This window comes from Mercenaria mercenaria, chromosome 17 (assembly GCF_021730395.1).
Source record: "Mercenaria mercenaria strain notata chromosome 17, MADL_Memer_1, whole genome shotgun sequence".
NCBI lineage: Eukaryota > Metazoa > Mollusca > Bivalvia > Venerida > Veneridae > Mercenaria > Mercenaria mercenaria.
The window spans coordinates 8,385,131-8,529,309 of record NC_069377.1 but is presented as its reverse complement, the minus strand read 5'-3'; the positions used below and the strand labels follow the sequence as shown (position 1 = coordinate 8,529,309).

The following is a 144,179-nucleotide window of genomic DNA, read 5'->3' as shown; positions in this document are numbered from 1 at the left end:
TTCATGCTGGTTGCGGGTAGGTAGAAAGTACAGCCTTTAGATTGTTCAATTTTTATGGCTGTGACCTAGAGCCTTTTCTCTGCGCAAAAAAACAACAACAACTTATTTAAACACAGAAACAAAAGCTCATGTTCTTATGTTCATAAATCATGTTCTATGTTCATAATATGACGAAACTTCAATTCCGAAGAAAGATTATTTTAGGCTATATACCAGTAAAAGAAATTGTCCTTTGTTTCATATAAAATCAGCTACTTCAGAACAATTTTGATACAGTCTTTAGATTTTCACTCCGTCATCCACAAGATATCCATACATTTGCTTCAAGAAAACGAAAAGAAAAAGGACTGTTGAATAGTATGCAGTGAACTGAAAGTCAACTGAGGTCAGGTATCCTCATGTTGCTGCATTTCAGAAAGCTGTCCGCAGAATAAAACACCCTACTTTCGGACTTGAAAACATGCAAATATAAGCATGAAAAGTGTCTTATTTTATGTAAAATTCATTCCACGAGTCAAATAATACCCATTTGGCCACCAGTTTACGTGCAAATGCGCGTAAAATGAAAAAATAGGATCTATTTACTAGGGACTTCTTTCCCCTACACCGCAGAAGCACATTTTTAACCGAATTACTGCTATATAACCTTTAGCCAAAATCTGGAATTTAGTCCCTTTCAGCTTGTCGAAACAAGTTGTTCGATTGGTTCAAATAACAAAGAGGACCATGTTGGTCCTGAATCGCTCACCTGTCCACACGCAACCCAGTTCATTGTGGCTAAGTTTCATTGAAAACCACCAAGTAGTTGATCTACTGACTAGTTTTTGACCGCACGTGACCCAGTTTCGAACTTCACCTAGACATCATCAAGGTGAACATTATGACCAATTTTCATGAAGATCTATTGAAAGATATGGCCTCTTGGGAGGTCACAAGGATTTTCTATTTTTAGACCTACTGACCTAGTTTTGGACCGCAGTTGACCCAGTTTCGAACTTGACCTAGATATCAAGATGAAAATTCTGACCAATTTTTATGAAGATCCATTGAAAAATATGTCCTCTAGGGACACATAAGGTTTTTCTATTTTTAGACCTATTGACCTAATTTTGAACCGCACATGTCGCAGTTTTGAATTTGACCTAGATATCATCAAGATGAATATTCAGACCAACTTTCATACAGATCCCATGAAAAATATCGCCTCTAGAAAGGTCACAAGGTTTTTCTATTATTTGACCTACTGACCTAGTTTTTGATGGCACATGATCCAGTTTAGAACTTGAACTAGATATAATGAAGGTGAACATTCTGACCAATTTTCATGAAGATCCATTGAAAAGTATAGCCTCTAGAGAGGTCACAAGGTTTTTCTATTATTTGACCTAATGACCTAGATTTTAAAGGCACGTGACCCAGTTTTAAACTTGACCTAGATATCATCAAGGTGAACATTCTCACCAATTTTCATGAAAATCTCTGAAAAATATGGCCTCTAGAGAGGTCACAAGTTTTTTTATTTTTAGACCTACTGACCTAGTTTTTGACCGCACGTGACCAAGTTTCGAACTTGACCTGGATATCATCAAGGTGAACATTCTGACCAATTTTCATGAAGAACCATTGAAAAATATGGCCTCTAGAGAGGCCAAAAGATTTCTCTAGTTTTTGACTGCAGTTGATCCAGTTTCGAACTTGACCTAGATATCATCAAGATGAACGTTCAGACCAACTTTCATACAGATCCCATGAAAAATATGGCCTCTAGAGAGGTCACAATGTTTTTCTATTGTTAGACCTACTGACCTAGTTTTTAATCACATGTGACTCAGTTTCAAACCTGACATAGATATCATCAAGTTGAACATTCTGACCAATTTTCATGAAGATCCATTGAAAAATATGGCCTCTAGAGAGGTCACAAGGTTTTTCTACTTTTAGATCTACTAACCTAGTTTTGGACCGCACATGACCCATTTTCGAACTTGACCTAGATATCATCAAGATGAACATTCTGACCAATTTTCATAAAGATCCCATGAAAAGTGTGACCTCTAGAGTGGTCACAAGCAAAAGTTTACGGACGGACGGATGACGGACGCCGCGCGATCACAAAAGCTCACCTTTTCACTTTGTGACAGGTGAGCTAAAAATAGCAATATTGGAAATCCGATTATAGAGACAGATGAATTTGAATGGGTCGCCATCAGATCTAACATTTAAGGTCAAGTACTTAGTCAGATTGACAGGATACTAAAGGGCCAGAAACAAAATTAACTAGGGGACAAGAGCGAAAGTCAAAGAGTCACTGATGGTTGACTGCAATAGGGATCACCTACTTGGCATGTCCAATCATTCCACTAAGTTTCAACATTCTGGGCCTAGTGGTTCTCAAGTTATGAACTGGATACGGTTTTCCATGTTCGGGCCCCTGTAACCTTGACCTCTGATCAAGTGACCCCAAAATCATTAGGGGTCATCTACTCTGCATGTCCAATCATTCTGTTAATTGATTGGAAAGAGTTTTCTATGTTCAGCTTCCTGTGATCTTGACCTTTGATGGAGTGACCCCAAAAAACAATAGGGGTCTCCTATCTCCCTATGAAGTTTCTAGGTCAAATGGTTCTCAAGTTATAAACCAGAAATGGATTTCCATTTTCTATCCTCTGCGACCTTGACTTTTAATAGAGTTACCCCAAAATCTTTAATCATCTACTCTGCATGTCCAATCATCCTATGAAGTTTCAACATTCTGGGTCACGTGGTTCTCAAATTATTGACCGGAAATGGTTTTCCATGTTCAGGCCCCTGTGACCTTGACCTTTAACAGAGTGACCACAAACTTGATAAGGGCCATCTCCTCTGCATGACAAACCAACTTATGAAGTTTCAACATTCTTGATCAAGTGGTTCTTAAGTTACTGACCGGAAATTGTTTTCCATGTTCAGGCCCCTGTAACATTGACCTTTAATAGAGTGACCCTAAAATCGATAGGGGTCATCTCCTCTGCATGACAAACCATCCTATGAAGTTTTAACATTCTAGGTCAGGTGGTTCTCAAGTTACTGACTGGAAACGGTTTTCCATGTTCAGGCCCCTGTGACCTTGACCTTTAACGGAGTGACCCAAAAATCAAAAGGGTCATCTTCTCTGCATGTCCAATCTTCCTATGAAGTTTCAACATTCTGGGTCAGGTGGTTCTCAAGTTACTGACCGGAAAACGGTTGTCCATGTTCAGGCCCCTGTGACCTTGACCTTTAACAGAGTGACCCCGAAATCAATAGGGGTCATCTACCCTGCATGTCCAATCATCCTATGAAGTTTCAACATTCTGGGTCAAATGATTCTCAAGTTATTGATCAGAAATTGTGTATTATGTTCAGGCCCTTGACCTTGAACAAAGTGACCCTAAAATCAATAGGGTACATCTACTCTACATGACCAATCATCCTATGAAGTTTCAACATTCTGCGTCATGTGGTTCTCAAGTTACTGATCAGAAATGGTTTTCCATGTTCAGGTCCCCGTGACCTTGACCTTTCACAGTGACCCCAAAATCGATAGGGGTCATCTCCTCTGCATGACCGATCATCCTATGAAGTTTTAACATTCTGGGTCACGTGGTTCTCAAGTTACTGACCGAAAATGGTTTTCCTTGTTTAGGCCCCTATGACATTGACCTACGCAGTGACCCCAAAATCAATAGGGGTCATCTAGTCTGCATGACCAATCAACCTATGAAGTTTCAACATTCTAGGTCAAGTGGTTCTCAAGTTATCGATCGGAAATGGTTTACCATGTTCAGGCCCGTGACCTTGACCTTTGATGGAGTGACCCTAAAAGCAATAGGGGTCGTCTACTCCACAAGCCCTGCCACCCTATGAAGTTTGAAGATTCTAGGTCAAATGGTTCTCCAGTTACTGATCTGAAATGAAGTGTGACGTACGGACGGACAGGGCAAAAACAATACGAGTTGGGGGAGACACAATTCTTTTTCCTCGAGTGGGGTTAGGGGTGTGCATGTCATGTAGATTGTTGCAATCTGTATATCGTCTCATAACCACCTGCCTATAATCCAAGTTTCAAGTAAATACCTATGCTCTGGACACAAAGCATGATGGACAGATTTGACCTCATCTTTGACCTCATGCACATCATCTCATCACCTCCAGAGTTTGAAGTCAATACCTTGAATGGCCTACCTACACCCAAAGTTTGAAGTCAATACCTTGAATAGTTATTAAGTTATGCTCTAGACACATTTGACTATTGAGCTCAATATTGACCTTGACCTATAGACCTGGTTCATGTGCTCTGCACATCACCACTACATGCCAAGTTTGAAGTCAAGACTTTACAAATAAGAGCTCATAGAACACAAAATACCCCCCTTGATGCATTCAGTAACTGCACAATAGAAATTTTCAGGTCATTATAACCTTGACCTACTGACCTCAAGATCAATATGTGTCATCTGCTGTTAATGTTCAACCTCCCTATTAAATTTCGTGATCCTAGGTCAAAACATTCTCAAGTTACCATCCGGAAACGGTGTAACTGGGTCCTTGACCTTGGACCTCAAAATCAATAGGGTCATCTGCTGGACATGATCAACCTCCCTATTAAGTCTCATGATCCTAGGCCCAAGCATTCTCAAATTATTGTACAGAAACGGTTTAAGTGTTCTTGGTCACTGTGACCTTGGCCTACTGACATCAAAATCAATTTGGGTCATCTGCTGGTCATGTTCAACTTCCCTATTAAGTTTCTTAATCCTAGGCCCAAGCGTTCTCAAGTTATCCTATGGAACCCATTAAACTGTTTCAAGTAATTGTGACCTTAACCTTTGACCTCAAAGTCAATAGGGTTCATCTGCTGGTCATGACCAACCGCCCTATTAATTTTCATGATCCTTGGCAACCAATTGGTCTACATACCGACAGACATCTGCAAAACAATATACCCCTCCTTTTAAGGGGTACATAAATATGATGGGACAGTTGACTTTCAGCTCAATTTGTGATCTTGACCTCTGACCCGTTTAAAGCGCTCTGCACATCGTCTCAGCACCATCTACCTATATGCCAAGTTTAAAATCATACACAGCTGCTTTTGAGAAAAGCACTGAGAAAAGCACACGTCTCCCACAACTGCCTAATCGTTTGAATAGTAAGTATGTTCTTATATACTGTTTTTCTTTGATAGTTTTGGACTAAACGGCCTTTCATTGTGTCAGGGTCAACCATGCACCATTTATTTGGGTTTTAAGGCGCACCAACACATGTATCACTGGCATCAGTAACTCAAGGGCCATAATCCTCAAGTGCCTGGGCTAGTTATCGAACTTGGCCCAGGACTTATTGTCAAACATATTTTGTTCAAGTTTGTTGAAGATCGGATGAGAACTGTTTGATTAAAGAGCACGGACAAGATTTGAGACACAGCCTGCCCGCTTAGCTTAGTAGGGAGAGCGTTGGTCTACGGATTGCGGGGTCGCAAGTTTGACCTCCCGGCGCCCCTTATGTTCCCCCTGACGATTTGATAAGACATTGTGTCTGGAATCATTCGTCCTCCACCTCTGATTCATGTGAGAAGTGGGCAGTTACTTGCGGAGAACAGGTTTGTACTGGTACAGATCTCAGGAACACTGGTTCAAGGTTAACTGCTCGCCAATACGACTGTAATCTGTTGAAAAACGGCGTTAAACCCAAAACAAACCAAACCGAACAAGATTTTGGACAGACGGACACACAGGAGTAAATCAAAATGTCACCCACACCACTGTGTGGTGGGAGAAGTATGACAGAGGACATGCCATCACATGTCCAGTTTTTCCAAAAAGGGCGTCTAGAAAGTGTACGACAAGTTGAACACACCAAATTTCTCTACTATGGCCTATTTTGTGAAAATAAGGGCCATAATAGTAGAAACAAGAGCTGTCGGAGGACAGCAACGCTAGACTATTCAACAGCCTTGTCAATTGAATGAATACAAAAGTTGAAAAAGGGTCATAATTTAGTAAAATGCTTAGTAGAGTTATTGAACCTCTGCACTGCATGTCATATGACTGAACAAGTGTGACGTTTCAATCCTTTCCCATTAATGGATACTGAGATACCAGCTTACATACAAAAACTTAACCAAAGACTGCTAAGTCGAAAAAGGGGCATAATTAAAACAAGAGGGCCATGAAGGCCTGTATCGCTCACCTGACCTATTGACCTAAAGATCATCATGATTAACATTCTGACCAAGTTTCATTAAGATATGGTCATACATGTTGTCTCTAAAGTGTCTCCGATTTGACCCGGTGACCTTGTTTTTGACCCCACATGACCCAGATTCGAATTTGACCTAAAGATCATCAAGATAAACATTTTAAGTTTCATGAAGATAAAGTTATAAATGTGGCCTCTAGAGTGTTAACAAGCTTTTCCTTTGATTTGACCTAGTAACCTAGTTTTTGACCTCACCTGACCCAGATTCAAACTTGACCTATAGATCATCAAGGTTAATATTCTGACCCAGTTTCATTAAGATATGGTCATAAATGTGGCCTCTACAGTGGTAACTAGCTTTTCCTTTGATTTGACCTGGTGACCTAGTTTTGATCCTCATGACCCAGATTCAAATTGGACCTTGAGACCATCTAGATAAACATTCTGACCAAGATACAGTCATAAATGTGGCCTCTACAGTGTTAAGAAGCTTTTCCTTTGATTTGGCCTGGTTTTTGACCCCAGATTACCCAATATCAAACTCGTCCAAGATTTTATTGCGGGAAACATTCTGATCAAGTTTCAATAAGATTGTGTTAAAATTGTGACCTCTAGAGTGTTAACAAGCATTTCCTTTGATTTGACCTGGTGACCCAGTTTTTGATCCCAGATGACCCAAAATCGACCTCGTGTAAGATTTAATTGTGTGTAACATTCTGACCAAGTTTCATCAAGATTGGGCCAAAATTGTGACCTGAGTGTTAACAAGCTTTTCCTTTTATTTGACCTGGTGACCTAGTTTTTGGCCCCAGATGGCCGAATATTGAACTCAACAAAGATTGAGAGTAATTTTCTGACCAAGTTTCAATACGATTGGGTCAAAATTGTGACCTCTAGAGTGTTAACAAGCTTTTCCTTTGATTTGACTTGGTGACCTAGTTTTTGACCCAGATGACCTAATATTGAACTTGTCCAAGATGTAATTGAGAGTAACATTCTGATGAAGTCTCATTAAGATTGGACCAAAATTGTGACCTCTAGAGTGTTAACAAGCTTTTCCTTTGATTTGACCTGGTGACCTAGTCTTTGATCCCAGATGACCCAATATCGAACTCGTCCTAGATTTTATTGAGGGGTAACATTCTGACCAAGTTTCATTAAGATTGGGCCAAAATTATGATCTCTAGCGTGTTAACAAATTGTTGACGTCGGACACAGGGCAATCACAAAAGCCGACCTTGGAGCACTTTGAGCTCAGGTGAGCTAAAAACAAACAAAGTAGAGTTATGGGACTTGCTTAGTGCATGTCAGATCATGACAGTGAACGAAGTATGTGAAGTTTCAATCCATTCCCATTAGTAAGTACTAAGATACCAGCTTACATACAAAACCTTAACCAAACATTTCTGGCATAATTTTGTAACAAGAGGGCCATGGAGGCCCTGTATCGCTCACCTGACCTATTGACCTAAAGATCATTCTGACCAAGTTTCATTAAGATATGGTCATAAATGTGGCCTCTAAAAGTGTTAAATAACTATTCCATTGATTTGACCCTGTGACCTAGTTTTTGACCCCACATGACCAAGATTCGAACATGACCTAAAGATCACCAAGATTAACAATCTGACTAAGTTTTATGAAGATAAAGTCATAAATGTGGCATTTAGTCTGGTAACAAGCTTTCCCTTTGAATGACCTAGTGATCTAGTTTTTGACCCCACCTGACCCAAATTTGAACTTGACCTATAGATAATCAAGCTTAACGTTCTGACAAAGTTTCATTAAGATACTGTCATAAATGTGGCCTCTACAGTGTAAACTAGCTTTTCCTTTGATCTGACCCTGTGACCTAGTTTTTGAATCCACATGACCAAGATTCGAACTTGACCTAAAGATCATCAAGATTAACATTATGACTAAGTTTCATGAAGACACAGTCATAAATGTGGCCTCTAGAGTGTTAACAAGCTCTTCCTTTGAAATGATCTAGTGACCTAGTTTTTGACCCAGATTTGAACTTGACCTATAGATCATCAAGATTAACATTCTGACCAAGTTTCATGAAAACAGTCATAAATGTGGCCTCTACAGTGTTAAGAAGCTTTTCCTTTGATTTGACCTGGTGACCTAGTTTTTGACCCAGGATGACCCAATATCAAACTCGTCCAAGCCTTTACTGACGGTAACATTCTGACCAAGTTTTTTATTAAGATTGGGCCCAAATTGTGACCTCTAGAGTGTTAACAAGCCTTTCCTTTGATTTGACCTGGTGACCTAGTTTTTTACCCCAGATGACCCAATATCGAACTCATCCAATATTTTGTTGAGGGTAATATTCTGACAAAGTTTCATTAAGACTGGGCCAAACATGTGACCTCTAGAGTGTTAACAAGCTTTTCCTTTGATTTGACCTGGTGACCTAGTTTTTGACCCCAGATGACCCAATATGGAACTTGTCCAAGATTTTATTGAGGGTAACATTCTGACCAAGTTTCATTAAGTTTGGGCCAAAATTGTGACCTCTAGTGTGTTAACAGTCAAACTGTTGACGCCGCCACCGCCGACGACAGACACAGGGCGATCACAAAAGCTCACCTTGAGCACAGGTGAGCTAAAAAGCAAAATAAATTTATGGAACCTGTGAAATGTATGCCAGTTTATCACAGTGAATAAGTGTGTGTGAAGTTTCAATCCATTCCCACAAGTGGTTACTGAGGTACCAGCTTACATACAAAACCTTAACAAAATCGGGACGCTGACGCATGGGCGAGTCCAATAGCTCTACTATTCTATGAATAGTCGAGCTAAAAACTGCCACAGAAAGAAGTCCATTATTTATGGTCATCTTCACATCAAGATCTTTCATCTGTTAAAGTTTCAAACATATCCTTTAAATAATGTCCGAGCCGAGGAGCTGAACACACAAGGTTTTCCTCTATATTCTATACAGCAAAACTATCAAAGGGCCATAACTGTGGTACAAATAAGTCGCAGCAAAAGTTCCTTCATTTATGGTCAACTGCACATCAACATTTTTGAAAGTTTGAAGCAAATCAGGATTTCAGGAAGTACGTACGAACAGTAGCCACATTATTTGCCCCCTCCCAACGTAAATGTGGGGCCATAATGGGCAACTCAAAATTCAATTGAATGGAACATGAAAACAATATGCTATTATGTTGCTTGGTTGCGTTCTATGCTTCCATTTTATGATCTTTTTACAGACTATTAACCATCAGAACAGCAGTCTTTAAGTACCCTGTAGCAGCTGTTCAGTGTCTCCCCGTACTTAAGACTACATGTTTTACATTTTCTGATCCTTTGCCATCATTGGAGTACATTCAATTTAGTGTATGCCGGGATGTTGCACATTTAATGTTTACAAAATACAAACTAAATACCTTTCTGCAACACAAGGAGTCATTAGCATTCACTGTCAATCAATATTATGACTAAGATCGACGATCATTCATTCATTCAAATAATTTACAGACAGTCCGTTGTTTACATTTTTAATCGTAACCGGTGCTCTTGTAAAAACCATTTTTGAAAAATCGAAGAATGCGAAGAGCTATGGTACAGTCTCTACAAAATGGCCCCTGCTTTGTATATTCTGAAAGGTAACCATGTTTTAGACCATTTTGCAATTTTTAAACAACTTTTAACATGCCGTTTTTGTATAAATTATGGTATCTCCTCAAGCTCAAGTAGAGACAAATTTCTCTTCAAAAAGGAGGTTCTCTATTAGTGATCTAATACCTTAATTACTAGGGGTGCGTATCGGTCAAAATGATCGATACGATATTTGTATCGATACAAAATGATCAATATTCGATATATCATATGATATTTTCAAACAGAATAATAACAGAGTACAAGACCATTATAGTAATGCAATATGAACTTTACTACTCACTTCTAAGGTCGGTCTATTCTGAGTCAAAATCACTGGACTTGGATACATTTTTCTTTAGGAAACAGAGGCAAGCATATTAGAATTGTTGTTTTACCTTTTTTTAATGAACTATTTTGAAGAAATAACTAACAGCTGATTCAATATTTCAGAATGGTATCTTTCAAAATGACATGAGCTTCTCAATTCAAATGATAACAAAAGGTGTGATAGTCTTTTTGTTATGATCAAATAGCCAGCAATTAGCTGTCACCTCTGTCAATTTTGTTGTTCGCAGTTTGATCTCCGTTAAAAAGAATACTCAATCTTTAATTAGTATTATAAATTTTGTGATTTATCAATATTTCTTTAATCAAAATTCAAATTTGTATGAAAGTAATTTTGTTAGAAAGAAAATTAAACCATTCGATCTTTTACGGAACGTAACGGCAATCTTATATTTTAGCGGTGACAGTTAGCGCGGAGAGTAGTTTCCCTTTACCAAAAATGGCGACCATCGGAAACAAACTTGTTTCGAAGTTGGAAAATCATCTATACCTGTGTATAATCTGCGCGCCCACGATTCGAGGTGGTCCCGGGGGTCAAAAAACTGCGCATTATACATAGGCATCTGCGGTAATGAGGCCATTTACCATGTAGTTAGCTTTTGATCGATACAGGAACGTTCGATCCGATGTATCGATCGAACCCTGAATACCGGTATTTGATACATATCGAGAACCGGTACGCACCCCTATTAATTACCTCTCATGAGCAGAACCCAGTCTGCTATTATGTTGTTTTGTTGCATTCGTTGCTTCCATGCATCTTTTTTATTTCTTTTAAAGCAAGGTACATGGACACCAAAACTGACGCCTGGGTTGAAATTAAGCTCCAACTCTTTAGAATTATAGCCTTCTCTCTTCATTAAAAAACATAGGGCAGAAGTAAAACCTACCTACATTTCTTTCAAACTTTGTAAACTAAAGAATAAATGCAAAATCAAGAACTTTTACAAAATGTAACAAAGTATTTTCAAAGATGTCTAAACATTCACCCTTCAGGTTAAATTCATTTTAAACAGCAAGAAATGGCTAATCAAATGAAAAAATTCCTCTTTTGTACGGCAAATCAATGATAATAAGTATTGAAAAAAAAACAGTTTATCTTACTTGAAAAAAGGAATATAATGAACAAAGTTTGGTCCAAGTGGGGCTTGAACTTACGCCTTCCTGAAAAATTGGTTAAAGTAGACTTATGGTAGGAATGGAATACCCTTCAAAAAAGGAGGTACATTATCAAGGGTCCGTCAATTTTCCTAATCATTGTATTAGGGAAGGAACAGGACTAGACCATAATCATTAACAGTCCGGTTTGTAGCGGGTTTCCCTCATACCGACAAGAAAATCACCCCATCTGATCAGTGTTCATTCGGCTGTGCATATCGAAGTATAGATGTTGTGTTTGTTACCTTTATACTTTATCTGATATTATGTCCCTCAATGTTTATTATTGCTACACTGAAAACATATATAAACCGTTATGGCACGCCAGTTGCTCAATAAAAATGTGAACTCAAGTTCATGATCGAAAAACTATTAATTACCTCTCATGAGCAGAACCGAGTCTGCTATTATGTTGTTTTGTTGCATTCGTTGCTTCCATGCATCTTTTTTATACAGGTTTTATTTCTTTTAAAGCAAGGTACATGGACACCAAAACTGACGCCTGGGTTGTGTAGGATAATTCTCCATATACTTCATATAGGGAAGCTAAAAATGACAAAACCATTTCCGAATCTTTTTTTTTATTGCATGATACTGTACAGAGATTAACGGTATGACTTCTGGTATCTGGCTCTTGGACCGGGTCCTCCAAATTTCTTGGGCTCGCACCGTCTGGGATCGGCAACCAGCAGACTCTTGTCATAAGCAATCAACAGGTCCTTGATTTCTTTCTTTGAGGCCTCGTCAACATCTGAAATATATCGAAATGTACTTCTTTCAACACCTTTATTATGATCTACTGCCTACTTTTAATGGAGCCCAAGATTTCTCTAAAATACTGTACAAATCACAAATTTACCTACCCGTTATGGACACATACAAGTCTATGTCAATGTACATCTAGCTGGGACATAAGCTCATACACCTAACCACTTGACCATGAGCTATTATTTACAAATGTAGATAACTAGTGGTAGTTAGAGGAAGATGACAAAATTTGTACTTTCATACCTGTTGCATTCATTTTTAAAATAGCACAAAACCGAATTACTGCTCCAAATCCCCATCCCCTAGTCTATAAGACTTAAGTAACACTTCAGAGCGATTCTGACAAAAGTTATTCTGCAACTTCTTATAAATAGCATCATCATTGTGTTACAATATACAAACACCTACAAAACTCTATATCCTATATTTACATAAAATTTACCCAAGGTTCTTACCATAGACCTCTAACTTTCAAAAGCTGCTATACTTATACTGATTTTAGCAGATCGTATCTGTAATAATGACCCGGAACACCAGAAACCAAACATATGCCTTTCCATCACAGGTATTTTCCCAAATGTTATCAGAATGTAACAAAATCTTTTTACAGATTTACCTAAGAATTCCTTTTCATAGTACGCAGCCATTTTACTGATCAACAGATTATAATTTAAAAAGAAGACAAATTTTACACATTGTAACTACTTGAAAAATTAAAGTGCTTCACTTCTTAAGAATAAACATTGTTTACTGCCTTAAAATCTGACCATTCACTGCAAACTAGTTTGGATACAAGTAACACATCAGTGCGATTCTGACAGAAAGTTATTGTGCAACTTTTTTTAAATCAGTATCATCATTTGTGTTTATCTTAAATATAATGTGCATCTTATCCTTTCTACAGATTTGGACAAACTATCAAAACCAATGCTTTGCACACAGACTGAATTCCAGACTCGTACACTAAACCACCTCTATCAGAAATTACGACAAGAATGGAGATGCACACAGCAGGTCAATGAAACAAGTTATCACCAGTTTATCATGATGTTTCAAGCACCCTCTTGATACAAACAACTTTTTCCTCTGAATGTATGTATGTAGTGTGTGTTAAAAGTAAGCTTATATTAATTCACAGTGATCACTCAGCAGTAAAATTTGAAAAAGATGGTTTAAAACCAGCCAGCTAGTAGTTTTCAATTTTACTTAAAAAAATTTCGGCAGTATCTTTATGATATACAAGCTATGGGAATCACCCAGCATCTGGCTTATAATAAACCACTCTGATCTGTAAGCTTCAATCATGATTAAATTTACTTACATTTCTGGTAGTAGGCAACCAAAGACTTGGAGATGGCCTGTCTGATAGCTGTAATTAGAAGTAGAAGTTAATTAATATTTAAATCTTTCCAATATTTTTCACATTTTATTTTAACATGTATAACCCATGCATTAAGATTTCAAAACTACAGTGTAACAAAGTTATGCACACATCAGAGTAAATGTATCAGCATCATAAACTATGACGGCAGTTCCTATCAAGACACAATGGTTCATCATGTGTGTGCATGTTACTTGCATACATGTTACTAACATTTTAAGCAAAAGACTGCAATTTGTCACCATTAATATTTTTGCCAGATTAACACTTCCAAAACAAACCTGGGAAATTATTAACCCTTACCAAGCTGGACACAATTGATTCTGCCTTTGCGACCAGTGTAGATCATGATCAGTCTGCACTTCTGTGCAGTCTGATCAAGATCTGCACTTTTCACCATTCAGTCAGTATCTTTTTGGTAAGCATCCCTTTCAACATTTAATGGTACTGTCCAAACTGAAATAAGGACAAGTTCATTACAGAAATTTAGCAGGGTAATTAACATTATTACAGACACTCTGATTTCACTTGTAGAAAAATCACACCTCTACAACCATAATGAAAGAGGACAAGCTTTACAATATCATACAGTATAATTAATCAGATGCCACAGTCACCAGATCATTATGATTTTGACTTTTTAAATATTAACATCCAAACAATTTGAGTCATCTGCTGACCACATGAAGTTGGGAGGGGCCTTGGTGGCTGAGTGGTTAAATTTGTAATCTTCAAATCATTTGTCGTCAGTGCGCTGGGATCAAAACCCTGCTTGGGTTCACAATTTGGTTCATGCAAAGAATCCATCCTTATGGAAGGTCAATTGTTCTACACGAGTGCTTGCCCGTGATGAAATCACAGCTTAAGGAGCATTTGGTGTCTTCCTCCACCATCAAAAGGTGTAAAGTGCAATATGACCTACAACTGTGTCTGTGTGACGTTAAGCCAAACAATACTATACAATAAGTATGACAACAGTAAGCCAAAAAGAAGTTTGAACATTGTAGTCCTAAGCAATCTCCATTTACTGTCAGATACCAGATGGTCTTTCAACCAACAATGAATAAACTTTTTCAATAAAAAAGTTTAACATCCAGATAGTGACACAGCACAAATTTTTGTACAAACTGTTAACATAAAGACTTCCACACATCAGAGTAATTGTATCAGCATCATAAACTATGACGGCAGTTCCTATCAAGACACAATGGTTCATCATGTGTGTGCATGTTGCAGCTTGAACAAATAGCACTGCTGGGCAGAGCTGACCTCAAAATCTAGGGTCATTCGCTAACGAAGAGCAATGTGCCTGCCAAATTTAAGGGTCGTAGGTCAAGTAATTCTCATTGATAGAAATAGTTTGTGTAGTCACCATGACCTTCACCTTGGACCCTCTGTCCTCAAAATTACACGAGCATTGTGCCAGGAAAATTAGTGGATTGTACGTGAATGCATTTCTAAAACTGTTTGTACAGTCAGTGTAACCTAGACATACCGGTACTTAGAAAAGGAACCAAAACTGAAACTGGCAGTAATATCTACCTGTATTTATGTTATACAACACAAAAATTCTTCAAAACGTATCAACTTACCATAGATTTGCGCAACATGACCACCACCCCTGACTCGTACACGTATATCAACTCCAGCAAACTTCTCTTTTCCCAGCAAAAGGAATGGTTCTTGAAGCTGAAAATATACAGTACATAGTTTTAATTAAAATTTCAAATTTACTTACAAGCTAATTGGCCCTGTAAAAGATAAACAGTATAAGCTTGCATTCTTTACACCAGTGTTCAAGAAACAGAATAGAACAGTCATTGGTTTTGTCTGAAATACTGAAAAACATTTTGTATTAAAGGTACAACTATGAAGTAAGGGAGCCTATACCGACTCTTCATTCACGAGGAAAATGTTAGGTCACTTCAGCGAGTGTGTAATCATAATCATTGTTAAATCATTGCCATAGAAGTCGGTTAGCATTCACTATCATCACTAGTGACCAATTTAATGTTTTATGTTTTTTTATCCTCAGCACATGATATCATCAAAGAAATCATTTCTTTCATCTGAAAATTCTTGCCTACCTAGCAGGAAAAGACATTATCTGGGCAGGAGATTGCCTTACCTTTTTCCTAGCAAAAATATAACCTACATGTGCATATATATAATATCATAGTAAACAGGCAATTTTTAATTTACAATAACTTTGTTTTTGTTGCAATAATAATATTAACTGTAGGTAGGAAAAATGATCTAACTTATCTGCTTGTGTAAAGCAAGTGTTTCTCCAACCCTTTGGACAGCATTGATAAAAACCTTGCTAGCCCTCGATTTTCCATTCCAAGCTGTCCCTCGGGTATGGGAAAACCCTGTCTTACACAGACAGGCATGTAAGATACTTATAATACTCATCTATATTGTTTGACCCTTGCAAATTAGTATTTTAAGTTCAACCTATTGTAATACCTGATTACGATTTACTACAAACAACCCATTACACCGTAAGTATTTAAACAATTCATCACAAGAAGTCAAAATTCACACTCAGAGCGCTGTGGAAGTTTTAATCAGCAACTTCTCATAAGCAGAACTGGATAAAACAGTTTCATCATCATGTGATGTATTCAAAGGTAAACAATAATTTGCAAGTAACCATACCATTCATGACCCATCATACCTATTTAATTCTATTCAATGCTACAATAAATAAATAGGATTTAATTCAGAAGTTCTTTAAAGTCAACACATCAGAGCGCTGTGGAAGTTTTAATCAGCACTTCTCATAAGCAGAACTGGATAAAACAGTTTCATCATTATGTGATGTATTTCAAAGGTAAATAAGAATTTGCAAGTAACCATACCATTCATGACCTACCATACCTATTCAATGCTGCAATAAATGAATAAATAGGATTTAATTTAGGAATTTTTTAAAGTCAACACATCAGAGCGCTGTGGAAGTTCTAATCAGCAACTTCTCATAAGCAGAACTGGTTAAAACAGTTTCATCATCATGTGACTATATATCCTGTAATAAAACCAGCCATGTTTCAAAAAGGCAAATATTTTCACGAGCCTTGACAAAAGTTTCGGAGAAAAAAAAAATACTGTTAATATTATATTTTATTATCATGGTCATTCATTGTACTTTTATAGCGTAATTTTTTTTATTACATTTCCACAGCTTCATCAACACAATCAAAAAGTCATGACCTGTCACCCTAAATATTTACACATCTGGACCAAGCAACATAAGCCATCCACTACTTAAATTGGATGATTTTGTTTTACAAAACCTAAAGGCTATGTTGTTGAGTCAGGTAAAAATTGCACTCTGCCACTAGATAATACCAGTCTGTGCTTTTATTGAAAAGTTAGAATATTTTCAATTTGTGACCCAGTTGAGAGCTAATCCCCTGGATTTCTTTAGCAACTTGGTCCAGTGTGCCGAGAAAGATTTTATTTGCAAATACTGAATGACAAAATTTTATAATTTAACAATATTAATCCTTCAGTAAACCAAGCAGCTGATGTCAAAGTAAGATGGAACTGTACTGAGAAAATCTTCAAAGAGAGATCAATTCAGATAGTGTAAAATAATCACTGAAAGTCATTGCCATAGAACTTATTTAATATTGCATTTTCATCATCAGTGATCATGAAATCTATGTATGCACAACTGTAGAACGGACCAACAAACCAGAGAGGACAGAATATGTCCGTCATTTAGAATGATCTGAGGCTGGAAGAGAAGTATTGAGAAATCTCCTGACTTAACTGGAAAAGAAATACCTGCCATTGTTCAACGGCGAATAATTTATTCTTCATTGCTGTACTTAATAACAAGATATTTCCAGTACACTGCATCAGAAATATGTCAAAACATCAGAGCGCTGTGGAAGTTTTAATCAGCAACTTCTCATAAGCAGAACTGGATAAAACAGTTTCATCATTATTTGACAAATGTCAAGGTTTCATTTTACCCATAACTAGTAATGTTAAATCATGATCAAATAATGTATTAATAAAACATGCATTTTCTATTCAAACACATCAGAGCGCTGTGGAAGTTTTAATCAGCAACTTCTCATAAGCAGAACTGGTTAAAACAGTTTCATCATCATGTGACTATATATTCTGTAATAAAACCAGCCATGTTTCAAAAAGGCAAATATTTTCACGAGCCTTGACAAAAGTTTCGGAGAAAAAAAAAATACTGTTAATATTATATTTTATTATCATGGCCATTCATTGTACTTTTATAGCGTAATTTTTTTATTATTTCCACAGCTTCATCAACACAATCAAAAAGTCATGACCTGTCACCCTAAATATTTACACATCTGGACCAAGCAACATAAGCCATCCACTACTTAAATTGGATGATTTTGTTTTACAAAACCTAAAGGCTATGTTGTTGAGTCAGGTAAAAATTGCACTCTGCCACTAGATAATACCAGTCTGTGCTTTTATTGAAAAGTTAGAATATTTTCAATTTGTGACCCAGTTGAGAGCTAATCCCCTGGATTTCTTTAGCAACTTGGTCCAGTGTGCCGAGAAAGATTTTATTTGCAAATACTGAATGACAAAATTTTATAATTTAACAATATTAATTCTTCAGTAAACCAAGCAGCTGATGTCAAAGTAGGATGGAACTGTACTGAGAAAATCTTCAAAGAGAGATCATTTCAGATTGTGTAAAATAATCACTGAAACTCATTGCCATAGAAGTCGGTTAATATTGCATTTTCATCATCAGTGATCATGAAATCTATGTATGCACAACTGTAGAACGGACCAACAAACCAGGGAGAACAGAATATGCCGTCATTTAGAATGATCTGAGGCTGGAAGAGAAGTATTGAGAAATCTCCTGACTTAAATGGAAAAGAAATACCTGCCATTGTTCAACGCGAATAATTTATTCTTCATTGCTGTACTTAATAACAAGATATTTCCAGTACACTGCATCAGAAATATGTCAAACACATCAGAGCGCTGTGGAAGTTTTAATCAGCAACTTCTCATAAGCAGAACTGGATAAAACAGTTTTATCATTATTTGACAAATGTCAAAGTTTCATTTTACCCATAACTAGTAATGTTAAATCATGATCAAATAATATATTAATCAAACATGCATTTTCTATTCAAACACATCAGAGCGCTGTGGAAGTTTTAATCAGCAACTTCTCATAAGCAGAACTGGATAAAACAGTTTCATCATCATGTTCCTAAGACAAACCTCATAGGGCATCTTGTCTTTACAGCTGGTTTAAAGTTAAACAACTTAAACCTTGAAAAGATCAACTGTATAATTTTTGTGCTTTAGATACACTGAAATTTTCTGGCACTGACTGTCACTTCATGTCTTGTGTATTTTAATCTGAAGATCACCTCAGTGTGTGTAACAAAGACAATCACCATGTATCATTGATATTCAGGAGAATTTTCATCATTGGTGATCAGGAAATTGCACTTGATGCTCTGATCTGTAGATTGTGCCAACAAATCAGGGAAGACTTATTATACAGTCATGTACAAATATTTGTTCTTCAGTGCATTACTCAACAAGATGCGTGATTGTTTTTTTTAATTTTCAAAACAACCTGTGGCTTTCTGAAGGGAAAAATCCAAATCATTTGATTTTCATGATAACAGGCAAAGTACATATTTGCAAGAACTGATGCCACTGTCCTTATGAATTCGGCACCTCATTAAAAGTAAACGTAATTAATGCAACATAATTATCAGTCCATAACAGCTGTGAGAGTTGTGAATTTGAAGCAACATGGGGGTAACTGGGGTTGAAAAATCGTTAAAATTATTCACTATGCATATTATGGAACATTTTCTTCCGACAGGAAAATAGAACCTTCTTCAAGGGATAATGTAACAATTTCAGGGGGAAAATATAGCTGTTTTTGGCATGGGGAATGGCCTGTATTCCGCTGTAACCCCCGCCCCCAACACAAAAGGTCACTGAAGATATTACAGAAATATGTCAACACATCAGAGCGCTGTGGAAGTTTTAATCAGCAACTTCTCATAAGCAGAACTGGATAAAACAGTTTCATCATTGTTTGACCCTTAGAAAGTACTGTGTGCCATAAAAGTCAGTGTCACTTTCACCATAATAAATAATGTAAAATCAAGTTCATCTGTTATGCCAATAAAACATACATTTCCTAGTCAAACCCATCAGAGCGCTGTGGAAGTTTTAATCAGCAACTTCTCATAAGCAGAACTGGATAAAACAGTTTCATCATCTTTTGACATGTCAAAATTTCATTTTAACCATAATTAGTAATGTTAAATCATGACCAACTGACATCCATTTCCTAGTCAAACACATCAGAGCGCTGTGGAAGTTTTAATCAGCAACTTCTCATAAGCAGAACTGGATAAAACAGTTTCATCATCGTGTTCCCTGGGGGCGCGCTGTCGGACCCCAATGATGCCAAATGCGCAGTTTTACATAATCTGGCGCTAATTTGGATCAACTGGCAGAAGTTTCTGGCGACAACAAAGCAAAGATCGGGCCGAGACTTGTTTTTCAATGACATCAAGATCATCGCTGTAAAGTTGGCCACTTCGCCTAATTATCGCCTTCGGGCAAAATCCGAATCGCTGAGTTTTTCAGACTGTTGTAATCTGTTTACTTGAAGTTGTAAACTTGATGCACACACAGCATAATACAACAGATGTAAATTTTCGATAAATCCATGATTAACTCCGCCTACTTGCCTGTCAAATTTCAACCAATCGTAGCGTTAATATCCCATTGTACTTTATCAATATTGTAAGCCGCAGCAATTTTGAAAATTTCCAATCGGTATTATCAATCGGCATGTAAAAAGCCGATAATTAATTAATTTTATCAAGTGACTTAAACCAACCTCCTTCAACATGATCTTATGCATCAATCGTATGTTATTTCTTGATTTTATTATAAATTACATCAAAATTTATTTCAAATACGGCCAATTTCTATAAATGAAACCGATTCCGCGGACTTCTGATATTGTAAAACGATCACCAAGTTTGGTATTGTTTTCGAAAATATTAATAAATAAATCAATTAAATGTATTTATTTAGAAACTGTATATTAATTTGAAGATCACCTCAGTGTGTGTAACAAAGACAATCACTTTGTATCATTGATATTCAGGAGAATTTTCATCATTGGTGATCAGCATTTTTCACTTGATGCTCTAAACTGTGAAATGTTCAGGATACAATTTTATAGCATAATCACAGACCAAAGTTTGCTCTAGATGGCCATCTTTATTTATTTGGGTTTTACGGCGCACCAACACAGTATAGGTTAAATGGGGCCAATCAGGACTACAAATTTTGGTTCCACATCTCATTTACATCCAAATAAAAACATGAGGTATGGAATCAAAATTTGCATACCTGCTGGAATCACAGAGTTACAGCAAAACCAAGTGTTATGACCCTATTAGTCGCCTCTTACGATCATGCAAGGGTAAGGCAGTGGTTCCAATTCTTTTCTTACATAGATCGTCCCAGACCCACATGGTGCAGATGGCCATCATGTGTGTCCATAGGACACTGGTACATCCACATCCTGTCACTGTTTGGTCATACGTTATTTGTGGACAATGCAAAACTAAGTTAACTTTCATATTACCTTGGGTTTGAGGTGTGACTTGTTGGGGTAGGGGGGTATAGATGCTACAAATTAAGAAACACCAGATGGAACTGAACAATTTGTGACAGTGGGAGAGGGGTGGGTGATAAATCTCAAATAAACTCAGTGCTCAACTTCACATGCCGAACTACATTCCTATGAGTTGTATGACTCCAGGTCAAACACTTTTGTAGATGTGTGACACAAATTTTTGGACCCTTTATGCATAGTTTTTGACTAACACAAGGGCCATAACTCAGGTCTGGCCAACTGAAATCCCAAACAAAACCAGATGTGCACAACTTCACATGCTGAATGACAATCCTAAGTTTAATTACTCTAATCCAAATACTTCTAGAGATACAGGTGACACAAACTTTAGGCCCTTAATGCATACAACATGTATTTTGATTGCCAAGGGCTGTAACTCAAATCTTACTGAACAAAATCCCAAACAAATCCAAGGTGCACAACTTCACATGCTGAAAAACAATTCTGTTTCATGACTCTAAGGTAATATACTTCTTGAGGTATGCACCACACAAATTCAGACTGACCTCTGGATGGATAGACAAGGGTAAATCCAAGTGCCCCCACCCCCTAATTTTGAGGGGCACAAAATTGTTTGCTGTCATGTATCAGAAAATAACCTTTAATTTTCTGTTACAAGAAGTTGGTAACAGTTTACAACAGGCCTTACAATCGGAGATGCTTTCTAGCATTTACTAATTTCCACCAAATAAATGATCACTTCAGAGAGTGTGTAAAGTAATCACTGACATTCATTGCCATAGAAGTCGGTTAATTTTACATTTTCATCACAAGTGATCATGTTTAGTTACTAATTCTTCCAATCAGCAGTTTTGACTAGAAAGAATTATCAACATTGTCATCAGAAATATATATCAACACATCAGAGCGCTGTGGAAGTTTTAATCAGCAACTTCTCATAAGCAGAACTGGATAAAACAGTTTCATCATTGTGTGACATTTTAAGCCATGATACTGACATATTCATACATTGCATTTGACTTGATTCATCATTCTGTCACACCGACCCCACTGCGTTTTATGTAAGCAACCTAAATATTCTCTAAAAAGAATACCTTGAGAAAATATCTACAGGATTATATTTATACGAAAACATTTGTGATGTCCACATCAGAGCGCTGTGGAAGTTTTAATCAGCAACTTCTCATAAGCAGAACTGGATAAAACAGTTTCATCATTGTATGACAATTTCTTAAAACATGTTATCAAAACAGTACAAATATCACTACTGAATACAAAATATTCTTCAAAGTTTTACTGAGAATACCATCACCAGTTTTGAATCCCATCATTGGATGGTTAAATACTGTTAAGGTTTTCACTAGTCGACGGTAAAACGACTGGTTCATACTCGTCTACAACTGTTTTCTCTTTCTTTGAAAGCACTGTACATAACATATACCTTAAGTGTCAACACATCAGAGCGCTGTGGAAGTTTTAATCAGCAACTTCTCATAAGCAGAACTGGATAAAACAGTTTCATCATTGTGTAACTCTAGAGTTCTAAGCTAATTTCTGCTAAAATTAAAAGTATGTCTCGAAAAGGACAAGTTTGCAAATTAACCGTCACATTACATTCAAAAAGTTATGCAACTACCTGGTAAAGCTCAAATTTGTGGGGAATGCTCTAGTTATAGCCTACAAATTGTATAATGATCACCTCAGTGTGTGTAACAAAGACAATCACATTGAATCATTGATATCTTGGAAAAGTTTCATCACTGGTGATCACAAAACTTTAAACCATATATATTTTGTTCTGAAAAACAAATTTCTGGCATATATATCAAATGAATACTGTGAGATCATTTAAATTCGCTGGCATGAAATTTCGCGCAAGCGTGAAGGACTGTTTCGCGCAGGCTTAAATTCGCGCATTTTCAATTTTAGAAAGGGAAAATATAATAAAAAAATAATAATAGCGCGGTCTTAAATTCGCGCATCGGTCCTAGTGCGAAATACGTGAAAATTCGTCCTACGCGAATAAAAATGATTTCACAGTATAAGGATATTTGATGGGTATCTATATACATTGACAAGACTTTAATAATGATTACTACCGACGTTAATCTTGTGTGGAACAAACAACCGTATGTCCAAAATCACCTTTTTGTATAAAATTTAATCATGTAAAAACTTTCATTTATTTTCTATTACTTCAATACTAAGAAAGATCACTTCAGAGAGTGTGTAAAGTAATCACTAACATTCATTGCCATAGAAGTCGGTTAATTTTACATTTTCATCACAAGTGATCATTGATTAACAATTATTTCTCCCCACTTTTCTACATCGTTACTTCTAAATTAGTATTTCTTTCTGTTTTGGATGAATGGTGGCAGGGCCTATTAGGAGGGGAGAATAGAGCAAAAATGACTAAATAAAGGGAAAATCACATCGTACTTAAAAATATTTTCATAAATATGTTACACTTGAAAAGAAAATGACTTTAGGCATACTATTTTATGTTTTATAATAGGTATGGTTTACATTATTATGTAGATGTACTAAGAGTTCTATTCGGATTATGAAAAAAAAAATTGGAGGATTTTTTATCAAACATACATTCTGTATTGGAGAATTGGGTAAAAACAACTTTAACTGAATAAGGTTTCACATTAGTACATAATTATGGTTTATATCAAAACTGTGTCAACACATCAGAGCGCTGTGGAAGTTTTAATCAGCAACTTCTCATAAGCAGAACTGGTTAAAACAGTATCATCATTGTGTGACTCTTCTTGTACCTTTTGAAATGATGTAAAATATCAAGAGAGTAATTAGAAGAAAGTACATGTAATATTGTGAAAACTGATCATGCTATTTCTTCAGTCACATAGTTCTCCGATATCAGTCCAATGTTGTTTTATTTAGACAGAAATATCGAAATCATGTCAAGTGACTTTCAAGAAGCAGAATCGCAATTTTGTCTCCATCAAAACAAAGATCACCTCAGTGTGTGTAACAAAGACAATCACTGTTCATCAATGTTTTAGGAATAATTTCATCAATGGTGATCAGGAAAACATCAGTCAACATTAATGCCATTTATGTTCAAGCAGAAAATTAAAACTTGTCTTCTTACCCAACGGGGACTACATGCCAGATTACCTAAAAACACTGTATTTTAAGCCTAAATAACTGTTATCAAAACTGATGCTGAGAAATGATATTGCCACATCGATCAATAGAATGTAGAACATTCTGAACCCCCACAAGAAGAAACTACAGCACACATCAGAGCGCTGTGGAAGTTTTAATCAGCAACTTCTCATAAGCAGAACTGGATAAAACAGTTTCATCATTGTGTGATGTTTAAAAGCACAATACTGGCATATTTATATATCTATCACACGACCACCACTGTGTTTGATGTAAAAGGAACAATACCTTGAGAAAAGATCTACAGACGTAAGACATATTATATCTATATATGAAAACAAAGTGATGCACACATCAGAGCGCTGTGGAAGTTTTAATCAGCATCTTCATAAGCAGAACTGGTTAAAACAGTTTCATCATTGTGTACTGTGCATAAAGTTATCCAAGTGTGATCACTTTTGACTAGACAGATAATGCATATTTTAATATTTTTTTTAGTCTGAGCAGTTTCAAGTGACTGATGGCTGAATATAGTGAGTCAGTCTATGTAACGTGATGGCAGTATGTTTTGTCTTTATTGTTCCACTGTACCTTGTATCGGAGGATCTCTGGCTCCATCTGTTCTATTGGCCTTCCATTTATCTTCACCAGTCCACTACCTCTCTTACAGTGAGCAACTGCTGTTGCTGTTTTCTGCAAAAATTTAAAAAAAGATCAAATTACTTCCTGTTATATTTCCTTTGTGGAAATTGTAGCAGGGAGATGCCATGGGTATCAACAAATAATGTATATGGTTACCTATTCTCCAAATCTAGAATGTAAAAGCCTACCAAACATTTATGTAATAATTACACTTGTAATTTCAGGAATATTTCTCGCCCCTGGGAAAAACAAGCCAACCCCGATGTAACTGGTAGTTCATATAAATTATGCTGTAAAGTAACATAAAAGCAGACTTGATGCAAAATGTATGATTAAAACAATTTATTCTTACTTTAATATGTATCATCACTATGTTAACTATTTTTGATGTTTTTATGGTGTACCAACACAGTACAGGTTATATTTTGCCAAACAGGACTGAAGATTTGGTTTCATTTCTCATAACACCAAAGTACGAGAATGAATTAAAACTTATATACCTGCTGAAATTCCAGTGTGCGACATTAACGGTAGCCCGATCGCCAATGGCTACGAAAATTCGGCTCGGGCGACAGAAAATCGGCAGACCGTAGCCCGTTGGGCTATGAAAAATTCTGAGGAATAAATTTACCAAAAAGATCAATGCAAACGTGGGAGCAAAATAGTTGCTTTGAAGCTTCAAACTTCGCTCAAATCCAATCTCAAAGCGAATTCAAGTCGCCCGAATTTTCTTTTGGATGCGCACCTGCTAATCTTTTAACAATTTTACCATGTCATAATGTGCGTTGAATACACATACACACTCGCCGATAGCATAATTTAAGCTCCGCCTACTTCAGGTACTTGTGAGATTTTCGCGAGAAGTGTGAAAGCAAATCAAATTATCGGTTTCACCAGAGGCAATTGTAATAGGCCAATCAGCGCCGCGGTTACGTCTTTGATACTTAGCATTTAATTGTCAACACGTGCGAGTCGTTTTCTAAAGAATTGTCAATTACATATGCGATTAATTGGAATTATAGACACAATTATTTGGTATCCATGGTAAAAGAACGACATGTGAAGTATTAACTTCGTAAAACTAACTTTGATGGATGAATTGATTTGAATACCAGTATGTATTTCTAGGTTTGACACAGTTTACTTTGTTTTATTCGAATGAGAAACTGTTCACACAAGTGTTGACTCGGTATAAATCAGCATGCCCACTCATTTTTAAAGTTGAGGGTACATGTACCCCCTGCTTTTGCAAAATAGGGGTACACTTCAAAATTTGGGGGTACACTACATGGCAGATCTGAAAATTTTCTATTTAACTACTGAAATTTGTATATTACATGTTTTTTTGTTTGTTTTTTGTTGTTGTTTTCTTCATACAGAACTCTCGTGGGTGGGGTATAACAGATGAGATAATTTTAGAAAATGTAAAATGTTTTTCCAAAGTTAAGATAGGAAATTCTGAATCAAAACACCCCTCCCTATATTATACTAAATATAAATAATTTTTCAGCAAGGTTCATGTATTCCCAATTTCGTGAACGGAACACGATTCGTCCGAAATAACATACAGTCAACTGAAGACTGGTAAAATTCGTCCATCAATAATAAATGGCCAAACTATTACAGATATGCAATGTGTATCAAAATTGCAGTTAAATATCGAAAAATAAAATACTGTTAACCTTTTGCTGGGTTTATTAAAGCTAAAATGCCTTTTTGCGTTTCGTATCCATTCTTTTTTTGCACACGACCCGTATGACGTCCGACTAAAACATTTACCAAACCCCTCTATACAGCTGACAATTACGCCGAGAATTCGGTGATGGAAAAGAAATTATAACGTTCGTGGACCGGATCTGCGTTTTAGACCATACCAAACAATTGGCAAGTGCGCGATGAAATAAACAGCGATATTGCAGCTGAACTAGAGTTCCGAATCTCTGCGTGCATGTACCCCCAACAAGTGATTTTTATGCGTGCATTTGATATTTTGTACGTGATTCACGTACTGCAGTGCGTGAATGGGCATGCTGTAAATGTGTATGGTAAAATGATGTAACTAAGAAAATGAGTGGTCATTGAATCAATTCACAGCGTCGAGGTAGAAATATAAAAATTAATGGAGTCTTCCAACTTCTCCCTAAAGTCTCCCCACTTCTCCTTAAATCAGTTTGAGGGATAATTGACTTCTCCCAAAAAAATAATGGGCATAGCGAGACCCCTGGTCAGTCTACTGCCAAGCTATTTCTTGTCTACCATGTCTACAAAGCTGTTTAGATCTCTTTTCATGACTGTGTCTTTGACTTTCTGCACAATTTTGTGAACACTGTTTTAGATTTTGAAATCAATTCTGAAAAACCCATATAAATTTCTGAAATATATCAATATTCACCAACCTACAGCAGTATATTGAAAGAAATTAAATATTACTAGAATGAAAGTCTTGTTCATTCTTGAGCGAAAAATTAGTGGGGCTACGAAAAATTCTGTCGGGCTACAAAAAATTGGAAGTCCGTAGCCCCATTGGCTTACGGTGTTAAAAAGTTAATGTCGCACACTGAAATTCTATTTCTTTAAAAACACAATTTGTAGACTTTTCTTGTTGCAGTATTTTCTAATATGTAAGTGTTTGCAGGGCCCTCGTTTGCCGATTTTTGGGGCCGAAATTCGGCCCCCTTCCTCCCTTGAAATAGTATGTTTTTTTCCTCCCAAGTGTAGAAAAATTCCCCCTCGAAAGAAAAAAAAAATCAAGAAAAAAATCGATACCCGATAGTCTTAGGATCGTCTCGTAACTTAATGGGCCTGATAAAGTTCAGGGGTTCCATTTGACCCGGGAACCCGGGTCCGGGAGATTTTCAAAAGACGCTCAAAGGACCCGGCATGATAATTGCCTGTGCGTCACTTGGGACCCGGAGACATTTTCCTTTGATAATCCTTCCTCTTATCAGTCATTTCCTACAGTAAAACTATGTCCACGATAAACACGTGTATTCAAAATAAACACTCGCGGTCATGCCCTCCTGCCTTTGATCTTCTGCTTAATTCCCGCCCTTTATCCTGTGGACATGCCACGCTGATTTTTCTTTATCAGCAAGTTACGTCACAGCGAGTGAACATAGGTAATGAGAATCAATGAAGTGTTAACATTAATTGATAAAGCGTTACCCGTATTGAGCCTGCATACTGTCAAAAAAGGCGCCAATTATTATCGTAATTAAGTGACCAGCTGATTACCGAGCATGTGAAAAGTGTCCTGCATGATTTCTTCATGCAAACTTTAAATTAGATCATTGTTTAATGATTGTACCTTAATATCAACGAGAAAATCCACAAATTTAAATGAATTTGGAAAGTAAAAAAAAGTTTAGAATGTCCGTTCACGATTCTAATTACACCCGATGACATATGCAATTTTTCCAAAATTCACTACAAAAACTTGACTTTCAATGCAATTTTTAATGAAAAGTAGCATCATTATTTGAGGAACTATCTCTGGTTTACCTTAGTGGACCAAGTTAACTGGCAAAAACAACATTTCAGACGACATTCCAAAAGTGTACCAGTATCCGGATAGTATGTTTTTGGATACATTTTTACAGTGTTTTAGCACTTTTCTGCTAACAAACAAAAATATTGAAGAAAAACCTCATCAAATTAAAATGAATTTTGATAAAAATTCATTTACAATATGAGATTATATGACCTGAAACAGAAATTGTTATTATGCTGTAACATGTTCTTGGTTGTAGTAGCTATTAATTACCTAGTATTACTTTATAAGAAAATATAGTCAATTGTAGATGTGTTGGGGCAGGACTCTTGTATTTTGAAAAAGGACCCTTCAAAATTTGGACCCAAGGGTCCCGGGACTCTTGGGTTTTCAGGTTTAGTGGAACCCCTGGTTTTACTGATCCGTATAATACGCGCGTTTTTCAGTTCCCTGGATGCGTGTATGCAAAGTTACTTCCCTTTGAAAAAAATGTCCCATAATGCACATCATACTGTAAAAAGACCACGGATGCAACAGGGGCGAAATGCGCAAAAATAGATTTGCTTTTTAAGCAGCATGCTCTCAAAAAAACAAAAAAAAACTACTGTCACGGATACCGCTGTTTCATCAGGGCCAGACATGCAGTCAGGTAGATACGATGAAGGGAAGCCCTGCTCCGGCTGCTGCTGAGACAATGTCCCTGGATACTGCTAGTGCTACCGATAATGACGACATGTGAACCTCGATTGGATGTCACATAACTGATTTAATAAAAGAAAATAAAAGTTGCCTGTTTTCAATAGTTTATGTTCTGTACAATACTTCAGATATATTCACATTAGTTTGATATCTGTAATACTCAACTGACCTTAATTTAAGGGGTTATGATCAGATGTCATATCTCCAGAATGAATTCCCCCCTCCCTTGAAAACGACGCGAAATTCCCCCCTCCAAGGGCCCCGGCCCCAATCCCCCAAAATGTAGAGAGGGCCCTGGTTTGTGTATATATATATATCAGTGATGTTTTAAGGCCGTTTTTTGGGCCGAAATTCTGCTCCATTCCCTGTCTAAAAAGTATGATATTTTCCCCTATTTCTGAAAAAAATTCCCCTCAATTTTTTTTACATATCCCAACAGAGCTCCAGATAAGCTGCGTATTTACGCAATTAAAATTGCAGAAAACCCAATAGAATTCATAGTGTGCGTAATGAAACGGAAGTAAAATTCCTAATACCCAATTTATAAACAATAGCTTGCCTATCGCATTTTCCTTATTACTAGAACGGGTACGAGACTTTAACGCTAGATTTGACTGACTGGTTATACGTTACCGCAGAACAGGTTGCAATTTATCAGAAAAATCACAGGACCATGCATTCAGTCTGCTGTTCGGTGTTATTTGGATACTTTGTAAACAATTTTACGCCGATAAAATGTAAAAGAGTTGAAGAATAAACGTTGTTGCAGCACAAACTAATTAGTGGGATATTTTGCTATTCAACAATGAGAGTTATCTGTTTGTGACGATGTAGTGTCACCAATACTGGATGATATCTTTTGGGAGAATGCACATTGTGGTGACCATATCGTTCGGGATATTGTGGATGAACTGATCTCTGACTTCATTAAAAGTGAAAAAGAAAACAACAGTATGGAACAATTACATTCATTACAATTTTAAATACATTTTTGTATTAAACATTGAAGGGCGCCATTAAAGTACTTAGCTACTTAGTCAATCCTGTTCAATGATATATACCATGTATACTGTAAGCAAAAAATACTCTATTGTTAGTGCGAGATTGGTAAAATACCCAATTGGTTTTAGCAAATACCCAATTACTTCTGAAAAGGCTTGGTAATGATATTATTTTTACCCAATTCAAATTTCGAATACCCAATTCAGACAAAAAGTGATGGGTAAATACCCATTTGCACCAAAAGCTTATCTGGAGCTCTGTACATATCCTAACCAACAAAACTCCTTTCTAGATGTACATTTTAATGTAAACTGCTATTTAAAACATGTGACAACGTGTTTTAAATCATTTTCTTTCTTAGTGTAACATATTTATAAAAAATATTGCTTTTAACACAATGCAATTTTTCCGCTTTTTTTTAAAAGTGGTTACAGCGCAATTTTTCCCTCCTAGTCTACTTCACCACTATGATTGAACTTTTAACAGAAAAATTTAAATATAAATTGACACTTACTTTACGTCCAAAAACTTGGACTGCCTGCGAAGCTCCCTTCTGAGGCATCCTGAAATTTATTACAGTTTCTTTAAATAAAATTCAACGATTATCAGGTCAAAGATTAAAGAAAGTGTAATATTTACAGATGGTCTGCAAATTTACATATAATATATAAGTTTACAGAGTGTATCTAAACTGCTGAAATTACATTTTGTCTTCAAAATCGCAGCTTTATATTAACTGGTTTATAATTATAGAGTATGCATAAATAGGTCGTGTGTTTTAGCCATTTTTGTTGACCTTTGATTGTTTTAGCTTTTAAAGATATAAAAGAATGTTCATTTCAAAGACTGCTTATAGCTTAATTAACTGCTTAATGTGTGATGTCAGTGGAGTACAGCTTCGCACTGTGTACAGTTCAATACGATGCAAGACTGCTGAAAAACAGATTAATACATGAAAATGTGTTGATGCAATTTAAAAAGTTGATTGATTTCGTTATGAAATGTCGTATTTGAATGGGAAAACGGTTAATGGTATTTTCTCCCTTGTCTAGGGAGTAGTCATAGTTAAGTAGTATGGATTAATTGATTATTTTGACACCAGTACTGGCAGTAGTATTTTTATTTTAATTTGTATCATATGAAATGCTTAATAAATGGACCAAGTTAGAAAGAAATATGTTCATTTATTTTAAAAAAATATTAGGTTTTATGTCAAAAGCCTGATCTTACCAGCCTGTTTAGAATACCTTATATGCAACACAATAAGCTAGGTTTAAAAAATGTTTTCAAAAGTTAAAAAAATTTGGGGTAACATTTTCTGGAAATTGTGAATCAGGTGTTTGCAAGAGTTATCTTTCCTGTGGTTGTTGCTAGTTTATGGTTCAGAGGTTAAACTAAAATGTTTCAATTATCGTTATTTCATGCTAGATGAAAGGCAGTGGCTAGAGTAAGACAACCCGTACATGCCTAATGAATTAGTATAAACATCTAAATATTAACTACAGAGGCAAAGAACAAATATGAACCTAATTCCTCTTAATAAAATTATTCCCCCAAGTTTTGTACTTCGCGAAATTATGTGACAAATATGATTTAACCTCTTAAAATTCGTTCAAAAGAAAATTTACTCATTATCATAATTAAAACTTTCAATAAAAGAATAAAGTAATTAACATAACTAAGATTAAATCATATTATGTTTAATTTTTTCAAGCAATTTTAAGCAGGTTTAAAAATTCAGACCTGTGTTCAGCGGAAATGAAAACAAAAAGGAAGTGCAATGGGTCGCACACGTGCTTCGTGAAAGCGTTAAGTAAAACTTTTACCAAGTCTCTAGCGATGACTTCATCCAACGAGATCCCTTATGTCCAACTATGTTATTCTCATGAATCGAGATTATAAAACAGTAATAATGCAAAAAATATTGAAAAGGAATGGTATTATGTTCAAATGATGTATTATTTAAAAGCGGGGCAGATTCTTTCATAGATAAAATAGTGAGTAAAATAATAATGTTGCAGGCTCGGATTGACTGACACGTATTTTCACGGACGGTATATATATATAGTGCATGGAAATGCTTGCTACCGCCACGCACTCTAGCCTGGGGCTAAGCAGAACCCGTCATTAACCTAATATAAGTAAAACTTATTTCAGTATAAAACTGAGTTTTTATCATACACCCAGTGCAAACTAATGCTGGATATCTCAAATTACCTATCATGGGACAATCACATAAATAGGTCAACCAAAAAAGCTAACCAAACCCAAGGGTTCTTAAGAAGAAATATTAAGGTCAAATCCCAACCCATTAAGACCATTGCTTACCAGACTCTAGTCCGACCCCAGCTTGAATATGCCTCCGAGGTATGGTCGCCCCGCACCCAAACCCAGATAGACCAAATTGAAAGCGTCCAAAGGAGAGCCGCCCGTTGGATCAAGACTGACTACGGCCGTACTTCCAGTGTAACAGATATGCTACACTGCCTAAACCTTCGTCGACTGGATTTAAGGCGTATAGATTCTAGGTTATCACTCTTCTACAAGATTTATCATGATCTGGTTGCTATCCATATCGTAGATTACCTTACCCCAATGACCCGATGTGTCCGCTATGGCCATTCCCTAAGTTATAGGTTAATTACTGCAACCACTGACTCTTACAAGTTCTCTTATTTTCCGAGAACTGTGTACCATTGGAACCAACTACCCCCCAGTGTCGCCCACTTCCCTACCCTAGAGCAGTTCAGTGCCGCAGTTTGCAGCCTTGAACATGTCTCGCCCTAGTTATCCTGCTAACTCAAGTTTTAACCTTTTTATTTCACCAAAGTTATTTTTTAGTTTCTTCCACTCTAAATTTTTATCACTATATTCTTTCTCTTATGATTTTGACGCGCAAAACGTCTACGTCCCCGCAAGGGGTTCGACGGTTACGGAAGATAGATAGATAGATTTGTACTTGGTAAAGTAGATAAATTATATCAAATGATAGAAATTACACAAATATTTTCTTGTATCGCCCACGAGAAGAGTTGGAAGGTAATGTACGTAGGTAGATGAATGGGTTCTTTTGTATGTAGGTATATATATGTAGGTAGTTGGGTAGGAAGGAAGGTAGGTCAATCAAGCTATAGCAAAGTACTTCTATAGACTCTATTGATATATAGTTGGTTGGTTGGTAGGTAGGTAGGCAGGTGCATAGGCGGGCGGGCAGCCAGGTTGGTGGGCAGGCATACGGACAAACAGGCAGGCAGGTACCTAAATAGTTAACTAGCCAGATAGCTACTAAAGAGATAGGTAGATAATCTTAGGTAGTTAAGGTAGGTTGCAAAGTGTATGTAGGCTACATAGGTAGCCATGTCAAACAATAATGTTTAATTAGCTTGTTTCACAATAAAAGGGAATAAATCTGATATTACTTCACCGAATTCCCTTAGTCAATGTACTCCCAAACCCTAGGATTTAACATATCGCCATGTATTACTAAATTAAATCAACAGCTGAAGAAGAAATGCCGTTTTCAAGGGACTCTTTTTCAATACTGGTGACCTATGACTTTTATTGCATATCTTTGTTTCTTAGATGATTCTCCTTTAATATCCAAAGTTTGAAGAAATTCTATTATTGGGAAAAATTCCCTCATCTCATATACAGAGACTCTAGCGTATGCCTTTAAAATGACGGGAAGTGACAACATCAGTTAACATTAAAAGTTAAAATCATCTCTCTTGTCATAAAATACCAGTTTAGCCCCACTGGGGACTATAGGATAGCCCTTTTCCGTCTGTCTGTCCGTCTGTCTGTCCGTCATTCCAACCATTCGTCTGTCCGCAATTTCTTGTCCGGTCCATTACTCTGTCATTCATCAAGGGATTTTAATATTACTTGGCAAAATGTTTTCAATAATGCGACGACGTTTCGTTGGCAGGATCCGGACCCCTAGCTCAAGGGTTAATGTCACACTTGGAGGTCAGAGGTCAACAGGACTTTTTGCTTTTAGGTCTGTAACTCAATACTCCAGCAAAGGATTTTAATATTACTTGGCAAAAATAATTTCCATAATAAGGTAATAGGTCAGGCACAATTTTCAGACTCCTAGGTTTAAGGTCAAAGTCACACTTGGAGGTCAAATGTTAGTACAGCATTAACAGGGTCTGTTTCGTGTCCAGTCGAGAACTCTGATATCCACTGAAGAATTACACTATTACTTTGAAAAAAATCCCCATAAACAGACGTCGTGTCATGCGCAACACACTGACAACCAACTCGAAGATCAAGGTCACACTCTGATGTCAAAGATCACTAGGTCTTTTTTTTCAGGTTGAGATGACTTGTTGTGAGCAACACCAGGCCCTAGCTCAAAGGTCATGACCACAGTTATAGATCAAGTGGCAATAGAATTCTATTCCTGTTCGGTCCAAAACTCCATCCATCAAGGGATTTTAGTATTAATTTACTCGTCGCGATTGTATCCAATAATGAGACGACTTTTCATGCACAATATCCAGAACCCTAAAACAAAGGTCAAGGTCACACTTTGAGGTGAAATATCAATAGTTTTCTTATCTCCGGGCCATCTCTATCATCCATTAGGGGATTCTAGTATTACTTGGCACAAATATTTCCCATAATGTGACGATATGACGAGTGCAAGTCCCAGACCCCTAGCTCAACGGTCATGGTAACACTTAAGAGGTTGAAGTTAAGTACATTTTTTCCTGCCTGGTCCGTTATTCTGTCATCCATCAATAGGATATTACTGTCACTTGGCACAAATCTAGCTCACAGGTCAAGGTTGTACTTGGAGGTCAAGAGTCAACATTTATCTGTTCCTGTACTTTTATGTAAATTATTTCAGGTCTTTTCTTTTTCTTCTTGTCCTCTCAACAGATTTTTCTTCCATGCATGAATATTTAACTAATTTTAAACAAATATTCAACACAACAAGCTCATGTGTCAGACCTGATTAAAATAATGTTGGTGTGATTTCTCCAGGATTACTTCCCTTTAATATGATAAGTATATCATTGCACTTTTTTCTCTTATCTTCCCGCCAATTCAAAAATGACATGTTATCAAAATAACTCTTACATTTATAGGTGTAATAAGCGATTATCAACTATAGATTTTTATGTATGCTTAGCCCAAACATTGGGCCTTATAACATATTGTACATATAGTAAAATGTTGTATGTACATCATTGGCAGATATCAGAATAATACGTTATTCTGCAGTTGAGATAGTTATAATCATTTTGCAGTAGGGGACTTTATATTGCAAGCAATACTTATTTACTTGTTAATAGAGATATGTATATCTGAAAAAGCAATAGTATCAATATAGTAAGTCTTAAAGTTTACTAACTCTGTCATGCACAATTTCAGATATCCGCGGCATTTACATAAAATCAGTCATTTACACTTGATGACGTCATTGTTATACTACATCATTGGTATTGCTCTAATTTGTCATTATAATAATAATTAGTTAAATGAATAAAACTGTGGAAATGGCCAAATAGTAAATCTAACACGCCAGTAAAATTGTAGTATTAAGGAAACCCCATCATCGAGTTGAGATATATCCAAAGACTCGGTAGAAACGCTTTTTTGGATAACATCTCAATCTCGGGGTGAGATTTCTTTATCGGCAACTATAGGGCGTAGTAGATTCACTTCATTTTCTCTATCAATCAGATCTCCAAAAATGTTCTTATTAGTACTCATAAATTATTTCCTATATTCAAAATGAATTTGAAATGGTTCAAAATGGTTCCAAAATAATTACAATTAAATTAATTAATAATGCAAAGTTCAATATTAAAACTATGGACGAAACAATGTAAGTTTGTTCAGCAACATGAAAAGAATCAGCTAGGAAAGGAAAGTGATCCCTTTCCTTTTCATTCAGTGACTACTCTTCTTTTTAGATTGTTGACACCGTATAAAATTAAAGCAGCGCAAAACCACAGGCTACCTACCAGTACATAAATGAAAATGCTGCAGGTTCGGTTTGACTCAGTCTGTTCATAGACAAAAGTGGAAATATAAGCTACCTCCGCGCCATCTAGCCCCGAGTTGAGCAGACCTCAACATCTATGTTCATTGGGCGGTTTATATGAAACCTTCAAAGATACATAGAGTGCAATTCCATGAAAAGCGGCGCAAGTCATGGATAAATTTTCAGTCTGACAGCAACATGGACATATGTTATATACATGTAGTTCATGTACAAACTGTAATTGCCGAGACCAGACACGGACAGAATATCCATATAAACATTCTTAGTTTCTGAGGCCATGTTTAGACCGCACTTGCGCCTACTTGAAGTAAGGACGATGCCTTTCCTACGTCGACAGGTAGGGAGTTCTATGTACAGACTACCATGTGGCTAGAGACGAATTATTTCAGGTCAGTCCTTGGACTTTTTTTGTAACTTTAGAATGTATTGCCTCGAAAGACCCCTTAGAAGTGACGCGCCGTGAAAAAACGATTATGTTTCTGAAAATCTTATTAACCTGCATCAGCTCGGCTCTGGTTTGAATTGCACTCTGTGTATCATTGGAGGATCAATGTGCACCGCCGTATGAATACATAAGCGGGTTTCTCTAAATTGTATTCTGGTACTTTAAACATGTGTCTGCTCAACCAGGGACTAGAGGGTTTGGACGGTCGCTTGCATTTCCACTACTGTCCATGAACAGGCTCCGTTAAACCGAGCCAGCAACATTTTTGGTATGTCGTGTTGGTCGATCTGTAGTTTTTCACCTTTTCTGTTTTGGTAATACCAAGAAATATTAATTTTCTTCTGTTATTTAGACCATTGGCCTTCATTATTCTTATGGTAGCGCTATATGTTGCACATTATCTATTAAAATCTCATATTTCTTAACCTTTGAATTCTGGTTGGAGTTGCATATTCTATGTGTCCTGACTAAATTTTTTTATATCCTGTGACGTGAATGTAATAATTTAAAATCATTAAAAAGATCCCCTGAAAGCATAGAATGCAACCAAGCAAAATAATACTGAACTCGGTTCAACTGAGTGTATGTTCATGAGAGGTAATGTAACTTGTAACAACCCTCATGCCCACAAACCCCGGCTTAACCGGAATTTTGTTATAATGAAATTGAATGCACTCCAAAGGACGAGAAAATATAACAACACTGAGCCCATTATTAGTCCCCTACTGGTTGAAAACCAGTTTCGGGGACTATAGGAATGCACTTTTCCGTCATTCCGTCCGTCCGCAGTTTCGTGTCCGCTCCATAATTCTGTCATCCATGAAGTTACTTAGCATAAATATTCCCCATAGACGACGTGTCATGCGCAAGACCCGGACCCCTAGGTCAAAGGTCAAGGTCACAGTTGGAGGTCAAAGGTCAACAGGGCTTTTTTCCTTTCCGGTCCATAACCATCCCATCAATGAAGGGATTTTAATATTATTTGGCCCAAATGTACCCCATAATAAGACGATATGTCGTGCACACTTTCAGACCCCTATAATTTTGTCATGCAAGACAGGATTTGAATATCAGTTGGCAAAAATATTCCCCTATGTGAGACAACATGTCATGCACAAAACCCGGGCCCTAGGTCTAAGGTCAAGATCACACTTAGAGGCCAAAATTTAGATACAAAAATGATTTTGTCTGGAGCATTTCTTCTTCATGCATGGAGGGACTTTGATGAAACTTGGCACAAATATTTACCACCATGAGACGGATTGTCCTGCGCAAGAACCAGGTCCCTAGATCTAAGGTCATGGTCATACTTAGAAGTCAAAGGTTAAATTTAAGAATGACTTTGTCCAGAGCATTTCTTCTTAATGCATAGACGGATTTTTGGTGTAACTTGGCACAAATGTTCATCGCCATAGGCACCCTTGTTTTAAGAATTACCTCCGTTCTTTTTTATTATAAATAAATTATATTGTTATTTTTTTATTACTGGCCGTAGGGAAAAATCGAGACCACTTTTCTGTGGTACAACATTCATGCAACATTGAATTTTTAGATATATTCTGACCTATCTCTATCTGGTAAAGAGTTTTGTGTGGACTTATAATAGATTTTTTTTTGTTATTAATTTCCCTTTGTTGTTACTATAGATAACTTATATGATAACTTTTTTATAAGTGGTCAAAAATCAATATGAAAACAACTGTAGGTTTTTATCTACTTAAATTTTAATCCAAGTGTTTTGTTATAACATATTGTATATATAGTACAATATTGTTTATACATCATTGACATATATCAGTTCATTATGTTATACTGCAGTAGAAACAATTAGGTGGCTTCCAGTAGGGGACTTTGTATTGCATGGCAATATTTACTTCATTCACTTGTTAAACCTAGATTTCTTTATCACTTATGTGGTAATTTAACTTAAATTTGTCAAAAAAAGTGTTTATCTTTTGACTCGACTGACTTCTGTAAATAACGATGTTATTATATAGGATCTTTTTGAAAACATTTTGTCTTTTGTTATGACGCGGTCGGGAATTCCTCCTCTCGAAGTGGGCGCTGTACCACTAAGTTATTTAATGCAAATTTAATATGCAGGTTTAACTTACAATAATCTAACAATTATACTTGACTTTAATGTAATTTTACTCCATTTGACACCATAAGAGACAGTTCTGTCAAGTGTGAAACAACCACTTGCCGTAATGACCTGACAGCAGGTCGTAAATTGGTAAGTAGTCAAAGACCACCATTTGAAAAAAGTACACAGGTAAGTGTATACGCTGGAGTAAGGTGTGATTGGTCAGACATGTAACAAAACAAAGAAGTGGTTTTTTGTTGTTGTTGTTTTTTTTTTCAGAAGATTATGTGCAGATAAAGTATCACTATTCATATGTTTTTCGTCCGATATTTTGGTGGAACTAAGATATTTCTTGAAAAATAAATGCGATAAAATGTACACGAAGGCCGTACACGCCATACATTACGATGTTATAATTGTTCCTTATAAATTTGTTAACATATAGTCGGTTCAAGAGCACCTATGTTAGTTGTCTTGTCGGCTCAAAATAAAATTTATCTTATCTTAGGTCTGGTGTTCTCTAATCAAGTAAGTTTAGATAGAAGATTAGACTTTGCCTACTTGGCGGGAAAGATAAACAAAACAAACGGAAAAGGCTTGCTACATTTATATATTGCAGAGGTGAATGTCGTTGAAAATGATAAAATAAAGCTTAGATATAAATATCAATCAGAATTACAGCCTTTTTGTAACTTGACAGTTGATGAGTACTTTACCGCTATCTTGATTAAAGAGACCTTTTATTATTTTCGGATTATTACATTTCGGATATGTGGGGCCAAGTAGTGTAGTTTTCCCGTCCGAAAAGGTGGAGTGGTTTAAGTAGTCGAGAGCACTATTATAAGCAATATGTATCCCCATTTTCAGCTCTCTTTGTCATGATGTGATTGCCCTTCGTCCCTCTTCGTTGTCTGTTCAACAATTTCTTCTTGTGTAGCAACAACAACAGGAAAGATAACTCTTGCAAACACCCGATACAATTTCAAAACAATATGACCCCCAAAAAAATTAAACTTCTAAAAACGCTTTTTAAACCTAGCGTATTGTGTTGCATAGAAGGTATTCTAAATACTGTATGATTTTTAAGATGGGAAAGTATAGAGTGTGGAAATTATACACTGTTTTCCAAAGTGAAAGTACCATGTTTTTGAATAGGGCTAAAATTTCATTTTCATTTTTTTTTTACTGAATGGCTGCATAAACTAAAGAAATTAGAGAAATCTTCCTTTGTAACAAATAAATAAGTTGTTAAAATAAATCAATTACATATACATGTGGGACAAAGATACGCAATTAGTTGCGGTCACTTTTGCTGAAAAATTTGTGTCAAAATCTTGGACATTACTTCTAACACCCAATAAAACTTTATCAGTAAATTTTATGTTCAAAAAGCACAATTGATTTGTCTTTCATACACATATAAGAGTTGTAATCAAACACCACCACCCCCGCTCCCCTCAAAAAAAATAAAAATAAAGTGGTTGTTGTTGCTATCTTGACTACATTTTGCTATCAGTTTTAATCAGACTTGCACACATCTTGTATTGGCATAATATCTGAGTCCCTTTCGAAAATTGCATGGCCAGATCCCATCATGGGTTCCAGAGTTACGGCCCCTTAAACTTAAAGGGCCAAAATCTGCTATTTTGTCGTTTGCAATTGTATAGAGACTTCATTTATGGTTTGATTTGAGAAAGACTTGTAAATGTCATTAATTAACGACCATAGATCTTCGATTCCATGATGAATCTGTCAGATCCAATCAGAGGTTCTGGAGCTAAGGCCCCTGATTGACCCCTTAAAGAGCCAAATTTGTTAACTTTTACATAGTGAACATGATAGAAATGACATTTTACATTTGAATTTTACCACACTTCCACACAACTTCAGTCACAACAAGATCTTGGTTCCTTTCGAAAACCTGCTAGATTCCATCATGGGTTTTAGAGTTACTGCTCCTAAAAGGGGCTAATTTATTTTGGCCCTTTCAGCCATATAGAGGTTTCTTAATTTTATTCTTTGATTCGATACAAATTTGCACAGATTGGTCATCTTGATAATCACTAAGCCAAAAACTATGGTGGTATTGGTCAGTGAAAAATGAAAAGTACGGTTTAGTCAGGGAATTTCATTTTCTCAACAGTGGCAACCCTGGTAAAATATTTATCCTGTTCGACGGGAGATCCCGTTCAGTAAATCTGCTTGTTTTACGCCATTTCCCTAGGCTATATATGTAAAGGTAGCTATATTTTCACTTAATAGAACAGAAATTCATTAGAAATTTGAGTAACTAACTTCCACATGTATTCAGGTGAGTGATACAGGTTCATCGTTGTCCACATGTAACTATTCAGTTTGCCTTTGAAAATTTACATCCAGTTAAAGCTTTTATCTGTTTACAGGTTTAATCTCTGATAGAAAGATGTCTGTAGATACTAATGGAAGAATGGGTGATGCTGCATCTCAGATTATACAAAATGGAACTTCAGAGATGAATGGGAAACCTTCAAGATGTAAAAGGTAAGTTAATGTTACTATGAAATAATATTTGTGGAGAACTAAATTTTTGTGGATTTCATGGTTTTGTCATTCCACGAAATTAAATCTTGACAAATTGGCAAGTTTTCTGTTTGTTGTACAATTTGAAACCTGCAAATTTTTGTCCCCACAAAATAGTCAAAACAACGAAATCTTATGCTTGTGAAGTTAGAAGATTTTACAGCAGTTAAGTTTGTTTAACTGTTGCATATCAGTGTTTTTTTTCAGTTTTGGGGGAAGGGGGTCGGTGCCCTTTGGAGGGGGAAAAATATGACGTAAAACTAAGAAAAGGGGAATTTTCATTTGTGTTAAAATAAACTTATAGTTTCAAATTTATTGATAAAATTCAGGGCCCATAAGAGCATGTGACATGACATATAACAGTGTTCGAAATTCACGGTAGTCCGACAGCCCGTGGCTACCAAATTTCAGCTCGGGCTACCGATTTTCCACAGGTACAAGCCCGACTGGGCTACCGAATTTTCCTCATTTGTTTAAAAAAAAACATGCTAATTAAACGAGTACTGCATCGTGATTTTCCAGACTGAGAAACGCTTTTGGAATTATTGGTTTTTGCACTCTTACTTGTTGACAATCAAACACAGTGCCAAAGACGTAACCGCAGCTCTAATTGGCTGAATACAATCACCTCTAGCGTAACGGATAATTTGATTAGCTTTCACACTTCTCGCGAAAATCTCACAAGTACCTGCAGTAGGAGGAGCTTAAATTATGCTATCAGCGTGTGTGTAATGTGTATTCAGCACTCGGTATTACATCTTACAAATTGTCAACAGTCCGAGTTGCAGTAATTGGCGAGTGCTGATCCTAAAAAATCGGGCATAACAGTTTAGATTTCGATTTGGCAAGGAGTGTCATGTCCGATGCTTTTGGACTCTGACGATGATGATCTGGACTGGAGTATTTCGAGTTAAAAGTTTTCAAAAACATGGCAAACATGTACTGTATGTCTTTTTTATTACTTCAAACATGCATAGAGATGTCTGTAAAACAAAATGTTATATGGTGCAAAAATTATGTATTTTAAGGTGTTAAAGTTCGGGCTAGTGAAATTGATGTCGGGCTTGGAAAATTTTTAATCTGGTAGCCCGAACGGGCTATTGGATTCAAATCTGAATTTCGTACACTGATATAACACAATGTAGCATATCAATACCAGATAACCAAATAAATTTTTCAAATGTGGAGGATAAGACATCCATAAGACTATCAAAATTTACAACAGACATTAGGTCCCTTCCTAAACAAGTCGTCGAGTGGCTGTTTTTTTATTACTGTCAAAATCTGACATTTGCAGTCACTGTTATATTTGACATGTTACAATAAAAAACAAACTGTAAAAAAAATGTATGCATTGGACTAGTCCCTTCCCAAAGCATAAAATCAAACCTTGACTGACTAGAGGATGGAAAACTCAACACTACCTGGCCAAACAAATAGAATGCAAATCATTTACAGACTAACATTCAACAGCGTTGTTGTGCAGAATAATAAAGCGCTTCGATGATTCTGATTTATCAAGGGAAGTTACTCCAACCAGTGTCGATGTAAACAAAACGCGAGAAACCCTGGTGAACTGTTTTCTATATGAAAATAAATAAGATAAACTAGATCTAGTGAATTATGATTTAATTGATTGGCAAATTATTTTTATTTTCAGAGGGGAATTTTAGCCATCGGAAAGGGGAAAAAAAACATACTATTTTGAGGGGGAAATGGGGCCGAATTTCGCCGAATATTTTGGTGAAAAAAAACGCTGCATATTGAACATTGTTAAAACAAAAAAACATAGAAAGTAACATAGTAACCTAAACAGTAATTACTGAAATAGTTTATTATAAGTTTCACAGTGTATAGACTCTCTGTAAGCCCAAACGGAAGCCTCCAAAAACTAGGCGTTCACTTTTGTTTTTCAAATTTTTGGAAGCTGTCAGGAGTAAGTATTTTTTTATGTTTTTCTCTGTCTATTTGAAATAAATATTCTTGTATATATTTTTCAGTGTATGATAAATGTCTCTGCCACACAGCCGTTAAATAGACATTAACGCTTGAAATTAAAACGCATTTTCACCAAAAACACAGATGGTCAAAGCAAAAGACAAAACATTCAAGCTAAAAATGCCCATTATTTTGGAATTGTGAAGGAAGTTCGTGTCAGGACCGCTTCTGAATGTTTCATTATCAGTCCATGCACACGATATACCTACAAATATGCATTACAATCCTGAATAGTTCAAATATTGTTTAATCCAACATGCATCTGAATTATGCACTGGCCGCCTAGTCCCAAAACTTGATATAAAACTGTTCCACTATTCGCCAAAACACTGTACGCCTATTCAATAAAGAAATGCTAAAGTGTTTGAGATAAGCGCCATACACTGTACTCACTGAATTAATAAATATAAGTTTTGCATTGTATTTTACTGCGACAGTCAGACAGTATTTATTGGTCTATTTCACCAACGATATCCTTGTTTTGGACAAGAAATAGAATCTGTATGCATACAAGAAAAATATATATTTAATCTGCTCAGTTTGACAGGCCACTTTGTTTTTCTTAAAGACTTTTTCTTTTGTATTTTTAGCTCCACTATTTGGAGAATAGGGGTGCTATTCTACTCGCCTCGGCTTCAGCGTTGGCTTTCTTGGTTCAAGTTTTTCGGCAACCTTTGTTTTTTCTATCACATCTTTTTTACTTTTTCTTATATCTTACTAAATGACTTCACATAAACATTGTGCAGCATACAAACAAAGCCTTTTTTATGCAGAGGCTGTGTCCATTATACCCAAGGTGTTATACTTAGTGTTTAAAATTATTTTTTGTTTAAAAATTTAAGCTCCACCTACAGACACACGCACTGTCTATCTGATTACATGGTAGAGTCAGTGTCCAATTAAAATAAGTCCCGCCTATCTTCCAAGGCGATGGTAGCTTTATTCAAATTAGTAATGTAGAACAGCTGATGTAATTACTAGGAGCCTTGTTCTGTAGCGAATACTGCAATAATTATGAATGAAAACGAGAAAAACTTGGATGCTAGCTTTGATCTGCTTGATTTTGAATGATATCAGCGGTGCTTTGGAGCCGAATATTAAAATAAACTGAAATTACCAGTTACCACGCCGACTGTTTCTTCTGTGAATAATGATAAAGTCCCCATCGTTAAGTCCGAACAAATCTCTGAGATGCCTGAAAAGGATCAAACACAGAGTTGTGTCACGTAATGATTACATGAATGATGCGTTAGTGACTCATGTTCCTAACAGTGTAAAAGAATCTAGTCATTATTACTAAAAATATTTTCAAACAGTTTATTAGTACGCATGTATCAAATTAAATTGGTCGCGCGGCTCAATTCAATTTGATAAATGTTTACTAATAAACACTAACATATTTGACAAGTGGAATCGAAACTGCAGTAATAACATCTAAACTTGTCCATGACTGTTCTGAATATTATTTTAACTGTTGGTTATCATAAAGCAAAGTCAAAACATTGAAATATAAGAATGAAAACTAGTTTTGAATAGGTATACAGTTTTTCGACTAAGCGTACAGTCTCGATTTTAAAAACTGCGATTAGTGGGCCAGTAATGTATCGAATAGTGGGACAGTGTAATCGGCATACATGTCTCAGAAAAACACATTTTCCTGAAAATGTATTCGTTACCATAGAGCCATGCTAGTATTTATCGATGCGTAAGATAATTATCTACGAAGTAGCAAAGGTTTTAATTCTTTGCAATAGCTCAAGATACGTATATTTCAAAGAATTGATAGTTTTGTTATTACAAAATCGAACAAATATCAACACTGATTTGACTTGAAATTAAGTATATAATGAGTTTTATCAGGCGTGTTTGGTATCTACGTAAACAGTAGCTCTTAGACAATACATACAGGGTTCGATCTTAACGCAGTCCCGCGATCCCGAGGACACCTATTTTAGCGGAGGGCCTCCTGAACTTGGAAGCTGGCTGTCCCGTTGGGACAGTAAGTTTTCAGTTCAATATCTATAGCTAACAAAACTTATCAAAAATACCAAAATGACAGAAAAACCTTGCTTTGAAACGATTTTCGAAGTCGACATCTGTCACAGGGGTGTAAAATTCCACTCGCCCGCTCGCATTGACGAGTCTGAGTAGGACGAGTGGACCTCGCTGTATACTCGACCGATCGGGCGGGTGGTTTTTTTACGTCCTTACTTTACCAAAATTCAGAAATTACAACTCCAAAACGTCAACAAACTTTGAGATGGTTCAGTCGCTACCTGGATTGACTGGAATTTACCCGCGAATCATAAAGATATCAAAACGTCATGCCGGTAATTTTCCATTCCACAAGCACTTGCGACCTATCGTATTAAATATCTAATTTACATCGACACGTACACAAAAACCGTGCGTAGTGCATTCATTTTTTAACATTTTCACTTCAAGTTTTCAACACCTCTTGAGAAATAATACTATTTGAATTCTATAATGATTTTAATAAGATATCGACAGAAATGTAGGCAAAATTCTATAAAAACGGTCGAATTTTCATATAATCATTTGTAAAAATTCAAACAGCGCGATCTTAGTTACTTATTTCTTTCTAAAAGTAAATAAATGATGAATACTCTGGGCATAAAATTCAGACTTTTGACCAGAAGGAACAAAAAACAGAATAAAAAAATCTTAAATAATGAAAAAGCGGCAGCAATTACAATACATGGAGTAAAACGATTTTTGGCAAACGGATGAGATTTCTGTTAGTGCGGCAGAATAGGTTACGTGACCTCGTGAACGTAAATAAAAATGCGATTTTAAAATAAAGCAATGTGATGTCATTGCTGTTTTTAATAAGTTTTAAATGAATCTTTGTACATGTATTTTTTGACCAACAATTTAAGTTTTTTTTGTCAAACAGTAATGTAAATTCCTTGAGGGCAAATAGGTCACAGAGGTAGAATATCCACTATAGTAACTATCGTTTGAGACATTTACCTTTTATACGGGATATAGCACATTCGCTTTTGATAACAAATTAAAGAAGAAACTTTTTATTGATTTCTATTTCTCAGCAATTTTAAGAACCAATGCGGTACGATCAGACAGTGATGTGTCACATGGTGCGAAAACATGACGTAATGCCATGACAATCTCGAGCAAAAATACCGCTTTGATCTCCACTTCAGATGTCAAGATACTGACACACTTCTTTTAGCTCTACTTTGAGGGGGTGTAAATTGATCATGAAAACAAGGTCAATTACTTAGTTTATCAACTGAATAATTACCGATAATCTTTAACGTTTTTTCCCATCTCTTTCAACACGGGTGGATGGACGATGATTACTGTGTCCAAATTTTTTAGACACTTTTCAAAATAAATATTTTTCGGGAAATAATACTATTGTACATAATACTCCTTTCATAAAAGTGACAGTATTAAAAGTGTCAGTTATTAGGGCGAGTGGCTGTTCACTAAGGGCGAGTAGATATTACTGGCTACTAGTCCTGCACGGCGAGTGAAGTGAAATTTTTTTTTACACCCCTGGTCATCTGTTCTAACCACAGTCCGGATGTTTACTCTCGAATACATACATGTACGTAGACTGGTTCCACGTTATTTTCAAAGTTCATGGCTGAAGGACTACAAATGTTAATGTATCGATTCTTTATGTTCAATAAATATAAATAAAAGAAAGATGTATTTGCTTTGGTTATATATGTTTATTGAATCTTTTTAAATAGTGTTAACAATCGAAAAAAATTACTGAAAATGGGAGGGATTCCTGAAATCAGGGAGGGACAGCTGAATTTGTAAGGAGGAATCCCGCCAGGATTGTTAGAAAAAAGTAAGCATCTAACCCTGACATAAATAAAAAAAATACACTTACTTTGTGCAATATTAACGAAATAAACAAAGAAAATCCAAGCCATTAGCGACAGCAAAAATTTGTGTTTTGATTTTTGAACGCCTAGTTTTTGGCGACTTCTGTTTGGGCGTACAGAGAGTCTATACACTATGAGTTTCTCCAACAAATATTTTGTTTGGCATATTGAGGAAAAGTAATTGATTTTGAAAAGTACTTTTCCTACAGTTTTAATATGTGAGACATATTGTTTTTGCCCTGTCCTTGCGTCTGTTCATCACACTTCATTTCTGTTCAAAAACTGGAGAACCATTTGACCTAGAACCTTAAGACTTCATAGGGTGGCAGGGCTTATGGAGTAGACGAACCCTATTGTTTTTGGGGTCGCTCCATCAAAGGTCAAGGTCACAGGGGCCTGAACATGGAAAACCATTTCCAGTCAATAACTTGAGAATCACTTGACCTAGAATGTTGAAACTTCATAGGATAATTGGTCATGCACAGTAGATAACCCCTAATGATTTTTGGGTCACTGTTCAAGATCAAGGTCACAGGGGCCTGAACATGGAAAACCATTTCTGATCAATTACCTCAGAACCACTTGACCCAGAATGTTGAAACTTCACAGTAGACAGAACATGGAAATTCATTTCCAGGCAATAACTCGAGAACCATTTGACCTAGAACCTTCAGACTTCAAAGCGACTTTGAAGTGGCAGGGCTTATGGAGTAGATGACCCCTATTGTTTAGGGGTCACTCCATCAAAGGTCAAGGTCACAGGGGCTGAACATAGAAAAGTCTTTCCAATCAATAACTTGAGAACCACTTTACCCAGAATGTTGAAACTTAATAGGATAATTGGCCATGCAGAGTAGATGACCCCTATTGATTTTGGGGTCCCTCTAAAAGGTCAAGGTCACCAAGGACAGAACATTTAAATCCATTTCTGGTCAATAACTTGAGAACCATTTGACCTAGAACGTTCAAACTTCATAGGATGAAAGGACTTACAGAGTAGATGACCCCTATTGGTTTTGGGGTCACTCTTACAGGTCAAGGTCAAAGGGGCCTGAACATGGAAAACCATTATCAATCAGTAATTTGAGAATCACTTGACTCAGAATGTTGAAACTTATTAGGATGATTGGGCATGCAGAGTAGATGACCCCTACTGATTTTGGGGTCACTTGATCTAAGGTCAAAGCCATAGGGGCCAGAACATGGAAAGCCGTTTCCAATTCATAACTTTAGAACCGCCAGGCCCCAAATGTTGAAACTTAGTGGGATGATTGGATATGCCAAGTAGATGATCCCTATTGCAGCCAACCATCACTGTCTCTTTGACTTTCACTCTTGTCCCCTATTGACTTCTTGCCTGTATGACTATATAGTGGGGGAGACATGCACTTTTCTACAAAAGCATCTTCTAGTTCTTACTTGAGTCAGATGGTTTTCCTTTATCTCAAGATGTCTGAAGAAATGAGCTTTTCATTTTTCCAAATGACTGATCTTTGGAGTGAAAGCATAATTATGGACTAAATAAAAGAGTGTCAAGAAGGCTATTAGTATTGTAGATGGATCAGACTTTAAGCTTCACAGAAAAAACTATGTCTGAACAAAATTTGGAAATTGGTGAAAAAATAGTTAAAACTGACAACCGCTTGACCTAATTTTCGAGTATGTCTCATAAAGTTTATTATTCAAAAGTACCTCCGGTTAGAAATTACTGAAGTAATCTGTAATATTAATTGTTGAAGCAACACCCCAGACTGTGAAATATTTACAACGTAACAATATGATGTTGTTACAGGCATTCAGAATACAACTACCTAGATGCAATACAGGAGATAATTGACTGCGGAGTGAGAAAAAATAATAGGACAGGCACAGATACTCTGTCTATATTTGGTATGCAGATGAAATACAATCTCCGGGATGGTAAGTAAAAGTTTTGGTTGCAGTTAATAGCTTAGTAAAGTGACAGCGTAGAAAACTAAGAAATTTGAAAGTGCTTGATCAAGTGTCGAACAGAGGCATTTGCCTTTCCAACTGGGATCAGACATTTAAAGTCATATTTCAAATTTATTAATCTGTCTGGATAATTTTGGAAATTATTCCCTTTGTGAAAGTTGTAGTCTATGCAGGTATGTAAAAAATAAAGCAACAAAATATAATAGCAAACTCTTTTTTTTTCAGAATTTCCACTGTTGACTACAAAACGTGTTTTCTGGCGAGGTGTAGCTGAGGAGTTGCTGTGGTTTGTTCAGGGGTGCACAAATGCCAATGTTCTAAAAGAGAAAAATGTTCACATCTGGGATGCTAATGGCTCAAAAGAATTTCTCTCAGGGATAGGACTTGGTCACAGAGAAGAAGGTAAAAATTTAATATGTTTTGTAACCGCATCTTATCGTTAATTAGTCCTACAGCAAAAAAAAAAAAATCTTTGCTGAAATATCTGCACACCAGTATGAGAAAAATTACATTTAAGTGTTTGTTTATTTTGTGGAAAATATGGTTGCACATTATTTGTGATGTCATTGATTTGGGTTCCAATGTTCCGTTTTCAGTGTTTTAGTTAAATCGTGAAAGAAACTGGTGCAGTGCAGTTTTAAAATTTACTATTTCAACACTACTTTTTTCTTCACAGGCGACCTTGGTCCAGTGTATGGATTCCAGTGGAGACATTTTGGTGCGGAATATAAAGACATGCATACTGACTACAAGGGTCAGGGTGTTGATCAACTAAAGGATGTGATACATAAAATAAAGACCAATCCAGATGACCGTAGAATTATCATGTCTGCATGGAATCCTCTTGGTACTGTAAAATCATTTAATTTGGTGGCCACAAATTTTCGTGAATTTATCCTAAAAAGAAGTTTTATGGGGCTTTGAATTCATGGATTTTAAATTGTAAAGATATAAAATAAAAGGAATTTTATGTGTTCATTGGTATTTAATTTTGTGGATTGACCCAAGCTCGAAATCCACAAAAATTAGTCCCCAATGAATATTAATGATTTCAAAGTATTTCAAACTTAGCTGGAGACTTTTACCAAGATTGTTGGCATTTGATTTGATATAAATATGGCATCTAGTAGTGGCAATAACTTACATCTTTTGAGATAAGTACTTTAAAGTTGAGTCTTTGATTGTAGTCCTTTCTCTTCTGTCTTTTTTTTTATTTGTTAAATATGTTTGAATGTGAAATATGTTAAAAAATGTTCAAAAATAAAGTGTGTTTAACAATGAAATATATTTTTTTTTTGACATTGGTTCTTACACAGGACAGAAATTCATTTTCAGATTTAGACAAGATGGCTCTACCACCATGTCATTCATTTGTACAGTTTTATGTTTGTAATGGTGAACTGTCTTGTCAGCTGTATCAAAGATCTGCAGATATGGTATTTCTTCTTTCTTCATTTTGAGACAAACATCTGTTAAATGGTATGTTTAAAGTGCTTTAACCCCGCTTGGTTAGAAGTAGCGCAACAGGTAGAGTTTAAGACTTTCAGCTGGGAGGTTAAGTAATAGAAAGAGCATTGAAACTCGAGGGTAAACGATTTGTACGAGGGGGCATACAGCGTTCGACACTAACTTTTTTGCCAGGTATCCCGAAGGAATACCTGCTGGGAAATTTAGGAATCCCTGCTGAAAATTAGGAGTCCCTGATAACAAAATGTGGTAAGAACATGAAAAAACTAAAATCTAACAAACACAACTGTTTACAGTACTACATGTATTTTATTTCCACTTTATTTCCATTTTACATCAATGACAACAATAGCTTAGTTTTTGGCTTTTTAGCGATTGGTTCGCTCACACCATCCAAAAACCTCCACATAATTAGTTTGAAATGAATTAACCTCGGAATAACGATAGACAAGGCAAAAAACAGTGTTCCTATACAAATCGCGAAATTTATGGTGAAAAACTTACCTTAACACCGTCCAGATTTTTCATTTGGATACATCGGCTTTATTCGCTTTGGTATTGGCCAAGATATTGCGTTTAACGGTTTACTTTGAACACTCGATACACCTCGGTATTTACGCTTATATAGCATATAATAAACAACGTAAAATTGCGGTCTCTGTTTACGCTTAGCAAAAGACCGATGTTTGAGCGAACAAGACTGGGGAATTTAATTTTTTTAGAATCATATTTTATCTGAAAATCAAGAGTCCCGACGGAACACCGAAATTGTGAACTTTAGGATCCCTTGTGGATTTTTGGTGTCCTCGGGATCCCGGGACACCGTTAGTGTCGAACGCTGGGCATAGCCCCCGAGTATAAATCGTTTACCCGAGAGTTTTAATGTTCTTTCTGTTTTGTATCATAGCCATCCATATATGGTAGTTCAGTAGGCGTTCCACATTGCCATATACAGCAGTTCAGTGAGTACTTAAAATCCTTGCTTTACAAATGTGTAAAGCTCAGCTAAAATAAACCAATGCGAGCGCAGAAAATCAATAAAATGCACTTCGCTGTCTGCTGTTAGAGACACGCCCATACATGCTGGCATACTTTCCTATCTAACAGAGCGGTAACTAGCATGCGGGTATTTAATACCTGCACACTTTTAGTTACCGCACCCTGCGCTCAGTGTATACGATTTACCTACACCAAATTTGTTAAGAAAAACACCGAGCTATGATACAAAAGGTTAAAATCCCATGGTAATTCTGTAGGTTTGATTATTGGGAAGTGACGGCTTAACATCATTTATCTGGAAAACCTAGAATATTGCCTGGTAGCCATTATTAGGATACAGGGTTTTTTAACCCGGAGGGTAAGGGGCCCAGGCCTGTGATTTTGGAAAAAAATAGCTTGGTATTTGGGCAAAGGGGAATAAAAAAAACCTGATGTAAAGTCAAGTTTTGGGGAAAACTGCATGATTTAAAAGAAGTTTTCTGGGGGGAAGGGGCCTATTAACGGCCCCTTTTATAGAAGGAAAAAGAAAAACACCTGGGGTAGCATAAACGTTGCCAAGAATGTATCACATTCTTAAATAAGTTTAACAGTTCGTAGATCTTGATGTTAATACTTTAAAATTATAAAATAAAAAAGCAGCAATGTAAGGACTGCAATTGATGAATTTGGTGAATTACGAAAAATTAAGCACATTGACCTGTATATTTTATTGGGCCATATAATTGAAAAAAAAGAAAATCTAAATCTGAAAAGTTTCATTATTAAAATCTATATTATGGAACTTTTCCATAGCAAAAATGTCATAAAGTGTGAAATTCTCATAAAGCCCATTGAGAAAATTGACCACAGAACCAGTATTTTCAAATGTCTAACCGAAAAATCAAGCACAAAGCCATCTCTGTTTTTATCAGCTGAATTTCATATGGATAGGTTGATTCTTAAAAAAATATTGTTTAAAAAAGTTCTGCATTGTAGAACAATATTTGATTCAAATGTGCAGAACTACATTATGGGGCATTATATGCTTGATGATTGTCTGCGGACAGTTTAGCTATTAAAGGTTATTTGTCCTCTACCTCAGATCCATGTGAGAGGGCTTAGTTACTTGAACTAAATAGGTGAATACTGGTAAGGACTAAGGAGTCTAGGCATGATGATTTGGTTAGCTTACCACTGCATAAAATTGAAACCTTGAAAAACGGTCTTTCACCATTTATTTACAAGAAATATAAGGTGCACGTAGATGTCGCATAAAACATTGAACTCTTTAAAATTCTTCAAAATTAGTTTAAAATATGAATATTCTGTGTGACTCATTATTGCTTTTAACACCTTGACTATTTATTTCAGGGACTTGGTGTTCCATTCAACATAGCAAGTTATTCTCTTCTCACATATATGATAGCGAAAGTCACTGGTCTCAAGGTTGGTATTTCAGTACTGCAGTCATGATATTTTAATAACAAAATTTCTTTTGATTATTGCCAACTTTTAACAATAAAAATATTGCAACAGATTTTTTTTTTGAAATCTGTTAAGGTCTATCCGAGCTGGTTTTGCAAGTATGGAATAGCTATAAATGATACCTGCAGCAGGCTGTCTAGCGTCCCTAAAATTCCTACTTTTTCCTATTTTTTTTCAATTCGGCTAAAATTCCTATTTTTTTTTAAAAATCAAAGGAAATTCCTAAAAAAGCCCTATTTTTTCACAAAAATTCCTAATTTTTTAACTTTTTTGCAATGATCAAAAAGAGAAAATGTTTTAAATGTTGTTTAAAAATTCTTCTAATTAAAAAAAAACAACAGTTTTGCACAGTTCAGAGCAGTTTACCAGTGGTAGACATCTTTTCTGTAAATAAAGCACTATTTGTGAGTTACTTTTATGCCAATCACATAACGGTAAGCACATTACATGGTCTTTAAAGTCCATATTTTAATTTGAAAATTCCTAAATTTAGCCCTAAAATTTCCTTAAAATTGTACCAAATTTCTAATTTTAGCCCTATTTTTTTGTACAAATTGCCCTAAAATTAGCCCTAATTTTTTGTCAGGGTATGCTAGACAGCCTGCTGCAGAGATCTAAAAATAATTAGTAAATGTGGAAACATAACTGAAATATTTATCTAATTACTGTTTAAACTAAAACTGAATTTTATATATTTTAATAGGATTATAAATGAATATCATTTCCTTGATGTAAATAAAAGCATCATATATATGAGTAGCATATTTGTGTAAATATACAATTGTTTTAGAATACTTAGTCAGTTTAGTCAGTACCCAAACCAGAAATAATGGGGGAATATACCCAGTAGACACTGAAAGCTTGTCTGTCGCTCTTTTAATGACAGAAACTGTAATTGGTGACCTTCTTGTAAATATTTGTAATATCTCTTCAAACATTGTTTATTCTAGCCTGGAGATTTTGTCCACACACTGGGTGATGCACATGTATATGTGAACCATATAGATGCCTTAAAAGAACAGGTATAGTATTTACATAAAATCAGTAAGCATGATTCACTGGGCTTCTTGGAGGGGAAAAGAGAAGTTGAAAGTGGCCTCTCTCGAGTATGTACTCCCTATAAGTGACTGCTGGCTTAAACTACTACCCTGCAGGACACAGAAACCACTACTTCTTCCAGCTATTTGTCTTGGTGCAAACCCAATTGTCATTGGATTGATGGATTTTCAGACAATTAATCATTCAGCCTTTCAAGTAAACCAACCTGCAGAAGCCACAGGGACGGCAAAATCTGATTTTGACTTACTTGTTCATTGTTTGCCAAGAGCCATTTTCTAGTTAATCCCCCACCACTGTTCTTCCGTCCTTCCGAGCTCACATTTGCATACGTAGGTGGCTATAGGAACAATAGGTAACTGTACTTTTTAGCTCGCCTATTCGAAGAGTAGGGGAGCTATCCTACTCGCCCCTGCGTCGGCGTGAGCGTGAGCGCCACACAAATGTTAAAGTTTGCGTACCACCCCAAAGATTTTCAAAGTCCATTGAGATATTGCTTTCATATTTTGCATACTTGTTTACCATCATGACCCCCGTCTATAAAAAGGAGGGGGCAACTCTATCAAGCATTTTGACTGAATTATGGCCCCTTTTCGACTTAGAAGAAATCTTAAAGTTTGCGTACCACCCCAAATATTTTCAAAGTCCATTGAGATATTGCTTTCATATTTTGCGTACTTGTTTACCATCATGACCACTGTCTGTAAAAAGGAGGAGGCAACTCTATAAAGCATTTTGACTGAATTATGGCCCTTTTCGACTTAGAATAAATGTTAAAGTTTGCATACCACCCCAAATATTTTCAAAGTCCATTGAGATATTGCTTTCATATTTTGCATACTTGTTTACCATCATGACCCCAGTCTGTAAAAAGGAGGAGGCAACTCTATCAAGCATTTTGACTGAATTATGGCCCCTTTTCGACTTAGAATAAATGTTAAAGTTTGCGTACCACCCCAAATATTTTCAAAGTCCATTGAGATATTGCTTTCATATTTTGCATACTTGTTTACCATCATGACCCCAGTCTGTAAAAAGGAGGAGGCAACTCTATAAAGCATTTTGACTGAATTATGGCCCCTTTTCGACTTAGAATATGCTTATTGTAATGTTAAAGTTTTACTCATTGCTTATATTATACTATCAAGCACTGAGAATAGTCGAGCGCGCTGTCCACTGACAGCTCTTGTTCTTTGATGTCATTCATTCCTTAAGGCTTTTATGTGGCTATTTTTCTCTTACGTGGCTAAAAGAACAATAGAGAGAACAAAAGAGTAGCCACATAAGTATCCATATGTAGGAACGTTTGTCATTCCGTCCGTCTGTCATTCCGTCCTTCCGAGCTCACATTTGCATACTTAGGTGGCTATAGGAACAATAGGTAACTGTACTTTTTATACGCCCGTTTGAAAAACGGGACGTATTATGGGAACGCCCCTGGCGGGCGTGCGGGCGGGATGGCGGGTGGGTGGGTGGGCGGGCGGCGTCCACAGACTTTGTCCGGAGCATATCTTCTACATGCATGGAGGGATTTTGATGAAACTTGGCACAGTTGTTCACCATCATGAGACGGAGTGTCATGCGCAAGAACCAGGTTCCTAGGTCTAAGGTCAAGGTCACACTTAGAGGTCAAAGGTCAAATTCAAGAATGACTTTGTGCGGAGCATATCTTCTTCATGCATGGAGGGATTTTGATGAAAGTTGGCACAGTTGTTCATCATCATGAGACGGAGTGTCTTGCGCAAGAACCAGGTCCCTAGGTCTAAGGTCAAGGTCACACTTAGAGGTCAAAGGATACAAGAATGAAAACCTTGTCCGGAGCATTTCTTCTTCATGCATAGAGGGATTTTGATATAACTTGGCACAAATGTTCACCACCACGAGACGGAGTGTCATGCGCAAGAACCAGGTCCCTAGGTCTAAGGTCAAGGTCACACTTAGAGGCCAAAGGTCAGATACAAGAACTTAGAGGTCAAAAGATACAAGAATGAAAACCTTGTCCGGAGCATTTCTTCTTCATACATAGAGGGATTTTGATATAACTTGGCACAATTATACACCATCATGAGACGAAGTGTCATGCGCAGTTCCCTTGTTAGAATTACTTCCCTTTGTTGTTACTATAAATAGCTTATATTGTAACTTTTTCATTACTAGTCGTAGGGAAAAATCGAGACCACTTTTCTGTAGTACAACATGCATGCTACATCCAATTATGAGGTGTATTTTGACCAATCTCTACCTGGTAAAGATTTTTGTGTGGACTTACAATTTTATTTTGGATTTTTTTTTTTTCTTTTTTTTTAAGATTACCTTGCCTTAGTTGTTACTATAAATAACTTATATTGTAACTTTTTTATAATTGACCGTAGGGAAAAAACAAGACCACTTTTCTGTGGTACAACATAGATGTTACTTTCAAATTTTAGGTGTATTTTAAGGTATCTCTACCTGGTAAGGAGTTTTTTTGTGGACTTAGAAAAACAAAAGACTTACAATGATTACTAAACAACCACAAAATTAAAATTCCATTTGCAAATACAGGTGCCAGAGTAAAGAAATTTGCTGTGACATGCGTATATTGTGACATTCTGGCACTCTTGTTCTTTGATGTCATTCATTCCGTAAGACTTTTATGTGGCTATTTTTCTCTTACATGGCTAAAAGAACAATAGAGAGAACAAAAGAGTAGCCACATAAGTATCTATATGTAGGAACGTCCGTCCGTCTGTCCGTAACACTCGTGTCCGCTCCATATCTCCTAAACCTCTTGAAGGATTTTTATGAAACTTGGCTCAAATGATCACCTCATCAAGACGATGTGCAGAACCCATGAGTCAGCCTTGTCAGCTCAAGGTCAGGGTCACAACTCAATGTCAAAGGTTTGAGCCTTCCATTTTGTGTCCGCTCTATATCTCCTAAACCCATTGAAGGAATTTTATAAAACTTGGGTCAAATGATTACCTCATCAAGACGATGTGCAGAATCCATGAGTCAGCCATGTCAGCTCAAGGTCAAGGTCATGACTTAGAGTGAAAGGTTTGAGCCTTCCATTTAGTGTCCGCTCTATATCTCCTAAACCCTTGAAGGAATTTTATAAAACTTGGGTCAAATGATCACCTCATCAAGACGATGTGCAGAACCCATGAGTCAGCCATGCCAGCTCAAGGTCAAGGCCACAACTTAGGGTGAAAGGTTTGAGCCTTCCATTTAGTGTCCGCTCTATATCTCCTAAACCCCTTGAAGGATTTTCATCAAACTTGGGTCAAATGATCACCTCATCAAAACGATATGCAGAACTTATGAGTCAGCCATGCCGGCTCAAGGTCAAGGTCACAATTTAGGGTGAAAGGTTTGAGCTTTCCATTTTGTGTCCACTCTGTATCTTCTAAACCCCTTGAAGGATTTTCATCAAACTTGGGTCAAATGATCACCGCATCAAGAACTCATGAGTCAGCCATGTCAACTCAAGGTCAAGGTCACAACTCAAGGTCAAAGGTTTGAGCTCTGTATCTCCTAAACCCCTTGAAGGATTTTCATGAAACTTGGGTCAAATGATCACCTCATCAAGAAGTTGTGCAGAATTCATGAGTCAGTCATGTCAGTTCAAGGTCAAAGGTCACAGCTAAAGGTCAAAGGTTTACCCTTTCAATTTCCATAGCATTGGCGGGGGATTTAGCTGTTTTTCAGACTGCCTTGTTGTCTGTGTAATGGTTATGCAGAATTATGGTGAAATTTTACCTGCTTGTATGAGCCCCGAGACAAACTGGGTAAGTTGGACAACTGATTTTACTGCTCCTGAAAGGTAGACACTGCTTATATATTGTACATCTCTTGAAATCTTGTTTGGAAGTCAGTTACAATTTTTCAAGGCTAAGAATTTCTTTGTCATCTAACCTGAATTTCAGTTGTGTATGCATCTTTGCAGAAAATGAAAATTACAACATGAAAATTAGATGATCAGTGTTTCAGGCTTGCAAGTTTGATTTTTACAATACTTTTATTTCAGTTGAAAAGAGAGCCAAGACCATACCCTAAACTTTTGATAAAGAGAGAAGTTACAGACATTGATGACTTTAAAATGGAAGATTTTGAAATTGATGGATACAAACCTTACCCAAAAATACAGATGGACATGGCTGTATAAAATATTCATTGTATGTCATAATGTGCAATTTTTTGTTAAAGAAAGTGGTAAAATGTGAAAATGTTTTAGAAATTTACAACAACTCCACATATTATAAACAGTTTTCTCTCGCAAACGTAACTGTTGAATTTAGTTTGCATTTCTAGACCAGTTTACACAAGGATGAATGATGGTTGATAGCTAGCTGAGCTATGATTAGAACCAGTTTGTTAATAAAAGTTTATCATAAATTTATGTAACATTTCACATCAGGCTGTGTTTTGTGACTGTGATAAGACTTTGGATCAAAGTTGTTGCAAGTTAATTAGAGCAAAAAAGTTAGGGGAAAGAAGGTAAAAATATGTGTAAAGTGGTATACTAAATGTGTACGAGTTTCGTAGCTGTCTCTTACCTGTTTCTGTCACGCATGATTAAAAGAGATGAGGGGGGATTTATAATGTGTTTGTACTGTTTATGATATTTTTATGAACTTTATTATAAGAGCAGTTAAGTGCTAGCAAAATGGAGGATTAAATCTGTCAAACTTGTGCTTTCCTATTTTCTTTTAAAAATATAATTTTTGAGGAAGCTGGAAATTTTTAAATCATTCTTCTGCATTTGTGAAGAAGCAAGGTTTGAACTGGAGACCAGCTTGTGCAATTATATACACTGCACCACTTGCAGAAGACTGTAAAAACAATTTGGTATACAAGAAGCATGCAACATAATGTCCCTTACAGGGGCTGCATTGTAATCCTTGTAATGTTCATGATTTCACAAGAAATACAGTTGCTTAAAACTGCCAGGAAGGTCTTTAGGTTTACTTTGAGGTTATACATCAGAAAGACTTCATTGAGTTGGTAGATTTGTTGTTGAATATGTGTACAAGCATGTACTACTATGCACTTTTCAGTAATTGGTCTTGGGGGGAAAAATGATGGTGGTTTCTCTATCTGTAATAATTTATATTGCAAAGTTAAATTAATCCTCACGCATCCCACATATATGGGAAAGCAACCTTACGAAATAGATAACTCTTTCCTTACTGTAAATATAGTAGTGGGTGTGTCCCTCAGTTTCTGATGGATAACTGAAGAATCTATGGCACAATAACTAACTATTTGGCAGGTTGTTCATTACCAGCAGATGACCCCTATCAGTTTTGAGGTTAGTTGCCCAAAGGTCAAGGTTGTGGTGACCTTGAGCTGAAAATTGGTTTCTGATCTCTAACTAGTGTTTTACACAGAACCTCAAACTTCCTAGGCAGATTGGTCATGTCCTACAAATTACCCCAGTTGATGTCGAAAGGTCAAGGTTGTGGTGATCCAGCTGCAAGTCTGTTTCTGGTTGGTAACTGAAGAACGCTTCGGAACCTCTAAATTGGTAGGCAGGTTGTACCAGGTCCCACTTTCACAAAACTTTTCATGGTCTTAGTGGAGTTTTAGAGATTGAAATTTTGATAGGAAATTTTAATAGAACTTCAAGATTAATTCTAATCAAAACCGACTACCAGTAGTCACTTGAAAATACCAGTAGTCAGCCTGACATTTAATTTTAGTTTCATTATAAAACTCTGCCGAGACGAATGTTTATGAACATGGAGCTGGAACAGATTCTACTGTCAATTTCTAGGTCTATAGGTTAGAGGTTTGTCCACTAAGCTGAAAACCTGTTCATGCAATTTGGAATATATCAATCCACTTTTTCATTCATATAGCACTGTTTAAACACTGCCAGTTTGGGTAATTCAAAACAAATCGAATTGTTTTCGTTGGTCTTACTAATGTCAGATTTCATGCGATGATTGCCTGTGTTCAGATGACACCAATTTTGTTTCGGTTAATAAGCCAAAGGTAAAGGTCACAGTGACCTCTAGACTGAAAATACTAAGTTTCTGCTGGTAACTGAAGGATGGTTTGGCCTACAGTCTTCATTTGAGGATTGCCAGCATTCAATAGATGACCCAAATTTTAGTTAGTGGATTAGTAGGTCAAAGACAATGATCTTAAGACTAATGGTTTTCTCAATATCTAAAGAATGCATTGGCTTACAGTCTTCAAATTTTGTAGATTATCCTAATTGTTTTTAAGATCTGTAGGCCAAAAGTCAAGGTCACAGTGATCTCAATACTGAAATAGCTTCCAAACACTTTGGCTTACAGTCCTCAAACTTTAAGGATGATTGACTGTGGTCAGTAAATGACACCTGTTGTTTTGGGAGTTCATAGGTCAATGGTCAAAATTACAATGATACAGAGACTGAAAATGGTTTCCTCTAAATAACTATGTATGCTTTGGCTTTCAGCCCTCAAAACTTCATAGAATGATTGCCTGTGGTCAGTAGATGATCCCAATTGTTTTGGGTTCAGTAGTCCTGTTCAAACTGACCAGGAAAATGATTTATGCTCTAACTTAACGGCCATTGGCTTACTATCTTCAAACTTCATAGGATGTTTGTCTGTGGTCTGTAGATGACCTCTGTTGTTTTAGGGGTTAGGAGGTCAAGGTCACAGTAAAGGTTTCTGCTCAGTAACTATAACCCTTTATTGCTTACTGCCTTCAAACTTCATAGGGTGATTGCCTTTTGACAGTAAATGACCTGTTATTTTGGGGGTTAGAGGTCAAGGTCACAATGATTTTGATACTGAAAACCGTTGCAGTTCGGTAACTAGAACTTGATTTCGCCTACAACCAAACTATCCAAGTTATTCTGGCACTGTTATCTGTATATAATAATCGAGCCGCACCACAAAATAACAACATAGTGCATTTGCAACCAGCATGGATCCAGACCAGCCCACGCATCCATGCAGTCTGGTCAGGATCCATGCTGTTCGCCAACAGTTTCTCTAATTGCAATAGTTTAGAAAGCGAACAGCATGGATCCTGACCAGACTGCGCGGATGCTTGTCGCAAACGCAGTATGTTGGTTTTCTCGTGGCACGGCTCGTATATAAACGTAACTGGACCAATTTTGACTGCGCACCTTGGATGGTCTAACATTTATTTCCAACAATCATAAAAGCTCGCCATTTGCACTTTAGGTGCAGGTGACCGCAACATTTTATTTTAAAAAGAACACAAAATGTATGACCAGTTTATTGTTAACATAGTACAATTTTCTATTAATTATCAATAAAAGACAAGCAAGCAGTAAGAAAATTCTTAATAAAACAATGTTTATTCATGTAATACACAGTAACTGTCTAAGTTAACCCTTATCATGCTACATTTCTATAATGGACTGGTCAATCTTTCAATTTGGACAGTACCATTAGTGCTTATACCTAAAAGATTTTGAAGCGCAGATCATGATCAAACCGCATGGATGTGCAGGCTGATCATGATCTACACTGGTCGCAAAGGCAGAATCAACTGTCTCCAGCATGATAAGTGTTAAAAACTCCCATAATTGAAAAGACATTTTCTTCTAACAAAACAATTTTTTTTAGTAAATCGCTAGAGTAATTAACAACCTCTACAACAAAACAAATTTGGGTTTTCCTGTTTCTCTACAGAGGCTGAATTGTCAGATAACTAAATAAATGTACTTTCAATACCTCAACACATTGAACATCGGACATTTCATATATGATATACATGTCTTCTCTGGTTTTATTTCAAGCTCCCTTGCAAGAGGTATTTAACCTAAATATCTAAAATGGACTGGTCCATCATTCAAATTTAATTTGGGCAGTACCATTTACTATTTGAAGGGATGTTCAATGAAAATTTACTGACTGAATAGCGAACAGTGCAGACCATGATCAGGTGTTCGTTGCATTATAATTACATAAAACTTTACAGAATTAAAAGCCTAAAGAACTTCAAAGAGCTGCAGTATTTGAAACAAATGTCTCCTACAATCCAGCTTTTTTTACGACCAAAAACAACTGATAAGCCTATCACCCTATGCATGATTATAGACTGATTTACTCGATTAGGTTATGGCACTATTACTGTAAAAGCCGTTTCTTGGCAAAATCTATCCTAAATAACTTGCAAAAGCAGAAATATATTCATTTTTTCCCCACAAATTACACTCACTTCCAATCAATACAGTTCAATAATGAAAACTTTTAAAACTTACAACTACAACTACAGTTGTCTGCACATGATAAATTAACTCATTATAGGAAACATTTATGCCAAGTAATTTCAAAATCCCTTGATGAATGGCAAAGTTATGGACCAGACAAGAAGCAGACCATGTTAACCTTTAACCTCTAAGTGTGACCTTGGCCTTAGAACTAGGGGTCTGGATCTTGCACATGACATGTCATCTCATTATAGAGAACATTTATGCTAAGAAATTTCAAAATCTCTTAATAAATGGCAGAGTTATGGACCAGACATGAAACAGACCCTGTTAACCATTGACCTGGTAAATGTGACCTTGACCTTAGAGCTAGGGGTCTGGGTTTTGCGTTTGACACATCGTCTCATTATGGGGAACATTTATGCCAAAATGTTTCAAAATCCCTTAATGGATGGCGGAGTTACAGCCCGGACAAGAATATTTGGACGGACACACGGACGGAGTGTGATTATAATATGCCCACCTTTGGGGGCATAAAAATTTTAGTTTAGTGATAGCTAAGGAATATTTCTGTGAAATTCTTTCCAAACCCTATCAGTGGTTTAAGAAAAGATGGTGCTTAATTTCAATTATCATTCTATTTTTCGCTTCTATGTTTTTTGACAAAATAATCAGAAAACACTACTGATAGATGGTAAACTATGAAACATTTTTAAAACTAAGCTAGCGGATTGGGAGATTTTCCTATTTTTTGCGCTGGCATTCATGTTATTTTTTTTTTGATGATGAATCAAAATCTGAACAATCTTTGTAAAGAGAAGTCTATGAAATATTTGTGTGCTGTGCAAGCAGTTTCTGACGTAAGATTTTTAAAGTTTCTGCTATATACATACTGGGAAAAGTTAGATTAATTCTAACTAGATCTATCATTAAAGGTGATTAACAGCCCCAGACGCTGCTGTGAAAGTAAAATGTGATCATGACTTTTGACCTTCAAGTGTGACCTTTAACCTAAAGATATGAGCTGTGCACTCTGCCTGTTGTTTTGATGAGGCTACAATTGGTGCAAGTTTTACAAAAATCCTTCAGTGGTTAAAAAGATATGGAGCAGACACCAATTTGATCTTTGACCTTGTGTGTGACCTTGACCTTGACCCTAGAGATCAGGGTTGTGCTTTCCGTCAGGATGAGGTTAACAATTAATGCTAGTTTTATGAATTTAATTTTAGTGGTTTAGAAGAGATGCTTTAAGCTCTTTGACCTCAAGTGTTACACCTTTGCCACGGATCAAGTGACTTTGGTTGCATTGCACTGCAAGTCCGATTGATGAGTTTAGTGTCTGGTACTAATTTTATGAAAATCTGGTTTGGAAGATATGGAGCAGATACAAAGGTAAGCTATTTGACCTTTGCTCTCCTGGTATGCCACCTTGACCTTTAACCAAGTGACCTTAGTTAGCATGCCATCTTGATGAGGTTAATAAATGATGCAAGTTTTATTAAAATCTTCCAAGCAGGTAAGAAGATGAGTGGATACAATATGGACTGACCAATGGATGGACATGCTTGACTACAAGAGCCCCATTATACTTTGTATCTTGGGGTAAAAGAATCTTGGTATAAAAATGTCGCCCAAGAATTTGTGTGAAATTATTTTAAAATCAGGCCAATGTTTTCTTTTGAAGTTCCCTGTAACTGTACGTATTGGAAAGTGACCATACCCTCGGGCACCCATGTTTTTAATGTTTCAAAAACAATTTGAACCTAATTGGTGGAAGTTCACCCATGGAACATTTGGGTCATATTATTCAAATGTTTAGCCTGTATTCTGACAAGATTTTTTAAAGTTCCCAATATCTGATTAGAGAAAAGTGTCAATGTCTCCTAGCGGCCATGTTTTCGGCCAATTGGATAATCTGAACAATTTTGGTAGAGGGTCACCCAATGAACATTTCTTTGTAATTATTTTGAAATCCAGCCAATGACAAGAGACCTATTACAGTTCTAAATGAAGTTGATTTCTTTAAACAACTTTGGAGAGAGCTACCAAAGGAACATCCACCCTCAGTTTCATTAACTTCCACCATACCGTTTCAAAAATGTTGCTTGAAAATGTTGATGCTGACAGACGGATGGTTGAGTGATCACAACAGCTAGCCTTGAGAACACTTTGCTCTAGTGAGAAAAGAAGTAAGTACATGTACTTGCTTTTCTTTTTCATGGGAGATCTGATTAAATATGGCTATATAATGTGTATCTTTCTTTATGCTACAACTTCAATAACAGCTTTGCAAAAAAAAGAAAATTATATGCAAATAAATATTTAGAATCAAAGGCATGGTAACAATCTGGAAGACAAAGTAGAAAAAAACAATGTAAACAGCTGAGTAAACAAAAACATGTCTGTCCCAAAACCTGTGATGTAACTCAGACTAATAAACACAAAGACGTACCTATAAAACTCACAGATACTTTGGGTTTGGACCAGCTACGACCCTGCATTGGTCCAGATTTCGGTCAAATGCAACAAAAACCATTGAACAACATCGTAACAGTTCCAAAAATAACAATTTGATCAAAATCAATCCACTTTTTTAACTGTCAATTTGATCTTTGACCTTCAAGTATGATCTTGATCCTACATTGCTGAAAGTTGCACTTGGTACACTGACCAAATTAATGTATAAAATATCATGTAACATTTACTTAAAGTCGTCCAAATGTCCTTCAAGGGAGTTAAGATATTAAGTGGGCACCAAATACATAGTTGTGCCTGCATGACCTTAAATTACCATATCTGGAAGTTCTGTTCTGCACACCATACCATATCGATAATCCCGTCCTTAAAGCAACATGCTCATAGTTTTTAGGTGAATTTTTTTTTTGCTAAAAAGTCAATAAAATGTGGGTGCTATGAATGTGGACAGTGGCACAAACTAACTGACATTTGAATTTGGGATGATATACTAACAAGAGCTCGTTGAACACGAAATGCCCCACTTGATGCATTCAGTAATTGCACAAGGAACAGAAATTATTTGCTCACTGAAAACAAAAGTTCTACCGTTCTGGTTCAATGTGACACTGATCTATTGACCTCAAAACCAACAGGGGTCATCTGCTGGTCATGATCAACCTCCCTATTAAGTTTAGTGATCCAAGGCCCAAGCGTTCTCAAGGTATCGTCCGGAAAGGGTTTAACTGTTCCGGGTCAATGTGACCTTTTCATAGTCTTAAAAGGGCCATAACTACACTTGATTCAAGAAAGTTATCTAACTTGGTCTGGTTATGTAAGTATATCTGACCACTGGTAATCAGTGTGTGAGTTTTAATCTGATACATACAACTGTTACCGAGATACCGCTTGATAGTTACAAGCAAAACTTGAACAGAATTTTTCAAGTTGAAAAAGGGCCACAATTTATAATACATTCAACTAAGAGTTACCTAACTTTAAATGGAAAGAATTTTATAAATTTTCAATCCAATACATATTAGTTGTTACAGAGTACAGTTTGACAGTTGTGTGCAAAACGAAACCAAATTTTCTAAGTAAAAAAAGGATCATAGTTTACAACAAGTTCAACCAAGAGCTATCTAACTTAGTTATTTCAGTAAATTTGATGATAAGAAAGCATTATTTGAAGATTTATATGCAGTACATGCAATAGTCACGTGGCTATGAACTTGCACACTAACTTTTGGCCAAGGTGTGACGCTGACACCCAAGTAAGTAGAACAGCTCTCACTACTCTCTGAATAGTGAAGCTAACAATAAATAAGCATCTTTTTTTTTTTTTTGGTACTTGTATAGGACTCGTAAGAACATCCTTCCTTCCGAAGGTCATTCACTTGTAAGGGAATGGCAGCGCACACTTTTGTGTCTGTTTATAACAACAACAAATTGTGTCTCAAGTTCTTTGGAATGTGGCACATTATGCTAGGACATTTCCTCTTGCGAATGTGAGGTATCACAGTTGGTGTTGTCCTCCATACCCCCACTTGCCTGAAATGGTAAGATTAATAATGTTAGACAAACGATCCTCTTAACTACTGTTAAATCATTCAATTTCATGAGCATCAAACTGTGTGGCTTTGGTAAAAACAGTTTGTTACAGGTATTGAGTCATCAAGGTTTACAGGTAATTAGAGGTGTTAAAATATCCATACAATTAATAGCTCCTGATCTTTTCGGTAAACACTTTATGATGTGTAACTTTTATGTACCCCTGACTTAAAAAGCCAGAACAAGCAGACTATTTTCTTTTTTACAATTTCACAAATATAGAACCATGCAAACATACTCGACATTTCAAATTCACAAAATTTTGACCCAGCAAAAATATGTGCATTTACAGTACCTAATGCATCAATAAAATACAAGAACATACTAGTACCTGGAAAAGAGATCTGGCAGGATCCCCTGGTCCTACGGGATGTGGGGTTCGTACTGGACTAGGACTGAGTTGGTTGGTGTAAGGACTACCTTGTTGAGCAACCATGGAATTGTTCGGTGACATAAATGCAGCATTATTTCCACTACATTCATTATTAAGTGTTGATTTAGTAGGTGATGCGAATGGATTAGGTATATTTTGTGGTGCTGGGTTTTGTACAAAGTCATTTCCGAAGCGTGACAACTGCTGGGTCACTGCTAAAACTCCACCTTCCGCAACTGTGATGATTACCCATATAGGCTCTGCAAGTATGATAAAAGACATTTACATAGCGGTTATTGTTATTTTCATGCTGTGTTTTAACAGGAGTGTACCAGACTCTGTTAACACACCTTTTTAAATATGCGCAATCCATGCAAAAGCAGATGCATTCTTCAGCAATACAACACATAAGTAAAATATGTTTGAAAGGAAATGAACGCTTATCAAGAAATATTAACTCAATAGTCAATTCAGGTCTTCCTATGTTTTACGCTAAGCAATAATGCAAGTTTCTTTTTCATTATTATAATGATTATATCTGCAAAACAAGGGGCTAAGGCCCCAACGAATCCCTTAAGACTGTATCCTGAAAAACCAAATTCTCTACATTTCATTGGAGTATACAATGTACTTTTAATTTGTAATTCATTTGATTGTCTACCAGTAAAACCTGAAAATAAAGTTTTAAACTTATAAAATTACTGTTAAAAAATCTCACTTTACTTGATTTGTCGATAGTTTTTACCAATTTAATGTGTAATAAAAAACAATTTGACAAAGGCCATATGTTCCCAAAGCCCTGGGGTGTCACAAGTTGTGTTACTGCGAGGTCATCTCATAATACCAAGACATAATTATATGAAGATTGAAAGCATTTGGCCTAGTAGTTTTTGTGAAACCTGCTTACAAACAAAACTTTAACCAAATTTAGATTAGTAGGGACACAATTTTGATACTTGTGTTTGAAAACAATTACTGTTGTAAGCTAAAATTAACAAGGGCACTATTGCAAGTGAGAAATAGTTTTCTGAATAATATTCATAGCCTTAAATACACGTGGGGAAATTACAAATTCATACTTATGGTTTTGAAGTATAATTTTAACTCTTAGTAAAGAGAGCTCCACATTTTACTTTACAATGTTCTAATAACGCTGTGAATTGAAATAAAAAATGCCAATCATTTTCTGAAATGATTAACGTTATATTTTCCTAAATATATATCATCAAGCCAACTTGAGTGATATAAACGGAAACCTATTCAAACAAATTTAACAAAGGAAACCTAGCATGCTTGAAACAGAGAAGATACCTCCAAAGTACATCCCTGTCGATGTACACATCCTCCACTGACTCTGATACACCGCAGGTGCAGCTGGGGAATGCATCTGAACACTGATATCCGCAGTCTCTTTTGGATTTAATGTTCCAAGCACAGCACGATCTGTGTTCGCCAAGTTTTCTCCTGAACAAAATTTCAGCTGGCAACCCGCTGGCCATGGTTCATCCCCTGTACAATAAAGCACTTTTGAATGTGAAAACCAACGAAGGAAACTGCTGTATACATTGTGTATAATTTCAACAAAAATGCATAAACGATTGTAATTCAATAATCATAATTGGTTATAAATCAAACTAATGTTCTTTTGCCCTGCATTTAATTTTCTTTTTGTCAACCACTGACTCAGCAGTTAAAGTATCAATTACCATAGTCAATGAACCTGTGCTTCGGCAGTTTTGATCAATTTCAAAAAAATACTGTCAACTTTCACAAACAGAACACAGGCGGAAAAAAGATAACTTCAAAACCTATCTTTTGTCAAAAATATCACACTGTATTTTGTCAAAAGTATCAGACAATACCATCCTTCTTCTATTTCTACATGGTGTGAAAAATACTCAACTCTTAATTCCTACCTCTACTAAAATGCGTATGTGTTTTCAACATTTCTCAACAAACCTTAGTACCAACATACTGTTTCTAATGCAAGACAGTTTATTCTAAGTGTTAAGGAAATGGTTGAAAAGCAACAGCTATTTTACCTTATATTGACTGCTGTCTTTTAGATAATTATACAATGGACTGGACCATTTAAGACAAGTAAAATATGAATGATTTCAGAAGTAGATCTGTTTTATATCAAAAGGGTTTTGTTAAGTGGAGCAAATCCTTTTCTTTGTTACCTGAATTTGCTACTCTCCAAGTCTTGGTGAATGTTGTATTTGGTGGAACGGCTTCCCCATCTCCTATTGTAACATCACTTATAAAAGCCAACTCTGGAAGTTTTACACTCGGCTGATCAAAGTCATAGTAAGAACATATGGCAGCTTGTAAATTCCTGAAAATGCATGTATCTGGAGATGATACTTAACCTTTAGCCTGCTGGCGGCAAGTGATTCAGCCTTTGCGACCAGTGCAGACCAAGATCAGCCTGCACATCCGTGCAGTCTGATCATGGTCTGCACTGTTCGCTATTTAGTCAGTAAATTTTCAGTAAACACCCCTAGTAATTATAAATGGTACTGCTCAAATTGAATGATGGACCAGTCCATTTTAGAAATTTAGCAGGCTAAAGGTTAAGGTTACCTTTTAAATGAGAACAACTATAAATCAAATGCAAAACTGAAGTCTTATACATGTAGCAAGACTTAATCATAGCACCATGTGGTATATACAGGAATCTTTGATAGTGACTCCAGCTTCGTGGTTTTGACAGATTTGTAACATTGTTTTTTTTTCTGGCAATTTTGGGGCTGAAATTGGGCCTCAATCAAAATGGCAAATAGAATGGGTTTTCCCCCCCAAATTTTAAAGCTACAATTCAAAAAGTTATTTATTTTTCAACTTTTTCAGACAAGACTGTACCTTAAAACATTTGAAACACAAGACAATTTGCTAACTTGTGCATAATGATAAATTTTACGGCCATTTTTTTATATGACTTTTTAGCTTTAACAATTCCCAATTTAGGCATTTTACTACACATTTTTCCCAATTGTAAAGGCCCTGGCCCCATTCCTAATTCAGTAGAAACAAGGAGCTGCGTTCAATAAACGCTTGATGCCACTGGGGCATCCTTGTCGATAGATTTTGGACCTAAGTCCAAAACGAGGTCAAGGTCAAACTGAGGTCAGGTGATGTTTGAAGATGAGGAATGGTCACAGCTTACATCTGTATTAATATCAATTCATTCTTGTAAGGGGTATTGATGCTAAACAAAAAGGTCCCATTTGGTTAACAAAGAGATGGCCCATATAAAGCAACCTAAGTCCAAAATGAGGTCAAGGTCAAACTGAGGTCAGGTGATGTCTGAAGATGAGGAATGGTCACAGGTTACATCTGCATTAGTATCAAGTCATTCTAGTAAGGGGTATTGATGCTAGACGAAACGGTCTTATTTGGTTAACCTCGTACGGACGGACAGGACAATCACTATATGCCTCCCACATCAGTAGATGCTGGGGGCATAAAAACACTGGTTAAGGTGATTGTCATTTCTTTTTAACTAACATAATTTTATATTTTACAACTATAGAAGGCTGTATTGCCACAAGGTAAATGTGATTCTGATCGCTTTCGTAGATATGCAAATTAGGTATATTTGTAAACAAAAGGGGTGTGCAATAAAAACATGATTAACTTTTGGCATCATTTTTGGTACTATAGTTTTGGTGTGACCATCAGATAGAATATACATATTTATACTGTTCTGACTTTTCTCACATTTTGGACCCTTATTCTTGGAAAATGAATTTTGTAAAATGTCGAGGGATTCTATGTTGTAAAATTCATATCCATTTAGTCCCTATATTTCTATATATATTTTTCTGATGAATGTTTTTTTTCCCCTATGATCATACCATACCTGTAAATTATCAGCATTAATAAACTTCAGTCTTTGGATTAATTTGTTTGTTTTTTACACCTTTTTTTTTTAATGATAGCCATAGATCTTGAAGTAGACTATATATATATATTTTTTGTTGGGTTTAAAATCACACCAACACAACTGAAGTCATATGGAGAATTTTCCAACTTTTGGTGGTGGAGGAACCCCCCCCCCCCTTCCTCCCCGAGTCCCCCCTCCTGTTTAAGGTATGGGTGTGCACTGGGAAGAACCACTGACCACTGTGGTTGACTTGATCTTTTTTTTTTAAATATATTTCCTTTTAATCTTGAGATTATATCATTAAAAAGAATATAACAATATTACTTATTAGAAATATTATGTTTGGAAAGAAAAACAGTTTGTACACAGCAGGGAGCGAACCCACGGCCCTGACGAAAAGAACATATGCAGCATTATGGATGAGTGCCAGAGCTCTCACGGCAGTTAACTGCGAGGGCAAGTATTTTTATTATAACCACTTAAATATCACATGTGTACTGGCTCTGTTGGTAAATTTCAATGCTCAACAGCAACCAAGCTTGGAACTAATTCTTGTATTCCTTGGACAAGCAATTTGTGTTGAAACACTTGAAGTAAGTTGTCTTTACTTTTTATTGCACTGACAGTATCCGGATAAATGGTGATTTTTAAAAACATATCGAATAAATTTGTAACCAGTTCATAACACCTTCGATCATATGACAACTGATATTGCAGAAGCGGCCCCGGTACCCATTTGAAACTTTTATGTATAACTCATTTTCAAATGGTGTTGCATGGTTCATTCTAAGCCAGATTAAAAGAAAAATGGATTGAAAATATATTACATGCTGCTTTCTCTTTGATTCGAGCCTTTTAAATCTTTCAGCGTTGTGGATATTTTTGGTATTTACTCAATTTTTCAGTGGTTTCATGACTAATATTTTCCAAGGCATTTTCAAATGTAAATGACACAAATTTCTGATGGAAGAACATGCTATACGAGCATGAATTTTACTAAACACAAGGGCTAGAATCAATGAGAAACAGGCATAAATGGAAAGGCGAGTATGTGACATTTGATTTGATGAAATTATAGCGTGACAGACTTCTGGCACAATTTCTGGTTAGGTTTCAATATGGGGTCTGTTTCAAGTCTGAGATCAAAAACAGCATATAGCCTTTTTATAGGTTATAACATCTCTGAAGCTGAATCGTTTTAGCTATGGTGCTGGATGACGTCTTCTTGTACGATTTTTTCAAATAATTTTAACAGCTGATTTTCAAGCACCAAACAAATAAACTGAAATGCTGTGATAAGAGCATAACACACCAATTGTTCATATCAAGGAAAAAAGCACATCCTGCCGGATTCAACTGATTTCCCAACAGTTTTTGAAACTCTGCAATCAACACTTCTTTGTCAGTTGTCCCCAAGGAACTGAACTGCTGAAGCAATTGTCCATCAAGATCGTTGTCAACATCCATGATTTAAAATCTGTAGCAGAACATTTTCAGTGAATAATTATGGAAGAAATCACTTAATTTGTAAAGTGAAACTGGAGTTTTCCATGTAACGTGCATATTCTTTATTTTGATGACGTCATTATTCAAAAGAACGGCGACTTATGAAAAGAGCAAAGTGGGACAATCACGCAGTAAAAATTGCTCTACCATACTTTACATTTTTTTCAATGTCTGGCGTATTTAGCTCACTTGCCGATAGAGACCACATTTTGCAATCGATTTTAATCAAACTTGCACACAACTTATATTGACATAGTTCCCATCATGGGTTCCAGAGTTATGGCCAGAATTTGCTATTTTGGCTTTTGCAGCCATATAGAGACTTCATTTATGGTTTGACTTAATACAAACTTGCAAAATATTTTTAACAACAATATATCTTGGATTCCATGATGAATCCGTCGGATCCAATCATAGTCGGTCCCTTTTGAAAACTGACTAGATTCCATCATGGGTTTTAGAGTTACTGCCCCTGAAAGGGGCAAAAAAAAATTGGCCCTTTTTGCAATGTAGAGATTATGTTATACTTTGATCTGATACAAACTTGCACAGAATATTTATCTTGACGATCTCTAAGCCAAGTTCGAAACTGGGCCATGTGGGGTCAAAAACTAGGTCACCAGGTCAGATCAAAGGAAAAGCTTGTTGACACCCTAGAAGCAACACTTATAACCCTGTCTTCATGAAACTTGGTCAGAATGTTTATATTGATGATTCAAAGGCCAAGTTAAACAGGTGAACGATATAGGCTCATCACGACCCTCTTGTTTAATATCTACTTACTTCTATTAACATCAATACACTACTATGTCTAACATCGGATAAGACTGCAGCAAAATGGTATAGTGAGGTGGGTTATTATGTCCTGAAGACAGTAATCCAAAACAAGGACAGAAGTTCAATCGTATATGATATTAATATCAGATGTTGCAAAAAAAATGCATAGTCATATGTCTCTCTTTAGATCTGTTAAACACTGCTCTTCGTTCATAGGCTGAACACCTCTAAATCCAGCTGTTCTTTATTTTATATAAAATCCACTTACTTCGTAATGGTTTTTCGACATTTTCTAGCATATCAGATTTTAAGAGACTTATATTCCCATAAAGAACTAGATCGCTACTTTAGAAAAACAAAAAGAAAAGGGAGTGTTAATTTTTATATAAGAAAACTACAGTTCGTTAAATACAACCCGCTGAATTTAGTACTTTTCACTTCTTTCAATTTCTCTTTTCGAGACATTAAATTCTTACGCCGCCATTTTTACTAGCATGCGATAGGAACATGCCGATTTCAAAAGAGATATCTTTTTATCAAATTTCATAACATTTACATAGATATCTTTTTATCAAATTTCATAACATTTTCATCTCTATTCAAAAAAGATGTAATACCGAACATGTTAACAAGTTTCATTGTGAAAATTCGAGATTTTAGAGAAATATAGACATTTAAGTGAGGCCACCCCCTACCCATTTTCTGGGCTAAATTTAGGCTCTATGGTCGCTTCGTTGTAAATTTTGGTAAAAGTTTCACCTGTATGCATGAATATGACTCGAATGGACGCATTTTGTGCATTTTCACACATTCTGGAGACAAAATATTGGCCTTTCTATTGCAGAAATTGCCGCCGAAATAGGCGCATCTACTCAAAATATGGTCAAAATTCAAAATTTTTCAAATTTAATGATTATTTTGCATTGAAAACATTATTTTATAACATATACAATCGATTTATGACTATGAAGACTAATTGTGATGTGTTTCGAGAAAAGTCTTATTTCAGCTCTTATCCTTAGGACGGCCAGCACATATTTATGCAATCTCGCCAGGCATATGTATGTTTTTGACAACACAGAAAATGATGTCACTCGACCTTCAGCTATTTCCGGAAGTAAATAAAATGAAAGTAGAAATGCTAAACTTGAAAACGAAAGCCGCATTTTGATTCGTAGCGTAGATAGTCAGGGGTCACGCGCAGGGGTGGGTCACCCCGTCTAAATGTATGCGCGTGGACTTCTTTTTTTTTTTTAATTTTTTTTTTTTTTTTTTTTTTTTGCTATTGGGGAGCCAATTTTCAGCACTTTATTACGAATTGAAATTACCTGGGCTTTAGTACAGCATGTCAGCTTTTAATCTATGAAAAAATATTTGAGCTCTGGATAAACAGAAATCCCACAGGGGTCCGTAACGGACCAAGTGTACATTGATAATTTTGGAACTTCATCAAATCGCTCAAAATGTCATTTTTGATGTTGTCTGAGAGTGTCAGTATAAGCCTCAGATGTAAGATATAACCGTATTTGAGAGCTGCAGACCTAGACATTTCAGAAATATTCAAAATAAGTTTCGTGTAATAAATGTTGTTTCTACGGAAGCGTAAAAGGGCCATCAGACGCTAATACGTTTTAGTACGTTAAGGCTGCGGAAAAGTTATAGGCTATATACCAATAAAAGAAATTGTTCTTTGTTTCATATAAAATTCAGCTACTTCAGACCAATTTTGTTACAGTTTCTAGATTTTCACTCCGTCGTAGACCTATTTTCCACAAGATATCCATACATTTGCTTCAAGAAAACGAAAAGAAAAAGGGGTGTTGAATAGTATGCAGTGAAATGCAAGTCAACTGAAGTCAGGTACCCTCATATTGCCGCATTTCAGAAAGCGGTCCGCAGAATAAACACCCTACTTTCGTTTTCAAGTAAACAACTCGAAAACATGCGAGTATTAGCACGAAACGTGTCCTATTTTATGTAAAATTCATTCCACGAGTGAAATAATGCCCATTTGGCCCCCGATTTACGCGCAATTGCGCGAAAAATGGAAAAATTAGGATCTATTTATTAGGGACTTCTTTCGACTACACCACGGAAGCACATTTTGGACCGAATTACTGCATTATAACCTCAATAGAATGCAAAGTGATATATACTGAAACGCGGTAGGGTAAAAGTAAGCACGTTGTTGTCGAGAAAATGCACTAGAAAAGGAAAAAAGATTAATGTACTATTATATTTGGATAACTTGTGACTAGACCTGCGGAGGCTTACATTCTATTTGGTAGTGATCAGCCTATAATAGAAAAATAGCCATAAACACCGGATTATGGTCAAAATGTTCACAAAAAGACCAAAATGTATCCACTTTGTTAAGCCAAAATGTACTAAAAAGACCAAAATGAAGCCACATTGTTTGGTCAAAATGTACCCCAAAATAGTCAAAATGTACCCATTTTAAAAAATTCAAATGTACCCATAAATTCCAAGTAATATTTATAAGATTTTAAATGTAAGGTTTTAATTCAATGATATATATATAAAACAATCATTGATTAATTTTCACACATTCAGTCACTGAGTAGAATACTTTCACACCTGGCAACAAGTTGACAACAAAAAGTAATTGCTGTGAAATTCAATAATCCCTTTCTTCAAACTGTTAATGGAGCGACACATAATTTAATTATCAAGATAACTTTCTTTAAGTTTTTTTAAGATCCCCAGTCAGCTGTGCTGTTCTTTAATTCAGCTAAATATAATTGTTGTGTACCATCATTTATTTGTTATTTAAAAATCAATAACACAAAAAAAAAAAACAAAGACAAATATCAAACAGGGAATGCCACGCACCAAAAACGCAGCCTCCTCAAAACGAAACCCACAGCACGCAGACGCGTGCACCACACACACACACACACACACACACACACACACACACACACACACACACACACACACACACACACACAGAGCCAACACATTAGGACAAAACGAACAAACAAAGGAACACACACACACACACACAAAGCCAACACATCAGGACAAAACGAACAAAACGAACAAACAAAGGAACACAGTGGGGCACCGCCTTGGAACGGTCAGTGGCAAAAACACCACTGGGGAGCTTAAACCGGTTTATGGTGCGCACCCAACCTCACTCTTACCCCCACCATGTTCCAAAGACACGGGACAGTGTAAATAAAAGTAATCCTCTCCAGGTGAATCTCTTACACACGTAATGGAAACAAAAAGGTATGGCATGTAAAACACAAAAATGCTCGTGTATAAATATATAAAAAGCAAACCTTAAGAACCAAAAACGTATGTACTCAATGCCTTTTCAGAAGACAGAGCAACAAGAGAAACACCCTTAAGGGCCCGACGAAACAAGCCAGAAGACAAATATCAAAACAGTTCAGTCCTGGTAGGATTTATAAACTGCTTATCATAGAGTCCTCCCCCTCTTCCGTCAGACACAATCAAAGAGGGAAGTGTAGTGTCCAACTGTAAACGGGTTGAACACTAAACATGCGGTATGTCTCAAAACAGTTGGGTCGTAACCTCTTTTAATAAAACGTTTTATAATTTTACCAAATACATTTGGAAAAGTACCATGACCCAATATCTTACGAAGTTTGTAAACCACATCCCCATAAAAACGGGTTTAGAAATACCTTCTCGCAGAAGTGTCTTTAAATTACTATTGAATTTTAAAACTAAATCAGAAATACGATAGTAAAATTTAGCAAAATATTTACGCAATTTGTAATAACGGTAGCCTTGCTGAAGAAGTTTACTTGTAATATATTGATTACGTTCATTGAATTGCTTGACATGACTACACGCTCTGGCAAACCGAATTAATTGAGAAATATATACCCCATAAGATGTAGCCTGAGGTACATCCCCATCCAAATGGCGGAAAATTTACAATACTAAAATTAAAATCATCCCTCTTGTCATAAATTTTGGTATGTATAATATTGTCATAAATAGAGCATCAATATCCGAATTGTTAGTTTTAATTAACTGAAGCTCCCTAGGATAAATAGTACCCACCAAATGGCCAAAAAACGGATTATCCATATTAAGAATATCACCCAGATAGCGTGATGTCCGTTTTAAACTTTTTTATTCTCTCCTAATTTTGTTTATAAATAAATGATCAATATTTGTATATGGGTACAGTCCGTGTCTGATAACTTCGGAGTGACGTCACGTATGTTTATGTTTTCTGGACTTATAAAACTAACAAAATAGGTAAAGCAGTTTACACAAACGATAATATTGGGTATATTTTATTGCAACACATCTGTCAGTCCCGGTAGCTCAGTGGTAAGTATTGATGTTTGAAAGTTTGAAATGTCGAATTTTGTGGGCCGTAGGTTCGAATCGAGGTGTTTTTTTGTTTTTTTTTCTTTCAGTTTCTCTTTTAGGGTAACCATCATAATCATTCATTTTTCCTGGAATATATTAATATATTTAGATAGAAATATTATTAAATTAATTTCTGTTTAAAGGTGACCAGCTATCAGCTCTATGTAAACAAATCGTTTTATGAATGCATAGTCACGAAAACACTCGGAAATTTCATGCAGGTTAAATTCCTCTCTGGTATATTGCCAGTATTAGTGTAGTCAACATGTTCGAGGCGTCCAAGTCTGTTGTTGCAAAGAGAAACATTGTTCAGTATAAGAATGATGCTAAATGCATACTACAAAATGTTCTGAAGGTTATTTCAAGCATCATCATTTTTCCATATTTCAGTTCGTCATTGTATACCGTAGTGCTGTATTACTGCATTTTGAATATTATCAATTGTCTTTGAAAAAAATGTAATTAAAACATAAATAAAAAACAACGATTTAAAAAATATAAATCATGGTGGGATTCGAACCAACGCGACAATGGAAAGAATCGCACATGTAAGGCTAATGCTCTATGGCCGGTACTAATCTTCTACTTCAAATTAAGCATTCCAGTTAGTAGTATAATATAAAATTGTGTACTTAGATATTGTCGATTACCCTCCTGACTTGAACTCGTCCAAATAGTCACTTCGAAGTTATCAGACACGGACTGTACATTTTGATTCTGATAAAAACAAAACAAAACAAAAACAAAACAAAAAACAAAAAAAAAAACAACAACCCCCCCCCCCCCCCCAAAAAAAAAAAACATGGGAACATCATGACTTCTAATAAAAAAAAAAAAATTGTGTACATCTTGACTTTCACAAGTGGGACATTTTGACTTCTTGTGGACCACGAACATTTTTGACTTTTGTTATTTTTGTTGGGTACATTTTGATTTGATGTGCACCCTATAACACCGGACCTTTGAATGAAACAGGTTAAAAAAAGGAATATTTAACATTCCGAACGGAATGCAAGTTACTATATATTTAGTATCAAGTTTGCCGTTCCGGAAGTAGGCCTACTGCCTACTGTATGGTAGAGTTTTATTTTCAAGCTTCCAGATGACCGCGACTTTCAAAATGGCTGCAATCGACCGGTTCGAGTTTCTGCTTCGGGAAATTTTAGAGTTTTTCTCAAATATACGAGATGTATTTGCAGTTTTAGGAGCGATATATGCTGCAAAGAAAACCTTACGGCTTGCTGCAACTGTGTTTGACTCTGTCAATGTCCAGTTGATAAGCAGACTATCAGCAAATTGTGATTTATCTGAAAAGTTTGGAAGTTGGGCAGGTACTGTCTGATGAAATTTTGACTATGTATTAGTCATAGTTTTTGTGACAAAGACTCTGAAGTGAGCTCAAGGAAATCAGATTTTATATATTATGAAAATTCGTTGCAACAAAACAATTCTAAAGTAAACCCTGGGTGAGAACACTTTGGGTCAGACTCTTTTGAAGGGGGCTCATATTTCACTGTGTATATTTCTTTTTGAACACATTTAAGATGAAAACAGGGTTTTATATCAGTCTGGTCATATTTTTTTGGCAGTGGCTAGGAAGCCGGTTCCGGCTACCTGGACCAAAGCAGGGTTCTCGCCAGGCTATTATCGCCTGTCGCGTGCGACATGCCTTCAGACTTTGAGTTGTATATTCGACATCCCTTATTTCCCCCGTCATCCCTTAATTGCCGAAGCGACATGTCATAAAATCATCCCAATAAACACACCGATTAATATTATAGTGTATTCGAAAAGCTTCCACGTGCTACCCGATAGTTTAGGTAAAGCGATGCGAGTTAAAATAACCGATAAACCAATGACAGCTTCCTATATGTGGAACGTGTGACGTAAATTTCATCGTAGCTCCGCCTTTAAATCCTTTGACAGGCGGCATCTTGTGATGTGTACATGAAAGTGACTGTTTATCGCAAGTTTTAAGATTATACATGTCATTAGATATAATGATGATTCAACAATTATCGTCCGAATGTTTTTCGCAATCAAGGAAAGACAATGTAAGGAATTAAGTCAAAAATTGTGCAACACGGTTAAATGCTTTTGAACAATTATCGCCGTAATATTAATGTTTTCACATATATGAAATGTGTTTTCTCGGGCGGAATATCGAAAAGACAATGCAAGAATTATTGTTTTCTGTCGTCTCTTTCAAAATAGAACTTGTAGAGAAAAGTTTGAAATACCCTTTGTGCATTATTTCAACATGAACGGACACTTTGGTAGAACCACCGACCTTCCGTAAGCCAGCTGGATGGCTTCCTCACATGAAGAACCTCACATGAAGAATTCAACGCCCCGAGTGAGGCTCGAGCCCACATCGATGAGGGGCAAGTGATTTGAAGCCAGCGACCTTAACCACTCGGCCACGGAGGCCCCGGTCACGCCAAATGGCCATTGATCCAAAATGGAAACCAGCGTTTCCCTGGATGACAGTCTCAGATTGTATTTAATTTATACTCATTAAATCTAGTTTTTAACTTGAAAGAAGATACAAGTATGAATATATTTCATGTTTAACATCATATTGTTTTTTGTTTTCATATCTATGATGTAATCGATGAATAGATTCAATGCATTAAAATTTTGAAAACTTATTTTGTATTTTTGAACATTTCAACACTAAATAACTTTGAAAGTATTTGTCCAACATTGAAATAAGTTGGAAAAATGGAAAGAGCATGAAAAATGCCACAAGACTGCAAAGTTTTATAGAGATATCTTGAAAATTAAAAAAGTTATGACAATTTGAAGGGATTTTTCATTCTTATCGGGTCCGCGAGCGCACGCAATATTTTCTCTTTATATATAGCAAAAAAATTCCAGAAAAATGCTCTATTTAACAAACTTCAAATTGTCATAACTTTTTTATTTTTCAAAATATTTTAAAAAACTAAAAAGTTCTGTGTTTGTCTGATCTGTGGCTTGAATGTGCAATTAAAAAATCCATAATACAACATAGTTTAAAAATTGAGTGTGGTTGCTAGATTGTGTTGTTTTACATGTATGTACAACAAACAGTTGACATTTTCAAAAACTTAAAATGGATAAGTTTTCAGCAAATAAACTCCGCAGAAATAGAAGACATAAACTTTAAAATACAAATAGATCTGTGTGCAGTGCTAAAATTGTGTTGTTTTATGTACAATAAATAGTAAATGAACATTTTTAGCAACTTAAAATTGATGAACTTTTAATTGTCATTCAGCAAATAACTCCATAGGATTTTTATGACCTAATATCTTTTCTTGTTGTACATGTAAATGATGCTTATTAATCACTGAAAATACCACTATGTTTTTCACTCTGAAATGCACCAGAATGAGTTGTAGTAACACAAAATTTTCTGGGGTGACCCCCATACCCCCCATGCAGGACGGGACACCCCTCCCGCACCCACCCCTTTGCTTGTCAGAAAATATCCTTCTGCAACATGCCTTCAGAAAATCCTGGCTAGAACCCTGCAAAGGTCTACGTAGCCGGCTCTATATATACATATCGTATATGAACATGTAAGTAAAGGTAGCTGGCTTTAATAAACTGTATCTATAAAGAATTATAACTTTATAAGGATAATTATATTCGTTAAATAAATTACATCTCTTGTGATTTATTATTTGTGTTTTACCTGTTTATTTTGCCGTATTTACGCACTCCTATCATATCGGCGACATTTTGTTATGTTAAAACGTACTTGATACATATTCAAGATACAGTGATTCATTCTTAAAAGAAAACAAAACAAACAGTTAAAAAAGGCAAAACAAAGAGCATCATCGTACATTAAATGATGCGGCTCTGCTGAACATAACGGCATTTGATATTTCGTGTGCCTTTTTAAGTGAACATTTTTTAAAAGTGATCACCACTTTCGCACTTCTATGTGCGTCTTTAATTAAATTAATCAACTAATTACTAACTAATTTCTTCGCTGCTTTGTCTATAAGTCAGTGATCTTGATTGGTTCTAATTGTTTGTTTGAACATAAGAGCTCTTTATTCTAAGGTAGCGTGATAACTGAAATGTAAAAAGATAATTACATGTACATATCAAAAGACCTAATTCTAAAGGATCGCTGACAATTGAAATCATCTATCTTTTTTTTTCAGTTTATAACAAACTACAAAAATTCATTTAAAATTTTTCTTTTAATTTATAAAAATGCCATTTAAACACGCCGATGACGATAACGACACTTTGATCATTTGTTGATAACATAACAAAATATCGGCCGATATGATATGAGTGCGTAAATACGGCGAAATAAACAGGTAAATGACAAATAGTAAATAACAAGTCACAAAAAAATGTAATTTATTTAACTAATATAATATATAATGATCCTTTATAATAAAGTTTATTAAAACCGGCTACCTTGACTTACGTGTTCATATATGATATGTATATATATATAGAGCCGGCTACGTGGACCTTTAGTCTAGGTAGCCGGAACCGGCTACCTAGCCACTGCCTATTGTTTTCCATCCCAGGTCTGATACTTGTGCCTGTGGTACATCTTTTGTTTAAATTTTGAAACGTGTATAATTTCATGATTTTTTATTCAATTTTTAAAATTCTTTCATTGCCAGAGCTGATTTATGAACACAGCAAGCAGGATGAACACAGGGTTTTTTCTTTCTGTTTGGGGAACATAGCCTATACCCCCAATATTGGGAATTTTGACGTGTGTACGTAAATGTTCCATATTGGAAAATATTCAGTCCCATAGGATATATAGTATTAAGTAAGGATGTGTTTAAAGGTCCATTACTAAGGGAAAGTGAGCTGGCAATTTTTTTCATAGCCAGTGCATAGACTTCTGCAAGACACTAAATAATGAAGATTGGCAGGTCAAAATTTACAGAAGGTCTTTGGAACTCAAAGAAATGTATGTGTATTATGTTGAAATTTCAATGAATCGACAGAATGACCCCCCAGGTCTTTTTAACTTTCTTCATACTTCATAGAAAAATAATTGTACATATACTGCGATTTATTTCGAATTTCTACATACCAACTTTCATTTTCCAAAAAAATGAAATAGTTTCTGTGCTTTTTAAAAGAAATTAAAATGTTCACTTTCCTTAGTATTGGACCTTTAAGCACTTTCTCATACACTTGTTTCACATTGTACAATCTCTTTAACATACTGCCATTACAAAATTGTCCATAATTTGGTCAGTGTTTGTGCAATTTTCATTATTTTGATGAAATTTTTTTCAGAATGTAGATTGGGTATAGCCGAATAACGGCTATAAAAACAGTCGAAAAAAAACCCTGGAACGTAAGAACGAGAAGTTTCAAAGTAAATTTTGTTTGTGTGGTCATTTAAATAATAATTTCTCAGTATTATAATGATAATTACAGTGGTAACTGGTGGGAGTGAGGGTATTGGACTTGCATATGCCAAGGAACTTGCCAGGAGAAAATTGAATGTTATACTGATCAGCAGAAGCGAAGCAAAACTTAAAGAAGCAGCTGCAGAAATAGGTAACTTTGTGTTTTAATGTTTAAATTTTACCCTGTGATAAATGCGTGTATTGTTGTTATTTTTGCAGTTGTAACTGGGAGCAGTGAGGGTATTGGACGGGCTTATGCAAGAGAGCTTGCAAGTAGAGGGTTCAATCTTGTATTGATAAGTAAACCAGAGAATAGGCTTTACAGAGCTGCAAAACAAATAGGTATCACATTGTGCTTGCTGTTGTAACAAAAAGCTTTACCATACCAGCTTCTTATTATAGTTTCAATTTCTTTTAAGGCACATGGATTTCTGTTGTTTTTCTGAATTGCTTACTGGTAGACATACATTTTTTGCTGTCAGTGAATCACTGGTTGCACATTTAAGATAATGTCATTTATTATATACCTACATATTTTTTGTCTCTAAAACAAAATGTTTTTCACTAAACTACAAACCCTGAGTCAAGCCCCTACTGATATGCAAAAATATTCAGTTTGAAATAATGTAATGATGGCATATCGACGTTCCATGTGTCAAAAGGTTCAGTGTTTCAAACATGTTTTCAGTCTTATTTATCTAAACTTATAGTCAGTTTTGACTGATATAGCACTGGAAATAGGTATGTTTATATAATAAAAAGGGTCATTAAAACAGTCCTTTGATCTGCATTTTATTCCCATGGATTTGCCAGGTTGGATCACACTTGTGGGTGGCCGGGGCAAGTGCCTCGTGGGATCCAAGGCTTGCAAAATCCACTCGAGTCAAATACAACATTGTAGATCAATGTGCTGTTATAATAACCCTATTATATTTGACATTTAGAAAGTTCTGTCATGCTATGGAATGGTTTAAGCTGTTACATTTCACCATTTTATGTTAGACTTTTGTTAAAGGTTTAAACAAATGTACTTTTCAATTTATTTTGGTTTTAATAGGTATTTTGATGGTTGCATCTACAGCATTTTATGTCTTGCAGCAATATGTCAACTGAGTAGTTAATGTGGCAGAAAGTGAACATTAATTTATTTGTGAGGGATTTACCAGGACTTTTGATAAATTTCAGTTAAGTTAGGCATTTAATGTTAGCTCAGCAAATCTATTCTTCGAATCACTTCATACAAAATTACTTACCCAATTGCCTCTGTCAGGTCAGGCGGTCATTGTTGGCATATGTGTTTTGTTTAAATTTGACATTCACTGTGGTAGCAAGTACTAGCAACAGTATTACATGTTGTTTTGTGTTTGTTCTTAACTACTTTTATTTATTCTATTTGTGTTTCAGAAAAATATGTTATATTGTTTTCTTTGATTAAGTTTGGACCTAGTTTCCTAGTTTCTTTGTTTCAAAGCATTATAACCAGCTTTTAATTTAACATTTTAATGCAAAAATGGCAAGAGGAGTTTCTTCTATGACTTTGATATACATGTATAATCTAACTTGACTTCGCTATGGGCTTGATACTGTTATGTGTACAGGTATATTCAAAATAATAGCACATACTTGTATGGTCGGACCATCCAATAGTAGTTTTGCACAGAAAAATTATTCAGACTAACCATTTTCTCTGTACATGTACATGTATAAGTCAGGGTATTCATGAATCATGAGGAGAAAATGGTTATGGGAGTATCCTTAACCTTTACCCTGCTAAATTTCTAAAATGGACTGGTCCATCATTAGTTTGGGCAGCACCACTTCTTATTCAAAGGGGTGTTCACTGAAAATTTACTGACTGAATAGTGAACAGTGCAGACCATGATCATCCTGCACAATCACTTGTCGGCAGCAGGCTAACAGTTAAAGAACTTTTCTTAGCTACATTCTTGCTTGCACATTAAAATGCTTAATGATAATAAACAAATTCATTTTAACTTAGCTGATAATGATATATAGCTCACATTTTGCTGTGTCTTGGAGCTTTTTCATTGTAATTAATAAAATGATTAGGTATGATTAATATCAAACTGCATAGATGATTTTTGGGCAGCTCGATTATTTTGACTGCTTTGTCAGATAAAACAGAAATCCAAATTGTTTAAACAAGTGACCAGCAACATACAAGCTTTTAAAGTGGGCCATATCTCTTAAGTCAATTCAGGTCATAATTAGGGGGGATAAGTTTTACCTTAAAGAAGTCTTTGAAATTATGCATTTACGCAAGAGAATTTTTTTTTACCAATATTGATAATGCAAAAATCAAAATTTCTCAAAATTCAACAAGACGGGTCCTTTCAGATGATACCAAATTACATTTATTTGACATTGAAGAACAATTTAAATAATCATTTGTAATCTTAGACAACAGCCTGGCGTATATTTCAGAGGAAGAATTCAATGTACAAACGAGCTGTGTAGCTGTAGATTTTTCCATTGGAAGGGATACATATAACCTTATCTGGGACAGTATTAAGGACAAGGAAATCGGAGTACTTGGTATGTGAATTCTGTTTACAGTTATATACACTATATTGTCTGATGCTACAATAATTGATGAATGATTTTTTCGAAGACAGTGCAAAAATTGAAGTGTGGATACTGTGTAAGTGGATATGTTTGCAGGTCAAAAATTTTACGGATTGCGGATTTCGGAAGTTTTGTGAGCGGAAATATTCGCAAATTGCTGAAAACAGAAGTGCCAAAGATAAGTTTGTTCATTTATACTTGACTATATTGACTAAAACTGGAAATATGCACTGGATGATGTTTTCGCAAATTTCTTGAATGTGCAAAATTTGCGAATAGTTCTGCGTCACTAATTTTTCCACTAAATCTTGTAAATAGGTGTTTATTATAAATGACTGAATTCTACAAACAAATTGAGAAAAAAGCCTCAGCATAGATTAAATGTGTCAGATTTTTGTCACCAGTTTCAAAATCCTTTTTCTGCTGGGAATCTGTCTCATTTTACAATGATGAGAAATGACTGAGGGGGCTAAGTTTACATATCGGTGAGAAGGCTTTTTCTGAAACTGAAGATTGATATTATATTTTAATATGTGAAGTTGAATTTTTGTACAACTCTTGAAAATTATTCTTAGAATTGTCTGTAATATGGTAGAGACTTTGTTACATATTATTCATTGATACAACGTGTATGTTTCTTGTTTTACAGTGAACAATGTAGGTGTAATGTATGATCATCCACAGTATTTTCTTGATGTTCCAGTTGAAGTAAGTTTTGGTGTAGCACTTTTCTGTTTTAACTTTACTTCCAGTTTTACATCTTGGTGGAACTAACAGGTTACAATGTAGGGATAACGCATGTTTTTTCGTGTTATGACGTCTGCAGAATACTAATAAATGAATACATCCTACCTCAATGTCATTAAATTTCCATGAAATGCGCGGGAAGGTCTGAGTTGTTTTTTATGTTGACGTCATTTTGTTTTGAATTATCCGTTTTGGGGCCGAATGACGTTTACGCTTTGCCACAGAACTCGCATATATAAAAAGGCGTTATAACAGCACGTGAGCGCGAGAATCTCTCTGTTAACACACGTTTTCTCTCCTGTTAAAACACCCCCGAAATGTGACAATAACAGCAGTTTTATGCTAGAAAGTTTGGAAAATAAGTATATAAAAACAAAATTATTGGTAAAATCAAACAATTTTATCAGTGCAGTATAAAGTTGGACTTGTCATAAAACAAATTTTTCAGTGAAATATTAGTCCAGGTCAAGTTAGACTTTTATTGCAGTGATGAAAACCAACATTCTGAAATAGACCTATATGTTTCTTCAGTGTAAAAGTGGGTAGAAAGGGATAAATTTCCCTAATTTTTTCACAGACTGTGTATTTGACCATTGTTTAAAAAAAGAATTGTAAAAAAGTGATTCTGTGAAAAATGTCACTTGGACCAGTAATGCGCTAAGCCATCGAAATGATCATGAAGTATCCATACAGATTTACTTCTGCCATTCTGTGTTTGTCAGGTTGTTGGTTAAAAGAATAAATTCTTTTGGTGTCTGAACTCAAAAGTAATGGCTGATAAATTTACACATATCTTAATTATTGTTGTTGCTCTGCCCATCAGATACCTATTTAAAGATGTATTAGAATCAAATTCATATTTGAAAATAAGAACAGTTACTTTATAGTATTTGTTTAAACATAAAACTAACAAGTTTGAAATATTACACACCTGATAAGCACAGTACAATGTGTACAACCTTTAAAAGGCTGGAAGTTTTGTAACAAATGACTGTTACATTGTGAATGTTGCTTTACAAACCCTGTCAGTTTATATATTTAGTCAGGTTGGATTAATTTCATTAGGACTTTCTACCTTTAAATTTTGTTTCTAAAAATAACTATTTTAGTGAAATATGCGCATTGAATATCTTTAATGATAACTTATTTCTGGCTCTTTTCACACACATTACTGTAAATGTAACTGTATATTGCAGAGACTGTGGCAGATTGTAAATATAAATGTAGCAGCAGCAACTATGGTGAGTACAAGATCCTTACACTGTAATTGTAGTTTAGAATATTAATGTTAGTAATGTTAGGGTCAAATGATTCTGTATTTTGATTAGAATTTCTCTGACATTCTGTGGATTATAATTTTAACTCGGAATATAGCATACAGTTGAACCTCGTTCGCCCACTTGAAAGGACCTGCAAAATTTGTGCATGTTATTGATAATTAGAGCCATCGAACAAAATGCACTACATCTGAATTTTTCAAGGACCAGACGATGAGTTCGAGCGAAGGGAGGTGTACAAATTATCGGAGTTTGAGTGAACGAAGTTTGACTGGTTTACTTAGTTACGAAAGCCGAAAACATTAACTTAGTAACTGTTGCCCTCAAGATTACATCTAGGGGAAACTAAGACCAGTGTATTGTGTGGTGGTTTGAAACTTTCTGTAATGGTTGAACAGCAGATACTGTCCATTGTATACTTCATTGACAATTCCAGGAAAATTTATTGTCTTACGAAAAGTTCATTTACTGCACTGCCACTATGAATGAAATATTTTACAAAAGAAATGTCGTCTAGATATGAGGTAATTTAGAATGTTCCTAACATTAGCCAAAACAAAATAAAAATTCTGTTAAATTATCTATATTCATGAGGACTAATTTTCATAGATATTGGCAGTTACCCAGCCTGCAAAAACTAAATCCAAACAGCCAAAATGAACGCCCATTTATATTACTTCCGAGAATTGAAATCCACAGATTTATGTCCATTCGAAATAGCTGTTTTGGCCAAATCTACACAATTTTATGTTAAACACAGTTTTATGCTAAGGACTACATGTATGTACAGTATGTTGTAAAAAATGCATCACTATATATTTCAGATGACTCACATGATTCTCCCACAGATGGTTCAAAGGTCTGTAGTTTGCTTCCTGTCTTTACTGGAATAGTTAATAAAGTCTAATCATTTAGGTTGATTTTGTCTAAATCATGTTTATACTAAATCATGATATCTAAATCATGCTTATATAAGGTTCAGAATAATATCTAAATCATGCTTGTGTAAGGTCAGGATAAATTTGGAACAAGTGCTGGCAATATACATGTGTAATTTGTACAGAGAATCCGACTGTTTCGTGGATTTCTAAACAGTACTTGTATTAATGCCCTTGATGGGGATTCAGACCTTTGGCTCCTGCATTAGCAATGTTCCTATAGACAGGCATAGTGACATAAAGCATTATTATATTCATGTACATTGTATCCTTGAAGATTTGAAAGGTATTTTATGAATGAGCTTTACTCATTTGAGTCGCATCATTAGAAAACCAACTTAGTGCATTTGCGACCAGCATGGATCCAGACCAGCCTGCACATCTGCTCAGTCTGGTCAGGATCCATGCTGTTCACTTTCAAAGCCTATTGCAATTAGAGAAACCGTTAGCGAACAGCATGGATCCTGACCAGACTGCGCGAATGTGCAGGCCTGCTGATCTGGATCCATGCTGATCGCAAATGCACTATGTTGGTTTTCTCATGGTGCAGCCCATTTGTGTATTTGAACGTCAGGTTTATGTTTCTTTATAAGCTTAATCAACATTTCAGGGGTAAAGGTGCTATAGTGGTTGTGTCGTCAGGGGCATGTTCACAGATTACACCTCAAATGACAGTATATGCTGGCACTAAGGTTTGTATTTTACACTCTTTTACTGTTGCATGACTAGGTGTGTCTGTAAAAATAAGATTTTTGAGTTGCTAGAAGATCTTGAAAAGTAAAGACCTCTTGTAGTACAGTACATTACACAATGTTTGGTGTTATTTGATTATGCTACATTTTATGAACTGTTTGACATCACGGAAATTCGAAATACTTGTATCATGTCAGAACCTATTTGATATTTGTCAGTGCATATAGGTTTCAGATTTTTACTGTCTCTGACTGTAGAATACTTTTTTAGCTCGACTATTCGAAGAATAGGGGAGCTATCCTACTTGCCTGACGTCGGCCTGAGCGTTAGCGTGAGCATCACACAAATGTTAAAGTTTGTGTACCACCCCAAATATTTTCAAAGTCCATTGAGATATTGCTTTCATATTTTGCATACTTGTTTACCATCATGATCCCAGTCTGTAAAAAGGAGGAGGCAACTCTATCAAGCATTTTGACTGAATTATGGCCCCTTTTCGACTTAGAATAAATGTTAAAGTTTGCGTACCACGTGACCCCAAATATTTTCAAAGTCCATTGAGATATTGCTTTCATATTTTGCATACTTGTTTACCATCATGACCCCAGTCTGTAAAAAGGAGAAGGTAACTCTATCAAGCATTTTGACTGAATTATGGTCCCTTTTCGACTTAGAATAAATGTTAAAGTTTGCGTACCATCCCGAATATTTTCAAAGTCCATTGAGATATTGCTTTCATATTTTGCATACTTGTTTACCATCATGACCCCAGTCTGTAAAAAGGAGGAGGCAACTCTATCAAGCATTTTGACTGAATTATGGTCCCTTTTCGACTTAGAATAAATGTTAAAGTTTGCGTACCACCCCAAATATTTTCAAAGTCCATTGAGATATTGCTTTCATATTTTGCATACTTGTTTACCATCATGACCCCAGTCTGTAAAAAGGAGGAGGCAACTCTATCAAGCATTTTGACTGAATTATGGCCCCTTTTCAACTTAGAATAAATGTTAAAGTGTGCGTACCACCCCAAATATTTTCAAAGTCCATTGAGATATTGCTTTCATATTTTGCATACTTGCTTACCAACATGACCCCAGTCTGTAAAAAGGAGGAGGCAACTCTATCAAGCATTTTGACTGAATTGTTTTGGTATACATGTACTCCGATACGAAAATCACATGTGTAAATAACACGATGTGTTGATATTGTATTTGGGTAGTTGTTACGGCGTGTAGACGTAGTTAAATTTCCTATGCAGCGCTCGAGCGAAAATGCGAAATTACGAAAAAACGGCCTGTCCCTTGGCTTTTCGTAGGACCTTGATTGTACTGTAGTACTGTCCAGATTAAATGATGGACAAGTTCATTATAGAAATTTAGCAGGGTAAGGGTTAATGATATCATAATTCATGATCAGTTTTCTGATCATTAGACTGTTTGTGTCATATAGTACTCAGTATTACTGAAAGACAGGGAGCTATCAGCTAGTGCAAAATTATGTGATCTTCACCAGGAAACATTATATTTTTCAGTACCGAAGTAAAACTTGTTCAACAATTGTAATGGGTATTGTGCACTGAGTGATCACTTTGGTCAATTGGTATTTATAAAGTTTTTCTTTTGTTTATAAATAGACACACAAGTGCCTATAAATAGACACACAAGTTTGAAGGGCACAGCATAAAATTTCATTTTAATTTCAGAGTTTCCTTGATTATTTTGCGCAAGCACTAAGATACGAATACAAGAATTGTGGGATAGTCATACAGTCACTGAGGCCATTCTATGTAAATACAAAAATGACACGATACAGTAAGACATTAACCAGTTACGGACTTCTCGTGCCATCAGCTGAGGTTTATGCACGTCATGCTGTTGCTACTCTAGGATACAGTGGAAGAACCACCGGTTACTGGCCACACAGTATACAGGTCTGGAGATGTTTTGACACTTGCTCATTCTTAAAATTGTAATGCTGATATTCCTATTTTCACTGAATATTTTTAACAAATGCTGAAAAATTAGAAATTCTTTTATTTTGGAAAGGTAACTTGTACATGTTTTATATCTTTCTGACTGGCAACTAAGTTGGTTTGAAGGGCTCAGTTAAAGAAAAGGTTAGTCTCTTGTGTTTTTACTTATTTGTCATTTTTACTCTATCGAAAACTGGTTCTTTCCAGTGCTTTGACTGACCCTTCAAAAACCAAATTTTTTACAATATAAGTTACCCTTTAAGTACACTGGTCAGACATCTGTTCCCTTCTTTCAGTCATAATGACTTTAGCCCAGTCTTGGTTTCACTTCTGAAATAAGTTGTGTCAAATGTAAAAATTACTCCAGTTATTAGCTTATGCATAATTTCATTTGACTTTGTATTGACCAAAAAAAATAAAAATGCCCCAACGACATAACTGTAGGTTTCAAGGTTGAAGCATAGCAAACAAACACTTATTGAGGATGGCCTAGGAGTAAGTAGTCAGTTGCTTATTGAAAAGCTATGTGTTAAATTCAAATTCTACCATGTAATTAAAATTCTCATTTAGCACTGATTGTATACATGAACACATGGCTAGATGACATTGTGATCTACATAACTCAAATACAGCTGTAAATTTTTTCGCCTTTTTTTGACCCATTGAACAGATGTGGCTTTCCAACATGATTCCTGAGTGGTTGTGGATGTGGGGCGCTAGTCGTTTGAATACAGCTCTGAGACGTCAAGCATTGGAGAGACTGGATAGAAAAGATAAAATGAAATCTTCCGATAGTATGAACACTATAGCTGAAGCCGTGCAGTCATAGCATGTGAAAAAAATTGATGTACCCTTGTTTTTTGCTTAAGTTTTCAAATTGAGATTCTTTTAAGAGCAAAGATTGCATGGGTTAAATTATATATAAGTCAAACACTTTTAATAAATTCAAACAATCAAGCTGGAAAATTGGTTTTATGAAATATTTTTGCAATCACTATATTACTGCCTTTTTTCATTGCATCTAAATTCATATGCTTTTGAAAACCAGTGCAGAATATTGAGTTCAGATCAGTGATTGAGCAAATTTTCTCCTTGAGATTTTGATTTTTGACAATATATTGTAAAGAACTGCTCCTCCTTCGACTTCCTCTTAACCATTACCATGCTAAACTTTTTATAATGAACTTTTCCATCTTTCAATTTGGACAGTACCATTAACTGTAAAAAGGGGTGTTTACCAAATAGATACAGACTGAGTGGCAGACCATGCAGATCTTGCTCAGACTGCACAGATGTGCAGGCTGATCATAATCTTCACTGCTTGCAAAGTCAGAATCAAAAGTGTCCAGCATGATGAGGGTTAATTGAGGAAAGTTTTAAAACTACTTTGGGAGAACTAGTACAAACTGGGAAGCAGTCTAGTAACTCCTATTAGATGAGAAGGGGGTAAACTCAGTTAAATAAAAAAAAAGTTGGAAGTAACATTATCAGTGACAGTTTTATTATGTAAGAAAAAAAATCTCAGTTTGAAAATGAAAGTAAAATTCTGGGGTAAGATTATGACAGATGTAAACAAAATGTGCAATGTGATCTGTGACTTTATTGTGATAGTGTAATGAATGTTGTTTCTTGAAAATTGAATCATGCAAGAAGTCTTTGAAAGTGCTGCTCACTTAGACATTTCATTGCCTTATAGCATCAGTTCCTTGCCTTATAGCTCATCACAGCACAATATTCTCAAGTTGTGCTTTTGTGATCACTTAGCATCCAGTGTCTATCTGCTAGGTCTCGAAAAACTTCCTTTTGCTACAAAATTTTTTTAAGCAATCTCATTTTTCAAAAAAAGGTGGAGCACTCTGTGCTTTAAAGGGTCAAAATGATTTGGGAAGAATGTTTCTTGAATGACTTTCTATGTAAAGTTATCACCTATTCGAGTCGTGAAACTTTGGTGAACTATTAAGGGCCATTGCGGCTCTTGTGCTTTCTTTTTTACTGAATCAAGTAATCGTGACTATAGCTATGTAATCAAGTGCATATTTGTGAATTAAGTTTAATTAGAATGATTGACTTTGGTGTGGAAAAACTAAAACGAATTTGTCTTAAGAATATAAAAACAAATACAAAGCAAAATGCAGAAATATCTGGTTGTTTTAGAAAGCTTTTTATCACAGGCAATGTGCAGAAATAAAAAAAAAAGTGTTAGAGATATGTAAAAGATCCTTAGATTCTTTAAATACTAGATGAATCACCTAAGTTGAAATAATGTAAATAATGGCTTGAAAGCTTTCTAAACTATGAAGACTTGGTAGTTGCAGCTTCTGCTGCACATGTAAGTTATATATCAAAGGCAGAGAGCAAAACTGTTGTATTTAGTTTTTTATTAATATACATTTACAGTGGTTTTGAACTTGGCCCTCGCTATATCCACAAGTACATCAGTGTTGTTGTTTGCTGTGATCCAAAGATTGACCTGGATTGTTCTGTTGTTCACATTTTAACCAGTCCTTTTTAAATTCACTTCTAAATTCTTATAGCTAGGTAATAATGTTTTCATTTAAACTTTTTGTCAAAACTTAAATATGGCTTTTACAAATTATTACAAATTTTTAGCTCACCTGAGCCAAAGGCTTATGCTGAGCTTTTGTGACCGCTCATTGGCTGTCGTGTGTCATGCGTCTGTCAACATTTGCTAAAAAAAGATTGTTCATATTATCCCCCTAGGGTCAAATATGGCCCGCCCTACATAGACTTATATAGGGAAAACTTTGCAAATGTTCTTGTCCAAAACCACAAGGCATAGAGCCTCAATGCTTGGCATGTGACATCATCTAATGGTCTTCTATAACTTTTGTTCAGATTATGCCCCTAGGGTCAAAAGAGGCCCCACCCCGGGGGTCCCAAGTTTTACATAGACTTATATAGGAAAAAACTTTAAAAATCTTCTTATCTGAAAACCATAAGACCTAGGCTTTTGATATTTGGTTTGTAGCATTGCCTTGTGGTCCTCTGCCAAAATTGTTCAAATTATGCCCCTGGGGTGAAAAGAGGCCACGCCCCAGGGTTTCAAAGTTTTACATAGACATATAGGAATTTTTTTAAATCTTCTTGTCTGAAACTACATGGCCTAGGCTTTTGATATTTAGTATGTTGCATTGCCTAGTGGTCCTCTACCAAGATTGTTCAAATTATGCCGCTTGGGTAAAACGAGGCCCTGCCCTGGGGGTCCCAAGTATAAAAGAAAAAACTTTTAATAATCTTCTTGACTGAAAGTTCAAGGCCTAGGCTTCTGAAATTTGGTATGTAGCATTGCCTAGTGGCTGTCTCACAAAATTGTTCAAATTATGCCACTGCGGTGAAAAGAGGCCACAGAGGGTCGCTTAGTTTTTATATGAGTTATATAGGAAAAATACTTTGAAAATTATCTGATCAAATTTCCTAGACTGTTTGATTATAATTACATGATGACCTCAAGTAATTAGGGGTCACTTGACTGTGACCTTACCCTACTGACTTACTTTCTTGTTTTTAAGATACAGCCTTGAAATTTGAATGACATATATAGTTTTGCACACCGATCTTAAAACTGAATTTCAGTGACCATGACTGTGACCAACTGACCTACTTTCTTATATTTTAACATCAGTTTGACATTTGAAACATGTAGCTCATATTACTCAGGTGAGTGATCCAGGGTCATCATGACCATCTTCTTGAGTAATTTTACACTTTGAATCACAGCCTTTTTAGATATGAATCCGCACTATAACTTTTTGTATTCTTAGTTAATTAGAAGCATTCTGTACTTGCATAGACTTAACAATATGGATATATTATATATATATATCGGTGAAGACTTTTTCAACATCTATTAATAAGGTTTTACCATGACTATTTGTTACTACATCTGTCATTATGTAACGCCTCTCACGTTTACATAAGCTTGTAGTAAATATTTGCCTTTCAGTACATACCAGTATTATAAGTCTGTTTGGTCCTGCTCAGAAAAAGTCCATTCCGGATAGTTTGCAAACATTCCCAAAAATGAAAGAGCAAATGTTTTATTTACGTAATTTTCGGTGACATTTCTTTATGTTTGTGTAACGGTTTCCTAGTTGTTTTAAAATATGTTGTAATCTTGTTTAGTTACCAGCTTTTGTTATCACAATTTATGGCTACAATTTTTTTAAAGGCACCAAACAGTTTAGAGTAACTTCAGGAGAGAGTTTAACAATGAAAGTTAAGACTATATAAAGTCTTATAAGAGTTAAGTATTTTGATCACTTTCAGGTGTTGAAAGTGTTTCGACATACACAACTTTTAGATTGAGTGTTACTGAAAAAAGGGTTTGTTTTTATGTAGTCACATTATCATGTAAATTATGTGATATGCTCTATGTTGCTTTAAAAGTGCTAGTTATAATATTGTTTATGTTAATTGCTGTCTGTTGTTCTAAATATACCTACAGTACTGTTAACTGCCATAGGCAGGTACATCCTACAGGGTGAAATTTAGTTTGCCAGGTTAATATGTGTGTATACAAATGTGTTCAAAGAGCAACAAGTGTTCAAAGAGCAAACAGTGTTTAATTAAATAAACCTATGTGTATCATTGTGTATCAAAGAAATTACTCTTGTCTTGATGTAGCCTTGTTTATGAGTTTACCTGTGTGTTCATAGATGATGTAACCATGTTTGTGAAATTACCCTCGTCTATATAGATGATGTACCCTTCTTTATGAAGTTACCCTCATGTTTATAGATGATGTACCAGTATTTATGAAGTTAACCTCTTCTTTATAGAGGATGTAACCTTGTTTATGAATTGCCCTTGTCTTCATAGATGATGTACCTTCTTTATGAAATAACCCTCGTCTTGATAGATGATATACCCTTGTTTATGAATTACCCTCATCTTTATAGATGATGTACCCTTGTTTATGAATTACCCTCATCTTTATAGATGATGTACCCTTGTTTATGAACTGCCCTCGTCTTGATAGATGATGTACCCTTGTTTATGAATTACCCTCATCTTTATAGATGATGTACCCTTGTTTATGAACTGCCCTCGTCTTGATAGATGATATACCCTTGTTTATGAATTACCCTCATCTTTATAGATGATGTACCCTTGTTTATGAATTACCCTCATCTTTATAGATGATGTACCCTTGTTTATGAACTGCCCTCGTCTTGATAGATGATGTACCCTTGTTTATGAATTACCCTCATCTTTATAGATGATGTACCCTTGTTTATGAATTACCCTCATCTTTATAGATGATGTACCCTTGTTTATGAACTGCCCTCGTCTTTATAGATGATGTACCTTCTTTATGAAATAACTCTCGTCTTGATAGATGATTTGCCCTTTATGAAATTACCCTCGTCTTTATAGATAATGTGCCTTCCTTACTGAAATTACCCTCATCTTTACAGAGAATGTAACGCTGTTTATATTACCCGCACCTTTATAGATGATGCCCTTGTTTATGAAATTACACTTGTCTTTGCAGATGATGTACTCTCCTATATGAAATTACACTTGTCTATATATGATTTGCCCTTCTTTATGACGTTACAATCTTTATTGATTATGTATTCTTGTTTATGAAATTACCAATGTCTTTATAGATGATATGATTTTTGTTTTGTTCAAGGCTTTTTTGTATTTTATTATTAAAATAATTATGCAAGAATTGAGAAAAAAATAAATCTTTCTGTTATTTTGTTGTTTCTTGATAATATTAATGACATGTCCCGGTACGTTCAATTATATTAAGTGAGTGGGGTGGGTGGGTGCTGGGAGGGTGGCTCGTCTTTTACAAGTCAGATACGCATGTGAAATATCAGCATCAATCCTGGTCTTGTGAACATTGAGGAGAAAAATGTAACAGCAGTTTTAAAATTCAACAAAATATATTGGTGGTCTATAATACTGTCGGTCTGTAATAGTGTGTATCTGATAAAGTATGACTATGAAGTGAACCTCCGCATACTGTCAGTACATACATTTACTATGCCTGCTGTTGGAGTTACGGGCTTTTAACACTGACCAAAATATTGAATATTGCATCTGTAAAGCTGCCAGTTTTCATGTTATCTGTATAAAAGATATAAATTAATGCAATATAGATCTACTCTTATTATCGGGGTACATATATGTTGTTAATATCCTTTCTTCTTAATTCCAGTGTGAAAAAAAACAACAGGTGGAGGATATACTTAAATTTATTACAGTGATAATGTTTTCTGAGAAAAGAAAATGCCAAGAAGTCATTTTGAATTTTTTTTTTGCCCCTATGACAATGAGCTCATTATTAGATGGCTCATTGTCATAGGGGCAAAAAAAAATCAAAAGGACATTTTGGCATTTTTTTTCTCTGAAAAAATTATCATTGTAATTATTTATAGATTTAAGTGTATATGGCTCATGGACCCATACTGTATCCTAGATACGTTACTTCCACCTGTGGTACGATCTAAAGGCCAGTGCCTTTAATACCTATCAAAACCAGATTACTTGACGTCGCGGAACTAATTTTGTATACTTAAAGCCATACTGCGCCATGAAATAGTGCCTCCCTATTTCATGTGCTTGTTTATGTAAAATACATGGAAAATCGATATAAAATAGCAGGACCATGAACACTCCGAACCGGTTATATGCCGCAGGTAATAATTCCTTTAGGCTTCATCCTTATGTTTATAATTATTCGTAGTCGTATAACCTCTTCATATATTAAAAAGTATGTTCTGCTATAAATTATTTCTAAATTAAAAAAAAAATTCTAAGTTAAACCAGCTGCCCAATTGCACTGACCTGGAGCAATTTCTTCTTCCCAGCACTGACGTACATCAAAACAATAACGTTGAAAAGCTAGTTATGATGATACAAATTATATATAAAGAGCCTGACTGACATCTTTTAACAAGATGCCAAAATATGCATAAGTCTCTCACCTTAAGAGGGTCTTGATCATCTGACCTTGCTTCTGAAGTTTGGTGAAAAATTCTTGAAGAAGTTCGTTAAAATAAAAGTTATTTTAAAGTTTTTTTTCTATATTTTTCTTTGACTGTCCATAAAATGCGTTATCATTTGAACAAGCTTCAAGAGAAGAAGTTTTTTTCTATTTCTAGCTCTGGTGTCCCCTTAGAGGGACCAAGCAGAACTATTTGAATAAATTTGGGAGAAAAACTTAAAATGGCGTCAGAGACATAGTCTGATAAAGTTTGGGAGAGGACCTTAAAATGACGATACGGGCCAAGTTTAATGAAGATCCTCCCGAGTTTCGGGAAAAGATGTAATTTAAAGGTATTATTTTAGCTCTAGTGATACCTGCATGGGGCCAAGCGCCTCCATTTGAACAAGATTGGCAGGAGACCTTATAATTATACTATACCTTACAGAGATGCTATGAAAAGAAGTCGTTTAAAGGTATTTCTATTTTTAGCTATAGTAGTCCCTAAAAGGGGCCAGGTGCCCCCATTTGAACAACTTTGGTAGAGGACATAATGATGCTCCATACTGAAGAAGGTAATTCTGTCTTTATCTCCAGCAGCCCCTAAAAGGAGCCAAGTACCCCCGACTAAACATAGTTGGTTCAGGACAACAAATCGATTTTGATGAAGATCCATCCATTTTTTTTTTGTTTCAGTATAATTTCTGACTTTAATTTTGCATTTGATAGATATAGGGATATTTCAAGTTTAAAAACAGTGTGCAGTTTCTGAATTCATTTATTTCCAACCTATCCTGGTTGCGCAACCAAGGTTGTATTAATTTTAAACTTCCATTTCTTATGAATTTCGGCTAAATGTAAATAATTGACAGATATAATACAATAGCTCTTATATTCATATGATTTCTTAGGCAAAATATTTTTATTAAATTTATTCATATGCTAAAATAATTATCTCTTGGTTGGGCAACTAGGAAAAAACCGACAGTGAGATTCTAACATGTCAGTGAACAAAAGTAAGTGTATATGATTATTTGTAAAATATTCAACCACATCCACTACTAGATCAAAATATGATTAACCGTCTTTAAGAGAAATGTTCGAAACTGCGGGTATGTGGGCGAATTAGTAGCTATCCCATTTATCCCTGTATGTTACCTCCCCATTTTTAACTTCCGGCATTGACATTGTCAATGATCCGTTATCGAATTTATCAAACAGCCAAGACTTTACATTAATTTTAATGCAACTTGGACTAATTTTATATGCTTTACCAGTTGAACATGGTCACGGATTAAAATGTTAAACCAGAGAGAACTTCCGTTGGTTTGATATTAACCCAATAGTAAATTATAAGGTATGATTTTTGTCTCTACAGTACAGTAATTTTAAATTATCGCATAGTGCGGCAATTTTCCTTTGATCTTTGCAGCATGTTATACAAAGTAACACACATTATTACTACAAAACTGTGCTGATATCTTACAAAACTGTTGCGATATATATCAACACGGAAATCTCTATGGAGTTTCATAAGAAAAAAAGTGTTCCGATATATATCAGCACAGTAAAACTGTTCCGATATATATCGGAACACTTTTACTCTATTGAGGTCCTATCAAGGGAGTATAATTTTTTCCTTTCAAAGAAAAGATGATTTTAGCTCCAATTTACAGTTCACAGAGAAAGAATTGTCACAAACAAAGTTTACATTTATAAAGTAAAAGAATAAATAAACTAGAATATTTCAAAAACTTGATAGTTATTGCCAAATTCAGAAATACATGAAATATATGAAATTCTGAGATTTCTCAAATGTTTCTTTTTCTTTGATTTTTTTTTACAAACAAAACAACAAGTTTTACAATATGTCTGGCCAATGAAATGCAAAGATTTAAAACCAATGCAGAAATTTGTTGGGTACTTTTATCTGGGGAACACATTTTCTAAAACAGAAGTTTTAGTGTTTCAGTCAGCGAGGCGCAGAAAGGGAATCAAATGGTAAAAATAATAATAAACAAATTTAAATGAAAATAATATATAAATTTTAATGATAAACTATGCGATAAAACAGTTATAATATGTAGTGCTCGTGTGTTACCAGGATATATCAGAGCTAGGGGTACATCTCGGTATTTTTCTCTGCACATATCACTCTCGGCCTACCGGCCTCGACGATATGTGCAGAGAAAAATACCCTCGATGTACCCCTAGCTCTGATATATCCTGGTAACACACCCTCACACATACTATAACTATTACATATTGCTTTTCTCCAAAAACAAATATTGTTTATTGTAATAACTCTGTAACATATTTCTTTTTCACGTCAACTCTAAAAATTAGCGAAGTATTTTGTGTTATAGCAATATATTTAGGGAATTTGGCCATCGGTTTGACCTATTTTCTTTTGATAACGTGATGTCACTTTTATTAATCTGTTAAAAAAGCTCAGTATAGGGTTCTACCTGCACTTTACGCAATGTAAATTGTAAATGAAAGAAGTGGTTTTTGTACTGTACATATTGTGATCGTCTCATGGTGAGCTGTTATGTTTTTTTCCTTGCTAATTTTAATTTGTTTTTCAACGATTAAAACACAAATATTGTACTTAATCATTTGTCCCCTTCCAGCGGCCTCTATGTGCACGTAGGAAAACTGATATCATGTACTTGACATTGAGATTAAGCTGGTGAATACATGCAAGTTTATCTCTATATCAAGTTTATGATTTTATTATTTGTCATTTCAGGCGACATATACAAACACGTTGGATAATGTCGGGTGTACCAGGACCGTATATCATGCTGAACATAACCTCAAAAAATGGAAAAGTAAATACTACACGATAAACGATAGAATCATACTTTATGCTGAACAAGTATGGCTTAATGATAAAACTATGGATAAAGATAGTGTATTACTCACTAATGTAACAGCTGACGAAGGTGCAGTGGGGGGAATTCATAGCAACAAGTCCAACGAAGAGACTGGAAATGAAAACTTTCAATGTGAACCGTGTCTTTTTGAAAACGCTGAAGTAGAGGCAACAGCTTTTTGCATGGATTGTTTTGAACGTTTATGTATTAACTGTGCCAGCGACCACAGAAAGAACAAGATTTTAAGGACTCACAAGTTGCTGAAAGGGGAAGAAATCCCTAAGGATTTGAAAACAATTAAAATTTTGAAAAGCATAATGGCATGCTCCGATCACCCCGGAACAGACCTTACATACAAATGTGAAGATCATAATAAATATATTTGTGTAACGTGTTTAGCAGAATGTCATCGGAAATGTAACGAGGTGAATGAAATCCCCCTGATAACCTCCCCTGGAAATGAAGACAGGTGTAACATTGTGAAAGAATCACTATCGCAACTTAAAGAATACATATCTACCTCCAAAAGTGCATCTGAAAATAATAAAGAAAGTCTCCGTGCACAACTTTCTGCGATACAAAAAGAGCAAAAAACACTTTTTGACGCTATTTATGAACAACTGTCTAAAAGGAAAAAGCAGCTTGCATTAGAAACGGATGAACTTGTGACGAAAGAATTGAATGATTTGGAAGGAGATCTTCAAAATTATAGTGAAGCAGAAACAGAAGAGGAAGAATTTCAAAGGTTACTTGATGTCACTTTAAAATGTGGGAATGCTAGGGAAGTAAACGTTATACCTGATCTGATATCAAGAAAAATAAAGCTTCTCAGAGAGAAACTCGAAACTACAAATAGAAAAGAACGAACATTGCTTAGGTTTGATTGCAGTATGGATCTAAAAGCACTAACAGATGTAGGACAAGTGTCTGTCATATATAATAACCAAGTTAAGCAACCAGACCCTAGGGGCGAGCATCGTCTTTCAAGCGATGAAATACTTGAAACAGAGAAAGTGTCAAATGCCGTGACAAAATTAAAAACAGGCAATACTTCCATCCAGAGTAGTGTGACAAAACACATTGATGAAGTACCACAACAGTTAGAACAAACAAGCCTTGCTATAGAGCAAGAAGTCCAGAGTACGCCAAAAACACAGCAGAAATCACACCCACCTAGCTTTATGAAAAGAAGCGTCGGCAGTCATTTCGTTTCTTACACTGTTAGGTGCCAATACGACACTTTTCCTTGTGTTATCTGTGCCATAGTTATATTACCCGATGACCGGCTAGTTCTTATTGATCACGATAATATGAAGTTGAAAGTTCTTGAGAAGGACTTTTCTCTTGCTTTTATTTTTGGTTTTCAGGATAAACCTTTAGACATGTGTCATGTTTACAACATGACAATTGCAGTATCTCTGCTAGACGGAAAGGAAGTCAAGAAATATTGTATCGGCAAATCGTATGTTTCTTTCACAGGGAAATTTCCAACAAAGTTCGCAGTAGATGCTTTGGAAAAGTTTGGAAATGACAAGAAAATTGCGATTCTTTTTTCTGACGAAACAAGACATGATGAACGTTCTATCATTCAGATTAGAGACGCGGAAAATGGTCGTATTCTTGAAACATTATATTTGGAAAAAGCTGGGGTAACACTGAAGTTAGACGGGGCCAAACGGATGTTGTTTCGGGGAACAAATAAAATATTCGTGTCAGACCCTTGGAAGTTTCACTGTTTTGATATAGATAAATGTGTCGGTTGTCCCGCCCAGCAGTCTGTTACTAATTATGTTCAGGAATCGTGGTTCTATAAAAGTCGTAAAGGAAGTGTTTTGAAAGATATTACTGACTTAGCTGTAGATGAAGAAGGGAACATATATGTATGTGGTAGCAAATCTAGCAATATTCATCAGATTTCAGCTGAAAATTATAGGGTAAACAGAATAATCATCACCAATATTAAAGAACCTCTTTCGATTTCTGTAAACAGCAAGAAAGGCTATTTGGTTGTCGCGTGTTTGAATGACAGTTATGTCCATGTTTATCACTTTGGTTAGGAAGTGAATAGAAATTTGTTGCAAAACTTTTTTGACAGTATAATAGGCAGTTGTAGTAAATAAATAAAAGATGACATTCTGGCGACTCTTGGCTCTTGCGTGTAACATTTGAACAACTTACCATAATTTCCGGCATTAGTTTTATTTTCATGTTTTGTACTGCATACCTTTTTTTGACATTCATTCCTTTAGATAAAAATGAAAGAAATTTGTACATATATTTGTCTTACATTATATTTTCTTGCAATTTTAAAGATATTGGACTTCCCGTTTTATTATGTGCATTTTAGATAGCTAATTAGATAGCGTCCGAGTTCACCCAGTTCCAACGACCTTATGAGTCAGACGTCCGCTTCCTCGACCTGTTTCATATTCATTATAAGACAAATAGGATGAATACCAAAGTTTAGACATCAAAAAGATTTATTTTTACAGGTAGCACATTTCGTTCTAGTCCCAATCTGTGTCTCTAGTTACCTCCCCTGACTGTCTGTCCGACTGTTAAAACACTAAATTGTGGTGACTGATTTCTGCCATTTCGTGTTAGTGTGTTGGCGGGGCGAAAACACGAAACATTTTATGCGAAAACACAACAAGTTTGTATTTCGAGCTTTCGTGCTGGCGGGTATAAACATTTCGTGTTGGCCCACTTTATTTGTCATGTTTTCGCCCCGCCAATACGAAACACGACAAAATACTTTTCAGACATCTCTTATAAAACGTAAAAAAACAAAGACAAATAAGTTGTTCTGAAGCCAGTGACAAAGAGTTTTAGCATTTTTCTTTCTGTTCGAACGAACCGTCAGTTCAGCGGAATTCATTTATATTCACCAAAGCTGCATTAAGAGACTTGAGCTTATAAAATGTCAGATGTCAGTTATCGATTTAAGAATACGAAGTGTATGTATAACAGACCCGGTTCCAGAAATATTTCATTTCATCTGGGTAGGCTGTGTACGTGTGTGTGTGTGAGAGAGAGGGGGTGGGGGAGTGGCACCAGTTAAGAATGAAGGCGGCATCGGCGAGGCGAGTAGGGTTAAGTATGGGTCAGGGCGTGTCCGCCTGGAAATATTTGAAATATACTAGTATGTATAAAATGGTGGCTTCTGCTGCATTTTTGAATCCAAATTTTGAGGTTCTGGAGGGGTTAACCGCTTCTTACAGTGGAGTGACAGAGTCTCTCTCGCTGGTCATTTTTGAAATATAGGTATGAAATGGTGGCCTCTGGTGCATTTTTGGGTCTAAATAGTGAGAAAATATTCCTTTGTCAAAATAGTTGGGTGCAACAGGAAGGTCTAATATGTATCAGTTGTTCCAGGGTGCAACTTGGACGAGTACAGGTCACTTCTGAGCCGGCCGATTTAGGGGAAGGGGTCCGGCCCTGGATCCGAGCCTGTATAAAACATTAAACGTATGGCAGAGCACAACCTTGTCATAGTTCTAATGCTTCTTCGCTGGGTACACATACAATAAATAGATTATAATTCTGTATTGTCATGGGATTAATATCAGGTATATCGAATATTTATCCTGCAATTTTATAACAATGGTGATATCCTCCATATGTGTATATATTAGCTAACAATTAACCCGCCACTCATGTTCGTACTCGCAATATTTTCGCTGTAATACTGAGCAGAGTTATCAGAATAAAAACAAGAGCTGTCGGAGGACAGCAACGCTCGACTATTCAACAGCCTTGTCAATTGAATGAATATAAAAGTCGAAAAAGGGGCATAATTTTGTAAAAATGGGAAAAAGAGTTAAGGAACCTTCACAGTGCTTATCAGCTCATGACAGTTAACAAGTGTGAAAAGTTTCAATCCATTCCCATTAGTGGATACTGAGATACCAGCTTACATACAAAAACTTAACCAAAAACTGCTAAGTCAGAAAAAGGGGCATAATTTTGAAAAAATGCAAAGTAGAGTTATGGGACCTGCACATTGTATGTCAAATTATGACAGTGAACAAGTGTGTGAAGTTTCAATCCATTCCCATTTGTGGGTACTGAGATACCAGCTTACATACAAAACCTTAACCAAGAATTTCAAAGTCGAAAAAGGGGCATAATTTTGTAAAAAGGAAAAATAGAGTTATGGAACCTGTGCAATGTAGGTCAGTTTATCACAGTGAATAAGTGTGTGAAGTTTCAATCCATTCCCACAAGTGGTTACTGAGATACCAGCTTACATACAAAACCTTAACCAAGAATTTCTAAGTCGAAAAAGGGGCATAATTTTGTAAAAAGGAAAAATAGAGTTATGGAACCTGTGCAATGTAGGTCAGTTTATCACAGTGAATAAGTGTGTGAAGTTTCAATCCATTCCCACAAGTGGTTACTGAGATACCAGCTTACATACAAAACCTTAACCAAGAATTTCTAAGTCGAAAAAGGGGCATAATTTTGTAAAAAAGCAAAATAGAGTTATGGAACCTGTGCAGTGTAGGTCAGTTTATCACTGTGAATAAGTGTGTGAAGTTTCAATCCATTCCCACAAGTGGTTTCTGAGATACCAGCTTACATACAAAACCTTAACCAAATCGGGACGCGGACGCCGACGCGGACGCCGACGCATGGGTGAGTCCAATAGCTCACTATTCTTTGAATAGTCGAGCTAAAAACTGTCAAAAACACAGACTTATCAGATTTGGTCATTTTCAAAAAATGTTCTTAATATTCTAGTAAGAAATTGCCTTGATACATTATGAGAAAATGCATAAAATGTAGGTGAGGAGTAAAAGGCAGAAGTAATTAGTTTGATATTCGACGTTCGTCTTTCGGTAAGTTTTATTTAACAAAATTGGTATTCTGCGAAATATACATAGAATATAAGTTAATTTTTATTCTTAAACTTGTATTCTCTAGATGTTTTGGCATTTTTTACATGCAGTTATGTTGTGTTCAGTTCAGTAATTGTTGTGCGCATGTCTAACGGAAGACACCAAAACGAAAACTCGATAAATAAGATATATGTCATGTTTTCATGTCGGCGGGGCGAAAATACGAAAACTCGACATATAATGTATTTGTCGTGTTTTTGAGTTTTCCTGTCGGCAGGGCGAAAACACGATAAATATCGGGCGCCAACACGATATATTCATACCCGCCAACACGAAAACTCGACAAATAAATATGTCGTGTCGGCGCCCTCTAAACGTCGTGTTTTCGCCCCACCAACACGCCAACACGAAATGGCAGAAATCAGCCACCATACTAAATTGTTTTGTAACTGTCACAACAGCAATTTTAAGTGCCGTGAATATCATTGAAGAATATCAAATATAGACAGGCCCTAACACGGTTCCGTTAAAAAGTATGATTTAAGCTGGATTAACTCTAGTGGTGAAAATGGATTTTATATGGACTTGTAGCTGAGTATATGAACTTCCTATAAATGATACTTTGAACGAAGTTACATATTGAACTTTGTAAATATTGGCAAAAGTAATATTTTCCTTTGTTTCTTTGTCGAAACATAAACAAGTGTTCACTCAAAAAGGTGTTGACTTTCCATTGTACTGTAGATACGATATCAACAAATATGGCTGATGGCGATATTGTATCATATAATGGCGATTTAGTCGAACTTGAACCTGTTCAACTTGAAGATAATACGGAAAGGAAAATGCCCTTTTCTTCGATAAACGTAAATCAATGTCTGGATGATAACTCAGCTGCCAGCTTCCGCGTGTCTCCAATGATGACAAACAATAAATGCTTAGACAATGCAGATAATACTTTTAGTGTAGACTCTCCAGATACGCCTCCTTGTGAAGGACAAGTTGCAGGTGTTTTAGAATATCAACATTTGTTAGATCTTACGGAAGATCTTTCTTGTGAATTGTTCGTGAAACAGCTTTTGCTAAACTACAGCAATGATGAAACCAAAATTGAACAGGTGCATACATTACTGTTTGAGAATGTTCGATCACTAGATAGCTTTCCCTTCGGATTCGCATGCGAACTCAAGCGTCGTGTCAATACCCGTGGTGGTTCTACCGTAGCTGTAAAATTGGCATATGACGTCCACGCACTTTTAGCAGTTATTCAGGGTGAAGATCCGCTCAGCATCAAAGATTTAATTAGCAACTCCAAGAAGATAACCAGGCTTAGCTCTGTTTCAAAATCTACGATAAAATCCTCATGTTCTGAATCAGATAAGTGTTTATGTAGCGTGGAAATGACGCAGTTTAAACAAACTATTACCAGTCTACAAGCAGATATACTTTTAATGAAACAGCGACAAGCTGCTACAGAGAATGGAAGAGTGTCGGAAATTAAAGCGGTTAGATCTGCTGTCTCTGACACAAAGGAAAATATCAGTAACTTAAAACAAACTCTTTTGTCAAATATCAATGAAGTTAATTCTTCTATCTCAAAGCTAGAAACATTTGTGTCGGAAAAATTGGCATTTTGCAAAGGAGAAATATTCAAAAACACCAGCGATATCCATCAGATGAAAATGTCTATGTCTTCATTAAACGCAGCAGTGTCTGATCTCAAAGATGCCGCAAAGGACTGCTGTATTCAAAACAGGGGTACTAACTCTACTGTTCCGATGGCGAGAGATCACCTAGCTGTTCCAAGTAGTGTGTCTACAAACTCGGCCATCCCCGGGCCTGCCGATAAAACAGTTATATCTAGGGACAACCAGACTCCTGAGACCAATTTACCCATAAACTTGTGCCCAAGACCCAAGTTAATCGACGGTTAGCTCAATAGCCTGTTCAAGTTTCGAACAACTGGATCCAGTTGTTTGCAAATGTAAGGATCGTGCTGACATGTCTATTTTATAACAAGTTAACCTAAAAGTTACAACTGTTGGAAACGTTTCAGTGAAATGTGTGAATTACGTATTTACCCAGTTTGTTCTACATTACAAATAGTCATGGGATGGAGTTTCTTGTAATTTAATTTGATTTTTATATGTATAGTTATTCCAATCTTGTATTTTAGTCATGTGAACCCTTTTATTGGTAGCCAATAACATGGGGTCATTTTTAAGATATTAATATTTGGACGTTGTCAACTGAATTTATCTCCAAGCACAGGAACCTGAAATTCTATCAATAATCAAGCCAACACAAGTCTGAATAAAAAATGCCCCTCTCTCTCTATATAAAAACTGTAGTTTTTTTATATAAGGGGGTCTTTTTTTATTCAGACTTGTGTTCGCTTGATTATTGATAGAACATTTTTATATACATGTATATAGAGAGAGGGGGTCTTTTTTATTCAGACTTGTGTTGGTTTGATTATTGATAGAATTTCAGGTTCCTGTGCTCCAAGTCAATCATATTTTTATCCCATTTATAACTGGTGAGAATATTGCAAGGTCATTTAACTCCGGCGTTAGCCTGTATTGTTAGATTGTAAATTGACACGAAATTCACGCGTTTTTTTCCCCAGTTTCCCCCGATATATATACAACGCTACTCTTGTATACGAAATATAGATGGGTACAAGTCTGCTTTGCGATTGGCTACTTACGGATTATCGTGGTCTAATTGAAAAATACGATATGCAAGAAAAGGGATTTATCACTAGTTGAAGGTGCAGATTGAAATATCTGGCTTTACCCTTCTTTATGAAATTACAGTCTTTATTGATGATGTATCCTTGTTCCTGAAATAACCATTTTACCAGACAGATACGCATGTGAAATATGTTAGCATCAGTTCTAGTCTTTTGGACATTGGGGAGAAAAATGTAACAGCAGTTTTAAACAAAATATGTCGGAGACCTATAATACTGTCAGTCTGTAACAGTGTGCATCTGATAAATACCAGCAGAAAAGTATGACTATGACGTCCATATGCAAATACTGTCAGGACATACATTTGCTATGCCCTGTTACAGGAGTTATGTGCCTTTAACATTGACCAAAACATTGAATATTGCCTCTGGAAAGCTGCCAGTCTTTAAGTGATCATTGATATGAAATATATAAATTAATGCCATATGGATAGACTCGGAGGACATACATGAAGATATCCCTACTTATTTCCAGTATGAAAAAAGTGCACATTTTCGTTAAACAGTGACATTATTGACAACACGTCGACATTACTTAGCGCCATACAGACGCTGAGAAGAAGGGCTGCTTTTTACATGAAAAATAGCATTTCAGAATCAAAATGATAGATCTATAATACAATGAATCGATTATTAGCGCACAGAATAACGCGAAGGAACACAGTTGTTGCGTGGGACCTCCAGCATTTAAAAGGCACTGACCTTCAGATGTTTCTTTAAAATTTAACTTTGGACGTATTATGAACATTAGAATATGAGGTTTATTTTTGTTTCTAGAATATCTTAAAATGCCAAATCAAGAGAGAAAAGAAATGCTAGAGTCGGGCATCGAATCGGCAATTAAAACTTTCCCGCTGTCTTTATCAATACATCGCGGAGGATTATAAGTAAAACATCGAGTAAAGCATTTCAAACTGTAAAAATTAGTAAAAACAATTAATTCTCATGCACATGTTTTCATAAAAACATAGTCTTTCAGAAGTATTAAAACTTTATCAAGAAATGTAGCATTAATTTTCTGATACCTAAACGTTTTGTTGTCGTAAGGCCAGTGCCTTTAACACTATTAAGACCAGAATACTCGTTGACGTCATGGAACTAAAGCCATATTGTGCCATGAAATAGTGCCTCCCTATTTCATGTGCTTGTTTATGTAAGAGACATAAAAATTCGGACCATGAACGCTCAGAACCGGTTATATGCCGCATGTAATAATTCCTTAAAGCTACATCCTTGTTATATTTATAATTATTCTCAGGCGTATAACTTCTTCATATATTATAATTTATAAAGCATGTTCTGCTATCTTTTATTTCTAAATTTAAAAAAAGTCATTGTAAGTTAAACCAGCTTTCCGACTGCACTGACCTGGAGCAATGTCTTATTTCTAGCACTGACACGTACTACATCAAAACAATAACTTTGAAAAGCTAGTTATGGTAAAAATTATATATAAAAAGAGCCTGACCAACGTCTTTTAACAAGATGCCCAAATGGGCCTAAGTCTCTAACCTGAAGAGGACCTTGATTATCAAACATTGCTTCTGAAGTTTGGTGAAAATTCCTTTTTAGACGTTCGTTAAGATGATAAAAGTTATTTTAAGTTTAAAAAAATAAAAAAAATATTTTTCCGTGACGGCCGATAAAATGCGTAATCATTTGATAAGAAATTATTATTTTTCTATTTTTAGCTCCGGTGACCCCTAAGAGAAACCAAGCAGAACCATTTGAATGAATCTGGGTGTGATGAACCTTACAATGGCACCAGAGATCAAATCTGATAAAGATCCATCAATCGATGCGTGACGGATTCTTTTAATGTTTAGTTCTAGAGTTCCTAAAAGTGTCCCGATTTGAACAAGTTTGGGAGATGACTTTAAAATGACGCTACAGGCCAAGTTTATTGAAGATTCACCCAGAGTTTCAGGATAACATGTCACTTAAAGGTATTGTTCTTGCTCTGGTGATCCCTACATGGTAGCAGGAGACCTTACAATTATACTAGACATTATTCACATTAAGAGGTATTTCTATTTTTAGCCATAGTGGTCCCTAAAAAGGGCCAAATCCGCCCCCCTCCTCCATTTGAGCAACTTTGGTAGAGTACATAATGATGCTCCATACCAACTTCGATACATCCGTTGGTGTGAAGAAATTTCTTAAAGGTTAATTATTCTATTTTTATCTCTAGCAGCCCCTACAAAGGAGCAAAGTGCCCTCGATTAAACATACTTGATGTAGGACATTATTATGATGCTACAAATTGAGTTCCATTTTGGTTTCAATATAATTTCTAATTTTAATTTTGCATTTGATAGAAATTGGAATATTTCAACAATTTGAACCAAAAGACATTTTTAAAAACAGTGTGCAGTTTTCTGAATTCATAATTTTGTTTCCAACCTATCATGGTTTCGCAACCAAGATTCGTAAAGGGAGGTTATATTAATTTTAGAAATCTACAAACTTGCATTTCTTATGACTTTTGGCTGAATAGTTTTTATATTCATATGATTTTTTATGCAAAATATGTTTATTAGATTTATTCATATGCTAAAATAATTATATCTTGGTTGGACAACCAGGGATAGAAACGACAGTGAGATTCTAACATGACAGTGAGAAATGTTCGAAACTCAGTTTGGATATGTGGGCGAATTAGTAGCTATCCCATTTGCCCCTGTATGTTACCTCCCCATTTTGAACTTCCGGTATTGACATTGTCAACTATGCGTTGTCAAGCAGCCCAGACTTTAGTCAAAATAATGAGACCTAGGGAAGACCGATTTTATATTACGATTTTCACTTTATCGACTCGTCAAAAAATAACGATATTCAACTCTTGAGTACAATTATTTGGACTAGATCTGCCCATACTTTAAATTGATTTTAAATTTTACGATGCAACTTGGACTAGTTTTATATGCTCTACCAGTTGAACTTGGTCTTGATTTAAAGACGTTGTTTTTTGTTTTAACCCTTTCTGTCGCAGATTTCTTTTCCCCGTCAACTCTAAAAACTGGTAAAGTATTTTTGTGTTATAGAATCTAGCAATTTATTTAGTGAATTTTTTGGCAATCGGTTTGAACTATTTTCTTTTGATAACGTGTCATTGAATATCGTATGTCACTTAATCTTTTCTAAAAAAACCTCAATACAGCTATTTACATTTTATGCAATGGAATGAAAGAAGTGGATTTTGTACTGTACATATTTTTATCGTCTTATGGTGAGCTATTATGTTTCTTCCTTGCTAATATTGACTTGTTTTTCAACGATTAAATAAAAGTATTGAACTTATTCATTTGTCCCCAGCCAGTGGCCTCTATATGCACGTAGGCAACTGATAGCATGTACTTGATATTTAGATTAAGCTGGTTAAAGATAAACGAAATACATGTAAATGATAAAGTTAAGTTTATCTCTACATTGTATATAAAGTGTATAATTTTATAAACTCAGTTCAGGTGACATTTGCAAGACACATTCGATAATGACGGTTGTACCTGGACCATACATCATGCTGAACACTACATGTTATAAATAATGAAATCCTGGACTACACATAAAAACATTATGGTGGACAACTTATTTGCAATATATAAATGGCTGCCGTAATAAAACAATGGATAACGAAATTGTAACTAATGTAACAGTTGATGAAGGTGCAGTCGGGGTAATTCATAGCAACGAGTCCTACGAAGAGACTGGGAATGAAAACTTTCAATGTGAACCATGTCTTTTTGAAAACGCTGAAGTAGAGGCAACAACATTTTGCATGGATTGTTTTGAACATCTTTGCATAAATTGTGCCCGCGATCACAGAAAGAACAAGATTTCAAGGAATCACAAGTTGCTGGAAGGTGAAGAAATCCCGAAGGATTTAAAAACAATTAAAATTTTGAAACGCATGATGGCATGTTCCGGTCATCCCGGAACGGATGTTACATACAAATGTGAAGATCATGATAAGTATATTTGTGTAACGTGTTTAGCAGAATGTCATCGGAAATGTAACGAGGTGAATGAAATCTCTCTGATAATCTCCCCTGGAAATGAAGACAGGTGTAGGATTGTGAAAGAATCACTATCGCAACTTCAAGAATACACAGCCACTTCCAAAAGTGCATCTGAAGATAATAAAGAAAGTCTTCGTGCACAACTTTCTGTAATACAAAAGGAACAACAAACACTTTTTGACAGTATTTATGAAGAACTGTCTAAAAGAAAAAAGCAGCTGGAACTTGAAACAGGTGAGCTTGCGACGAAAGAATTGACTGAAATTGAAGGAAATCTACAAAAGTATAATGAAGCTGAAACAGAAGAGGAAGAATATCAAAGATTACTAGATGTCACTATAAAATGTGGGAATGCTAGGGAAGTAAATGTTATACCTGATCTAATATCAAGAAAAGTAAAGTTACTCAAAGAGGCCATTGAGAATAGATACAAAAAAGAACAAGCATTTCTTACATTTAATTGCAGTGTGGATTTGAAACCACTAATAAAACTAGGACAAGTGTCTGTCATGTATACTGACCAAGTAAAACATTTGGACTCTAATGACGAGCATCGTCTTTCAAGCGATGAATTACTTGAACCTGAAAAAGTGTCAAATAAAGTGACAAAATTAACAACAGACAATAGTTCGTCCCAAAGCAGTATAACAAAACACTTAGATGAAATACCACAAACGTTGAAACAAACAAGACTTTCTGCGGAGCGAGAAGTTCAGAGTACGCCAAACACACAGCAGAAATCACACCCTCCTAGCTTTATGAAACGTAGCGTCGGTCACCAGTTTATTTCTTACAGTGTTAAATGTCAAGACGACCCATTTTATTGCCGTATCTGTGCCATAGTTATATTACCCGATGATCGTCTAGTTATTCTTGATCATACAAATACGAAATTAAAAGTTTTTAAGGAAGATTTTTCTCTTGCATTTACTTTTGGTTTTCAGAATAAACCTTTTGCCATGTGTCACGCTTACGACAACACAGTTGCAGTAGTTCTCATAGATGGAAGGGCAGTCGATAAATATTTTATCGGCCACTCAAATGTTTTCAACGCTGGGAAATTTCCAACAAAATACGGAATAGACGCTCTGGAAAAGTTTGGAAATGACAAGAAAATAGCGATTCTTTTTTGTGACGACAAAGAACATAATAGATGTCATTTTTTTCAGATTAGAGATGCGGAACATGGTCGTATTTTGGAAACATTATATTTGGAAAAATCAACTGGGGTTACGTTGAAGTTAGAAGGGGCCAAACGAATGTTGTATCGCGGAACAAATGAAATATTCGTGTCAGAACATTGGAAGCTTCACTGTTTCGATATAGATAAAAATGTCGGTTTTTGCACCAAGCAATCTGACAGTAATTACATTCAGGAATCTTGGTTCTATAAAAGCTGTAAAGGACATTTTTTGAAAGACGTTTCTGATTTAGCCACAGACGAAGAAGGAAACATCTATGTGTGTGGTTTAGAATCTAACAATATTCATCAAATTTCATCAGACAATTACAGAGAAAACAGAATAATCCTCAACAATATCAAAGAGCCAAATTCGATTTCTGTACACAGCAAGAAAGGCTACTTGATTGTCGGCTGTTTTGATGATGATTATATACATGTTTATCACTTTGGTTAGGAAGATGATAGAAGTTTGTTACAAAACCTCTTTTGACAGTATAGTAAGCACGTTTAGTAAAGAGATAAAGATGACATTCTCTGGCGACTCTTTGTATTACTCGCATTAGTTTCATTTTCATATCTTATATTGCATAATATCATTGTTGATATTCATTACCATAGATAAAAATAAAAGGAAAGAATATATATAAATTTGTACATTTATTAGACTTACATTATACTATATTCTTGCACTTTTAAAGTGACAGGATTTCCCATTTTTTGCTTATATGCTAATCAGTTCTAGATATCGATCTGGTTTACCCAGTTCAAACGACATTATGGGTCATATCAACTGGTTGAGCACTTGACAAGACAAAAAGTATGATTATTTTATTTTATTGTCTTACCAAAGTGTGCGATTTGTAATTTGGTCATCAAATAGATTTATGATAGGTAGCACCTTCTGTTTTATTTTAGTGTATAACTGCTTATATGTTCCTACATGCTTTTAAGTTACAAATTGCATTGTATGATACGGGTAAAACCATATCCCTACCTTATAACATTAACAGTCAACTATATACCTTTAAAAGTCAGATCACTTTACATGATATCGAAATATGATTAACCTGAATACTTATGGAACGCCGGAGCTGTCTTATGTTAGATGAATATGAGGTATCCTCTTTTTATTTAAAGTACCCCGGTACAACCCGTTTTCGGACACCTAACGGTATATCGCTACGTGGAAAATGTAGAACAATTATAAATGCTGGAGTTTTGTTCAACAATCATTTATCCTAAAAAATACGCAAGTAAACAAACCTCATCCCGCAGCATGTTTTAAATATCCTTTCCAACATGGCTGACCTACTTTTCCATTAACCGGAAGTTGTACAACCCGTTTTCGGACACCTGCTTCAAAATATACTGCGCTCCAAAGTTTACGTCACAAAAAGTCAGAAACAGTTTAAACAAATTTCGAACATTCATTTTAACTGTTAGTATCAAGAAAACTACCCAAAACATATTTATAAAGTATTTTCAGTGTTAGTTTATGGAGTTAGTTGATGGGATCAGCACAAATGGGGCACAGGAACGTGTCTCCTATTCCGATTACCCTCACTGTTACATACAATATGATAAGTGTACCCATCCCTTACATATTATCATCATAAGGTCTGTATGATCCCCTAGTGGGCACATAATTCTGAAAAGAAACAGAGAAAAAAAACTTTACAACTACTATTTAAAATTCCATTAACCAACTGATTATGAAAACCTCGTAAGGTACACAGGTCTATAAGTGGTAACTTTTTGTGTGAAGTATACTTTTGCAAAATTTGATAATGGGGGCGGAGCCTGTAAAATAACCTCATCTGTCGGACGACAGAGCTTTCAACATGAAAACATTGGATTTATTTCTAAAAAACACATATTTTGGACGTGATATTTTGCGAATAGTGAAAAAATTAAAAATGTAACAGTATGTAAGTTTTTATCATTTGCTTACCCTTTTAATTTCTATTTTTCTTCAAAACTACCAGCGTGACATTTGTATGGTGTTTGTAAACAAAGCATGCGTGTGGGAAACCGGAAGGGGCGTGTTTTCCAGGAAAACTAAAACATTACCGGGGCCGGCCGAATACGGGTTGTGTCCGAAAATAGGTTGTCGCGGATAGTATCTTCTAAAGATCTTGTAATGTCCTGTTGATTACTTTGTTATTATGTTCAGTTGCAATGCTATCATGTCTAACGTATGTACTATTTTGTCAGAGGGACGTATTATTTTGTTAAACGACCATCCTATTTTCTCAAAGCAACATGTTGTCATGTCCACTTAACATACTTTCTTGTCTGAGTGACGTATTATTTTTTTAACGACCATCCTATTTTCTCGAAGTAACATGCTATCATGTCCAGTGTGTATACTATCTTGTCAGAGTGGCATACTATTTTGTTAAACGACCATCCTATTTTCTCAAAGCAACATCTTGATTAGTGTGTATACTATCATGTCAGAGTGACGTACTGTTTTGTTTAACGACCATCCTGTTTTTTCGAAGTAACACGCTATTATGTCCAGTGTGTATACTATCTTGTCTGTGTGACGTACTATTTTGTCAAACGACCATCCTATTTTATCAAAGTAACATGCTATCATGTCCATTGTGTATACTGTCTTTTCAGAGTAACGTACTTTTTTGTCAAATGACCATGACAAGATAGTATGTTCACTGGACATGATAGCATGATACTTTGAGAACATAGGATGTTTTTTTTTTAACAAAACAGTACGTCACTCTGACAAGATAGTATGTTCACTGGACATGATAGCATGTTACTTTGAGAAGATAGGATACTTGTTGAACAAAAAAAAAAAAAACAAAACAACAAAAAACGTCACTCTGACAAGAAATTATGTTCACTGGACATGGCAGCATGTCACTTTGAGAAAATAGGATAGTTGTTTAACAAAATAGTACGTCACTCTGAAAAGATAGTATGTTTACTGGACATGATAGCATGTTACTTTAAGAAGATAGGATGGTTGTAGTAGATAATATATACACTGGGCATGATAGCATAGAAAGGTCGTTAAACAAAATAGTACGCCACTCCAGACAAGATAATACTTACACTGGACATGATAGAATGCTTCTTTCAGAAAATAGGATGGTCGTCAAACAAAATAGTAAGTCACTCCGAGTAGATAGTATGTTCACTGGACATGATAGCACATACTTTAGACATGATAGCATTGCAAGTCAACATGATAACACAGTAATTAACAAGATATAACAGGATCATGAGAAGATACTACACTAAATAAAGAAGATACAAAATGTACATCGTATTCATCTAACATAAATACTGTTCAAACGTTATAGGTGCTTTTTCAAAGGTAAAAAAGAATATACATAAATTTAAGATTTTGTTGTTATGATATCCCTAGACCACTCACCGGAGTTTCACAGCTCAAACAGGAAAGAATCATCCAGAAACTACTTTGAAGACTGGCCTACATATTCAATGTAGAAATTTTCCATAGAGCCATGTTGGGAACCCTGCAGTCTGGTTTACTTTTACAAATCAAGATGGACAGTGGACACCAGAAAGGTATTTTTTGTGAAATTATTTCAAAATTGGACAAATAGCGAGGAAAAATATGACGTTTGAAGATTTTTAGTTAAATAAGCAACATGGTGGCCATGATTCGGACAAATTAAAATGAATTAAGAGTGGCATTAAAAGAGCATTTCTATGAAATTATATCAAAATCGAACGACCAGTTTAGGAGGTCACTTTTTCTATTTTATGATGTGGTGGCCGTCTTTATTCACAAGTCAGAATAATCAGTATAAATGTGGTAAATGGTCACTCAAGAAACGTTTGTCTGAAATTATTTCAAAATCGGAGAAGCAGTTTCTGACAAGAAGATACCGTTTAAGTTTCCAACGCATAAATATATGATAAAGTCATCATGCCTTTGTCGCCCATGTTTTTTAACGTGAGAATATACCTTGATAGAGGATCGCCAAGTGATGATTTATATTAAAATCGAGTTAGTAGTTTCTGACAAGAATGTTTTCAAAGTTTTTCTTTTCCGTTTAATGAAAACCGGAGTTCTAAATCTGAACTGCTAATATTCCTTTGAAGTTTGGAAATCCCATTTGTACCAATACATGACCTACGAAGGACATTTTGGTAGTGACAAAAGTTCACACTGAGCACTTTTTGCTTAATTCTCTCGTGCTACAGATCTGTGGTTTGTGTATACCATTTTGTATAAACAAAATAAAGAAACGGAAAATAAATGAAGGATGTACTAGACCCAAATTTTATATTTGTAAATATGAGCAATTATTACACATAGATCTATATTATGGAAACATGACAAGTTTATGTGCATTACTAGTATTTTGCATTAGGTTTAACATACTTTTTACAATGTATAGATAAACACAGTATAAATGTGACAATTAACATTTAATTATAAATGTAGCTCTACACACACAATTTATTTATATATAGAGAGTAAAGTTAAATAAATATCTAAAGATATCTTAGTGAAAAAAAAGGCATCTTTAAAGAATGAAGATCAGTGCAACAGTATAAAATAGTATTTTGTTTTTATAGCATTTACATTGGTGTTCTCAGAATTTATTGACATCTCGGTAAGAACGCAATATAACTTGAAAAATTTTCAGAAAAAAAAGAGAATCTATTGTAAATGCGTTAATGTATAATAATAAAATGCGAGGCTCTGTCGAGAATAATATAGAATTTTATTAAACGAGTTTAATGAATTCAATGTAGAAAGACACAAATGTAATATTCTTATTATCACATGTCTCGGCAGAGCATCGAATTTTATTATTTCATTCAACTTGTTTGAGAAAATCAATATGTAAAGAATTTCATATAATATACTCTATTTAAGAGGTTGTATGTAATATAAAGATATTTCTTATAGTAAATGTCGCTATCAGTCAAAGCCTGACTGATACCTCATCATCTTCTGATACACTTGACTGTGAAGGCATTAAGTTTCTTATATTACTTTGAATGTTTTGAAACACTGTTAGCTGTCAGGAATTTTTAAAGACTCAAAAATGTCTCTAACTTCAGTTGAATATTGTCTATATACATCCGTATAGTATTTAGCTAAACTATCAAAATAGGTAGACGCCTCCTCCCGCACATTATCTGTTGTCATTCTCAATATCGTTTTACCTCTGTTGAATATTTCACTTAATCGCGTATATGTCTGTTCAAATTTACTTTTCACAATAACTCTGGCATTTAGAAGCGGTTTTACTATATAATGGTCAATTCCAGTTTTACAATACTTCCATAATGCTTCAACTCTTTGCAGCGCTTGTCTAAGTAGTTCTCTTGACCGCCGATATGTTGTCACGACAACCGTTGTTGCGATGTTTTTGACCTTTTGGTACGTCTGTAAAACGATGCGTTTTCCTTCTTGATATGTCCTTATTACTGTGACTCTTATTTTCTTAAAAGTCAGTTTTGCTTTCCCTTTAGCGATTTTTGTATTTCTTACATATTCGTAAGTTTCTTTCTTCGGATTTGGATACGTATTGTTAGAAGTAAGATCAAATTTATGTCTTATTTTGGACAATTTACGGGTTGTATTAGAAGCAGGAGAAATGACAGGAGTTTCTGTTATTGTCTGTTCTTGAATAAGGCTTTCTGACTTTTTGTCGCCTTCTACATGTGTTAAGATAGTTGCATACCTAATGTATGGTTCTTTTGTATCTGACTTAAGCGTCGTTTTCTTACTTTCTGTTGTGGTTGGAACCTTAACTGCTGTTGATGTCGTACTTTCTAGAGTATAAGGGACCGTAACTATCGTTGATGCTGTACTACCTTCTTTAGAAGGGATATTAACTGTTGTTGATGCTGTACTGTCCGCTGTGGAAGGAATAGTTACTGCTGGTGGTGCTGAACTACTCGCTGTTGAAGAGAAATTACCTGCTGTTGACGCTGTACTACCCGCGATTGAATGGATAACATCTGTTGTTGGCGCTGTAGAAGTAATATCTACAGTTGTTTGTGCTGTATTACTCTCTGTGGAAGAGATAGTAGCTGTTTTTGATGGTGTACTTCCAGACGTGGAAGGGATACTAACTGTTGCTGATACCGTACTTTCCGGTGTGGAAGAAACTTCAAATGCTGTCGTACTTCCTTGTGTGGAAGAAATATCAAGTGTTGTTGATGTGGTACTTCCCGTTGTGGAACGGACCTTAACTGGTGCTGAGGCCGTACTTCTTGTTGTTGAATGGATTTTTACTGTTGCTAATTTCGTACTTACCGGTTTTGAAGGAACTTTTTTTGTTGTTAATGCTGTACTTGCTGATGTGGGAGAGCTCTTTAATGGTGTTAATGCCGAAATTTCCGGTACGGAAGGAACTTTTATTGTTGTTGATGTCGTACTTTCCAGTGTCAAAGGGACTTTATCTGTTGTTGATGTCGTACTTTCAGCTGTGGAATGGATTTTTACTTTTGTTGATGTCATAATTCCGGGCTTTGAACGAGCCTTAACTGTTGTAAATGATTTACTTTCCGATGTGGAAGAAACATTTACTGTCGGCGATGTTGTACTTCCCAGTTTTGAAGGAACCTTATCTGTTGTTAAAACCGTACTTTCCGATGCGGGAGAAGAAACATTAACTGTTGTTGATGTTATGCTTCCAGGTGTGGAAAGAACCTTAACTGTTGTTAATGTCATACTTTCCGAAGTGGAAGAATTCTCAACTGCTGTTGTATTTCCGTATTTATCGTCAGGTGTACTTTGAGTGACAGACGTTATACCTCCTGCTTCGGAAAACGCTGATGATATAAACGATGTCGTAGTTTCTATGACTGTATAAATCCAATCTGGCCATAGTAATTCTTCATTGTCAAACGTTTCTGTAATTGGAGCTACAGTATATTTGTATAAGTCCTCGTCTGTAGATTCAGAATCAGTTATACTGTCATTTGATATGTCATCAAAATCTGTTGTAGTGTCCAATAGTGAAGTTGTTTCCGTTTCTGTTGCTGGCAATGAAGATATTCTCGTTTCTGCTGTTGGCAGTGTATATATTTCCGATGTTGTTGAGTGCAGCGATGTTGTTTCCTTCATTATTAGTTGCTCTGAAGGTATTTCCGTTGATGCTGCAGGCAATGGATATATTCTTTTCTGATGATTTTCGTGTAAACGTAAATAAGTGACAGATATAATACAATAGTTCCTATATTCATATGATTTCTTAGGCAAAATATGTTTACTAAATTCATACATATGCTAAAATAACTTTTTCTTGATCGGGCAACTAGGTAAAAAAACCTACAGTGAGATTCTAACACAAAGGAGTATAAATTATCATTTGTTAAACTTTCAAGCACATCCATTACTAGATCAAATTGTGATCAACCACCTTTAACAGAAATGGTCGACACTGTGGCTCTGTGGGCAAATTAGCTATTCCATTTTTCCCTGCATGTTACCTCTCCACTTATAACTTCCGCCAATGATATTGTCCGTTGTCAAGCAGCCCAGACTTGAAATTGATTTTAAATTTTACGACGCAACTTGGACTAATTTTATATGCTTCACCAGTTGAACTTGCTCATGGAACAGAGAGAACTGCCATTTGTTTGATATTGATCCAATAAATATAGCTATAAGGTTTGATTTTTGTCTCTAATTATAGTACAGTAATTTTAAAATATTGCTTCCCTCCAAAAATGTTTTTTTTTGTTATAGGTCTATCATACATTTCTTTTCATCGTCAACTCTAAAAACTAGTAAAGTATTGTTGTGTTATAGCTATATATTTAGGGAATTTGTCGGCAATCGGTTTGAACTCTTTTCTTTTGATAACGTGCCACTGAATATCATATATCACTTATCTATTCAAAAAATTCAGTTTAGCTATTTGTATTTTACGCAATTTAATGAAAGAAGTGGTTTTCATACTGTACATATTTTTATCGTCCTGTGGTGAGCTATTATGTGTTTCCTTGCTAATATTGACTTGTTTTTTAACGATTAAAAAAGTATTGAACTTATTCATTTGTCCCCAGCCAGTGACCTTTATGTGCACGTAGGCAACTGATATCATGTACTTGATATTTAGATTAAACTTGTTAAAGATAAAGGAAATACATGTAAATGATAAAGTTAAATTTATCTCTACATTGTATATAAAATTTATAATTTTATAAATTGTCAATTCAGGTGAGATTTGCAAAACACATGGGATAATAACGGGTGTACCAGGACCGTATATCATGCTGAACATAAACGTAGAAAATGGAAAAGTAAATACTACATAATAAATATTAGAATCATACGTTATGATGAACAAGTATTTTGCAAGATAAGTGGTCTCCATAATAAAACTATGGATAAAGAAGGTGTAACTAATGTAACAGATGACGAAGGTGCAGTCGGGGGAATTCATAGCAACGAAGAGACTGAAAATGAAAACTTTCGATGTGAACCGTGTTTTTTTGAAAATGCTGAAGTAGAGGCAACAGCCTTTTGCATGGATTGTTCTGAACGTTTATGTATTAATTGTGCCCGCGACCACAAAAGGAACAAAATTTTAAGGACTCACAAGTTGCTGGAAGGTGGAGAAATCCCAAAGGACTTAAATGCAATTAAACTTTTGAAACGCATGATGGCATGTTCCGATCATCCCGAAACGGATGTTACATACAAATGTGAAGATCATGATAAGTATATTTGTGTAACGTGTTTAGCAGAATGTCATCGGAAATGTAACGAGGTGAATGAAATCTCTCTGATAACCTCCCCTGGAAATGAAGACAGGTGTAACGTTTTGAAAGAATCACTATCGCAACTTCAAGAATACACAGCCACTTCCAAAAGCGCATCTGAAGATAATAAAAAAAGTCTTCATTCACAACTTCCAGCGATACAAAAGGAACAACAAACACTTTTTGACAGCATTTATGAAGAACTGTCTCAAAGAAAAAAGCAGCTTGAACTAGAAACGGATGAGCTTGTGACGAAAGAATTGACTGAAATTGAAGGAAATCTACAAATGTATAATGAAGCTGAAAAAGAAGAGCAGGAATATCAACGGTTACTTGACGTCACTCTAAAATGTGGAAATGCTAGGGAAGTAAATGTTATACCAGATTTGATCTCGAGAAAATTAAAGTCACTCAAAGAGAGCATTGGGACTAGATACAAAAAAGAACGAGCATTTCTTAAATTTGACTGTAGTGTGGATTTGAAACCACTAATAAAATTAGGACAAGTGTCTGTCATATATACTGACCAAGTAAAGCTATCAGACTCTAATGACGAGCATCGTCTTTCAAGCGATCAGATACTTGAAAGTGAGAAAGTGTCAAATGAAGTGACAAAATCAACAGCAGACAATACTTCTCTGCAGGGCAATATAACAAAACACTTTGATGAAATTCCACAAACGTTGGAACAAACGAGCATTTCTACAGAGCAAGGAGTTCAGAGTACGTCAAACACAAAGCAGAAATCACACCCACCTAGCTTTATGAAACGAAGCGTCGGAAATCAATTCATTTCTTATACTGGTAGGTGCCAAGACGACAGTTTTCCATGCGCAGTCTATGCCATAGTTATATTACCCGATGACCGGCTAGTTCTTATTGATCACGATAATATGAAGTTAAAAGTCCTTAAGGAAGATTTTTCTCCTGCTTTTACATTTGGGTTTAAGGAAAAACCTTTAGACATGTGTCATGTTTACGACATGACAGTTGCAGTATCTCTGATAGACGGAAAGGAAGTCAACAAATATTGTATCGGCAAATCACATGTTTCTTTCACAGGGAAATTTCCAACAAAGTTCGTAATAGATGCTCTGGAAAGGTTTGGAAATGACAAGAAAATTGCGATTCTTTTTTATGACGAAACAGGTACACGTATTGAACGTTCTATCATTCAGATTAGAGACGCGGAAAATGGTCGTATTCTGGAAACATTATATTTGGAAAAAGCTGGGGTTACATTGACGTTAAAAGACGGTGCCAAACGTATGTTGTGTCGGGGAACAAGTGAAGTATTCGTGTCAGATCTTTCGAAGTTTCACTGCTTTGATATAGATATGACTGTCGGTTGTCCCACCCAACAGTCTGATACTAATTATATTCAAGAATCTTGGTTCTATAAAAATCGCAAAGGGAGTTTTTTGAAAGACATTTCTGATTTAGCCACAGATGAAGAAGGAAACATCTATGTGTGTGGTTTAGAATCTAACAATATTCATCAGATTTCATCAGACAATTACAGAGAAAACAGAATAATCCTCAACAATATCAAAAAGCCTCTTTCGATATCTGTACACAGCAAGAAAGGCTACTTGGTTGTCGCGTGTTTGAGAGATGATTATATTCATGTTTATCACTTTGGTTAGGAGCTGACTGGAAGTGTAGTACCAAACGTATTTTGACGGTATAGTAAGCGGTTTTAGTAAATACATAAAATATGACATTCTCTGGCGATCCTCTTTTGTGTAACATTTTACACACGTACCATAAAAAGTCGGATTAGTTTCATTTGCATAGTTTATATTGCATACCACTGCTGACATTCATTAGCATGTATAAGAAAGAAATAAAAGGAAAGAAAATATATAGATGTGTACATACGTATATTTGACTTACATTATATATTTTTGCAATTTAATGTGACCGAACTTCCCATTTATTTATGTACTAATAAATATTGTCGACACCGGTACGGGGAGCGTTTATTATCTTTTAGTTTTTACCAGTTATTCCCCTTTACTTAAAAGGGCCCATTTTAGCGCAAAGAAACGAATTTAGCTTGACAACATACAATTGAAATGACTAAAATGTCATTCATATGACCAAATCAAAATAAAATTGAAAATAGGAAAAAGAAGTTCATCAATGCCATTTAAAGCATACTTAAAATGACAAAGTTAGCAAAATAAATTCTTAATAATAATTAGAATAATTGCATATAAAGTCCTTTAAATCAATTTTGACTCAACGGTTTTCATATTGTTGGCATAGTTAGCAAATTGAATACTTAATAATATTTAAAATATCTGCTTATGAATTCTTATGACTGAATTATAAAAATCATTTTAATTCTCACTGGTTACAAAATTAAAAATAGTGTTATAATTAAAATAGTACAATTTACATATAAATAGGGTTAATGCACTTCTAAAAAGCAACATTAGAAATGAATTGGCATATTGAAATGTCAACTACTATAATGTGTAAAGTGGCGGATATCCCCTTCCATATTGTATACCTTTAACCTTATCATGTTAATTGAAAATGGTATACACCCTACTAGACTCGCGACAGCTTGAAATTAGGCGTTTGAAATATAAATTGTCGTGCTGCAAATCCACCGCGAAAAGGAGAAAACACAGCACATTGGCTGTCCTTCTATCAAGACTGTTTGAGCCATTTGGTTTTAAAAATAAACAAGACTGCAGGGTTTCCAGTATGGCTCTATGGCAAATGTCTACACTGAATCTGTAGGCTAGTTATCTCTTACCTGTTTGAGCAGTAAAACTCAAGTGAGTGTCTAGGGCAATCATGACGACAGACAATTGACATTAAAATGTTGAAAAAATCTAACTGCAGAAAAATTTCAGAAACTGCTCTATATACCTATTCAATTTTCATTCTTCCTGAACAAGCACCTAATACATAATAAAATCTGTAAAAAGATCCTCTACAAGCATAGAATGCAACCAAGCAAAATTATAGCAGACTTTTCATAAGAGGTGAATAGCACCGACTTAAGCGGAAATCAATTCCAAAATCCCCATGGACCAGAAAATATAACAACACTGAATCCAAGCAGCAAAGCAAAATAGTAGCAAAACAATTTAGTGCTTGAACAGTATCCGGGTTGATCATCTATATCTACATAAAAGCCCCGACTAAAAAGGTATAGAGTCGACTGCTAATGTTATGAGACAGGAATACTGTTTGACCCGTATTCATACCTGTAACTTAAAGTAGGTTACCTACAACATTAATTCTATTTGATTACCAAGTTGCAGTGGCAAGCTTGAGAGAATTTTATTTGAAATAAAAATTCCTATTAGTCTTTTCTTTTGCTACATATTTCGACTACTTCTCAACATAATAAATAAGAAACAGGTTAGGGGAGAGGAGGTACCACGCATAATAACGATGTAACTGGATAAAAACCGGTCGCTACCTAAAATTTTATACTAAGAAAACAAGTCCGCCTGCAGCCGTTCCATTCAAAAATAAAGCTTAGGTAATTCTGAACATTTAAATGATCACCCCGGTATCAAAATACTTAGTAGTATCCAAAGAAACAGTCAAAGCTCAAACGTGTCAAAGTTGAAGTCTTTTTTTCGACTTAGAAAGTGAACCCGGTCGGGATTTTCCGACGGACTTTGGTTGGTCCCCAAGTAGATCTACAAAACGGTTGGCCTTGGCCCGACCCCACCCTGACCTAAAAATAATCAACCGCCAAAAAATGTGGAAGTTGAAAATTCCAAGTTCCCAGGTTAATGCACTTTTTTTCAGATTTTCACTTTTCACCATCTCATTTTTCAGCTCTTAGACTACCAAATAAAATCATGGATTTTTAGCTGTGATCGCTCGGTGTCCGGCGTCCGTCGTCTGTCGCCTGTCTGTCTGTCAACATTTAGCTTGTGTATGCGACAGAAGCTGTATTTTTCAACTGATCTTCATGAAATTTTGTCAGAATGATTCCTTGATGAAATCTAGGCCAAGTTTAAAAATGGGTCATCTGGGGTCAAAAACTAGGTCAAATCAAAGAAAAACCTTGTGTATGCGATAGAGGCTCTAAATTTCAATTGAACTTCATGAATTTTGGTCAGAATGATAACCTTGATGAAATTTAGGTCAAGTTTAAAAGTTTGAAAATGGGTCATCTGGGGTCAAAAACTAGGTCGCTAGGTCAAATCAAAGAAAAACCTTGTGTATGCGATAGAGGCTGTATTTTTCGACTGATCTTCATGAAATTTTGTCAGAATAATTTTCTTGATAAAATCTAGGCCAAGTTTGAAAATGGATTATCTAGGGTAAAAAAAACTAGGTCACTAGGTCAAATCAAAGAAAAACCTTGTGTATGCAATAGGGGCTGCATTTTACACCGAATCTTCATGAAATTTGATCAGAATGTTTGTCTGGATGAAATCTAGGTAGAGTTTGAATATGGATCATCTGGGGTCAAAAACTAGGTCACCCTGTCAAATTAAAGAAAAACCTTGTGTACGCAATAGGGGCTGCATTTTACACTGGATATTCATAAAATATAGTCGGAATGATTGCCTTGATGAAGTCTAGGTCAAGTTTGAATATGGGTCATCTGTAGTCAAAAACTAGGTCACTAGGTCAAATCAAAGAAAAACCTCGTGTATGCGATAGAGGCTGTATTTTTCAATTGATCTTCTTGAAATTTGGTCAGAATGACAGTCTTGATGAAATTAAGGTCAAGTTTGAATATGGGTCATCTGGGATAAAAAAAATAGGTCGCTAGGACAAATCAAAGAAAAACGTTTTGTATGCGATAGTGGCTGTATTTTTCAATAGAGGTTCATGAAATTTGGTCAGAATGATTGCCTTGATCAAATCCAGGTCAGGTTCGAATGTAGGTCATCTTGGCTCAAAAACTAGGTTACTAAGTCAAATTGAAGAAAATATTTGTTTACACTTAAGAGACCACATTTTTGGTCCAATCTTAAGGAAAATTGGTCAGAATATTTGTTTCCATGAAATCACTAGGTCAAACATGTTTACACTGTTATGGTGTGTTTCTCAGGTGAGCGACCTTGGGCCATCTTGGCCCACTTGTTTGTAAAGGGCTTAAAATGATGGGCATACCCAGGCAAAATCCCGCAAGGGTTACGCAGTCGATATGCAAAAGATTAAGGTCAGATTTGAAGATTTTCCCTCTCACCCCTGATATCGAATTTTTGAAATCGAAATTAAAGTGTCAAAACCTGTATTTTTCTCATAGGGTTTGACATTTTAGCTAGATATTATTAAATACTACACAATAGAAGACATTCAAAACCCCATGGTTGGGTCAGACCGGTCTCTAGAGGTATCGGGCCCCGGGCCTGAAATCAATTTTTTTAAAAAAAAAAGGTCATTTTCATTCAAATATTACGACAAAACTACTAAAGATATCTTAATAAAAGTTACATGTATTTGTAGAACTTTCCAATAACTATTTCATAAAGGTACAGTACAAGGTTTCAACCCGATCCTAAGGGTCGACCGGGCTCGAACATAGGTGCCAGGTCCAAACGTAAAAAGAAACACGTAAATATACTTTATTTATCTAAAAAATATTTTACAACATTTAAAGTAAAATACTTTATTATATATCTATTATTTCTATGGAAATAAATAGTTTTAGGTAAGTTTTGTCCGTTTGTACGATCTGTTGACTTGCAATAGGGACCGTATAATGGTATTTTTTGTCGCATTTTTTTTCGAAAATTTCATCAATTTCATTTTATTATAAAAAGCGTTAGGAACAGAATATCAAATTGAAATTTCTTTTAATAAATAGTTGGAACTATAATTTAAACGAATATGAAAATCAATTTTTCCCCGACGGACACGTCGGGAACATTTGCTGAGCTTTGGTTTTTGGCTTGTAAAATATTAGCCGTAAAGTAAGGAAAACGTGCTTATATTAACTATTTATTTTGCGTTAATACCTGCAAATGAAAATTTAAAACTTATTTTTATAAAAAGATATAATATCTTAAATGTTGTAACAAAAAAAAATCTGTTCGTCCGTCTGTACGTAATTTAGGGTAAAAGCTGTATTTCCGTACTTTTCCATACGGAAAAATTCCGCGTTTTTCATTAACTTCAAATTATTGTAGAATGTTCCAAACTCAAGATATTTTAAAGAAATATTTTTATAAATTAATTCTAACACGACTAGCAAATAACCTACATACATGTAGAGCAAAATCTATCTCGGGTTATCCTGCAATAACCCACGCGCGTGCAATGACGTCATCCGATCCAGGTCCGTAGCACGGTCGTAAAAAGTAGTTACCATTTTTGGTTGCGGGTTTATCCCGCTACCAAAGTTAAAGTGTATTTCTGACAATCATAGCATCTTTATTTGATTCCGAATCACATCCAAAGGGATGTTCATGTGCTACAAAAAAAAATGGTCCCATTCATGAACAATGCGGATGAATTATCAATGAACAAGCAGTTCTTATTCAACCTGTATCCACTCGCACTGACCATTTAAATTATATAAGATCTATCAATGATAAGGTATTCCAGCCCATGGTTACATCACAAGCTGGGTCAGGCAGAGTTCATCTTAGATATGAGGCACATTAAATTTGTATTTGTTCCTCATTCATGTATATTCATAGACTGGCATTTAAAAAGAAATAAATCTACCAAAAACCCGCAACCATCAGACATTTCAAGGCTTTGATTTCTAACGCTGTTGATACTAGTATGTCGTGTTAGAATCGAAATAACAAGTTCCCAAGCGTGATTTATCGTAGAATAACCCGAGTTTTTCGTTCTTATGCGAAACAATATATCACTCGTACCTACGGCCTTCGTGATATATTCTTACGCATAAGAACTCAAAACACGGGTTATTCTACGATAAACCACACTTGGGAACCTATCATTTCTTAAATCTAAACATTGTCTAGAAATATATGTAATTTGTATATATTTACCACCGATGTTTTTTGCCGGGGAACCTCTCAAAATGTACTATTTTCGTAAAAAATGTGCATACTTCATATATTAAATAGAGGGATGTACCTTGTCTGAAGAGTCTTATCTTCATAACCTAATATCCGATTTTGATAAATGATACCTTGTTGCAAAGGACACGCCAGTAGCTAAAAGAAGCAGGCCAAATCGAGTTCGAACTCGGTCGACTAGGGGTCAAAGTCATAGGTCAAAGTCCGGTAATATTCTCAAAATATGAACTTTTCAAAGCAGTTAAGGCAGTCCAGTGACACCATTTGAGTAATTCTCCTCGGCTCTCCTGTTCGAGCCAGCTTAGTCTTGGCCAGCACCCTATCGCATAAAACAAGTTTGGTCACATTCTGAGACCTGTCCTGAGCTCTGATGGCATCAAATGGACTTGTAAGTAGTTTGAATGTAAAGCTTAGACATATACCAACATATCCATAAATGGTAAAGGTAGGTACCCGGGATGTAGAGACTCGAACAAAAGTCAAAATCTTACATAGTGTCAATATCAACTGAAATTCCGTACTTCCATGAAGTACCTCTCCTGACACCTATGGCTAAATCAGATACTCGAACATCGTGTTACTTTGTAGCCAGAACCCATACCTAGTTGACGATGCATAAAACTTGTACATGTTTTGGCCAAACGGGATTTAACTGGGTCCAACGCCTTCCAGACATCGTAAAGAAGCCGTATTTTCGATGTTGGAGGCATACCTTGCAGCCATATATGACATACCCTGACCTCTAGGGCTATCCTAGGTACTAAAACAAGGTCTCAATCGATAGCCAGGACTTACATCTATACAACCATGTAGGATGTATATATATTTCTTTGGCATAAAGGCTCGAATCCGGTCGAAAATCTTTTAGTCATAGTCAAAATACGAATTTTGAAGACAAAACGGTGTCCTTATTCGACCCTACATACCTACACGACCATGTATGATACATGTATATATCATGGTCATAGGGGTTCGAACCGGGTTTAAAGCCTTTCTGACATGGTCAAAATTGACATATTTCCTAAATTTGAACACAACCCGGTGAGCTTAAATGGCCTGCCCTGACCCTTATGGGTACGTCAGATACTCAAACTTGGTCTCATGCGATAGCCAGTACTCATACCTATATGACCATTATAATATATATATATATATATATTTATTTGGCATAAGGGCTGAAACCCGGTCGATAACCTCTTAGGCATGGTCAAATACGAAGTTGGAAGACCAAATAGTGTTCTTATACGATCCGCCCCGACCCCTAGGGCTATCCAATATACACGAACATGGTGTCAGTCGATAGCAAGGATCCATAACTACACATCAATGTATGATACGGGTATATGTTAAGGTGATACAGGGTCGAATTTTATTGAAATTCTCTCCGACGTGGTCAAAATAGGCAGATTCGAACAAAACCTTGTGACCTTGTACGACCTGTCCTGACCCCTCGGGCTATCCTAGGTACCCGATCAGAGTCTCAATCTTTAGCTAGGACCCATGCCTACAAGATCATGTATGATACATGTATATATCATGGTCATAGGGGTTCGAGCCGGGTCTAAACCCTTTCAGACATGGTCAAAATTGTCATATTTCGCAGTCGCTGTGTTTTTCACGAGGTGAAAATGGACGTTGCACCGTAGAGGGAGCAGTTAGGTAGCAGGGTACACTTCGAATTTTGGCCCCGTCAAGGCCTAACTAAACTAAAGGAACCAGCGTGGGAGCCATCTGGTCTAGTCGCGTAATGGCTGCCAAGTATTTGAACACTAATTTTTCACTTGGCATGGCAACAGAGGTCTAAATTGAAGCTAGTTTCTGTTTAAATTTCATTGTGGATGTATTTTTGACATTTTGGTAGGAAAAATGGGAGAGCAGGTTGTATTTGGTGGTCAAGCTCAATTTTAGTATGAGTAGTACTTCCAGGTCACAGCATTGTGATTTTGAGGTCAGTTTACAATAAGCAAATGTGACCAGAAAAATCTCCCTTAGAAGATACATGACCCCAACTTTTCTCTTCATTTTAAATCAGTTTTATCATAACTCTTTAAAATGAGGTAAGGATTTGTTCTCTGAAATGGGTCTAGTTATGTTTGGTAGCTCTTTAAAAAAGGTCAGTTTTATATAGAATATATAGGGAAAACTATTTAGCATATTGTGACCTCAATATTTGTTATAATTAGAACTTCGTGATTTTGGATGTCTGTAAATTAAGGTGAGAGATAATGATTGTTAATTCTTTACAAAATTTAAACAGCCCATACGTGTAAAATTCTGATGTAAGTTGTAAAACTAACTGCTGCTAGCTTTGTATGAATCGGTGAGTCACCTTGGCGAGGGAAATTCAAATCACGGAAGGGTTCCGTGCTTGTTGATTCTCAGGAACTTTTCCGCTATTTTGTGAAAAAACAAGCTGGATGGGCCCCATTCCGTTTATATCCTGAAGTTCAGTAGGGACTATTAAATTGAGAAATGCAATAAAATTGGGCATTGTTCTTGCAGCGGGATCATTGAGGGCTGTTCAAAAAGTGCAAAATTGATGATTTTGGCATGCTATTTTTGAAGGATTTTGTAAAACTTTCGTTTCGATAACTTTCTGTATTCTTGTATGACAGTCCTGATCTTGCCATTAACTAAAAGCACAAAACATGCACGCAATTTATAAAATGGTCACCCTGATTCTGCTCATTAGGGAAGTGCAAAATTGCGGCTCGCTACATGTAAGCCTGGCAGTGCCCAAAATTTTCGAATCTAAGTGTGCCCTGCTACCTTAATCATTGTACGGCGACCTCTGTCGTAATAATGAGGACTGGTTCTCGGCTTCGTTTTATAACGTCAAAATTATTATGAGAACAATCGTATTTTGTTGCAGTCATTATTATGAGGACGATTATATGTTTGATAATCAACATTTCATTGTGCAAATGATGTTCGTTTTTATCGGGCACATAGATAAGAGTTTATCTATGCCTCTGTTTTTTTAAAGTACTGTTGATGTATCTAAATATAAACAATGTTTTGAAAACAACAAAAATGTAACAAGAACTTGAATTTTGCAATTGTAAAACAATCAACTCAATTTAAATTAAAATATTTGCATTTGAATTTTTCTTAAATATATAAATGAAACATTTTAATATTTCATTAAAAACACTGACTAGTGTAATTATTAAAATGATATAATGTTAATGTACATACAAATAGGCATACTGCACTTATAAAAACCAACATGGGAAATGAATTGGCATATTGAAATATCAATTAATAAAATGTGTGAAATGGCGGATATCCCCTTCCATAACACTGCGAAAAAAGAGTTAATGTACGGGAGTGTACGGGATCCCGTATATTAACCATATACGGGAAGAAATACGGGAAAACTAAAATACGGGCGTGTACGGGGCTTGTATATTTAAAAGTCCGTATACTAATAAAATACGGATTTCCGTATACTATGACATACGGAATTCTTAGTATACGATACCCAGTATATTATTGAAATACGGGAAATTCTAAAAAGGGTATTCTGATCGTATACAACACCGTATATTTCCGTATATGTCTGTGTACGGAATACATAAATCCGTATATTACGAAAATACGAGACGTATATTTTCCGTATATGTTTCATATACAACCCCGTATATTCCCGTATATTCTGGATATACGGATAATGTATAGTTTGTATATTTCGAAAATACAGGATTAAATTTCCCGTATGTTCTTCGTATACAACTTCCCGTATATGCCGGAAATACGGGATTTAAATAATTTGTATATGTCGAAAATACGGACGTATATGTCCCGTATATGCTTGGTGTACAACTCCGTATTATTCCCGTAATGCAAGAAATACGGGATTTAAATAATTTGTATATTTTGAAAATACGGGACTTACATTTCCCGTATATTCTTTGTATACCACTCCGTATATTTCCCGTATATCTGGAATAACGGGATATGTATAGGATATGTATTTCGAAAATACAGGGATTAAATTTCCCGTATATTCTTCGTATAACAACTCCGTATATTTTCCGTATATGCCGGTAATACGGAATTTAAATAATTTGATATTTCGAAAATACGGGACGTATATGTCCCGTAAATGCTTGGTATACAACTCCGAATTATTCCCGTATATGCCAAAATACGGGATTTAAATAATTTGTATATTTGAAAATACGGACTTACATTTCCCGTATATTCTTTGTATACCACTCCGTATATTTCCCGTATATTCTGGATTTACGGATATGTATAGGATATGTATTTCGAAAATACAGGGATTAAATTTCCCGTCACTCTTAGATCAGGTACAAAGTACAAGAAGTCACACATTCACTGATTCAGCATCTCTGTCATATTTGCTCTAAATAATGAGCAATGTTTGTAACAGCTCGGTAGATGAAAGGGATTTTTTTAACTGCTAAAAAGAAGTTTACAGTTATGGTAACGACTGCCTAGTAGAATAGAAGTGTTGGGGTTATGTAAGGAGTGATTAATTACTCTTTTTCTACAGAACCGTCTATATATCGGTCAAACCGTTTACAATAACATTACCAGACATTAATTTAAGTATTTTAGGGCGGATGATCAGATTTATCTATTTTGATAGAATACCATTTTTAATCTGAGAGTTGATTAGAACAGACTACAGAAAGAAAAAAAAACACTGAAAATATGTCATGTCCAACATAAAAGAAAAACTTGGAAGTGAGTTTCTTTAAATTTATGACCATGAGTATGGTAATCCGTATAATGACCAGTGAGCGGACAAACCGAATTAAATTGTACTTTGTAATTATGTTAATATTTATCATACAATATGTTACAATAAGAACGATGGTATAAGTGAACAATTTGTAAATCACTGTTGTATCTCATTTTATCATCATATGACAGATCAGCCTATTGATAAAAAGCACGTCAACATTTTTGAACTTTTTATATCACAATTTTGAGATTTTGAGACAATAATTGTGATTACTCTGTCCTTCCAAAATAGGTTGAACTAATATCGGTGAAATTTAATTCACCTCTACATGCATGACATCTGTTTGTCTCATATTGGAAAAATAATAATCATATTTCGGTAGATACCTTTTACAAAGAGTCTCAAACTGAGTCTTTTTATTCTCTTTAATAAGTTACCTGTTTTTTTTTTCTATAATTCTAAAGTACCTTTTTATCTTTGACAAATCTGATGACATAGTTGGAAATTATAGCTTATTGTGTGAAATTACTTTGTGCTGCATTGCCCGACATAAAAAATGAAATAAAAATAATGATTTCAATGGGAACCTAATTTAATTTACAACCTCATTATCATGTTTGATGTAAGTATAATCAAACAAAAAAGTAATCCAGCTTTCTTCTTGTACGACATTTTCTGCTTATCTACAGCTAATAAATACAGCTAATAAGACCTTTTACGAATTATTTTAGCACAAAAAACTGGACGAATATATGAGTTGAAAGAATAAAAACCAAGGTACAAGTTCATGTACAACTAAATGGATAACAATGGATAAACCAAGTTAATACCATGCCATCTATATACATAATTTTCAGTCAAGGGGTTTCGAAACTAAAAAGAAAGTTAGCAATATGAGCCGCACTATGAGAAATCCAACATAGTGATTTTGTGACCAGCATGAATCCAGACCAGCTTGTGCATTCGCGATCCATACTGTTCGCTAACGGTTTCTCTAATGGCAAAAGGATTCGAAAGCGAACAATACGGGTGATGACCAGACTGTGTGGATGCCCAGGCTGGTCTGGATCCATTTTGGTCGAAAATGCACTATCTAAATAATGGAAGATCTACTGGACTTCTAAAGATGCATGATAAAATCTAAATCTTTTTTTCCAAATCTAATTAAATATAAGAAAGCACTTTTCTGTTACTTTTTAGAAAATATAATTATGTAAAAATGTGATAAAAGTGAGTTTTGTGTATATTTATTATATAATCGTGTGTTAAACTATTGATTGCTCAATAACAGCTAAAGATCAAAGGTTTATGTTAGGAGTTATGCAATGATTTAGACTATTGTCGGGCAAGGCTTTCAATAGAGTTAAAAAATGAGTCATGGAATACTGATGAACGTAATAAATCATAATGATAAGCAGGATGTATCATACATATGGATATGATATATAAGACATACTACTGATCAATTGATAAATCTAATATGGCGCAGTACGGTGTTCCGTTTGGACAATCGCGACTTCTTACTGAATTCCAAACTGCGATGTACGATGGTACGATGTAGAAAACGCGATGGTGCGATGACACGATGATGAAACAACGATGGTACGATGGTGAAAACGCGACGGCACAATGACGAAGTCGCGATGATGCGATAGTACGATGGTGAAATGTCGATTTAATATCGCAGTTTCATCATCGTACCATCGCGTTTTGACCATCGTATCATCGTACCATCATGTTTTTATCATCATACCATCGCGTTTTCACCATCTTGCCATCGCGTTTTCAACATCGTACCATCGCCTTCCGGTGGTCATGCGCAGTGGTACAGTATATGTATCAGTAAAATACAGGCTTGATACATTGCACTATATGTACCTTCTACATCCTAACAAGAATAAGCTGAATTTGAATAGTATCATGTGATTATTACACCCAGCTTTTTATTTACTTTCATGCATACAAAAAATACAAAGGACGTGCCTTGAGTTTTTGCAGTTTAAATGAACTGAGCACTGAACACTTTGTGAAAACAATTAACAAAACAGCAGAATCTAAATGTAAATTTCTTCTCACAAAATACATTTAGATATATTCATCTATTTTGACAAACACACAAGTGCACGGAACTACGCATTTCTAACCGGAAGGTGATGTACGATGGTGAAAACGCGATGGTACGATGGTGAAACCGTGATGGTACGATGATAATATCGCGATGGCACGATGGTGAAAACGCAATGGTACAATGGTGTTATCGCGATGACACAATGGTACGGTGATGAAAACACGTTGACACGATGGTACGATGGTGAAAACGCGATAGTACGATTTCACTATCGTACCATCACCATCGCGATTTCTTCATCGTGCCTTCGCGTTTTCACCATCGTACCATCGTTGTTTCATCATCGTGCCATCACGCCATCACATTTTCGTCGTCGTACCATCGTGCATCGCGGTTAAGTATTATATAAAAAGACACAATTGTCCAAACTGAACACCTTAGCGCAGTAAAAAACGAGCTGCGCAGCGTTTCCTTGATTATCTAATGCATATCTTGAACGCTTTCTTCTGACTGTGCTTATAGTTTAGCTAGTTAATTAGGCGGTTAAAGAAACAACGATTCTGTCACAAGAAATAGTACGTGATTCAGTCCGCCTAATGAGAACAAGACAGACAGATTTGTACTTTAGACAATACTTTCTATTTGATCGGCGCAGGACATTCAGCAAATGTGCTGTGCAATAAATGCTTATAGCTGTGTAAGAGAGGATAGTCTTCACAGACATTTCTTTCGTCAGACACTGCTAGAGAACTCTAATTTATGTGACTTACATTTGAATAAAAAAGATAAAATATACAGAAGAGGTTTTATTAACTGTCATCTTAAAATAATACCGAGTAAATTGTGACCTTGACATTTTAGTGAAGAGCTTATTTTTTGTAATGAAAGCAATGGCATACATTCATTACATTACAAGTACGGCTTAGTTCAGAAGTAATGAGAAACTGAAAAATTGTTTTTCGAGCATAAAACATAAGAAGGCATTTTGTCGAATAGCATATGTATTACCCAATGTAGACCATATGGGGATTTATCAGTTATTAAGGATGGAGGATACCAGACACCTTTTAAGGATGAAGGACATCAAACATTTTAGGCACGGGTTTCATCTGTGCAGTACCTTCCGTAAATCTAGCAAATTACTTCTTAATGTTAAAAATGTTTAGCTCAGAAGGGCTCGAAATAATAATAATAATAAAAAATGAATATCAAATCGGTATTATTTTGGGCAGGTTAGAAGTTCAAAAATTGAAAATTAAAGAAAACACCGGATGTGAAATTAATTGAAATTAAAGTCAGCTTGAAGATCGAAGTTCAAATACTTTGCAATTTCTAGTCGCAGTCAACTCGATGACCGGCATTTTAAAAAAATGAAGATTCAGTGCGTTCTTTAAAATCAGCTTCACAAAAACTAAAAATTAATCATTTGAGCTGGCTTGGAATTCAACGAAAGACTGACGTTCATCTTTATTATGAAATCTATATGCATATAGTCCTTTCCATTGGCCTAGATGTAGTCAAATGATCAATGATAAAAAGTCTGAGCCCTCGGTCGATTCGCTGTTATCAGGTCGATAAATCCACATATCGACCTCACCAAAAGGCAATAATTGTGAAAATATCACTTAGAAAAAAAGAGCTGCTTTGAATTAAATTTAAGCTGGATATTCAACTTCTTCAAAAAATTTAATTTTATATTCGAGCGAAGTTGGAGTTTAATACTGTAATAAAATAGTTATTTCCAAATCTAATTTTTCAATGCTAGATTAATAGTCAGTTTTCTTTTATTTTTTTAGCATTAATCAGTTCCAATGCCAGCTCAAAATTTATTCATTGTTGTTGTTGTCGTTCTTGTTGATTTTAACTGGGCTCTCTAAATTCAATACCGGCTCTAATATTCATCTTTTTGAAAATTTGAATTTCGATATTCGGGCTGTTTCAAAATTCAGCACTAAATTAGCATGTTCAAATAAACAAACTCAGTGCTATAGGTTTATATTCAATTATCCTGGACTTTTCGAGCATTTTTAATAACCAATACCAGGAAATCTTGAGTAGGAGTAGGTCCGAATTGCAACTATAAACTTATATCGAATTTCATTTAAGATGTTCAAGCTGGGTTGACATTCAGCACTAGCTCGATGTTCGAATCTCAAGCTCCGAAATTCTGTTTTTAAATGATACGAATTTGGATCATTAAGCAGTCTCGAAATTAGAAAAAAACTATTTTAAAATAAAACTTCTTGCAGATTAGAATTTTGAACTTTTGGAACAGCTCATATTGAAACTGGACATGGTAAGAATGTTGTTAATTAAGAAGCTGAATATCGGCATTCGAGCTGGAATAAGATTCAGTGTCACTGCCACACTCTCACACATGCACACGTTTTAAACATTTCTTAACAGCGAACGTTTGATAGCAGAAATTATCTTTACTTAGTGATTAATTCCATTGTGATATAAAATTTGAGCAGTATATCATTTGAGCAGTATATCACCAAACTACAGAACTATTTGGTAAAAAAAAATATGCTTCTAACATTCGAAAAAGTTGTCCCCTTTAGTACATGAATGTCATTTTCTAAACAAATGCTGAAAACTACATTAAACCTAGTTATGTGAAATTAAAGCAGTCAGACATTATTGGAGAACGAAGACATACAGACCTAATTGTTCTTTGGAAATGGTGAGTTTTAAGGCGCTAAACTGTCCAAAAGTGAGACTGTTTTATTCAGCCTTTTTTTTCTCTTGAATGTAATGCAAATATCAGTAAATTGACAATCGTTTTGTAGAGTAATATATGTGTTTTATATGATGTCAATTTTCATGCGAAACAACTCTTCTCTATAATTTGATGTCGTTTGATGTCCTTCCATTTAAATATGGACCTAGCCGTTAATGTTTTGGGAATAGACCATTATTAAAGTACTCTGGTTAGTTCACCAAGCAGCATTTAGGTTCCGATTGGCTAACTGATTTATTTTTCTTAACATCGTTCTCACTTATCTTTGAAAGCTTAACATGTCTAAAACATTAATATAACGGTGAACTTGGGAAGAATGAATTACTATATGACAGAGAGAAAACTAATATTCAGCCGATTTACCTTGCAAATCATTAGCAAAATTGACTTTATTGTTTTTAAGGACGGGGTTTGTAATGGCTTAAAGTCAACAAGAGTAAATAGAGTTTATGAAACAGACGTTAGTTATATAGAGAATATTAGGTTACTGTCTTATAAGGCGAGTTGAAGAAAATATATTAGGAGAAGCTCTGAGGCCCATTTTTTCGTAGACGAACCTAATAATTTTTTCTGACAGTAATCTAATATTTGTATATTTCGAAAATACGGGACGGGTATGTCCGTATATGCTTGGTATACAGCTCCGTATATTTCCCGTATATGCCGGAAATACGGGATTTAAATAATTTATATATTTCAAAAATACGAGATGCAATCAATATGTGTAGTGAAAATGATATTCTCTGGCCATTTCAAAGGTCAAACGTTTTGCATGTTTTCGAACTTGTACGTGTATGTAGAATGAATGCCATATATTGAAAGAAAGAAATGTTTAATACTAATATGACATGAACTGAAAAAAAAAGCATTCAAGGATCAAAACAGGTATAAAATCAAACATGTATGAATCCATCATTTTATCTAGCGCGTTCCCGGTTTATTTTAATAGCGAGCTCGAAGAGCAGGCCCGAAGGGCCTGCTCGAGAATCGAGCTTTACGGTAACGCAAGTATACTGTCACACTTGATGGTGATGGATTTGAAAAGTTTCGTCGGAAGTTTTAAAAAAGCGCACCCTAGCGGATTGGTGCTCACAGGAAGTACTTCTTTCCGGAGTGAATACAGAACTTCATTCAATTGCTAAAAATTATTCATCACTCAACAAGAATGAAAGAATGATTTCCAGTTGTTTGAAAAAAATATTTGCATTCAAAAGATCAAGCATCGGCCAAAAAATGGAAAAAATGTCATTAATAAGCAGAAAGAAACGGGAACGCGGTAATGACGTCACCGTGACACCGGCTCCCATAAATTTTGCAACGTATGATATTCACTGTTATAGGCATTGTGACACTAAATGTAGACTTTTTTTCAAGCGAATAGGTTATCCTGAATTTTTGTGACTAGTGAATAGTTTCTATGTGACAAATAAATGATGCATAATATTTTTAGATAAATCCGATTTCTTTGAGCTCGCTTTGAGGCTTTGCCTTAGTTCATATTACGCGGAAAGACCGAGCGGGGCCGAAGGCCCCGCGAGGGCTAGGAGCGCCTTTAGATAACATGTATGACGTATGTGAAATATATGAAACAATATTAAAACAAATTAGAAAAATATTTCCAAATCCATGAAATTAAAATTTTCTCTCCAGCTGTCAGGGGGCCCCCTTTTTGAAAGTCTTGTTTTATTTAGGCGCTTATTTAAAAGTGAGACGAAATCATTCATTGGGTGATCGGAAATGTTCCCCTTTTGGAAAAATTTTAAATTACACAAATTTCACAAAATAAATGGGGGTTTAAATTTATTTTTAGGACAATTTTATTACCTGCACCGGTTTATTTATCGAGAAGATTACTTAAAAAATAGCGAACTACCACGAAAACGTACAAAACAAATTTCCCCGCTTATGACGTCTCGGCGTCAGTGAAAACTTTCGCGGTCCACATTGATCGACATAAACACTTAAAGGGACTGAATTATTTGAGCGTGAAAATTCCTCTTTCATTTTTTTTAAATTTAACGCTTACATTTCACTGAAAAACGGGGAAAAGCAGGCTCCCAAAGTCTAACATTATAAATTTGCCAAATGTTTTTTTTGATGATGAGAATGCCATGGTATGGGCAATGTTAGTCGAACAATGGGGGCAATGTTAGCTGATTTTTGTTTAAATTAATAAAAGGATCCAAACATAATTACTGCCTATTCTAAAAAGTATATTGGAGTTTTTAAATTTTTCATGAAATTTTTTGCATGAAGTTTTTTTAACTGGAAATTCACTGACTGCACATTTAAAATTTTCATTTGCACGCGTTGGTGAAAAAATATAAGTAATAAGAGGGCTTTCAAATTTTACAGTTTAAAAAGGAAAAAAAGTAAGAGTAACAGCAACTAAGTCCACAGACTAATTTATTAGCTAAAAAAAAGTTTTTTAAGGGAAAACAAAACTTTGGTTTTTAAAAAAAACGTGGTATTACGGTTTTGAGTTGAATGTTCTTACTGCTTGCATCTTCTTTTCATTTTTATTAATGAATTAACGATTGCAATTTGAAAAAATGAAACAAGAACCTGTACCCCCAAAACGGAAGTTGATCAAATTCTTTTTTTTTTGGGGGGGACTGATAATGAAAATACAGGGGTTTTTTCTCTAATCGAAGGGTCCTTTAGAAGGTTCCTTCCCCCTATCGCCAAAATGGCATTTATTCCCAAATGTAGCAGTGAAAATACCCGTTTTTGAGAAAATATAATAAATGTAAACCCTTTGAGTCATAAGTAAAAAATATTTTCCAATGAGAAAAAAATGAAAGCGAAAAATTTGTATTTACAATACTATACTTTTTCCCCCAAAGGAGAATTCATGGTCATTATTCCAAAATCCGATTTTCTAAACTATTTAAAAGGCTATAAAAAAAATGTATTTTTAGTTTTTGCTTTTTAAACTAATTCAGGACTTTCCCATTTTCTAGATTTTTTAAACTTTTTAAACTAATTTTTTCCCCTTTTTAAACGTACCTGACCATTCCTGAATAGTGAAAAAGAATGCTAAAAAAAATGTAACTTGACATTTTCTTTAGTATTAACCAGGAATGTGCTCGTTTTCCTTTGCTGTGTGACTAAATAAATAAGATGACTACCAAAAATTCATATTCAATAACCCCTCGAACCAAGTGAGAGCTTTTTATAAGTAAGATTTTTAAAAATAACATAATGACGGATCTATATTTTATGACAAAAATTATATCTTTTTCCCAGAAATTTGTCTTGTACACGGTAAACATTTCATAATATTAATGTAAATTGCAACTGGACATTTTACTCCGGGTCTAGGGGTTCCGGTGATTTGCCCCCTAGCCACTTCCTCACTTGCAATTTACGTGTATTAACAGAACATAAATGCTTAAGTTTAAAATAGCAAACCTGTATTCAAGTACGATAAAAAAGTATAAATATGTAATGGGATAAGGGCTGTTTTTGAAAAACAACGGGAAAACAGACTTTTAATTATGAATAACAATAACATATATTCAGAAATTTAAATAAATCGATGAGGCTTTTATTTATTCAGATAATGTAATCTAGAAAAAATTTTTTTCAAGCGAAAGTGGCCATTTGATTTTTTTTAAAGTTTTCTAAGTTTCATAAATTTCCCAACGGAATTTAAATATAATATTTTGGTAGCCTCCTTAAAAAAACAAAAAAAAAACACACAGGGCATGAGGGGTTACGCATTTTGTTACCTTTCAAGACGACTTATTAACCCGGGCTGTCACTAGGGTTGAATAGTCCACTCATAAAAAATTTTTTAAACTATTTATCCACCAAATACATAACACAGTTTTTCATGAATTGATTTTTTCGTAAAGCTTCATTAAGCTTAATTTAACTTGTAAGGGGCTTTCCGCGTCATAGGAGACCTAATTTCATATTTTTTAATCTAAATAGCCGATTGAGAAAAAGAAAAAGATTAATAAATTCCCCCTATTTTTTTGTAGTGTTAATACATCCGTGGAAAATCCCTTTTAAAAAATCAAATGAAGCATAAATTAACCCCTTTTTGGGCACATTTAACGCTTGGCATACAATGCAAATACTAAGAAAAAAAAGGAACTAATTCATTTTATTTGACTAAAAAAAGTATATAAGCATGTATTGATACTTTATTTTGAAATCAATTAATATTTTTACAGACGCAAAAAAATCGATAAAGGGGGCGTCTGCGTCCAAGATTCGAAAAAACGCTTTTCGTTCGTTTTAAACTTTACACAGCCGTTCTATTGTTCTCTGCGGGTTTAAAAAACCCAAAATAAATCCCAAAACCCAACCTGTGCACGTGCACGGGTATCATACCCCCCGCGCCGTCACAGGAAATTATACCATACCTGAGCACGTAAAAAAGAAAGTTAGATGAGTTACATGAATGTTTTTTAAATTTTAAGTCATGTTATTGTCTGAAAGGGAATGATCTAACACTCAAAATATTCCCTTATTTTTAGTAAATTAATTTTTGGGTCGAAGTTAATAGCGAAAAAAAAAATTTTTCTTTACTGTAAATTTTTTCAATGTCAAATGTCAAATAGCTGTGGGGACAAAACGTTTAGCGGTTTAAAACTGTATTTTTGGTTTTTCAACCCTGCTATTCCCCCCAAATTTTATCGGTAGAAAATTGCATATTTGTTGATAAAACCTTATGGTCTTTTTAAAAAACGTTTAAAAAATATTGAAATAAAACATATTTAAAGTATTTTTGTAGAAAGACAAATATTTCTCACCAGCGTTTCCTAAAATAAATACAAATCTAAAAGGAAAACAATAAAATTTCGTGAAATATGTTCCAAAAAGTAAAAGTCAAAAAATAACAACATTACTTTAAAATTTAAAAAATGGTCGAGGGATTTTGAACTCGGGTTCGTCGTGGCACCCAAACACTCCCACTATGCCACCGTGCCTTTGGGCTTTTTATATTGGGTTATTTTAGGATAAAAATATTTCGTAAAAAGGGGAAACCCCCGAAAATAGGTGAAGATTAAGATGCCAGGTCAAAACTTATGAAAATAGAAATCCCTTTCGTCAATAGCATTACAAAGTATACTTCTTTTTAAATATTGTATATTTTGACCTTTGAATCACGATCGCATTTTTTTCATCTCACGATACATCACGGCTTAGTTCTTAACAGGGGGGAGTAGAAGAAGAAATTTTTTAATTTTGTTGTTGATGAGATGATGATGATGAGATGAAAATGACCCGACGAAACTGTAAATCGACCGAAAAAATTTACGGTAAATGTTTTAAAACATCACCGAATTTAAAGTTGTGCATTAAAAAAAAACCCCCAACAAATAATTGGTGACAAAATGTTTTTCACTGGCGAATTAGCAGAACTTTATAAAAAATTTAATATCTTTTACGTATTTAAATTTTTACCTGCTGAAGTTAAAGAAATTCCCCCAATAAAATTTTATTTTT

General features: G+C 35.4%; 8 protein-coding genes across 11 annotated transcripts; 5 read left to right on the top strand and 3 right to left on the bottom strand.

Annotated features, from left to right (window-relative positions):
• Window positions 1-11,904: 11,904 nt before the first annotated feature.
• LOC128550266 (40S ribosomal protein S16) lies at window positions 11,905-31,999 on the bottom strand. Of its 2 annotated transcripts, none has more exons than XM_053528945.1 (6): window positions 31,962-31,999; window positions 30,650-30,698; window positions 24,894-24,995; window positions 15,082-15,178; window positions 13,430-13,477; window positions 11,905-12,091 (listed from the first exon to the last, which is right to left on the bottom strand). In XM_053528945.1, the coding sequence occupies exons 1-6, from the start codon at window positions 31,982-31,984 to the stop codon at window positions 11,946-11,948; spliced, it is 465 nt and encodes a 154-aa protein (XP_053384920.1). In that variant the 5' UTR covers window positions 31,985-31,999; the 3' UTR covers window positions 11,905-11,945. The 2 variants fall into 2 exon arrangements, with proteins under 2 accessions (XP_053384920.1, XP_053384921.1); XM_053528946.1 differs by lacking the exon at window positions 31,962-31,999 and adding an exon at window positions 31,879-31,916.
• Window positions 32,000-39,198: 7,199 nt separating this feature from the next.
• LOC123536993 (thymidylate synthase-like) lies at window positions 39,199-58,742 on the top strand. 2 transcript variants are annotated; one of them, XM_045320524.2, is made up of 9 exons: window positions 39,199-39,309; window positions 41,091-41,208; window positions 48,922-49,049; window positions 49,308-49,484; window positions 49,759-49,929; window positions 50,418-50,518; window positions 52,899-52,973; window positions 53,963-54,034; window positions 58,078-58,742. In XM_045320524.2, exons 2-9 carry the CDS (start codon window positions 41,111-41,113, stop codon window positions 58,213-58,215), a joined length of 960 nt encoding a protein of 319 aa, XP_045176459.2. In that variant the 5' UTR covers window positions 39,199-39,309; window positions 41,091-41,110; the 3' UTR covers window positions 58,216-58,742. The 2 variants fall into 2 exon arrangements, with proteins under 2 accessions (XP_045176459.2, XP_045176460.2); XM_045320525.2 differs by lacking the exon at window positions 39,199-39,309 and adding an exon at window positions 39,644-39,747.
• A 2,534-nt stretch (window positions 58,743-61,276) lies between these two features.
• Window positions 61,277-72,162, bottom strand: LOC123536907 (protein ILRUN-like). Its single transcript, XM_045320405.2, has 5 exons — window positions 71,872-72,162; window positions 68,854-69,008; window positions 67,982-68,179; window positions 66,629-66,930; window positions 61,277-66,237 (listed from the first exon to the last, which is right to left on the bottom strand). Exons 1-5 carry the CDS (start codon window positions 72,024-72,026, stop codon window positions 66,172-66,174), a joined length of 876 nt encoding a protein of 291 aa, XP_045176340.1. The 5' UTR covers window positions 72,027-72,162; the 3' UTR covers window positions 61,277-66,171.
• A 6,168-nt stretch (window positions 72,163-78,330) lies between these two features.
• On the top strand, window positions 78,331-96,550 carry LOC123536797 (inactive hydroxysteroid dehydrogenase-like protein 1). Of its 2 annotated transcripts, none has more exons than XM_053528942.1 (9): window positions 78,331-78,553; window positions 82,835-82,957; window positions 85,061-85,171; window positions 85,851-85,909; window positions 87,145-87,189; window positions 88,050-88,084; window positions 88,774-88,855; window positions 90,562-90,789; window positions 91,502-96,550. In XM_053528942.1, exons 1-9 carry the CDS (start codon window positions 78,343-78,345, stop codon window positions 91,658-91,660), a joined length of 1,053 nt encoding a protein of 350 aa, XP_053384917.1. In that variant the 5' UTR covers window positions 78,331-78,342; the 3' UTR covers window positions 91,661-96,550. The 2 variants fall into 2 exon arrangements, with proteins under 2 accessions (XP_053384917.1, XP_053384919.1); XM_053528944.1 differs by lacking the exon at window positions 82,835-82,957 and adding an exon at window positions 82,644-82,766.
• A 2,414-nt stretch (window positions 96,551-98,964) lies between these two features.
• Window positions 98,965-102,948, top strand: LOC123536873 (uncharacterized). Its single transcript, XM_045320362.2, has 2 exons — window positions 98,965-99,149; window positions 100,545-102,948. The coding sequence occupies exon 2, from the start codon at window positions 100,695-100,697 to the stop codon at window positions 102,726-102,728; it is 2,034 nt and encodes a 677-aa protein (XP_045176297.2). The 5' UTR covers window positions 98,965-99,149; window positions 100,545-100,694; the 3' UTR covers window positions 102,729-102,948.
• Window positions 102,949-111,892: 8,944 nt separating this feature from the next.
• Window positions 111,893-113,923, top strand: LOC128545905 (E3 ubiquitin-protein ligase TRIM71-like). Its single transcript, XM_053528721.1, has one exon. It carries the CDS (start codon window positions 111,893-111,895, stop codon window positions 113,921-113,923), a length of 2,031 nt encoding a protein of 676 aa, XP_053384696.1.
• A 4,562-nt stretch (window positions 113,924-118,485) lies between these two features.
• On the bottom strand, window positions 118,486-120,623 carry LOC123535969 (mucin-5AC-like). Its single transcript, XM_053528941.1, has 2 exons — window positions 119,404-120,623; window positions 118,486-119,361 (listed from the first exon to the last, which is right to left on the bottom strand). The coding sequence occupies exons 1-2, from the start codon at window positions 120,554-120,556 to the stop codon at window positions 118,493-118,495; spliced, it is 2,022 nt and encodes a 673-aa protein (XP_053384916.1). The 5' UTR covers window positions 120,557-120,623; the 3' UTR covers window positions 118,486-118,492.
• Window positions 120,624-121,820: 1,197 nt separating this feature from the next.
• LOC123535970 (uncharacterized) lies at window positions 121,821-123,845 on the top strand. Its single transcript, XM_045318741.2, has one exon. The coding sequence runs from the start codon at window positions 121,821-121,823 to the stop codon at window positions 123,843-123,845; it is 2,025 nt and encodes a 674-aa protein (XP_045174676.2).
• The last annotated feature ends 20,334 nt before the right edge of the window (window positions 123,846-144,179 follow it).

Excerpts from the sequence above, each read along its gene's own strand:
- LOC128545905 (XM_053528721.1), top strand. The coding sequence starts at position 111,893 with ATGGATAACGAAATTGTAACTAATGTAACAGTTGATGAAGGTGCAGTC.
- LOC123536993 (XM_045320525.2), top strand. The coding sequence starts at position 39,681 with ATGACCCCCAAAAAAATTAAACTTCTAAAAACGCTTTTTAAACCTAGC. Across the intron at positions 49,485-49,758 it reads ACTTGGTCACAGAGAAGAAG|GCGACCTTGGTCCAGTGTAT; the intron begins GTAAAAATTTAA and ends TTTTCTTCACAG. Across the intron at positions 50,519-52,898 it reads ATCAAAGATCTGCAGATATG|GGACTTGGTGTTCCATTCAA; the intron begins GTATTTCTTCTT and ends TATTTATTTCAG.
- LOC128550266 (XM_053528945.1), bottom strand. The coding sequence starts at position 31,984 with ATGAAGTCATCGCTAGAGACTTG. Across the intron at positions 30,699-31,961 it reads AAGTCATCGCTAGAGACTTG|GATGCCTCAGAAGGGAGCTT; the intron begins GTAAAAGTTTTA and ends AATAAATTTCAG. Across the intron at positions 12,092-13,429 it reads GGTTGCCTACTACCAGAAAT|ATGTTGACGAGGCCTCAAAG; the intron begins GTAAGTAAATTT and ends GATATATTTCAG.
- LOC123535969 (XM_053528941.1), bottom strand. The coding sequence starts at position 120,556 with ATGAAGGAAACAACATCGCTGCACTCAACAACATCGGAAATATATACA. Across the intron at positions 119,362-119,403 it reads TAGTACAGCGTCAACAGCAG|TAACTATTCCTTCCACAGCG; the intron begins GTAATTTCTCTT and ends CACCACCAGCAG.
- LOC123536907 (XM_045320405.2), bottom strand. The coding sequence starts at position 72,026 with ATGGATGTTGACAACGATCTTGATGGACAATTGCTTCAGCAGTTCAGT. Across the intron at positions 69,009-71,871 it reads TTCCTTGATATGAACAATTG|GAATTTACAAGCTGCCATAT; the intron begins GTGTGTTATGCT and ends ATGCATTTTCAG. Across the intron at positions 66,238-66,628 it reads CTGCCAGATCTCTTTTCCAG|GCAAGTGGGGGTATGGAGGA; the intron begins GTACTAGTATGT and ends TTACCATTTCAG.
- LOC123535970 (XM_045318741.2), top strand. The coding sequence starts at position 121,821 with ATGGATAAAGAAGGTGTAACTAATGTAACAGATGACGAAGGTGCAGTC.
- LOC123536797 (XM_053528942.1), top strand. The coding sequence starts at position 78,343 with ATGGCTGCAATCGACCGGTTCGAGTTTCTGCTTCGGGAAATTTTAGAG. Across the intron at positions 78,554-82,834 it reads AAAGTTTGGAAGTTGGGCAG|TTGTAACTGGGAGCAGTGAG; the intron begins GTACTGTCTGAT and ends TTATTTTTGCAG. Across the intron at positions 90,790-91,501 it reads ACTGGCCACACAGTATACAG|ATGTGGCTTTCCAACATGAT; the intron begins GTCTGGAGATGT and ends CCCATTGAACAG.
- LOC123536873 (XM_045320362.2), top strand. The coding sequence starts at position 100,695 with ATGGATAAAGATAGTGTATTACTCACTAATGTAACAGCTGACGAAGGT.